Raw genomic sequence first — 108,720 nt, forward strand, 5'->3', positions numbered from 1 at the left:
GAATATTTATTTGACAGTGAAAAGATCCTTTTAAATTGACCTCTTCCCCCTCAGGTGAATTGACTTCTTGACTCTCAGTGTCTGAAAAAGCTTCAGCTGACATCTGTCAGCGCACCAAAGCTGAGGTTGTAGTGCTGTGATCACTATCTCAACATCTACATAGCGGGGCAATTTACTTGCATGCCCACAGGAGATCATACGGCAGTCAAGCGATGAATGACAAGACTGAATCAAAGACTGTGGTTCCAAGTGTGTGGACTGGTAATATTTCAAAAAGAATGTGTCCCTGACAACATTTCAGCTGTGTGAACATTTTTCACAGCTATTCCTGTTTTATGTGTCACTGTCACAATAAGATGTGCTTCCTTGCAACCTCACGTTCAACTTCTGGTTATAACAAGAATACAGCAGGGATCATTCAACCGTATTAGCGTTGACATCGGTATTGTTGTCTTAAATAAATAGATGGGAAATAATTATTAAAAAGTGATGCAAATCCCCTGGCTGCTCTACCCAACAGGACACGTTGTTGAGTCACAGCTTAGGACAGCATGCCGATGTCTTTTGTCAACACACATTTACACAGGAAATCCTACTTCGGTTTCATAAGTCTACATGAGCTGTGACTTTAAAATGTGTGAGGCAGTTCATTGTTCAAATCTTTGTGTTTAGAAGATGTGTTATTGTTTCATGGGAATATTGAATATTGCTTGCGGAAACCCACCAGCAAAGGTTTCCACAATAATTCTTGCTGACAGCTGTATCATGGAAAGATAATGTAAATTTATTCATTAATTTTTTCAAATATTTGGGGGCACTTTTGCCTTTGTTAGATAGCCAATGCAAGATGCAACTGGAAATAAGAGGAGATCGAAGGGAGAATGTTTAAGGGAATCCAGCTGCGAGCACCAAATTCTATCTTTGCTGCTGCCTTCAAGAAGGAAAAATAGGAGGATACTTTTATTCTTAAATTAAATGATTGTTATTTGGTTGCCAAGTGTCCTTAACGACCCATGGAGTTGTTAGAGCAAAAGCCAGTAAATTTGGGTATGGATCCGGATCTGCCGGAGGGACACCTTTCATTACTTTACACTGTGTAAAATGTTTGAAGATTGAAGGGAATTCTTCTCCTGCTTCCCTCTTGTCACCTGTCACCTAATAGCTTGGACATCCACACATCTCTCTCTCCTCTCTCTCTCTCTCTCTCTCTCTCTCTTTTTCCTCCCCTGTAACTCCACATACACACCTGACAGGGCGGGTGAAGCGAGGTGAGAAGCAACAAGAGGCATCAGCATCCCTCAGGGCTGAGACTCCTCTTCTTTGATCTTCCACAGCAGATATGATCATTGAAGGTAACTCCCCCCCAAAAGACCTTCCCAGTCAACCCACTGAATTCAAGCTGCACTAATCTCAGTGATCTTTATCTCCACACTTAAAAAAAAAGGACCAAAGAACCAAAAGTGACTGTTTGTGTCTCAAAGTTCGACAGAATCTCTTAATGAGGAGTTTCACTACCACGGATTCTGCTTTGCCACCTGTTTGTTTGCTATTTGGGCTCCACTCTCCAAAGGAGGCTGAGGGTGAGCAAGAGTTCCCCCGTTTATGTCCAGCTCATATAGCTTTTAAACAGATGCTGGACCCGCTGTAGCCAAACCAGCCTCACTTTTAGTGTTGACCCATGTGGTGATTCTATTTAGCTTCTTACAGACCCCATTAAATTTACCCAAATGACTCGAGCCAAATGCAATTTCAGTTTATATGGAGTCGACTTTTGTGAGTTACTTTTAGTTTTACCAGCGTGCACAGGTTGGTTTAAAGGAATCCTCCAGGAGATATATTTTGAGGATGATTTAGGAGTTTAATTCTACTCCCACAGGAGATGTGTTAAAGTGTTTGAGATATATTGTTAGAGCTTGTGTGGGAAAGTCCTCAAACATGTGTTCCCTCAGAAGAAAGACTGTGTGTGCCCTTCATTGACCTCAAACTACCATACAATGTGCACCATCCACTCCCTCTGTATCTGATTGAAATTGATTGACATTTCAGCCATGGTAGAGAATTAGTGGAATAGTAGGCGGGTTAGGGAGGAAGAAATTAGTCAAATGTGTTGATTGTCCTTTTCTAATTTAGCAGAACATCCCCATAAACTCATCTGCACTCCCTCATAATTATCTATTAACCTCCTACATGGACAACAACAACAAGAAAGTCAATTTCCCGCTGAGGATGGTTAGCTGCAATGGTTTTATAATGGCTTACACGTTGAAATGTCCTCTTCTATAAAGAAGGAAAAATAATAACAGCAACATTCCTGAGGGGCTGTAATTTTCTTCCGGCTGGTAAAAGTTGTCCATTATGGTCAGGGTCAAGAAACACATGCAACCCCGTCATCAGAGCCGCGTGGTCGGCCACATCAGAACCGCCCGTCACAACCAGTGGAAAGGCCCTGTCTGTTAGCACAACACACAGCCAATCACCAGCCAGAGGCCCCAGCGCCTCGGTACATTTGCCCCCTAACCACGCCGCGCTCTAATTTAAGCACACATATTCCATTGAAATTACAGTATACATACCCACCCCTGCAATTTACATGATTTGCACACTGATGGGGTGAGCTGAGACAATGCTGATGCAGTGCATACTCAGGAAGTTTCTTTTTCTTTGTTTTGTTCAGGTCAGCGGAGCAACCGAAAGCTCGGAGACAAGCTTGTCAAATTCACAGGAAAACAAGAAGGCAAACCATTTGATTCATGCAGTGATGAAATAGCAGCACTGTCACAAAGGAATGGATCACTGAACAGCAAAAGTCAACCACTGAATTAATTTGCACATATGAGATCGGCTGCCAAACAATTTTACGAAGGAGTAAAAAGACCACCATTTGTTTGACAAAACAAATTCCATCCAGATGTGCAACAAAAACAAAAGTCTCTTTTCTTATCATAATTCAGTCAGTTACAATTTGAGTTTTGGAACAGTTTAAACTTAAAAAGACAGTATGTGAAGATTCATGCTAACATATATGTTGATGGATGTGAAATGTAATAAAATACTTAACAAAAAACATATGCCATAATAATGAATAACAAAGATTGTATGAAACATTTTACAAGGTTAGACGTTTTTACAGCCTCAAAGTACATGGACAGCAAATAACTAGTCAACCTGAATAAACTCATATACAGTAATCCTTATATCCTTCCATTTGCAAAATCAAAGCAATTGTGATTGACTGATGGTCCCTGAAAATATGCGTTGACGATTCACGCATCAACTGTTTGTCAAACTCAATCAATGTTTTTTACCGATGGGGACACTCTTGTACTTTTCAGCATGAGTAGTGAAAACACAACACACCCTGGAAACATGTCTGAAAATCTGCTGTTGGAACAAACTCTCAATAACAGGGTTGAAATCTTGAGGGTTTTGTTCACACAAGACTGCACCTCTTTTATCTTAGGTATGAGCATTGTTGGTTTGTGTGGGATGTCGCTTGGCTGCATCAACACTACAGTCCGGAGTGGAATTTTACAGGTGTTTCAGGCTCTTCTCTACAAAAAAAAAAAAACATCTTCATTCTTACACAGTCTCAAACCCTCATAGTTGTTGTTGGACATGAAGTTATACGGTGTATCTCCTTTCGAGACGTTGACAGAAAACACCATCAGGATCTCACAGGGGCTGTCTTTGTGTAATAGGTGCAATGAAAGACATGACAAACAATCAGACACACACCTCACCTGGGAATGCCTCAAAAACCACACACCGCTGCCCAGCGTGGTGCATCCTGGGATAGACAGTGGCAATGATGCGTCATTGTGACTGGGAACCTGAAGGTTGAAATGTGTTGTGGTGTCTTGTTATTTTGGCTACAGTATCAGATCAGACATGATCAATGGCATGTGACTTTATTTTTAGAAAGCTTGTCTGCTGTGCTTTTTATTTGTTGTTCTTAAGTGTTTCCTGAAGCAGATTAGTGTGCAGAACACAATGTTTTTGCTTTTGACGCCAACTAGACAAAGATATAGATAATAACCCAATTACCTTGTATCCCGGGGTGTACTTCTGCAGTTGAAAACTGGTTAAGTTGTTAGCTGAATAGATGAAATTAAAAGTTGAGATAAACAAGAGTAGTTAGTAAAACAGTTGAAAACACTAGCTAAAACTATAAGCAGTTGAACTAGTTAGCGAACAGAAACAGTTTGCTGAAGGTAATGGATAAATGGTTAACTTCCAGCTAGCCGTAACTGTAACTGTTAGTAGGATGAAGGAAAGGTTGACCTAAGCAATAGTTCAATAGTATGAAAAAAACATTGTAATATCCTTTTTATTCTAACTATTATTGGGTTATTTGTAATTGCATTTATTTATTTACAACTAATAGCATTTACCGACAGTAACACATACACATCTGGAATTATTGGTGCTGATGAATTTATCATCAGACAAAAAACCCAGACACTTCCTGACAGATTTGTTTTATTTAATCCCCAGTGGCCTGATGTCAATGTGTCAAACAGGTTTTTGAGAAATGAAACAAGGCATTTGTCCAACAGCATCCTACATGTCCCGTTTACAGTCAAAACAAACTATAAACATGCTTTGTCCCACGTATAGATGTGGTTCATTCATTTGCTCAGGTGTGTTGAAGACACCACAATGCTACGCTATTGCACAGTAAGTGCTTTTGAATAGGAATTTGTTCATTGTCACATATGATGGAGAGCCGAGGGGGCCTTGGCATTTGAAAAGGCCATATTTGAGGGCCTCCTCTGTGAGTGTTTACTTTCAAGGACAAATGAAGCCATTGAGTCCCTGTGAGCTGTGAATGAGCTCCTTCTGCACACACAGGCTTTTTGAATTCACATCAAAACAACCTCAGCAAACCCGGGGACGAATTCCTCAGGCGTTTAATGTGAGGGCAAATAGGCAACCACTTCAATAAAATACCTCTTGGATGGAATTGCATAAGTCAGAAAAGCAAGCGCTGGCCAGATCGGGGTGAAATTCAGGGAACACCAACGGATGAAGGTTTACCTGAAGTCTTAAGGACTATTTAAAGAGAGGGGATTTATTGTGTTGACAGGTTAATAGCAGACATACATGCAGCTGGTATGTGCAGGTACAAAACCCCGATTGAGGGAATACTGAGGCTGTCATTTCTCTAGATATCGAGATGTTGCTCAGAGTAACCACCTCAAAGCAGAACTCGTTCACAGAATCTTTCTAAAATATATAGAGTAGAAAAAACTCTGCCACAAGTCTATTTTTACATGCCGTCTTTGTGAAGTTGAAAAGACAATAACAAGTTGAGCCCTGCGAAGGCCATCCTATTATAATTATATTGTACCAAAGCTCCCCCGCCCCATCTCCCTCCCCTTTCCGCAACCCCTTCCCTTCACAAACACACACACAACTCGGCATCACATTACACGCTAACATCCCCGCGCCATGTAATTATACAATAGGCAGAAAACGTGTATTTTTAGGGGCAGTAAATGTTTGACTTCAGCCTGTGCGTACGAGGCTGAGAGAATAGGCAGGGGTATTTCACTATAAAATATTTAACAACTCAAACTTCATTGTCCAGTTTGGGGATTTTATGATCTTGTAGGCGTTTACTTAAGTTGAAAGCGTTTCCAGTTTCAGCATCATCCATGAAACAACTTTAAGCACATAGTGTTCACAGTACAACAGGTGTAACTAGTTCAAGCTTCTCGCTTGCTGTGGGTGGATCAGCAAGGTAACACTGCCGGACTTACATGCATTAATTAGGGATTTAATGAACATAATTTGGTTTAACTAGGGCAATTTGTAAAATACAGTATGTGCCTGATTGTAGTGACATGGACATGAAAGTCAAATGTTCTCAAAAGAACCAATAACTGTAGCATTAATATATTAGGATGCCAAGTCATATTTCTTCAACCTTGAGTGTTTTGAGTCAGAAATAAATGTATTGCAACATTGGTTGCTTGCTTCTCATCTACAGTCTATGCTTTCTACCAACTGTCTTCCACTGTTGGACAAAAGGAAATGCAAAGGGTGAAGTATTTGATTGTGTCATGAAATAATAATGAATGACCCAGAACATTGTGACCGAGAACATCATTATTTTTTATCAATCCATTCTATTTTCTGAAATAGCAATTTCTTGAAATGCTTAATTGCATGGGAGGATTCCTCTTTCAGAAAGTGAGGTTTGAAAGCCAGACTCTCTGAGGTTGGCAAAGTAATCAGTGAGTCATTGGGATTGGTTGACAACTTTGTCAAAGCCTTTTAATGCTTTTGGCCATTTTGTGCTTCAGGGAAAGTAAAATCTCCCTAATTAAGACCTGGACCCCCCCAAAAGAAGTAAAAACAGCGGGTTGCTGGACACCCTTAAAGTGGACCATACCATTTCTTAACCTGTTCTTGACATCAGTTGAATGTATCGCCTGCCTCACTCCAAGCATTGCTGTGGAACACGTCTTTCTATGCTTGTGTGCGTCGAGCAGGCAAGCGGAGACGCTAAAGTAAGTAGCTGTCTCGATAGTTTATTCCACTTTAGTTCCTTGTTAAAAAGTGGTTGTTTGGTCCATGCTCCATGAGCTGGTGTAAGGGATTTTATTCATCCTTTCTGCCGACATTACGTTAAACAAGCAGGATACTGTAAGAATAGTTCAAATAGTAGAAGTTTGTTCAGTAACGAGAGAAATGAGAGTCCTTCATCCATAGCAGCATACATTTTGGAGGTCAAATTATTTATTTTATATTTTCCTGCATAAATTGGTGTCTTTGGCATGAAATAATAGCCATAATGCACCAGAATGCAACATAAGTGACTACACAGCTAGAAATGAGCAACAAAGCACCCGCGTGTACTGGGTTCCCTTTACAGCCTTGAGAAAAGGTTATTGTAAGATTAGCACTCTGTTTCATGAGATTTGTTGAAAAAATTTGTAAATATAATATATAATAATGTCAGACTTTTCTATAGACTAAGCTGACAAAATATATTGTAAAATGTGTACAACAACATGCAGTTATTTGTAAACAAAACAGAATAGTACAATAAAAACATCAATAAGGAAATCATATTCGATGACTATGTTTGGGATTTGGTTCACAATCACTTTGAGTAATTTTAAATATTATTATTAGTAAATATACCGCTAGTTGCAGTTTCAGTATCGCTGTTAGCAGAAAGAACAAGACTGCACATGGTTTGTGCTGTTATTTATTACTCATCATGAATTCATCACATGAAAAAGAGGAAAAGAATGAGAAGAGATAATTGATGCTGCTGCTATGCCGGGACTTGTATGGTAAACGTCTTGCTGTCCATCACATCGTCTGAGGGCAAACATGTATCTGTGGCTCCGCTCACTTAACAACTCACAGTTCCTGTAGGATCAGGCATGACGGCCACAGTGCCAGTGTTGGGTAATTACTACTGGTTTCATCTGTGAAGTCCATGTGACCTGCAGGGTATCCACCCACACCTCGCTTTTTGTTCTAGACGCACGATCACCCAAAGAACTGTTTGCAAAAGTTGAGGCCTTATCTCGGGTTTAGAATAAATAAAACATTTGCTACAGAAGTTATTGAATCTGGTGATGTGCCAGTTTTTAATCTAATCTACAGCAGGAGGAGATAGTATCCATGCCAAGGAGTTTTATACCGCAGTGGAGAAATGATCTGCATGTCTCCTCGTGTGGCTTATCTTATCTAACAGTTCTTATACGTATCCCATTGTCAAATAAATTGTCTGGAACCGATTCAAGTTATGTTTTATACCACTAAATGAAACGAGTATAATTGATTATATTAATTTTTGATAAGGAAAGATCCAGGGGGTTGTTGCTTAATGTTTAATAATGAGAAGTAGAGTCAAAGTTATATTACTCTGTCAGCCAGAGACATAAATTACCTATTAAAAAATAAGAAATGGAAAGGAGAAAAAAAGAAATTCTCTAAGATAAATATCTCTTTCAAACGATTTAAAATCCTGTCTTGGCCAGATTCCGTCTGTTATCTTTTTAGTTTGTTGGGGATCAAACGGCACACCCGTGGTTGCGGTTGTGGTGACTCATACTCAAAAATCAAGCTGCCAGCACGGCATATTCACACTAATATCTTCTTACATGATTAATTACACACAGAATAAATTAGTTTCTAAATGATTTATTGCCTCATCATTCCAGTGCTCTGTTCTAGAGTCAAAAAACATCCAATGCATTTGCAGCATTTTTTAAACATGTTTTGATGTCTCAGTTCAGCTTTACCAAAAGGAGTACTTTGGAAAATATCTGTGAAACATCTCTTCACATCTAAGTACCTGTTTTTAATTTGATTAGAGGCTTTATTGAGCTAATTGCATCACCATTGAGTCTTTGACTCCTGTTTTATTTCTGGACTGTTGGTTCCTTCGTGCAACCTGAGACCTCTAGGCATAAATGTCCGGACCTTTCCTTATTCAAGGTTAGAGACCGAAGGTGACCTGCCTTTTGGCTTCAGAAAGACCTGCCTAAGGAGCTCCAGCTGGAGAACACTAATCTTACTCATGCAGGAACAACGTTTTCTTTATAAACATGGGTTCTGACTTTCTTTATTTTTTATGTGTAGGAGTTTCTTTACATTTTCTTGAGCGTTGAAGGTTGAACGTAGACCATCTTGAATGCTGAGTTTAATCACAGCTAATCAAAAGACCCCGCTGCTGGATGAGTAAAGTTCTTCCTCATTTTGAGTTTAGCAGGACGTTAATCAGTCTCAGACAAGACATTGCTGGCATGTGCCAAGAAATAATACTCATTGGAAATCCCTTTGGAGAAGAAAGTCTCACATTGTATAGTAGTTTATGTAAGAGTTTATTCAGACGTCACAGGGTTTACCTGACAGATTCAGATCGTGCGCTTTTGTTCAATCAAATATCTTACCTGAAAAACTCTGTTTCATATTGCCTGAATGTTTTTCTAACAACATAAATGAGATTTACTTCTATTGTCATTCTTCATTAGTTTGGAGACAGAGGGACCTCAGGGCTACAGCTTCGTTGACTGCACTTAGTGTTTGGTGTTGATGGGAGAAGGGAGGGGGGCACTTTACCCGAGATGCTATCAGGTGACGGAGTATTTACCTCCATTGGTGTTTTCTGTAATTAAAGAGTTTGCCTTTACTAAACGCTGTGACCACTAATCACTTCAACAACTGTTGTCCTCCAGTGGCCTTTCATGGATCCACATCTACAGTATCTTAACACACAAGACATACACAGTGACACATTTGAACACATTTGTTCATTTGAATATGAAATGTAATGTAAAATGAAACTTTAATGTCAGAACAATTCTCTACTGTTAATTATAAGATATACATATAACATCTTTGAAATATGACACCGCCACACAAAATGTGAACCCTGCGGGAACGCCATGCCTAAAGGAAACCACTGAGAAGCCTTGACTGTGTTAAGCTGAATAGCTTACCTACACAACATATCTCCGGGGCTGCTTAAAAAGTCTGCAATTATAGGTTGTCACAAAGAAAGAGATGATGAGTTAAGCTGGGCTGCTGGAACGGCGCTGGTTTATTTTAAAGGTTACAATTTACATCAAACATTGTTCTAGCGCTTCATATTCAATACATAACTTAAGAATCGTGTTTTGGATTTAATTTAGTTTGATAAACACTCTTGTGCATGTAAGCAGAACAATAGGGCTTTACAATATAGCCCTACAGCTTCTAATGTTGTAAACAGAGAACAATTCAATTCAATTCAGTTTATTTTATATAGGCCAAAATCACAAATACAAGTTTGCCTTGGATGGCTTTGCAATTTGTACACATAACATCCCTGTCCCGGGACCTCACATCGGATCAGGAAAAACTCCCCCAATAAAGATAGTAAAAACCCTTTCACAGGGAAAAAAGGGGAAGAAACCTGAGGGAGAGCAACAGAGGAGGATCCCTCTCCCCGGATGGACAGAAGCAATAGATGTCATGTTACAGCACATTCAATGAATATGACAGAAATTATTCATATATTGAGTAGTAGGCACGGTCCATGATCTAGAAGGAGGTAGAGAGGAGGGGGGGGCATCAGCAGGGCCATGACAGCTGGCAGGACCGGTTCCAGGTAGCCACGATACATGGCAGGGGTCAGGACCGGGGGCAGGGCCGGTTCCAGGCAGCCAAAAAAAAAAAAAAGTAGAGTTAGTAATGTGCATTGAAAGACAATAATTTATCCAGAAGGAGAGAGAGAAGAGGAGAAGATGAGAAAGGAGCGAAAGAGGAAGAGAAGGAGAGGAGGAGCTCAGTGTATCCTAAGATGTCCCCCAGCAGGAAGTTGCAGGTCATCCAGGTTTTGATGTCTTTAAGACACGCTTGAAGTTTAGCGACCTGGTGGATTTCATCTGGCTTGATCGACAGATATAGTCGAGTATCATCGGCATAACAGTGCAAGTTTATGGAGTGTTTTCTGATAATATTGCCTAAAGGAAGCATATATAAGGGGAATCAAATTGGTCCAACCACAGAACCATGTGGAACTCCATGGCGAACGGCAGTGGTAACCGAGGCCTCATCATTTACAAATACAAACTGAGATCGATCTGATAAATACGACTTAAATCAGCTTAGTGCTGTACCTTTAATACCAATCGACTGGTGTAGTCTCTGTAATAAGATGTCATGGTCAATGGTGTCGAACGCTGCACTAAGGTCTAACAAGACAAGTACAGACCTATCTGATGCAACTAGAAGGTCATTAGTAATTGTCACTAGTGTTGTCTCTGTGCTATGATGCTTTCTAAATCCTGACTGAAACTCCTAAAAATAAGCTATTGATATGTAAAAAGTCGCACAACTGATTTGCGACTACCTTCTCCAGTATCTTAGAGAGGAAGGGAAGGTTAGAGATAGGTCTGTAGTCAGCCAACACCTCTGGATCCAGAGTGGGCTTCTTAAGAAGAGGTTTAATTACAGCTACTTTAAAAGACTGTGGTACATGACCCATTAGTAAAGACCCATTGATAATATCTAGTAGAGAGGCACTAACTAAAGGAAAAACTTCCTTAAACAACTTAGTTGGAACAGGGTCCAGGAGACAGGTAGACGATTTAGAAGTAGAAACTATTGAAGACAGTTGGTCGAGGTTGATGGTAAAAAATCCATCCAGACACACAGCAGGGCCCACAGCTTCCTCCATGGCCATCCCACCTGAGGATGGATCAGCAGTAGTCGAGGGCAGGAGATCACCGATCCTGCCTCTAATAGCCAGAATCTTACCATTGAAGAAGTTCATGAAGTCATTACTACTGAGGTCTATAGGAATACACGGATCCACTGAGCTATGACTCTCAGCCAGCCTGGCCACAGTGCTAAAGAGAAACCTAGGGTTGCGCTTGTTTTTCTCTAATGATCATGACGCAAACAAATAATTGTCAGCTTGTTTTTGGTAAGAGTCAGAAAAAAGTATTTGCAATTGCAAGGCAAAGGTGTTTGTCTGTGACATGGCTCACACAGTACACACAAAATAAAACTTCAACACTTCATGTTAAAAATAAAACAAACACCCTTGCCGTTGCAGTTTGGTGGAACTTTGAATCGTCATTCAAATGCCAGATGTTTTTAACAGTAAAACATAATGTTCACAGATGTAACACCACAACCACCAGATTAAAAAAAAGTTATTCCAAACAACTGTCATGGAACCTCGGTGTGAATGTTGCCCAATATCAAACTGAAACATAATTCGATATTATTATTGGACTACTTTTTTCCATTGTCAGCTTGGATTAGCAACATTATACCTCCAAGAAGCTGTTCGTTGCAAAGCTCACTATCAAGAGACATGACCTCCGTTATGTTGGGGACAATAATATCTGGGACAGCAATGAATTTTGTATTTTGCAATGAGATATCACGACAGCAAGTCATTTGATGTCCGTTCCTCCGGGGTGTTCAATTTAGCAGGGTTTGGGGAGATTAAAGGTTCTTCCGATGTGCTTCCTCTCCCTCTGAAGAAGCACTCGTGCTCCCCTTCTAATTTACTTCCTCCTGACATTTTCTTTGTGCACCGATTGAAGCCTTTGAAGTGGCGAAGCTCTATTGCATATAATATAAATGCGTGTGTGTGTGTGTGTGTGTGTGTGCGTGTGTGTGTGTCAGCATGCGAGAGCACCATCACTGGTGTGGTAGTACAAAATATAAGAGTTCAACAAAAGAAGCTAGGTTTCCAGCCGTCCTCATTCCCATGTAACACAATGCAGGTGAACAATAGAAGCGGGCTCAGTCACCGTCATTATCCAAGGAGATTCACTGTGAGCTTCAGTTACATGAACCCAGCACACATCCCTCCAGTGACTCCACTGAAGAGGTAACCTCACATTTAGCTGTGTAACTGTCAGTATAAGGTTGCATATGAAAGATTGTGTTTCCAAATGCAACTGTTTTTTTGTTTTTTTTTGTTTTTTTAACAGGCAATATTGAGAAAATCCCAGGTAAATTTGAAGATTTTTTGTCAAGCTGATTACAAACTTCCTAAAATGGCATGCAAATTCATTGTCAATATTGTCGTAATTGCTGCTTTTTTCATCCTCAGGGTTTGTCATTTTTTAACCATGCTTTTATTTAGAGTCTGTCCCTAGAGATAGTGGACCCTTTTTGAACTAAAGTGAACTGAATAATGCTTGCATGTTAACACAACCCTGACACCGAGTACCTCCAATAGCTTTGAATGTTAGGTCATGTCATCTAAATGGCATATATCATCCTCAGACTTTTCCATGAAATTAAACAAAGTCCCAAATCAGCTTCACAGTGTATTCCCTCCCTCAAAGTTTTTAGCATCATCTTGCATGCTGTTAGGGGGAGCTCGGCTGATTCAGTCTGCTGACAGACGTTAAAACGTTCCCGGATCTGATAACGGCAGAGTCTGTGATTAGCTCAGCGAAACAATGGCTCTGCAACAAGCGCAAGACAGAATTCATAACACAGAGCCCCAGAGAGAAAGAGAGCAGATAAATACAGATTTGAAGGTTTAATTACGGCATCCTGTAGGAACAACGTGGAGTCCAAACAGAAATACACTACATTCCTTTCTCCTGAATGTGCAGCTGAGTGCATTTGAATATGGAATGACTGTTTCAGTGTAGTGTTTTTGCATACGTGCATCTATGAGTACAAATATGGGTTTATTTGAATATTGGTAACGCTTCACTACAGTATGTATTATGTCCGAACATAGTTTTTCTTCATAGAAGTTTCTACAATACTATAATATAGATAGTATATATTGTAATAGTTATGAACCATTTATTTAATGTATTATGTTGCACATGCTGAATAGTGGTATCTATTGTCAATAGTATCTTTTGTGTATTGTTTGTGCACCAGATTTTACACCATATTTTGAGACATTTTGAGACATTTCAAGATGACATTATGAATCTAAAAATATCCACTTAATTTATCCACATAAAGATTTTAGGATTATGGGCTGACTATTGCTTTTGTGTTGACAATAACTTGCATAATGAATACATTTCACATATTAAACACTCGGATGATGTTGCTGAACGCAGCTTCAAATTCTGTGAAAGAGAAATTCACCCTTTTTCATCCTTAAAGCTAGAGACAAGTTACGATGAGATCACATCAGGCTCGACGCCAAAACTCACTGCATTTGTAGTTTCTCCATTTTTAATGAATTGTGTTTTTTTAAGATTCAATACTATACTGTGAATCAACAACTACCACACTCACTCCCACTGTTCCCCCCACAGTTTAAAAAAGATTGGTTTTAATAACAATGCAGCAAACCCAGGGTCACTTTTAGAACCATTATGTTTTAATTTTGTTTTACAATTGATGCAGTAGTCATAAAAGTTATAAGGCAGTTTTCATTCATATGTTTTTTTTGTATATTATCTTTATTATGTGTGTAGTTGAAGTTCCACTGACATATTCTCATTGTATTTGGTCTCTATTTTAGCCTGTTATTAATCCAGACGGCAGCTGTTTGTCCACATTCTTCAGTCCTGTTGGGCTCTTTCGGTGCCCTGACAGACTCTCAGGTGGGTCCATTCAACAGGTCAACAAGACCTCACAGGAGTCGCTGGCAGCCCAGTGCCCACACAATCTTCCAGCACCCTGCAAGACAATATTACAAGAGGCCCCTCACAATACAAGTGGCCCCTCACAATGCAGGGTCCCCATTAACAATGAGGGGAGACAAAAGACTAAAGCAGCAATCAATGCAGGACTCCCGATGAGGCAGACTAGGGCTGAGCAGACGTCTGGGCTGCAGATTTAACCTCAGGCCTTGGGCCATACTACCTGACTGCAGGCAACCTGAGACGCCGCATGGACGAAGGGGGAGGGATGGAGAGATGAATGAATTGGAAAATATCTACCTGAAAAATGTTTGAAGTGTTTGGGATTTACCTCGCACTTAGGGGCACAATTGTTTATGTTGTTGGTGGTGTTTTAAATGTTTCTGGTCAAACACACAAATTATCTTGTCACATACAGAAGTTTACAGCAGCTATGATGGGCAGCAGAATATTTTAGTAATAATACATCATTTCTAACTGGACCATGGATTAACTTTTTTGAAAGTTAAAGCGGCAGTGTTCATTCCCACATCATCGAGACAATTCTCTATCCCACAAGCATTCTTGCTAAGAGCCTGTAGCACAACTGAGGGCATGGATGGATTACTGGACACAGACCAAGGGCCCCAAGGAGTCAGGAGGCCCCACCTAAGCCAAAGCCTCTATTTGAAATGACTGTTATTACATTTTCTCCTTGAAAAGTCAAAGGCTCCAATCAAAACTAGAGATTGAGTACTTTAATATTGATTACATGTCAGATTATATTTCAGATAGAGTACCAATAGTTACACAGCATACAGTTGTAATTTAAAGTAATCTACAATACCAAAGCGTAAATGTTCCACACTCAAAATACAAAATATTTAGATTCCGATTATAGCCCAAGACCATAATTACACGGTATGGAGTACAAACAACATGTAACATACAATTACAATAATAATATTAATAATAATACAAAGTTAGTTGAGTGTCTGTCTGGAACCTTTATTTTGAAAACCAGTGATCAGCTTTAAAAGCCAAAAGCACAACTATTCAATCCAGAGGAGCACAATTAATGCGTATACACATTCATTTGGAACCACTGTGCATGAGAAAACTAAGAACTGAGTAATAGAAAGAAATAATCAGGGAAAACAACTATTGACCCAAACTCTTGAAAAAAAAAGTAACAAATGGGAAGGTAAAGTGTGCTTGCATTTGTGTGTCTGTTTGCATGTTGTGTGTGTGTGTGTGTGTGTGTGTGTGTGTGTGTGTGTGTGTGTGTGTGTGTGTGTGTGTGTGTGTGTGTGTGTGTGTGTGTGTGTGTGTGTGTTTGTATTTGAGACATGGCGCATAAATATTTACCAACTCAAACCAAATGTGTATGCTGATGTGGATTTAAAAGCTAACATTACGGAGGATGAAATAATGAGCTTGTGGTTTCAGGGAGCTGGAGGGAAACACGCTTGGACAAATAAGGATGGTGAGTAAATGGGGCCTTTGTTGAGCTTTGCGATACTTCTCGCTCTGCGCAAACAGAAAGGAGGTGTCGGAGGTGATTAGGAAAACAAATGTCAAGTTCTTTCACTCTGCTATCAGCTCTTTTCAGTGCAATCCTGCACAGGTGCATGGTGTGTGTGTGTGTGTGTGTGTGTGTGTGTGTTTAAGTGAGTGTGTGTGTTTAAGTGAGTGTGAAGCACGCCCAACTGAAGCTGCTGATAGTCAGGGTTTGACTTGATGTAACCGTCATCCATCAAATATAACACTCCTCTTGCATCTAAAAATAAAGTTTGGCAGAAACCCATATTTTAGCTGCTCCTGCATCAAAGCATTCTCACTTTGCGAGTCCTTTATTAGAAAGAAAGTAGGAGATAAAGGGGATTTTGCAAAGCCAACAAGCTCACAAACAACTGAAGAATACTATAAGCTTCTTCCACAAACAACCAGGAGTCATAAAACTGAACATAAAAATCACATGCACTCTAAAAAGTAAGTAAGCCCTGACTCAATGTTCCTTATAAATGGTAAATAATTACAAAGTAATAGACAGATGCAGCACAGAAAGCGCTTTGTGAAAGGACAGACAAACGCAGTCAGTGCTCTTTTATTTCTCTCTCTGTCAACAGAAGTGCATATTTTTCATTTATGATGTGCTCATTAAAATACTTGCAGAGCTTCAGGTAACATTTTATGGGGAGGTTGTGTTCAAGGAACTCCTCTGTAGATCGTTTTATTAGCGTTTTATTGCTGTAAGAAGTAAACAAAGCAGGAAAAAACACTCTCAAATGGGTTGCAGACGTTTTCTCACTTTGTTGGACTTTTTTCTGTGTTGTGTGAATCTCCAGGAGGCAACGTTGTAATTTTGATGCTGAGTTTACGTTACATAAAGTTACAAATTTAAACTTCCTTTTTCAGTTTAAGCTTCAGGTTAGTCCATTGTTTTTAATGGATTGGGTTTGTAAAAACAATAAAACTGTTTTTGTAATATGTTGCTATACATAGAGAAGGTCTGTTTTTTTAAATTAGTATTGTAGCATAACATTATCATCAGATTGTGTGATAAAAACAAACAAAATGATGTAGGGAGACAGAGACGCCTCAAAACACTTCTATACGATTAATACAAATATATGAATCTATGGCTGTTACTATTGAACATTGAGGGTGTGGTCGAAGATGAGACCTGAGCAGATAGGTAAACACACATTGAGTAATAGTTTTATAAGCCGGTTCAAGACAAAACACACCTACACAGTATGGCTACAAAAACATGTCCAAGATTGATTTATTGGTACCCAAACAACAGGTCTCAGATAGAAACCTCACTATTGTACGACAACTATTTACATTACATATTGTTTTTACATTTGTCACTTTGAAAAAATACAACTGAAGCGATCAATATCAAGCCCTTGACACTGATGAATCAGCTCCCGCTTATCAATAGAAATAAAGATAAGTCCAAAATGAAAGAAAGAAAAAATCGCTGCAAAGCTATAATGTCGACGCCCAATGCTTTGCAAACAGTTTTGACATCTTTTGAACTTTGCATTTACCTTGAACGATAGCAGGGTTTTTATCAGTTGCAAGAGAAGAGCGAAGAAAAGCTGGCTGATTTCCTTGAAAAGCACAAGAGGAGAAGAAAACACTGGATTGATGAATAGAAGGCAGAATGTTATTCCCTATTTTCTCTCCTTGTTCTTACTGTCTTTCTTGATGTGTGTCACCAAATCAGATCTAAAGTCTGTGAGCATCTCTATGGCAAAAATAAGTCGTAGTTTTTCATCCGAGAGTTTGGCATAATGTTCCTTGGCTGAGCTAGTGATGGCATGAAGCAGCAGGAGACTCGACGAAAGGAAAGAATGCAAAACATTCAAATGAACTAATATTTGGAGTGACGCCACAGTTCTATCAAAACTCAGAGGGGATCAACTTTAAATGAGATGTGTCCGAAACTATTTAGTGAAATCAAAATCTCTATGTTTGCATTTACTGAAAAACATAGTAACACATTCATAACATTTTGAACATGACTCTGTGTGAATAAAGCAGCTATAGTCAGTGTGTACAGGATGTTAAGCAATCACAAGACACAAGAAAATGAAGCTTTAACTGTTGTTAAGATTAAGATTAAGATATTTTTTATGCAAACTCTGATGCTACAGAGAGAGTTTTGTAAGCCGCTTTGCATAAAAACCTCAGCTAAATGAAATGTAATGTAAGCTTTTTTTAAATGGCTGGAAATTATTCTAAGGCTGAAATTAGGGAACTACATAAAAAAGACAAAGCCTGCTGCTTTAGACAATCTTTCGCCTTGTGCATGATATGTCATTTCATGTCTGTCTTGAATGCTAAATACCACACAAGATGGAGCTTTTTTCATGTTGAAAAGCCCAAAAGGATTTAACATAACAGATAAACAAACCCAGCAATTGCAGTGATTCCATGTCTGAAAGGGGCTTATCTTTATGGCTTTTTCTGCTTCCATTCACCCCCCTTTCTCTCTCTCGCGCGCTCTCTCTCTCTCTCCCGCAGTATAGTTGTCATGTCAAGTCTTTCGTCACCTCTGGGGTCAGGCCCGGGGCACTGTGTTTTCTCCAGGTGAGAGGAGAATCCTCCTCGTACTCATGTTTATCACTTCAGTGCTGAGGAGCTGCTGAGTGAGGTCAGTGTAAACCAGGATTAACCCTTCCCACTTTCTGGTTGACCAGAAGGTCAGAGGGAACTCGCCTGCCTCTCACTCACCTCCCTTGTTTTTACTTCTTTTGTCTGGAGGAGCATCTTAAATATTTCAATCATTTAAAGAGCATTTCTTTGCGGACGAGGGCTCATTGGTTCACTCGTGCAGCAGAAGGGGAAACAGGAGATGTTGGGGGGTATGAGTGCAGACACTGAAGGAATTCTTCAGGGATTAATTACCAAATCACCAAAATATAAGCAAACTTATATCTCTCATCATTCAATCAGTGAAGAGTTTAGGTAGCATATCTACAATAGTTTGGTGTCATTTCAAATCATCAAGTCCACAAGCCAATATCACTTTCTCAAATGTTTCTTTAGTTGTTTTTGAGAGCTGCAAAATTAGCTGTTTAATAATATTTTCTCTCTCTCTGCATCGATTACCATAATTTACGTATTTGCCACATAATGCATTCACATTGTATTAATTTGGAAGCATGTTCTCTCCCACAGGATTGATTTGTAGTTCAATGACACTAAGATACATCAAACCACACAATCTCAGTTAATTACTGACCCACTAATATGGGTTAAGATTGAATCAAGCATTTGATAACCTTAATAAGTAATATGGTTTACAGCCTACATGCATCTTGCAATAATTCCTATACCAACACAAAAGATGATGTACTGACTGCAAAGTGAACGTTAGCTTGTCATGCAGCAGTACCTTAAACTTGGATTCTTTCTAACGGCCGTCAGGGGAGACTCCTCTGGTTGCAAAGAGAAGTCTGATTGCATAGAAGTCTATGAGAAAATAACCCTACTTCTCACCTGATTGATTAATCAGTAAACATTGTAAACATGAGTTGATGGTCTCAATTGCCAGTTTCAAGTCTTCTTTGATACAGCATGATGTTTATTTAGTAAAGAATGCTTCCATTTAGAGAAAAATAGACAATAAAGCAGAGTAAATGGACCTGTACTTGTAGAGCGCTTTTATAGTCTTCCGACCACTCAAAGCACTTTAACCCTTCCATGTCATCATTCACCCATTCACACACTGATGGCAGGGCCTAAGGTTCCACCTGCCCATTAGATGTATCTAACATCCATATACCGTAGGCACAGCTACAGGAGCAATTTGGAGTTAAGTGTCTTGCCCAAGGACACATCGACATAGGCTAGCGGAGTCAGGGATTGAACCGCCGTTCCTCTGATTGAAGGACAACCCTGCTCACCACTGAGCCACAGAGTATGCTTTAGGGCGTAGCCACCTTGTGATTGACGGTCTGGGAGTGTTTTTGTCTACAACTTTAACCCTTCCGTAACCCTTCAGTGTGTTTTCAGCTCATAAAAGTTCATTGTAAAATTGTGGTGGCCGATGAATGTTTTATTCCTCGTTAGGCTGTACTTAGCTCCACCCCCTCGTTTCACTTCTGGGTGCAAAAAGCCAAAATGGCGACGGACAAAACCAAGATACGGATGACCAAATGCCAAACTCGAGGATTAAAAACTGCAGTCCACAAACCAGTGGTTGACATCAAGGTGATTATGTCCACTTCTTATATACAGTGTATGGTCAGTGTGCTTGCCCCCTGTTATTGTGGTTTGTCCCAGCTGTGTTGTTGATGCTTCTTGTTTAGTTTTCATTGTGATTGTATAGGATACGTTATCCACATATATGTAATTTCCTCCTGCCAAGAAAAAGAAACGTAGACTAACATTACTGGCATAAGATACGGCCCAACTACTACATCAGGTCAAGCAGCTGAATCCATTTGTAATTAACCATGCAATCAGCAAATTTGTTGTGGTCCAGCATGAGAAGCGCCCTGAACTTGGTCTGAGGACACTCCAGAGCTCCCTGCGGGTAACGTGACCTCCCAGGCGGTGTTTGCTCTCCAGTGCAGCACGAACATGTTTTCCCTGTGGATCCAGGGCTCATAAAACACACTAATTTGAGGGCATCTTTCAGCAGAGTGCAGCTATCAGTCAGTCATTTTATGTTTATGGCCATTTTTTTTCTGTTTTTCCTGTTGCTGAAGTGGTATATAGCGGACTTAAGGAGCCAGAGCTGAGATAAGACACCTATCATGTCTGCTGGGCTGTAACCCTTGGCCGGGCACTGGTACATGACTTTGGCAGTCGCCCACGCATGTTTCTAAAGCCAAGAAATGTGTGTGTGCACTTGTCGTGTGTCATGTTGAAAATATCCTACGCTGGCATTCTTCAAAAGTAAAAAAGAAAAAAGAAAAGAAAAAACAAGGCCAGCACACATCACAGAAGATCCCATCGTAATGACCCAAAGCAGACATGCATATTGAGAGAAAAAGAAGATTGATATGTTGTCGTAGCATGCAAAAAACACACAGGAATACTTCTCAAAAGCCCAAGTCAAACAGATACTCAACTTAAGGCATGAGAAAAGATTGGCAGTCCGGGTCCCATCCAGCAAGCATGCAGTGAGTCATGGCAGCTTTGGCAAACAATGTTGTCTGGCGTGACTCATAACGACTGACACATGGGTGTCCAGAACACGTGGATGGGCAAATAAAGGGCAAGTCCGGGCAAAGCCAGGTACACCTGGGTAAATCCTTTAATCCATCTCACACCAAACCAGCCTCTACACCCAACCGCTGTGAGAGTGTTCATGCACGTGCATGCATAAGTTTGCTTTCATTGCACACTTATTTTTGGTTTATTTCTTGCTCTACTGTGTTTCTGGATTGGTCCATTACCTGCAGCAAGATCCTGCTCCTCCACCCGCTCACATGGCAATATACTCTTGTTAACAGCCCAGTGCAAACATCAACAACCATGCTGTGAGTCATTGAGTCAACATGCAAGTTGTCTTCTTGTCTTTGGCACTAGACAGTTCCCATCGCAGACCAAGTCTCCCTTCACCAGCTGAGAATTAACAGTTCATTTTACTTGTTGGTTTTGTTTCAAAGAGCGAACACACACACACACACACACACACACACACACACACACACACACACACACACACACACACACACACACACCAGTCTTTGCATATCCTGCCTTACCTTTTCGAACAGGATTTAAAGAATATTATGTCACAGTGAACAAAGCAGTACAAATATTCTCCTAGCTGGTACAAACCAATCTGAGGCAATACACAATGCTGTTCATGCATTCACTTGCACTTCCGTATATACACAGTGGCATGTGACTCCTGCCATTTGAGGTACTTGTAAATGAACTGTAAAGCTGGGTTGGTTGGTTTGATTGAGGGTGAGACATAAGATGGGACTGCATGCCAAATTATGAATGACTCTGGAACATTCAGTACTCCTGGCTCTTTGTTGTGTGTCCAACAGTTTGGTGGAATGTGACAATTCCTGCTGATGCCGTCAGGGTAATACAAATTAAACACCTGCCCGACTACTTTTGTCTTTTATGACTACGGCTTCTGAGTTTTCAAAAAGAGCAACGATTTGACATAATTTCATTTGTTTTCAGTCTAAATTCTCCTCTGGTTTTCTAGAATGTTCCTGAATCAAAGGACAGAGAAAGAAGAGTATAATGTGTCACAGTCACTGTTACCTTGTACCTCATCTGCATTTCAAAACTCTGAGACATATTCATCTCAGTCAACTCTTTTCAAGTAAAGAAGACTCGACGTAACGACAACTGAATGTTGAACATATTTGAGATTCTGGACTGGATAACTTGCAGTGAAGGCATACAGATGCCTTCACTGCAAAAAGCACGCCAGGTCTTGATGCTCTCATTACAGCTGCTCCGTGTCAACGCCGTGCTGGAAAAGAAGTATCTAGAGCCAAGAAGCTGTTGTAGTGAAGTTATGAAATGTATGAGACTGATAAAGGGAAATCCTAATCAAAAACACGTCATACTACAAATTAACCTAAATGAACCAGCTGCCAGTGACATCTGCGATGAGAACTCGTAAACCAAAGAAAGCTGACAGGTTGACTGGAAATGTTTCACAATCAGTTTCTTTTTTCTTTTTTTTACCTTTATAACAATTTCTAGTGTACATTGGTCATCTGCTGTTTCATTGCCAGAGAAGATTCCCCCCACTGTGACTTGAAGGTGGGGCCACAAGTCATGACCTCTCTCTGTGGTCACTCAGGATCTGAGGGTGAAGACGAGGTCCCCGGGGTCCTGGTGTGGCCGTTCGCTACACTGGACACCACAGATCAGAGGTCTCCAGCACAGGATAGGATACGTTTTTTTTTCCGTTCCTTTACTTTCCTCTTTTTTTCCTCCAGGGTCGCGTAAACACCAGCTCCAGACCTGAGTGGGATCAAAGTGCTCATTAAAGAAGCCCACAACCCTGAGAAATGGCAGACCAAATAGCAGCCCATGATGGTGGGCAAAAACTAAATTTGGAACAAGGACACGCATTCATTTCCGAGCAATGGGGTGTCTTAGGCAATACCATTGAGCAACGACAGTGTGTTAAACAGTAGTTTTTTTTTTAAAGCTACAGTAATAAATGGCGGTGTTTTGATGCAGAAAAAAGAAGATAAGATAGAACTTTAGTAATCCAGAAGGAAATTCTTGTGCCAGAGTTTCATTAAAGATTACAACAGAAGAATAGAAAAAACAATATAATACAAACATAAACACATATGAACAATAGAATAACATGTATTAAGTGTAAATCAAATACTGACACCATTGAATGCAATAGCAATAAATGAATAAAGCAAAAAATGTATCTAAAATAGAAAATGTTAAATATGACAACAAAGATCAAATACAAGAGTAAAAATGCAAAGTGTAGAAGAAGTGATACTAACACTAGTGCCTCATGGAAACTAAAATAGAAAGTAATATTGAGCATGATATTGAGAAAGATATTGTCAATGATATTGAAAAAGTAGGAGTAAGCTATATAGCACATGAAAATTAAAATTTATTACTGCACGGTGTTGAAAAGATACACATGATGTGGCTATTATTGTAGCAAGTGTAAGCTGTTTTTTTCAGCTGTCCTGCAGAAGGAGGAGGAGTTACATAGTGTGATGGCCACAGGTAGAAAAGACTTCCTGTGGTGTTCTGTAGTGCACCTGGTGGTCTCAGTCTGCGGTCAAAGGTGCTCTGAAGTGACTCCAGACCCACTCCGGGGACAGAACCAGGTTTCCTAATGAGCTTATTGAGTCTATTGGCATCAGCTGCCTTCCCCCTGCTGCCTCAGCACACAACAGCGTAGAAGATGACGCTGGCCACCACCGAGTGATAAAACGTCTGCAGCATGATTCTGCAGACGTTGAAAGATCTGAGACTCCTTAGAAAACACGATTGGCTACCAGCCCGGCCTGTGCATAGTCTACAGAACTCAATAGATAGATGCATATCTAAACACACTTCTGTGATTCATGATTTGGATGTTGCATAGGTGAGATCAGTAGATGCCTGACCATTCAGAATTTTGATTGAACCTGAAAAGAAATGGCACATGCTTGACATATGACGAGCTGTACTACAAAAAGGAAATTTAAATTGAAAGGGTGCAAATACCCTGCCAGATATGCATTACACAGGTCAACTCATGCATGATCAACAAGTCTATAAACAGTTGACCATACCTCCTGTTAAAATAACAGACACTTATAATCTAATTTTCATTCCACGGAGGTGTCATAGTTTCTGCTCATTTAACGGTTTCCGCCAGCTGGGCTGAAATTGTGGAAATGCAGTGTTTGTGTGTGTAACAGAAACACACTGAGGCATCTGTTGTAAGGGTGAACACAGGAGTGCGATTCACAGTTGGCCACGGATTCAAATTGATGTTTTTCTTTTTTCTTTTAGAGGTTGTGTGGAGAAACAGCCTTTTCTATGCACTGGCGAGATAGAGAAAAACACCTTTCATGTGGCTTCTGAGTGAAAGCAAAAACACTAAAAGTACAATTATATATCACTTGCTTACAGGTTTCTTAAAGGCTCAATTAGAGAATTGTTAACATTTGTCAAAGGACAATAGGTTTTCCAGTGCCGAACGTAAATCAAAACGGCCTTGTGTAAACAGTGGAACGAAACAATCTGGAATCATCTGTTGATCTAGATTTCTATTTGAGTCTTTGTGATTATGGCTTTCCCACTTTTGCTCTGTAATTATAGGCCTGCTCTCCTCAGCAGTAAGGTTCACATTACAAGTGTGGTTATCAACATGTGTGCGAGAGCAAGTGAGAATGTGTGAGAGTGAGTGTACGTGACGGGCAGTAGATGACTTACAGCGCAGGCTGAGCGTGCCTGTGGTTGACCTGTTACCCTTAACGTCCGCTGTGGAGGCTCAATTATCAGAAATAATGCCTCTGGTGGGACAATGTGCTACATGAGTGTATTGATGACAGGCGAGCACTTTTGTCAGCTCAATACATTTACTCGAGGTTTACTTTACATGAATATTATTACTCCATGCTGTTTTTTCCCAGTACATTTCCGAGGGTAAAATTGTACCTTCTACTCAGGTTTATGTGACAGCTACAGTTTCTAGTCACTTTGCGGGTTAAGATTTTGTAGAGAGTACGTATATCAGTATTTCTTCAACCTGGACACACTATTTCATGTTTTTGTGTTGAAGTGACAAATGGGGACAACACTTTTTTAGATTGGTTCAGTATTGAGCGAAAGAACTGCAGCCAGCAGCCGTTAAATGGGCATTGTGAGATTTGAAAGTAATACATAATAAGCATTGTCTTCGTGATAATGTTGAACATGTACATGTCTAAATTAAGGATCTGGATATGTCTTCCACCACTGATGTTAGTTTTTTTGTGACTCAATACAGCCTAAAAAATAGGATTAGGCCAAATCCTGTATCCTGTGTGAAACGGGAGGACGTTTGAGGAGAAATGCAGGCATGCAGCTTTTAGGTAAAACCACATTTTAACTGTGGAATTTGGATTCTCCAGAGAAGTCATCAGTCAAACAGAGGACAGGACTGAGTTGTAGTTTCTTTAAGCTCAAGAGACAGCGCCAACAGTCCCACTTTTTAAGTGTAGATAGAAATATTCCCTGATGAAGCTTAGACAAGCCTAACCCCGAATGATGAATTAGGCTATTCACCTCTCCCAAATCCACACAGACCTTTGTGTGTTTTGTCACATGAAAACACAAGGTTGACTCTAGTACACCAGGCCCAAGTATGTAAAAACAGAGGAAATAGCTGAAAGAAAAGGTGTCATTTTTCTTCATTTCTGTGTGTGTGTGTGTGTGCACGACTCAGAGAGGGTGAGTGAGAAAAAGTAAGAGTGCCTGCATGCGTGAGAAGCACATGAAGGGAAAGTGAGAGCGCGAAGGGAGAAAGAGAAACTGGCCTCTAATTCGCTGATCTCAGCTGATTACATTTTCCCGTCCAGACGGTAGACATTCCTCCAACCTGTGGCCGCAACCATCGGGCCCCTCGGTTTTAACTCTGCAGCAGAGTCCCATTAGAGTTAAACAACCATGAGTCTATGCAGGCCGCAGAAACAGGTGGGCATGAGGGGTGAGACTGGTCACCGAAACCCTGTTAAAGGTCAACAGACAGGACATCTCTAAAGAGACACCATGAGGATTCAGACGTTAAGGATTGTCAACCTTTTGTACGTCTGATTTTCTCACGGACATCAAAAGGGAGAAAAAAAATGATCCCTTGCGGTTTCTGTTTGTTTAGATGGCTGTGAAAACACAACATCTGTGCCACAAGGAGTTAAACATCAGATCTGTTTGCTGCTCTAAATACAGCCTTTGAATGTGATGGGCCTGAGTTGACCAGAGAGAAGCTGCCATTCCCAATGGGAGTACACCACTTCACATCTCAGGATCTGCCGTCAGCCTGAGTGACACTGAAGACATGACATGGCAGAAATTGTTTCGATGCATAGTACATCCATGTTGTCTGTGTGTGCTCCTTCTCAAGCAGCTCCCCTCCCAAGGCCTGTGTGCCACTACACCTGTGATGAGAGTAGTATTCAGATCTATTAAAAGTAACAGGACTAATGTAGAATTTTTTAAAAATACTAGTAAAAGTCCATCAACTCAGTAAAAATGCACAAGTATTAGCAGGACAAGATATTGTTCATTTAACTTAATATACAGTAAGCTAGTGCAGGGGTTGTGTCCCTTCCACTCTGAGAAGTTTAGAGTGAAACTGCTAAAGATTCCTTTATAAGTTCTTGTTGGGCAGTCAAATTACTCCAGAAAACCCTCCCCCTACACCTTTCCGATGTTGGAATTGAGCGGGCTGTGTCTAACCATTTCATTCACATCCACTCTATGCAATGATTGGTCAGCTGTGCTGGTTCGAACTCTTTTTTCATTCTTGACACAACTGTTTCTGTCACTTTTCATGTGAACAACCAAGTGAAACACATGAACTTGAACATCTTCCTGGAAAGAGATTGTCATATTTTAACAATATAGCGTATTCCCTCTATTTAGATGGATTTTCGCTCCGTTTATTAAGTGTGGCCATGTGCAACAGCTTTAAAAAACAATATTCTACTCAAAGTTGGACAACACACCGAACAAACTAGTTCCCCAACCCTAACAACTCATCTGAAAAGTGACATGAGCACTAAAGTAGCATTAAAGGACTATGGGCCACGGAGCTAAGACCTTTTCTAGACTTTTTCTCTTTCCTACTGTCTCACTCAGTATGTCATTCAGGAAGAGAAACATATCACAGTCAGATATACAGCTGCTATACAAAGCTTTGTTGGAGTAAAAAGCACCACTGCCATTAAATCTTTACGGAGCAGCTTGTTGCGTACCCGGTAGCGCTTCTCTTAGATTAATCCCTCAAGCCTCGTGGGCCTGTTTGCTTTATTCGGCCCCGGAGCTGTGCATTGAAACGGTGGTGGACTAGACACTGCTCTATCATATGTTTCTTTATGTAGAAAAATTACTCGTAACTTTATCTGTCAGATATATGTCATGGAGTAAAAAGTGCAATATGTCCTTCTGAAATGTAGTAGAGGTATGAAGTTGCATACAGTGGAAATACTCAAAGTACAAGTACTTCAACATTGTTTTTGAGTAAATGTAATTACTTACTTTCCACCACTGCTGCGCACACGCAAACACATAAAAACAGCGATGGTGCCCAGCGACACCATCAGTTTTTCCGCCATGGAGGCCACAAAGGTCAGGGAAACATTGACAGCGTTTCAACAAGCTCCCCACTCCCCTCCCTTTCTTTGCTCCTCAGCAGGCCGCACGTTTACTATCAACAGGAAACATCTTTCACCGTAAAGGAAGTGTTACTCTCTAATTGGCCTGATGTGATTCAATGACCAGACTGCTCTCAGCCAATGGGAGGGGGCTTATTTTAAGAGGAGGTATAAAAGGGAACAGAAGACCTTCCAGAAAGCTTAGACGGCACAAAGTTCTCACACTGAATACATGGTGTGCTCTCGGCTCAACTTCTGCAAAGTTGTTAAGACGCATAGACGCATTACTAAGCACATCTGGTTTCATTGTTGTTTCATGGATCCCATAACACATCATGAAACCACAGTCTAAGCAAAAGAAGATGGGGGAAACCCAGAGAGCAAAAAAAACTGACCTCGTTCCTCCTCACACATTTTATGAACAGAGAGAAATGATGTATCCAGTAGCCTGTAATATATCAAATCATAAATCATACACAAGCTAACAGACTTATGAAGGTGAGAGAAAGGTCCCATTGAGAGGGATTTACTGTTATTTCTTTACTTCTGGAGCTCTGCCTCATGACGGAGCAGTTAGACAATCAGCTTCCGCTGATGCCACAATCTCATTGTTAGTCTGCACATTCCTAAAGGTAATTGTTCTTGCCACCTTTTACATTTTTTTTTTAGTTTCATTGGATTGTGAGAAGCATGACAGCAGAGCCCAAAATATCATTACACAGAGGGTGACATTAGGGGAGCGCGGCCGGCGACGGGGAGCTATGACGGAGTTCCCTGATTAGTGAGAGACAAAGGGCCTCTGAAATCACAGGAAACAGAACAATCAAAGAGCCGGCGCACATTCCAAGAAAAGCAGCGCACCATAGAAATACAACATGATCCAGGATGTGGCTGCATCTGAACATCTGATGAAAGCTCTAGCTGAGCAAGTGTAGTGAATTATTAGAAAAGATTGATGGAGGACGAAGCAATGAGCTGAAATCTTGAATTACTGAACATGCATACAATTGTTGCTGTTCCGCACATTTCCCTGCTGAAAGGGAAAATCAAAAGAAGACACGACTGCGAGCCATATTTGGATAAGAGCTGACACTAATTATAACTTCCACATTGTCTTCCAATCTCACTGACAGGCATTTTCATACACTTGCATGTGCAAAAAAAATAATATTCAAAACTGTGGAGTCTCCCGCCTCCCAAAAAAGCACCACTAGGCCCACACAGTTTGCCCATGATCCATTAGATCTCGGCCTGAAAATAACTGCGTCCTTCCCTTTCTCCAAAATGGCAGCTCTGTATCGGTTTGCTGGATTAGAACAATTCTCCACCAGTTCCTAATTTGTGGGATTTTCATAACACGCCGCACCCTGCCATACATTTCTATGATAACAATGATAATTGTTCTCTGATGAGGATATGTGAGGATGAAGGAGGACATCTTATCCAAGGACTCTCCAGTTTTTCGAGGCTACTTTGGGTTACGGCCAAGACTGATGAACGTCTAACCGCTAAATGTCCCTGGTTTCTCCTCAATTGTTCAGTAGCAGGTAACAACAGGGTTGGGTGGAAAACCCTCAATGTGGGCGCTCAAATTCTAGGTCAAGTGAAGATGAAGGGGATCTATTTTGAGCAAAATGTGCTGTTTATCTCTGAGTGTAAAACCAGTGGGGAACCTCTTCCCCCACAAGTCAGGCCCACTTCTCTAATTTGTGGCGCATGTGGCTACCTATGTGATGCGGTTGCTAGATTATATGTTTTCTCTTTCTCTTTTTTTTGTGTGTGCGATATAAACCACTACCAAATGTATGCCCAATAAGTAGTTGATACTGAGTTTGACCTTGATGAAGTGTTTCAGGATCTCCTGAGTATTAAGATTAAAAACATGATCCCTCGTCAGGGAATCAAATGTTGAGAACAGAACAAGATGAAAGTATCTCTGTATTTCCAGGCTAACAGTGTTTCAAGCAGGCTTGTGCAATGCAATGGGGCGAGGGAGAAAAATGCCGGATGAGTATAACTCTTAGCCCAATTGACATCGGAGTCTGTAAAAACAAATTAGGGCCCCGCAGTCCCCTTGGCTCACTCAGAGACACACATTATAAACACAACTGGTGTACACGTGTTCCTGTTAATCCTTGATTTAAAAGACAACATTTGACTTGGGCCTCAGCGAAGACAAGAATGTGGTATCTCCGTCGCGAGCCTGTGTGAGGTCCACGCCGCTGAGCCGATTGTAGACAAAGCACAAAAGAGAGATGCAGAGATCAAGAGACAATGTGAGCGCAGTGCTCACATGTTACTGTTTATCTGAGCAGGAAGGTTACAGTATGATGCTAGAATAGTGAATGATGCATTGGTTTCCTGATAGAGTTTAAGACCAAGAAGCTCCAACACATGTCAATCAGACAAAAAGGGACGCACATTTTGTTCCATTACACCATCCCCCCATAGACACAGCCGCTCATACATGAAGCTACACGCTGCACATGCACAAAAAAACACAAAGATACAAATATTATTGGTGCATGCTTTGCAAGAAACTTAAGATACTATGTGCAGCTCAAAGGTGTGAGTAGAGAGGAACTGTGATTGTTCTTTGCAAACATGCAAGCCACCTCAGTTTGCGTTAACCCACAACACACATAGTTTGCACTCACACACATGAAACACACACTTCAGGAAATGATGGCCAAACTGTGAGAAGATTCACTATTCAAAAAACAGGAAGTGGTTACCAGCTGCATTAAACCAGAGTACACCTCTGTAACACTGACAATCTTCCATAACTGACTAGTTTAAAACGCTGAAGCAGAACTGAGAAAACGGTTCCACTGCCTGCTCTAATTTCATTTAAAATGTGCTTTATTTGCATAAGCGACATATGTTCAAACGGGCACATTATATAAGTTCTCATTTGTGCCGGAATGCAGTTCCTCAAAGAAGCAGCTTTTACTCACATGCATGTGGGCCTTTGTCAAAAGACATCTCTGTCTCTTTAACAAAAGAATGTCTGAATTGCATAATATGCCAAGCAGGTAGATTAGCAAAGGCTTATGTCCTGCACCTTGTCCATGCCTCAGGTTAAACAGAGCAGCTGCATTTGAGAATGTCACCCAGAGCTGCAGGGCTCCCCTTCCAAATGAGCACACATGCATTTATGGATCAAGTGTGTTTATCCCCTTGGCCTGTAGCAGGTTGAAGTACGTGACCTGTCCTAGTGCAAAGAAGTGTCCAGGCACGCTGACTAGAGCAAGGACTTTGATGGGAACAAAAATAAGAAGGGAACTAACCAAGCCAAGAGTCATTATCTGAGCGGTTAGTCTCACGGCTCAAGGGACGACACAGGCAACAGGTCTTGAGAAGAGCCACTGTGAGAACAGGTTCTGACAGTTGAGCTGAGCCGCAAACAAAATGGGTCTAATAAGTGCTTAAGACAGAGCTCAGGTGAGTTTAAAGTGGTCAGTCAAGGTTGAGAGGGTGGGGACCTCAAGCTCTCCAGAGGTTATGGACTCAAGAGAAGCAGCTATTTTGACCTTTGACCCTTTGAGACGTAGTCACAGGTTCAGCTTTTGAGGAGTGAGAGTTGCTCTGTGTCAGCTTTCCCGGCACAAGCCGTGTGTGTGTGTGTGTGTGTGTGTGTGTGTGTGTGTGTGTGTGTGTGTGTGTGTGTGTGTGTGTGTGTGCGTTGATCACATATTTTGGGAACAGTTGGTTGATGAATAAGAGAGTCATGAAACAGTCCATCCTTGTAGTAATAACCTTGTCCATTCACATACAGACCTGACCCTGCTTTGACCTATTCAAATAATATCATTCAGATGTCAGATGCCGTCATCTTCTGAGATTTCAACTATACTATTAATTTAGTCTTCACTCCTCAGCTTCTCAGCTATGATAAGAACCAGCCCCCGTCTATTTTCACGCCACAAGCAGCCGATAAATTACAGCCTGATCAATGGAGGGCCCCTTTCAGGAAGTGAGGGAAGAGGCATAGATGATACAAGAGATACGGGTTAAAGAGCAGCAGGGAGGAGGGGGAGTTTGAAGTTAACCAGTCGGGTGAGGCCCCTGAGCCCTTACAGTAGGTTAATTATACCTTAGTTGAAGTGTTAAATAGACCAGTAACCTGCTCTTTTGTGCCTTTTATTGAAGCCAGGTGTAGTAAATAAATCAATTAGGTATGCGGCTTCACAAGTAATGACTCACTGCCTCTTGGGGGAGTTTTCAAAGTTGTCTGTGACTTTATGTTGGGTGCTGTGTGAGCATTTTCAGTTCTGCTACACAAGTGAAATACTACCGTATTTAAAATATATGAAAATCCTCCAACGACTTTGTAGTACAGATTGAAAATCAGGTTTCATCCATGTATTGCTCATCGCCACAAAAGAAACTGCTGAAAGTTGGAGAGGAAACCGACATGCGGCTCAGCAAACCACTCTCTCTGTTGAGGTAGCACACTTCACACAAGATGAACTGAATATTTTTACATTGGTGTGGATTCGCTCTGTGCATCGTGGAGCCACCTGGTTAGCTGACAAAACCGCTCTCTGAACACCTATTCCTGTCAGCAGGCTAAGAATGAAAGAGAGGCACATCGAAATATGAATGTTACGCGTGCCAAATGGCCGGTAGACACCGGATCTCGTTTGTTTGTCAACCACAGGTTGTGATCTTCTCTACCGTTTTGCAACCAAACCCAAAAATCTAAATTACTCAGTTGTAGTTACACCCTCAGCACCTGAACCCTCCCTTTAACTGTTCTAACTGTCCAAAGTAGAAAAAACACTGAACACTTGTACCACCTCAATATGAAACTCAATTGCTCAAATTATTCAATAAGAATCTATATTACACTGTGCATCCGTTAGAATTGTTCTCACCCTTGAAAAACGGGTGTTTTATTGCAGGGACCCGGGGTTAATGTCCCTGTCCTCCTGTGAGATAGTATCTGTAATGTGCAGAGGAACCCCCCCTCCAAAAAAAAATCACACTGATGAGTTTTTGACTGAGTGAGTGCTGGGTGACTTGAAGACATGGCGCAGAACAGACTTCCCCTGTGTGGATCAGAGTTTCTGTAATTATTCTTACTAGGACTTAGATACTAGATATTTGGGAAATACTTTTGAGTACTTGAGTACTTTCTAATAGTTATACTCTTACAACAAACAGTCTGTAACAAATATAACAAACTGTAATCGTATAAGTCATTCTATATCTTTCTTGGTATTTACTTTATCAACTCTCTTGATTCCAGAGTTTTGACAATTTCATTTAATTTCAACATTTGTCAACAGATGAAATATTTAACATCAGTTTCTATTAAAGGTGCACTCCCTGCTACATATGATATTCCACAAAGATTCAGAAGAGACAGATTTGAGAAGGAGAAATCCTGACTTTAAGTCTCAACTATGAGTTAAGCACCAAAAACAATGGATCCTACATTTCCCATAATGCAGCCTGAATGAGCTTTTCATCCCCTCTGTGACTTCTAAATGCCCTCTTCTTTCAAACCCCACACTTCAAGTTTGGCCCTCCAGGTCACACTAGACTCCAACGATCAATCACACTCTGGCCTTGTAGGTGGCTTCGAGGTAAGAGATGTGCTAACTGTTGTCTTTGATCAAATTTCGGCTTCTGTGACCCGAAATTCAGCTTCTCTGTGTTGTTCACGCAGTGTGGGGACGGCCATCAATGTCCTTTTTACGGGACTTTCCTACTTTCGAAATCATTGCTGTAGCCTTGCTGTAAAAAGAACTTCATGCGGAGTTACAAAACAACAAATGAGTTGTGTATCTTATGACCCGTGTGAAGCCTGACTCTGTGGCAGAGGAACCTCCCTCATACACATTGAGTCATACAGTCCTGCTGCAGGTTTGTCACAACGATAGGCAAATCCCGACCTTTTGACCCTTGTACTTCAACTGTTGACCTGTCACTGCCTCCCACTTGATTTGACACGCAATGACTTCTACTCACTACGCAGTTGATTCCATGTCACCATCACATCACAATACTCACTCATTTCCCAAACAATTTACCACTAAGCTCCTCACAGTTTAGGCTGAAATGGCGTCAAGCATGTTTTCAAAGTCCTCCATTTAGAAAAACACAACGTCATTCAGGAGTACGGGATCAATATCCACTCTCTGAAAGAGCGTGGTTTTGTGAAAACAGACGAGTGCACTCAAGGAATCGTAACCAGGTGTAGGGGAGGAAATACCTGGAACATTCCTTGCTGCTGGAATGTTTTTATTAGCCTTTTTACAAATGTCGCCATTTCGAGGTGTGTACACTATAAAGTGCACTGCAGGCTGGATCATTCCATCAAGCGGAGAGTGGCTTCAATGGGGAACCTGTGTCGAGAATGGGGTGATACTATTTGAACAGCTGGCACAGTTTAGTTCGGCATGTTCAAATGTGCACAGGTCTGAGGCTGTCGTACTACACTGAGGAAAAAAAACACAGGCCTCCCCGAGCTTTCATCAGGATAGACTTTACTTTCTACAGTGCCATCATACTGAAACTGTTGATCGAATACTTGAGTTAACCTGCTGACATCAGAAATCTATACAAACAGAACAGAACAGAAAAGGAAAATGCTGTTTAAATGGACATACAAAGCCTGTCCACTTTGTGCACAGTCAAAACATGAGGTTTAAATACAAGAAATTTGACATTTTGGAAAGTACACAAGAGAAGATTAACACCACTCTCTTGTTTGTACGCTAAATATGTAGCTACAGTCAGCAGCAGGTTAGCTTAGCTTAGCTTAAAGACTTAAATGTTGGGAAAAAGCTAGCCTGGCTATGCTAAAATGATTGTTTTCATGTACATACAGATGAAACAAAAACATGAAAACTCTTCTGCATAAACAGTCTCATAATTGCACAGGCGCTCTAGCTGTCTGTGCAAGTTTTAAATAGCAAGGTTTTATTGAAATTGCATGTGTTTGGCGAAGTTTTGAGCATACGACTGGATAAATTAGACTTTGATTATACTGTGTGAGAGTTTGTAAACGGACGTATTGATTTTGTTTTGCTGCTATCTGTTGAGTTCACCGTGGAGGCATGCGAGAAAAAAAGTTTTCTTCAAGAATACAAAGTAAAACAGGGTTAGTAATTTATATATAAATTGTCATTATGTGAGTGAAGTAAACCTTTAAGGTAAAGAGGAAACATGACAAACACTTTCAATAGTAAAATAACTTATGTTTCATAACATGCAGTGAATCTGGCCAGCACTTTGAATTGTCATGTGTCCAAAGGCCGGTCTGAAATATTCCAGTCTTTTCAGAGTGGCCCACTTCAAGCCCCTGAGAGCCCGCTCTCATTGATCAAATAAAAATTACCTTTCTTAGCACTTTGGAGAGAGAAAAACTAAATTTTCTCGGCCAGTGAAGCCATGTGTGTGTGGTATGACGAGTGAGACTGGTATGATTTCTGGTGTTAACAGCTAATAAATTGGGGCCCATCCCCCCGGTGCTCTACTGGCTCAATTATATCCACATGTATCCATTATTCCTGCCATGTTAGCCGGAGTGAGCATATTTTTAAAAGGTGGGTTTCCATAACACTTGCTGAAAGCTACATTGGTTGTTGAGACACATGTGAGGGTTCTGTAGAAGCCAGACGCTGGCTGTTTTAATACAGAGGTGTTGTGGAACGCAGCGGGGGCCAGTATGTACGCTTTGTTTTCAAAACTTCTTATGTGTGAAGAGACAATTAACTGGTTCATGAGCCGCTTCGACTGCCAAACAACATTTTTTCATTTTTTTTGTTAAAACATTTCTTCATAGAAACACAAGTGTTTGTTTTTCTTGGCTAATTTAACATTTTTGTCTGGAAATTTCCTACAATATACCTGACATGCACTCAGTCTAGTTTATTACTACACCTAAGATAAACTAATGCAGTCGAATACAGCATTCCTTCCTTCATCATGGCTCCAACTTTTGATTCTTATATTCGGTCAATACTCATTGATATAAATGGGATGAAAACATTTTTAAAACACCTCTCAGTTGTACTCAGCCATATTCAAGAACCATACATTATCATGATGATAGAAGTGCATACAGGTAATCTCAATAATAATAATATTAATTATTCCTCTAAAGATACACTTCTCCATAGAAAAGGTCACCACAAACAATTGCAAGTTACAAAATACTTGAAATATTGGGGTTATGATTGTTTGAGTGTAAAAATTGGAAGGAGTTGAATTAGCCTCCGTGTATTCTCAAGTATCAACTGGTTTACTTTTTCATCTCAACAATGTGAACAACCAGGCAGTGTCATGCAAACACATTATTCAAATAAACATAACTTCTGTTTAGTGACAGTTATCTTAAACAGTTCAACTCAACTGTTCTTTAGTTATGCGAGAGAAACCTTGTTGAATGCTCCCCAGCAGGTACAAATATGTGTTCAGGACTGCCTGGCCTGTGCTGTTTTTTTAACAAATGTTTGAGGGTTTCTGAAATTGGAGCAGGACCAGAGCTCGCTCTTTGAATGTCATGCCGTTGGCGCGTGCCAACCTTTTCTGCTGAACATTTCTCTCCCCCCTCGTCCTCCCTCCCCCGTTCTTTTTCCAACAGGGGGGATGGAGAGCCTCAATGCAATCATTCTTTGATTCTGTTTGAATCTGGCCGCGTGTGAGCAGGAAAAGGATCCAAACGTGCTTCCTGAGTGGTCCGGGGGGAAACTCTGTAATAAGCAAGGGGTGGGCGGTTAAAAATAACTGGGCTATATAAGCCCGGAGCAGGATCCCACTCACTCTTAAACTCTCACTGACTCTCGCTCTGTCAGGACGTCCCATGCAGGTCCAGCACTAACTCTCACACTTACACACTGTTTTTCCATGGAAGTTAATGGAGTATGCCACATGAGGCAGAGCTGATGTATCCAAATCCTCACCGCAGTGACGGAACACTTACAAACCTGACAAAGACGTAATGAATGCCAGTATTCATGTCACTGATTGAATAACCGAATAACAACTTGTATGTGACAACATGAGGTTTCAACGTGGAGAATATGATACACATCTATATGACGAGCCGTGTAACCCACCCTTTGTGCAGTCTTTTGGGAGCAAATATACGTCACAGTTTGTTTTTTTGTCCATGACTTCATATTTTAGGAGACTGTAAGGTCTTCTGAAGGATTGGCCTCAAGTGAGGCATATATATTTATTGTATAAATGCTTATGAGGTGGAAGCACGTGGATTTCCATGAACGAGTTACGCTTTTGTACTTTTTCTTTGTATTACTTTCTTTCTAGGAAGCCACTTTGTATTTTCGGTGAGCAATGTTTTTTCTGTTTGGTTGAGGCGGGATTGAGTTATGTTTGTAAATAGTTTGTCCTTTTTTTCCACATTTACAGAACTGATCCTGAATGAAAACAGAAGACAAAAGCCTAAAATTCTCAACATAACTGTCAAAGCTGTACATGACAAAGTGTTTTGTAAGTGCAAGCACATTAAGAAAACAGAATATTCTAAATAAGTAGTCGAGCTGTCAACTCTGCAGGAACGTGTCTGCATGTCTTCTTAACAACTTGACAACTTGTTGATAACTTGGTAAATGAACTGCATACTTAACACCAGCAGTACAATCTTTTCAATTGTGAAATGACAATGCGGGTTGCCCAATGGTAAAACCATTGTGTAAATGTCAATTCAGGGAAAAAAATATTTTTCACAGGCTTCTGTGGAAATGTTGTTCATCCACATTCAACGCTCGATGATTTCAGTGGTTCCTCTTCTGCGGGGAAATCTAGCCGGGCTGCAGGTTGGGAGACAGTGTTTTGACGAAAGGACACAGGGTCTAGAATATGAACAGGACACTGAATCCCTGCAAGCTCCAAGGTGTTTGTCCAATATTTGATCTCTGACCTCTCTGTAAAGGAGAGTTTCCCTACAGGGAGCAATTAAGTCCCACTTCTTTATGAACTTCTTACAAATCTCTTTAACTGAAACCTCGACTGAGACATGTTTTTCATGTGGGCTGCTGCAGTCCCACCCATTGTATGTGAGGCCCTGTATCCTCGCCCAAGTCGCCCAAATGAAATTCTCTCATTTGGTACGTACACTTCTCCACAGGAAGTGACGGATCAGCATGAAATACAAACCTGTCTCTTAAACGTCATGCGAATTATTGTGCACCCCTTCCAGTGAAACACCAGACTTGCCAACTGCAGCTTTCTTTTTTGCCTTGCTCATCCCTTTGCTGCACGTAACAGAGCAGGGACCGCTGTGTGCAGTTTCACATGAATTCAGCCTCAAGTGACGTTTTTTTCAGTTTTCTGGAAGAGTCCTTGAAGAGTAGTTGGGCATTTTGGAAAAGGCACTTATTTGATTTCATTCCTGCTACAATTTTTGTTGATACTGCGCCCGTCCCCTCCCATAAAACCACAAATTGTCATTGTCTCCCTTTTTGTTTGTTTGTTCATTTATACAGATTAAACAAACAAAATACAACATGCTAATTAGTGAGCTGTGAGGCGGTTTACCGTTGGTTTGACAGAGCCTGGCCTCTGTCTCCAGCCTTTGTGCTAAAGTAAGCTAACTGGTTTCAGGTTGTAGTATCATATTGAACACAAAGATATGAGAACGGTATTGATCCTCTCATCTAACTCTGAGCATGGGAGCAAATGTATTTCTAAACATGTCAAACTATTCCTTGAAGCAAGGCACTGAACCAAACAGAATCATTGAGGTCATGAAAAGTAAATTTTGCAAATCGCACAGACACAAGATAATATTGAAGGTCAATCAGCCACTAATATGCTCTAGGCGACAACCTCTAACATGACCTCCATAAAGGATGCAGGTAAACATGAACATGAACATAGAGGAAGGCCGTGGATGAATGTCCTAAAATTGAAACTTTGGAGTATTACAAAGCGTTAATGGTAGCTGAGTAAGAGGGGAAGTGAGAGTGAAAGCACTCTCACTGGTAGCAGAGCAGAGGACTGCTGCACAGAGCCGAGGTTAGAATCAGCGGTCAGGGGTTCAGACATCAGGCCGGCCTCTTCCTCTCCGGCCTTTACTGGACGCCTGCCGTGTGACGCACTTTCCACTGAACACACAAGCACAGATCAGGGATCAGGATGTGGAAACATCACAGCTGCACTGACAGAGTTTTCTGGTGATGGTGGATATGACAGCTTGATGAAAGGTGATGTGTCTGCCATGAGGATCTGAACTCAGTTGTTCTGTGTTTGCTCAGATCATCATCAAACTGAACACTTTTATGCCTTTCTGTATGTCATTTTCTTTTAACTGAGTGTTTGCAAATTATGGAATTTGAATAAAGAGACCACAGACACACATGTGATTGTGACACATGTGTGTCTGCACCTGTTACAGAAAGAGAGTGTTTCCCTCTCCAGGGGTTTGGATTAAAGTATGGTATGTGTAGTTACATACAGCACATAGAAGTGGAAAGTACAATTCTGGTACTTACACTTAACTTGTACTTTTTTTTACCACTTATTACATTTACATTACATTACATTAAATTTAGCTGACGCTTTTATCCAAAGCGACTTACAATAAGTGCAATTCCACCATGAGTACAAACTCAGAACAACAAGAATCAAGAAACTACAAGTGCTATCAGTAATGCCATCTAAATGCTACTAAAGTGCTACTACGGCGCTACCTTCCTTATTCAAGGTGTAGTCGAAAAAAGATGTGTTTTTAGTTTGCGACAGAAAATGTAGAGACTTTCTGCTGTCCTGATGTCAATGGGGAGCTCATTCCACCATTGAGGAGCCAGGACAGCAAACAGTCGTGACTTTGTTGAGTGTTTAGCGCGCAGTGACGGAGCTGCAAGCCAATTGGCAGAAGCCGAGCGGAGCAAACGGGCTGGGGTGTACGGTTTTACCATGTCCTGGATGTAGATAGGACCCTATCTGTTCGTAGCACGGTACGCAAGTACCAATGTTTTGAAGCGGATGCGGGCGACCACCGGTAACCAGTGGAGGGCGCGGAGGAGTGGAGCAGTGTGGGTGAATTTCGGGAGGTTAAAGACCAGTCGAGATGCTGCATTCTGGATGAGCTGCAGAGGTCGGATGGCACTAGCAGGTAGACCTGCCAGGAGGGAGTTACAGTAGTGTAGGCGTGAGATGATCAGAGCCTGTACAAGAACCTGTGCTGCCTTCTGGGTGTGAAGGGGACGTATTCTCCTGATGTTGTACACTATGAATCTACAGGAACGTGTTGTTGCGGTGATGTCGCCAGTCAGGGAGAGTTGACTGTTGAGTGTCACACCGAGATTCCTGGCAGTCGGGGTCGGTGCCAACAGTGAGTTGTTGAAGGTAATAGTGAGGTTGTGGGTGGGAGAGCCTTTTTCCGGTAGGTGCACTACAAGGCAACTGTGGCTCAGTGGTAGAGCACAGTCGTCCTTTAGTGAGACTGATTGGCGGCTCGATTCCTCAGCTTCTCCAGTCCATGTCGATGTGTCCTTGGACCAGACACTTAACTCCAAATTGCTCTAAATTGAATGGGTGTGAATGATTAGCTGATGGGCAGGTGGCACCTTGCACGGTAGCCCCAGCCATCAGTGTGTGAATGATGACGATGACATGTAGTGTTATAGCACTTTGAGCCGACCTCGGAAAACTAGAAAAGCGCTATGCAAGAACAGTCCATTTACCATTTACATAAGAGGTCATTATTGTAAATTTTAGACTACTTGTTAGGGACATTAACATATGATTTATGAAGTAAATTAAACTATCATGCTACCTATAACAATCTAAATGAGATAAATGGCTGCTTATAGGTGACTGCACCACTGATCCAATTATAGAATATACAAATATAGTGCTGAAAGTGCCAATCTGCCTGCAATATGACCTCATTTACTTTTTGACTAACTACATTTTGTTGATAATACAAGTGAAAATCGTAATCCTCTACTTATTCTGGAATATGTTTAATAAATACTTCTTCCACCACTGTTAAAGATTAATACAACACAAATGAATGTGTCACAATCGCATGGTCCCTTTATTTCTTATTTAACATGTTCTTATTTATTTGGGATGTTATGCATACATTGCAGTGATTTTTCATTAAGAAACACTATATATTAATGATACATTAATATTTTGGCTATTTCAGGATTGATGCAAATAATATAGAGCAGAGTTACAGTTGGCCTAATAACCTCTGGAGCCAGAGGAATCCTGCTGAGAAAACAATCCCACTGTCTTCGTGTCAGAAACCAGATCTCTCAACAGAAACAGCAACAAGCCCGCCAGAGTTGTGATGCAAATTTGACTCCAATCGACACTGCAGCCCCCTCGTCCGTCATTTACATCTGAATGGATAAAACAACAGGACGTTACCCTTTAAATCATGTTTACATCATGAGTGGTTAGAGCATTAAAACGCCGTGAAAACCGTTTCAGACGACCCTGGCGCCTGTTTGGACAAGCCTGCTGTGAGAGAACAAAACCGTCTTCCCTTAATGATAATGAGCCGGGAGCGAGACGCGCCAAACAGGTGGAGGCAGAATATCTTGATCTTTTCATAAAGTATATTGCATTATTCTCTGAAAACGAGTTTTTAAAACACAAAGGGAGTACGGTATATATTTCAGAGTTTTTAATGAGTTTGATAATAGATGACGCAGTCACATGGAAAAGTACAAATATATTGTCGGATCCAATAAGCTGCATACCCTTTGATGTTTTGGGATGTGTTTGTGTGTTACGTTTCAAGCGCTATTAAACGCTTGTGCAATGATATCCATTGCCTGCATTTTATTACAAAAATAATCTTAGTTCTGTGTTTTTCCTTTTAACGTTTTAACCCACTCCTCTGAGTCTAATTATGTTTGTATTACTGTTCATCAAAAAAGCAATATCTCGTTTGTTGTTGTGATAATTAACTGAAGTACTGACAGTCTGTAATACTAAGTTGTTGGTGCGGTTTGGCCTCCAATCAATTTAAGTCATTAGACTTGTTCTTTTCAGCTTATTACGTAAGTATCTATGGTTGCTATATTGCTCATGTTTGTAATTTGCCTACAACCTTTTTCCAATCTCCAGCTCAGGGGGCCGGTCTGGTGAGTGCCTGCGTCAGTGTGCGGGGGAGGTGCTCCACTTTATAGGCTCCTCTGCGCTGCGTTCACTGTCATATGGAGCACTGAGCCCCGCTGCCTGCATGAACCGCTTTATAAAGAGCTAAATTTACCAAACTTTACGTTGTTTCCTGAGCTCTCACAATTGGCCAGGCGCACTCGGGTTAGAGACTTATAAAGTTTGGAGGACCTCCTTCCACTTTTACACTCGTTCATGTCTTTGGAGCGCAGCTGTGGAGAGCGACAGTGAAATAGGCGCACAATATCTGGTGCGGCGCTCAACGCGACTTTGACAAGAGATATAGTTATTATTTCACCAAACGATGGCCTTAACCGGAGTGATGCTGCCGTCCTTTTCGACATTCTCAAACCAAAGAGAAAAAACATGGGAAAACGTAAGTTAAAAATGATATTATATTGTGTTTCAAAATCTGTGCATAGGTTTGAGTTATATTGTATGTCACTTTGTTTCACCCGTTTTGTATTAATATATTGGTAAGCCGTTGTAAATAACATATATGCTTTGAGAAAATATATTATTTTATGAAAAGAAAACTCATTACTGGGTTGATTTACTTCTCCAGTTGGATATCGCATGCAATAAACAGTATTTTATTTCACAGAAACATCACATCTAAAAAATATATATTTCTTCTTTCAGAGGTGGAAAGGAGACACGGACAAACTCGTCTCCGCCAGCTGCTCCATGCTTGAAATGGTACACAACCTGGACAATCACAGCAAAAGGGACGACGAGGATCTGAGTAATTACTTGGATCTGGATTTTATTCTCGCCAACACAACTGGCTCAGACAGCGCGGCGGAGTTTGTGGGCACAGCCGATCTCAGCATGTACACGACGGGCACCTCTGTGCCATCCTACGCAGCGGAGGACCACCGCTCCCCGCCGCCACCGTACGGCGCGAGCCTCATGACAGAGCTGCTCCGCTCCGAAGGAACCAACTATGGCATTACGCGCAACCAATGCGTTCAGGGGAGATTTTACGTCAACACGGCGCATTTTCCTCGCCAGGAGATCAAAGTGGAGCCACCCATGGACGGCTACGGCCCCGTTTTGGGCATGGTGCCCCAAAGCTGCAGCAAAATCAAGCAAGAAGGGAACGTTTCGTGCATGATGTCCTTCGAGCAGCCCCGAGTGGCCATCTCCCCGCGGGCAGCCAGCAACATGACCCCGCCTCTCAGCCCCGACGACCAGGGAGCTTCGGACTGCCAGGCACATATGTGCCAGCCCATGAACTACTCACAGAAGTATCACACACAGGCGGCTTTCCCGCACCACCCTCAGGTTCCCCAGATGCAAATGTCCTACCACGCTCCGCATACTGCCTTTGGCATGTACGATGAAGGTCTCAGCCTGCAGCCAGGCGCGCAGAGGGTGATGCTCACACCGCCCTCCTCTCCCCTCGAGCTGCTGGAGTCCAAACCCAAGAGAGGGAGACGCACATGGCCACGGAAGCGCACGGCGAGTCACACCTGCAGCTATGCTGGATGTGGAAAAACCTACACCAAGAGCTCACACCTGAAGGCACATCTCCGAACTCACACTGGTAAGTCTGAGCCCATATCCATCATGAGAAATATGACTATGCGCAATTACGCACATGTCTATATAGCTCAAAACCACGTCTCCCTTTTCACTATTAATCTCCTATGTGTATTGTCTACGCAGGTGAGAAGCCGTACCACTGCAGCTGGGAAGGCTGTGGATGGAAGTTCGCCCGCTCCGATGAGCTGACCCGTCATTTCCGCAAACACACCGGACACAGGCCCTTCCAGTGTCACCTGTGTGAACGCGCCTTCTCCAGGTCTGACCACCTGGCACTTCACATGAAGAGACACATGTGAAGGTGCTCTCATAAGGACTTGGGAAGAGGGGGGTTGTGTTGTTTTCTTTTCTATTGTGATTCAACTGATGTATTTTTTTATTTAAATTGTTGTCCAAAATGACCAAAGTCTTTTTATATGTAATATTGAATGAAAAAGTTGTAGTGGTTTTATATTCTAATAATGTAGCTGGTACTACTTTGGTTCAATAAAAGCTTTAGAAAAGCTTTGTTTGCTTTAGAACAGGCAGACCAGGAAGGGGCTGGCCCTGTATATATACTCTCCTTTGACAGAACTGGAACGCTGTGTTTGACACAAAAGTGCCTTTCTATGACTTTGCTACTGTAAAACTCTTAGTGATAGAACGACATGGCCACGAAACAGTACATGTTCTTATTGACAGGGGTGAAATGCACATTGTTGCCTAACATGTGCAGAGACAATGTTTTATTTAAACTGCCTCAATGTCTGAACGGCCTGAACTGCTTTATTGTATTGATCATTCCTATTTGGAGTCGCTGTTGTCTTCTCTTGTGTGAAACTCTTGGATCCAGCCCCTCTGTTCGCTATCAGGGCTTGATGTCCTGTGCATTATTTTTCACTTAAATTTATATAAATATGTACATGGTTTTATACTGTAAAATGTATATTTATTGTAAAGATTAAAAACAATGAAATTGAACATTTGACTGGGGAGCTCTTTACTTTTCATGCCGGTACTTTAGATACATCTTGTTCACACATTTAGTTCAATGAACCACATCCACCCAGACAGGTTTCATACTGTGTTTACAACCAGTCTAAGTCGGAGCAGCAGGCCTGCAGACCATCAGATCAGTTACACTAAATAGGTTATACATGTTGCCATTGTATACCCACTTTAATTTTAAAACAAGGGCACTTGATTTCCACTGTGATGTGTTGCAGCTGCAAGACACAGAAGGGCAGCCGCTTGTGGGCTTATCCTATAAATATAAACACTCCATTTCCATAATTACAGAGTGAGCCAGGAACCGTCTGGACAGAGGGGCACAGCAAGCCCTCATCAGGGAGCCCTTAGACTCCCTTTCTGATGGGTAGAAATTATAGTAGGACATCAAAGGGCCTTAATACTACAATTACACAGTCACTGTGCACAGTTTTAAAGTATCCGAGTCCGTGCAAATCATGTCTGCATGGTGTCAGTGAGCATTTGTCTCTCCCGCATCAAAGGCTGCATTGAGTAGATGCATCAAAGCCAGATGGCATTTTGAAAAGTAGATCAATATTTAACATTATTCTTTGAATAATTGACGCAGTACGAGAATCTCTGTATGAGAATTTTCAAACTTGAAAATAAACGTGATAAAAACCCCACCCTTCCTCAAAAGTTGTATTATCTCTTCAGTTCATCCAGAACACAATGTACACACAGAAAGTGACTTAGATGTGTTGTTGAACCCTTTACTAGAATGTATTAAAAAGAGGAAGTACACATAAGGTTAAACATATCTGCAGTGGGAGATGCAAATGTATCACTCTCATTTCATCTTTTCCACCACAATATTGATGCAAGATATACACACTAACTTGTATTCATGTCAGTATAAATATATACTGTACAATTTATCAAAGCATAAGATTAAGACCTCAGAACAGAGTTGTCTTCCTTAATAACATGTCGGAGCTGCTGTTCCTCGAGGCCACCTACTGTAGAGTACACAACATCTCCAATTATCGCTGATTTGCTTTTACATAACATATACAGTATGACCTGCCGTCAGTGACGTGTAGCTCACATCTTTCTGGTGTTGCCACACTACCTGATTTAAAAAGAAAGATGACACTCACTGTGTTCCAGGAATGTTAAAAAAAAAAAATCACCTTTATTCAATTCAAAGTCATTACAGTGATTTATTTTTATAATCACATACATACCGTTTAACATTACAATGTTGATATGTTGATAAATAAGGCGCCTTCACTCTGTACATGTCCAGTAAGGTTTGGAATATACAGTGCATACATTATGTGCCGAATAAACCTGATTAGTGTAATATAATTACAAGGATGCATTATTTTAAGTCATTTAAACAAATGTCCTCCAACTGGAGTATAAGACATTAATAAAATGAGGGGGAAGAAAATCCACAGAAAAAAAGATGCAATAGTTGATTTGAGTGTTAAAAGAAAAGGATAACATTGGAAGCAGATGACCTTGTGCATCAGTGGTAGTGTGAAGCAGTAGGAAGAATACAACTAAATGTAACAGCACCAGTACAAACAATGTAGATTTACACTACTTCCATTTTATAGAGGCTCTTAGTTGTATGGGAGGGCAAGTTGTTTGAGCGTCACAACAAGGCAACCAATGACAAGCCATCCGACAAGCACAGGCTGTTGACATCAGGTGGATTTGTTCATAAGAAAGGAAGACCTCAATGATGATCGCAAGCATCTTAATTGTGAATGCAAGATGCTAAACTATATTTAACCAACACTATGTTACGTCTAAATGCTTGTTAGGGATTCCTAAACATCATATGTCTACTTTGACATGTAGATCCCAGTTAAAGGTTTGATTTCATCAACAAATGTCTTCCATCCTTGTATTTTAAAGGTCATGTATGCAGGCATAAATGGCAAAAAACACCCCCCCAAAAAAAACTAGAAGCATGTTATAGGTGATCACATCACAAAGCTCCAGAATTTAGGACAGGGTTGTTTTTAAATGTGGCCTATTCTAGGGGATAAAACCACCATCCAACAATATTTACAGTAGATGAAGTTTCTTAAAAAAAAAAAATTAAAAAAAAGAGAATACATCTGAAATTGGACAAACCAATCGTAAGCCACAAGAGAGGTTAACACATCTGGTTTGACTTTCAATTCAGTTGTTTTTCTAGGTTCTATAAAGAAAAACTTGTCATACAGTGCATTTAACGAGTTCTTCATACACCAAAGATTCATTGCTTTTGTATATAAATAAAACAGTAAAATATTCTTTAAAAGGTTATTTTTTTCTTGCAACAGAAAGGCTTTTGGATAAGGCAGGGTGATTAGCCATAACAAGACATGGAGCTAGATGTAGGTTGTAGTGGAGTAGCCTGCTGGTTTGAGTTGCGTTAAATCGCTATGTTCTTGCAGGATGAAGCCGGGTTTGAATCAAGTGGCTCCGTATTGTCTTTGATTACAGTTGCCAAGTAGTTTGGGAGCAATGAACCGTAACTGGTTGCTAAATGTAGAGTCTTTTGATGCGAGTCCAGCCATGGCTGGAGAAACACTGGTCTCTTACACAAATTGGTAACAGGGGCTGCTAGTCATGACGGCCAGTGTTGGTGCAGTTGTCATGAGCCTGCGGACGGAGGACTGTAAGGCAGAAGGAAGAGGTCAAAAAGGATGTGGTTGCGCATAGCCGGTCAGGCGCTGGGCATGTCGGCCCTGCTGAGAGCGATCGCCAGCTCCAGGTCCTGCTGCTCCTGGAGCCGCAGCCTCCGCAGCCTCTCCTGCTCCTCACGCTCGCTCTCCTGTTTGACCCACTCCAGCTGCTGGTTTTCACTTCCAAACTAGAGCAAAGAAGCAAACGTTAGACGTGGACATAAAAAAAAAATGCAAAGATGCAGGCTGAAATGTCAACATACATAGAGAGAAGTCACGTGGCAAAAAGCAAAACAGTGGATGCAAATTTGAAATCAAATGCTTCTTACTAGGCACAACGTCAAAAGCTACGCCAAACACGCTTGAAATGATTTGATAGATAGCAGGGAGAGAAAATAACTGCAGAACTACAGACGTTTAGAGTTCACTTGGATGGCTAAGAAAGCAACACTAAAAGCTTTTTACACAACACAGTGACATACTAGTGCCATAAATTCAGATTACGCAGTGCGGACAGGTTTTTCACATGCAAAAGGTTGACCACTACACCCTTGCATAGTCTTACCTTGATACATTCAGATCCTGCAAAAGTTACAATACAGAGCTCGATATAAAAAAACAACCACAAATTCCGTTCACAACTGTCATGCTGTTATTGTCAAGTCAAGCGATACAAACCAGACACAAAAAACCTGCCATGCATCTTCTTTGTACATGAGAGCATGCACAGCCGTTAGGCTATACATGATGGCAAAGAAGCGGAAGGAGGAGGACAAAGAGGTAGATTTACTTGCTCTCCTTTGAGGCACATCATGCTTTGGCAGCAATAAAGCCTTTAGCTTGTACTTCAAGACTTGAAAAAAATGCTCCTCAAGTGCTACCTGACCAGGCAAGTTCACTGACTCGCTGATTAAAACTGTATAAATCTTGACATCCTGTCAAAAACTGAAGCCAGAGACGACAGCAAGCATGCAAACGCCCCTTTACCAGCCCGACTTAACAATCGACTTGATAGACACAAGTACGAGGACTTTCCAAGTCAGTCATGCAGATGTTTCATCAGTTGTTAGAGTCAACAGCCAATAAGCACGGAGGATTGCTTGCTAATGTCACTGTGTGATGGAGAGTTAACAGAATGAGGGCCAGTAACAGAGAGCTGACACCTCTGAGCCTTCAGCTCGAAAATCTGAAGGGGGCGATCATGAGATCAGCAGCTCATGCAGACAAGGACACCTGACCCATCAGAAAACTCTAAGTAGACTCCACTTACAGAGCCAAAATCTGCCAAACCCAAGGCACAGTCTTTTGATGCTTTACTTGAGTGTGTCGTAACAAAAGAGTCTTTACTGTCTGCTGTGGAGCAAACGCTCTGGAACGGCTGTGATGCAGTCAAACTGAGCGTACCTCCTGGAGAAGGAAGACATTCAAATAAACACGAAATCCATGTTAGACAACACACTTTAGTGCCTTCAGAAGCTAACAGGTAGCCTCCTTGGGAAAACAAGCTCACACCTTAAGACTAATGTGCAATATTGTGTTGCTTCATTTTTCACAGGAAGCCAACAGCTTGAAGCTCATGCCATGCAGAGTAGTCACCCAGGGGAGAGATATATTGGTTCAAACAAAGGTGTTAACCGCATTTGAGTGAGGCTCACTGGTGCATTGAAGCTTAACAAGCACAGTGTCCCTTTTATGGAACACATAATTGCACAAGACTGACACACCCTTGTCTGCTGTAAGCTTGAGACACATTTCCTATAATGGTGTTTCTATAATGTGGCCCTGATTATTCATCTCTCAAACTTTGTGCACCAATGCGAAAAAGGCTGCACCTGCGGATTGAAGAACTTTAAGAAAACAAATACTGGTACTCCGTTATCATATAAAGATCAACAGCAGCAATTCCAGCTTTAAATAACCAAACTACATGTAGGGTTTTCACTTCTCCATCACTCATGTGGTACATTTCCGGGGCTAGCTTTGCTGGCTAAATGCAGTTACTCATCTCTACCCTTCTGTGTGTGGTAAAGCAAAGGGGAACACCAATTTTCTCACGCTGTGGCTTCTGCTAAAGGAATAAGTGCAAGGTCACAGCGGAAGGGCATGTGCTGGTGGGCATGGCCTGTGGATAGTGTGTGACTTAAGACACACGCAAAAAAATAAAAAGAAGATGAAGCATGAGGCTAAATTAATCCAAACGCCATTGAAAAGTAGCTCTCAATCTTATGTCAAGATTTACAAGGTTAACTTAACACTAGCTCTTTCACCCTTGTTGTCATAATAACATTAACAACGGCTCATCACGCTGCAAAATCATAGTACCATACCTCTACAAACAGCTTTCCTGTTTACAACTTAAAAAGAAGAAGCTGCTTTCTCTAGACCCTCGCAGCTCAACAGGGAAGTTGTTGTGTTTTTTTTGGAGAGGAAAACAGTGAATTACAATGAGCACTGCAAAAACATTGCTGCCACAAACCATCAAAAGTGGTAAATATCTAATGGAAGTTCTTGAAAAACAACTTAATTTTTACATCACAGACATTGAATTTGACATCTGCATTTAAGCCATCCTAAGCATTTAGGAGTAGACTTGGGATTCAGTGTCCAGCTCAAAGACACAGGAGGAGCCGGGGATTGAACCACCAACCTTGTGATTAACATTGGCATGATGAAGTGTATTGATTTCAATACAGGGTAGTCACAACTCGTATTTTTAACCAACATGAAATAATGATAAATATGAACGGCACTGAGCTATTAAAAATAAGCCATAAGCACAGTAAAGTTCAAGCCTACTCAAGCACACACGCACACACCTTACCATAAGAGGGAGGTGCAGGCCGGTTAGGCACATTTTTCTTTGACGGGAGGACAGGGTTGTCCGACTTCTGTTCACACACAAGGGAAAAGACAAAAAAATCTAAATGATGAATCTAACAGAAATGTCAGCCCAAATGTAATGCCTTTGGCCTTGTACCAGAAAGACTTCATGAATGTGATAAATTAGCAGAAAAATAGAAATCAATCATGAGAGTAAAATTAACAACATAGCTTTCTACAGCGGAATGGAAAACGATGCTTTATGGGGCAACTGATTCATAACTCCAAGAGTCTCCAGAGCTTACCTTTGACATCTGACTAAAGTCAGCAAATCCACTCCCCTTGCTACCAAAAGAGTTGCTTCCGAAGGGGTCCACTGTCCCAAATCCATCTGGGACAAGAGTACATTGAGATGCATTACAGAAAAGGACAGAAACTATAATGAAACCACACATTCTAAAATCATCCCTGCATCTTGCTTATTCTGAAAGGTCCTGCATGCTATTTTCTGAGAGGGGAATGTGACATGGCCGTTTCATTTTCCATGACATTTCACAAAAAACCTGGAAAGCAGAGGTTTTGTTTAACCTGACGTGTGCATTTGATCAGATAATTAAAGGCGTCAGTTGGTGCACTGTTAACCATAACTGTGCCTAGGTTGTTTTGAAGCTCAGTGGTATGCCGCTTAACGATAAAAACAGCAAACTGCAGATGGTTACAGTGGAAAAACTAAATATTGTAATAGAATATGTTTGTTGTGAGTGTACAACCACAAGAGACCCCCATTCATGTGAAGTAGGCAGTGTTTTTTTTTTTTTAAAACGCACAGTAACTCAGCTCAGGTCTACAGATGCCTCTGTGTTCTTCTGAAGGTGTGCAGCATGGCAGAGCATCGACCAGAGTTAGCCACTAACTTAAAACAACTTCCGTAGCGAATGAGGCAAAGCAGTTCAATAGCAGCAGATATAAAGACAGGACAGAGGCAGTAGAGAACTGGTTAAAGGAGTGGCAGTGTATTCTAGTAGAGAAGGACCAGCAGTCAGAGTTTCTGTTATGTTTGGCTCCTGCGAGCCTCCTGTTTTTCCAGGGTAGGGGGAGTATTTTTAGTTGGCCAGTAGTTAAATGCGTAGGTACTGGACTAAAAATAGCCCTGAACCACAGGAAAAATTGAAGCCACAGTGAGTAAAAATTGTTTGCCCCTAATGCGCCCCAAAAATAAAATCTAAATCCAACACGTCACCCAGAGCGGCAAAGAATGAGTCTTTGAGACTTGTTCCACAACTAAAACGTTCTTCAGGTAATAGAGTTCAGTGTCACGTTCTGGGAAATCTGCACTTATTTAGTACAGAGACGACAATGCATTTGTGCTTTTGACAAAATGTCAATAAGCCGATGTTCAGTACGGTTAACTGGGCCTCACCGTCCTAACTGCAATAAGAAAGAAGGAAAATCTACATCTTCAAAAGGACAGACAAGAACAAATAAAGGCATTGAATCTTAGCCAGTCTTAATTTAGTGAGCAAAAGTATGTACTATAATATAAATCTGGACAAACAATTAGAGCTAAACTGAGAAACGTTATGACTTTGCAATGGCAGTCCAGAAACAATTACATGTTTTGGCACAAACAAATGCTACCTCAGGTCAATCTTTACATTTACAGCTGAGAAGACCCAGGGTAAAATCTCTCTCTATGCTCTGATCGATGCTTGAGAGCAGCAACGTACCTGGTTTTGGGCTGTGTGATGTGAAACGGTCCCCACTGCTGTGAGCACTTGGCTAAGAAAAACAAGGAAGCAAAGCACATATACAGTAAGTAAGCTATTCTGAAGCATTTCATCAAACATCAAAAAGGGAACTTCATTTTGAATTTTTTGACAAAAGAGCATTGGTTTTCTCACATTGCCTACAAAAGAGCCATGATCAACAAACATCCTTTGAGTGGTAAAAAAGAAGGTGGTGTTTGTTACCTTGGCCGGTGGTGTGGGTCTTCTACCGAAGGGCTCTGAGGAGCCAAACAGGTTCGATTTGTCGGTTTTCTTAAAAAAATCTTCAGATGAGGTGCCTTTGAAGGGGTCGTTTTCTCTGAAAGGATCTCCTCCAAATGGATCTAGGAAACGAACAAGACAGTAAGAAGGGAACAACCGGCTATGGACTTCAATCGCCTTCAGCCTCTAAAGAAGAAATAATCATTGATGTTTTCCACAGTATGAAAACGGCTGTAACATACATTTCCTTTTCATTGGAACGCCACAGCTTGGCATCAAGTACATTACAGTTATTTAGTGGAAATGCTCAATCACACAAACACATTATTGCAGATTAGAGCTGACAGAGCAGGGATGATAACCATGACCCTTTCAGAAATACAGAAAAAAATAATAAAAGATATACCAGAAAGTATTCAAACCTTGGAAAGGGTCCGACTTGAAGGGGTCCTCTGTCTGGAAGGGGTCTGCTGAAGGCTCCTTAGCACTGCTTTTGTTGAACATGGCTAACTTTGATTTGAAGGAGTCATCCTGACAAATGAATTCAGAAAAAATAAATAGAAAATCAACATGTGTATCAACAATCAAGTCTTGACTGTTGGCACACAATTAAGCAAAAACACTGATCTTTTTTTGTTTTTTTTAGTCACCATGTTACAGCATATATGGCATAGGGTAAGGAAATATAGCAACAAAAGACTTTTGGGACTACAAAACTGGGAAACAAAAAGGGTTTCATGAGTATATTTGCATTCCGCTGACAGCTGAGTAGTCATGAAACAGGCACATCAGGAGTTGGTGATATGAAAAGTACTCCCCATAAGGACGAAAGGCAAATACTGAGGATACAAATAGGCTATATTCTTAAAGTAAAAAATAAGATATATTCATGATCTCCTCACCATACTTCTGAATCCTCCGTTCTTCTTCTCAGCAAACCCTTCACTTAAGTCCGGCAGGTTGCTGAAGTTTCCTCCGTTGATGTCGCTCAAAGCGCTGTTGTACTGCTCAATGGTCTTGGTCACCTCCTTTTGGCTATCCTGGATCAGCGACAGCTTACTGCGAGCCTAAAAACATTCCATAAAACCCAATAATTGGAGTTTCTTTGCTGTCTCATTTTAGACTCAATACTGGCAACGTCACACCTGGCAGAAACGGATAAACCACTATGATTTCAAGTCACATTTTTAAAGAGAAAAGTGATTTCAAAGGGAAAAAAATATTTCCCCACTATGATTATTTTTCAGAAGTCCAATCTGTCATGGATATACCTTCACTAACAAACAAACAACTGGGTCCTCAAAAGTCAAGTCTTCGGCAGATTGAGTAATGCACCTGATTTAGCAAGTTATGTAAATGGTGGTTAGTGGTTAAGATGATCAAAACTAAAATACTTTAGCACAAAGGTCATGAAAGTAAAAGTAATGTTTCCCCGCGGGAGATCTCTGGGTTATGAAAACCATCGGCAGCAACACAAAACAAGACTAAAGTCCACAGATAGCGCATAAGCAAACTAACCGCTCTACTCCCACACGGAAGTCCGTATTATGATTGGATATTATTGGCCATAAGTGGCAGAACATCATTATATGCCTGCACTGACCTGGTTGATCTCTTCCTGAGTGGTTTTGAGAGACTTAGTGATGCTGTCCAGCTGGACCCGACCAGAGAGTAGACTCTGCTCCAGTAGGGCCTCCTCATCCTGCAGCCGGCCCAGGTCCGTCTTGGTGCGGCTCATTTCATCCTCCTGGCTCTGGAGGTCGTTCTCCTGAGAGCGGATCTGGCTCTGCAGGGATGAAATCTGGAGGGTGAAAGCAGACAAATAGGTAATCAATATGACATTTGTCACATCATCAGTTATGTGACAGTTAAATAGCTGTAAATCTAAGCTTCTGATTTCAAATCAGACTTAGGTTTCTTTGAAGGAAAGATCCGAGCTTGTTCTCAGCGGGATGCAAAGTAAATAACAGTAAGGTTAAGTGTTTTACTTAATTAGCCTCTTAATATGCATGTTATTCCCTCCAAACAATAAACTAAGTTAAATACATAGTAGCTACAGTACAGCTACCATATTTTAAATCACTATCTATGATTTTGTTGAAAGTAATAAGGTGCAGCATTTTCCTTGAAACAAACCTTGACCTCAACTGACCTTGTTTGATTGACTTCTGGGATCATACTCCCAACAATACCAAAGCATGTCACAAGATTTCCTGCTTTAATAAGTCAAGTCTCTCACCATATGCGACTCTTCCTGGCACTTCTGCTTGACGTCGTTGAGCATTCCCTCCAGCTTGGAGCGCTGCTGGTCCATCTCCTCCAGGCGCTCCTGGGCATCTTGCTTCTGCGAGTCCAGGTCCTGCAGGCTGCTGCTCTCCCTGTCCAATCCATTCTGCATGTCCTGAGGGTCCAAAGAGATTCATTTGCCTTGTTTACAGATTCTACTTACACTATGTATTTTCAGGCAGTTAGTCGTCATATGCCAACTTTTTTCTGAGCCCCTGAACTTTGTATTGTTTCCAGACTTTGTCCAGATGGACTTTTAGTCAATCATCATTTACTATTTCACTGAGATTTTACCGTTCAACAGACAATTTGAAAATGATTTTGGCTCAGCCTTACCTGAACTTCACCATTTTGTTGTCTGATGGTTTCCTCCTTTTCTCTGATCTCTTGCTCCAGAATGAATTTCTCTCTGTAGGTAGACGACAGGGGAGAGGAGGAAGTGAAGTAACAAATGGTGTCCTCACAAAGCCATGTTGGCAAAATGTATAGCCCAACAAGACAAAACTGTGTCAATTTGGAATTGTGACATTTGAAAATAATTCTGGTGTCTTGACTGATGGCGTTTCCTACTTAACAGGGTAATGAGTGGCAAAATCATTAGTAAATTGCATGAGCAACAGCAAAGGTTGAGGTATCGGTCGCCACAATTTGATCAGTATTCTGAGTCCACTTGATAGTGAAGAGCTCTGGCTGTCAAATATTCTCTGAAAAGCCACAAGCAAGACTCCATGGTGACACTTCGCCAAGTCTCTCTTGGAATAAAAACAATCTAATAAGAGCATCTTATATTTGCCAGAAAACAAATATTTAAGAGTTTAAGAGCTTTGAACCTGAACATCACTCCCCTACAAGCTACCCTCCTTTTCCTCAGAGGAAGAGAAACAAAGCTATCCTCCTGCTACTCAGGGGCTCACCTCTGCAGCTGAGCTATTTCCTGGCTGAGGTCATCAAGCTCTTTGATGCCTGTCAGCTCGGCCGATCCCGTGGAGCTAGTGCTGTCCTGGGGCGAGACATGGAGACGGACGAGTGAGAGAAGAGAGAAAAGTTGGGTAAGAAAGTACGACGGATGGAAGCGAAGGTGAGAACAAAGACAACAAGAGTGACAAGGGCAGGTAGGACAAGGAAAATGGACACAAAAAAGAGGGAGTATATTAAAAATAGGGAAATGGGACAAAAAGGAGGGAGAAAGAGCGCAGGGGGGGGGAGGCATGAATGGTACGCAGAGCGTGTGTGTGTATGTGTGTGTGGGGGGATACGTCTAACAAAACAAAAGACACAGGAAGGAAATACAAAAACCTCACAGCTTGGGGAGGTGGGGGGTTAGTAGTTCCAGACAATACATGAATGAGGAGAAATGCACACAGACAAGAGAATACAAAAGACGAGTGAAATCTGGCTTATATATCAGTGTTAGCAAGCCTTTGACAAATCAGTGTCCCAGAATCCTCTCCTCTTGGTTTAGACATATGCTACACTTAAATCCCCAATCTAGAACTTTTTCCCAGTTTCATGTTCAACTTCAAAAACTGTAATTGTGTGATCTGTGTAAAAGAGCTATTTGTTATGTTTGTTATGATATCAATCTGTTCATGATCAACACAAAGGACCAGTTTTTTTAATGCCGCAAGCGCAATTAGATTTACTTAGTGGTTCTTGTTGACTTTGTAGTTAAATATGACCCAAAACACTTCATCCAAAATGTTTATTCATGTGTCCATTAACAATAACTGTGAAAAACAATCATGCAACTGTACATTTATTTAATAATTTTTCTGAGTTGTTTTGTATTATTATTATTAAACAGCATAAAGGATGCAGCCTGATGTGTTCTGTTTTGATGGTCTGATACAAAAATGTAAGAATGTGCCTCTACAAACGCATCTTACGAACAATTTAGGATGTTTCTTTAAAAATGAAATGCCTGTTCAATCATTGGTCGCCCTGGATATTCTATTTTTGTAAACAACTAGTAAAGTGAGTGACACTATTTGTTTTACATACATTATTAAGTCACTATATTATGGCTGGACGTTAGTTGACATTGGTTGCTTTGAACACCAATGATGATGAAACTGCAGCAGGTGGCAGTGCTCAAATTTGGGGGAAATCCAAGGCATAACAGATATAAAAGAGTAAACTAGATGTAATACATTCTATGTTCCCCTTTGTTGGGAGGATAATTTGGGGAAACTAATAGTAGTGACGAACATGGTCCTGTCTGCACCCAGTGCTTCAGATTGAAACGGACAATAAACAAAAGCAGAACAAAAGCGCCACCTTGTGAAACAAAGCTCAACTACTCACTCTGCGCATGTTAGGTATTGCAGCATGTTCAGGCCTCATAGCTGACATAAGCCCCACATAAATCTGTTAGACAGGATAGAAGAGAGCTCAAAAAAGCAAAAGCATAAAAAAAATAACAAGGCACAGGCTGAAAAGCCAGAAAGCGGAGCCCAGCATTTAAAATGAATATAGTAGCAGGATAACATAAGATTTTTGAGGTACTGATGCAAGAAATAAGTAGCTTTAGAAGACAGGAAGAACTTCAATAAATAGGGCAATTAAAAGATGAAGCAGTGGTTAAAGTGGGCTAAAGTCCAGACTCACAGGGCCCGCTGCTGAAGCTGCAGTCCTCTCTGATGGGGGAATCATGTCTGGGGTTAGAGTGGAAGGAGGGTCTACACCTTTAGTGACCTTCTGCTGGATCAGGTACATGGCCAAAGAGAACTGCTCACGGGTCAGCTTGCCCGTCAGTTTAGTGTCAGCGAGTCCCCTGCAGAAAGGAGAGGCGTCACTCAAAAGATAAGATACTGCATTCTTCCTAAGTAATGATAACAAACATCTTCTGATAACAATGTTCTGTGAGCTTACCTTCTTCTAAAAGGCCTGTTTCCAACACCTTGGTATAGCACACTTTAATATTTTTTCTCTTATATTGCCCGTATCTTCTGGGTGAAGTTGTAATGACTCAATATGCCCACCAGGTGGAGCTATAGAGTTAGGTTGGATGATTTAGTGTGTGAAAGTAGGAAAACCTCTGCATATTCTGAGCCATGGTCTTACCAAATCTGGGCCAGCATGGTCTGGGAGAGACTGGACTGCATGAAAATCTCTATGACCTCAGTTCCATTAACGAGGCCGTCATTGTCACTGTCTGTTTGCTTGAAGATCTCATCATATCGCTCCCTGTCAGCCACCTGTACCACCCAGGTCACCGCTGGCTGGAATGAACAAAAGACCATATTTATGGCATTTTAGATGGAGACAACGTCTGCAAAAATTTCCTTTTTTTTGGTGAAACAACATGTAGTATTTGGGTTAAAAGTAAAAATTAACTATACTGTAAATCTTGCCAAACATACTGGATGAAAATGTACTGTTATCTCTACCAAGCGTTTACCACAAATAGCATGATGAATTATTATATCAACTTAAAAGGTGAAACAATCATGTAAAATACAAGTTTAAATTCAAGCTACTGCAGCCAATGCAAGGGATAAACAAAAATTGCATTTTAAGAAATCTGGTATGCACACTAATTATTTTCCTTGGGTAAGTTAAATCCAAATAGAAATCTGAGGAAAAGACAATTCAACTGACAAGGAGAAAAGAACATGAATGAGAAGTGGCATAACAGGAACAAATGTCATCACAGTCAGGTGATCCCGGTACAAGTGTGAACAGAGTCTTGCTTCTTTTCCCTTTCAAGGAAACCTGTTACTCCAAAACAATCCCTGCAGCCATTACAAGGTAATGAGGAACACATTGGCCTGTGCACAATGTTCAAAACAATGTGGCAAAACCAGTCCACCCATTAGCAAAAGAAAATAATGAATACATGAAATGCTGGTTTTAAGGCTCTGCCCTTGTGACACTTACATAGAGAGGGTCAAGGAAAACTAAATGTATGGATTTTTGTCAAGAGGATTTAATGAGTTTTTCATCTTATACTATTTGAAAATAAATAGCCATTAAAAGCCATTTAGAAAGTGAAATCCTAATGCATCCCAAGATAACCCTTGACTGGAGTACATGAAGTATAAGTGAAAATATGATCACATCATGTTATAGTTTGTTATAGTTTGCTGTATAAAAGAATTATTCAGAGTAAAATGTGAATAAAAACTAATATTTTGATGTTACATGAATGAAGAGTTGTTTAATGCAATAAAGAAAAGTAGATCATAGTCATGCAGTATATTGTTGATTACGTGTTTCAATTTGCTGATGCATAGCAATATAATATGTGTGTTCCTCATAATATTGTGATATTCATTTTAAACATATCACCCAGCTTTTGGAGAGAGCACTTCCTGCCCTACAGACTAATCAATGCAGTGATAAGTCACTACACCTCAAGAGAAACGCAAGTGAGGCGACGTACCGGTGAGCTGGATTTAAAGGAGTGTTTTGGAGAGAGGTTGACAGTACTGGTACTGAAGGGAGTAGCATTGCCCAGAGGAGGAGTGCTTCGCAGGGACTGTTTGAGAGGAGTCAAGCCAGTCGTAAAACCCGAGAGAGCAGGCAGCACAGCCACAGCACCTGGCAGTGCGCCTGCAGACTTCTTCCTTTTAGAAGGCGGGATGAGGGAAGTGGGTATGGTAGTTGGGACAGGCTCATTTTCCATGGCACGATACACAAGATGCATTGCCTACAAAATGGGAAATCAGATAATATATTAATATATATTTTAATTAAAAAATATTCCCAGAATTACTCTGGAGAAACATTTAAAGTAAACAAAAGGCACCAGCTCACCACTGTGAATTCATCTTTGTCCAACAGTCCATCTTTGTCCACATCACTTAGGTCCCAAATCTACAGATACATTACGTAAATGCAGAAATGAGCACGCTTTAGTTTCTTTAAATTGTTAACCTTGAAATGTCAGGGAAGACTGCAATAGGCTCATGTGTTACATCACGCCAACTAAAAATGGAAATTCACCTTTCCTAACGCATCCAGAGGTAGCTTGGAGTTTATTAAAACTGGCCTGACTTTATCACCCGAGAGGAGACCATTTACAGGGCACAGACTCTCAAAGATGCCCTCAAACTTCCCTTTTTCATCAGGCTAGAAAAGAAAAGAAACACAAGTTTAGGTGACAAACATAATTTTCTCAAGAATGCTCTTGACGAATGTATCAACTCACCCTAATTGCCCACTGTAAATCAGGTGCCGTCGTTGAAACGCTTAATAATGGGCTGTTATCATCTTTCTGTAAGAAAGGAAGTGATGATAAGATACAAACAAGCAGAGCAGGTACACAGTAACATATACAGTTAGTGATCTAATCTACCCTTAGAATATCACTTTGAGACATTATGTCTATTCATTTCTCACACGAGCGATAAAAGTAGCTTTTCCCGGTTTAGTGTGTTCCCTAGGAGATATCTGAATATTGTGATCGTCAGGAGAGTCATAATCACTTACAAATTTGGGCGCTGCAAAGTGCTGGTTGAGATTATGAAGGCTGATATCATTTCCACCCTGTGCTGAAGCCACAAGTCTAACAGCAATGAAGAAACCCTACCAAAGAGGAAGAAAGTGAGTCAAATCCGGTGGTTCATGTACACATGAGCTTTACCAGTCACAGCAAAATCACAGAGAAATTCAGGTTTACCCGTCGATCCAAATAGCCTTTTCTTTCTGAATCTGCCAAATCCCAAATCTAAAAATAAGACCAAAAAACAAACAGTTGAGATAATATTGTTTACATTTCTGAGTGTGTTTTAAGTGTACATGATGTTGTGACCCACCTTCCCCAATGTGCTGTCTGACAGCCCTGACTTCTTAAGGAACTGAGCTGCATCTCCAGCTGATATTTTGCCTGTGTTTCCTGGATCAAGCTACAAAGAACAAAGAACGAAATACTAAGTGAACACAGCAGACATAACTGTATTCGTCAATTGATTTAATATGACAGATCATATTTAGCTGAATGAAAACTAGAAGCTCTGAAGTGGAAATCAAAGCAGTAACCTCGACCTTACCTGTCTGTAATAGTTCTCATAGGCTGGGTTTCCACTTGATAACTGGAGAAGCAGACAGGATAGACATTTAACTATGGCACATACATTAAATTAAGTTGTTAAAAAGCTTTTAAAAAAGTGTCATGACGTTAGCAGACTGTAGCTATATCATTCAGTTGTCCGTCAGAGGTAACACGTAGATAAACAGATTTGATCGCTAACGTTAGCTGACGAACTAACGTTAACGATTCAGATTTAGCTAACAATAATAGTTAGCCACGTTTGATCTTGACCAGCACCATCCTCCACGCAAACGGTATCACTTTCCTTGCAATAATAACGTGAACGTTAGCTTCCCTATTCGATTAAAACGTACAGGAACTTTGCTATCCACACTCAACCTAGCTAACCATGTTAATTTAGGGGACAACGACAGGTTGCTAATACGGTTCCTTTGGACGATATTCACAACAGATTATAGAGTAGTGACGTGGTTCGGCCATACAACGAATGTCACTGTCACTTGATATAATGAATAATTAAATTTGACACTTTTCTTGAGCTATTGAGAGTTGTTACCTGACTGAGAGTCATGAGCGCCGCCATATTTCCTGGTGTCTCGGGAGTGCGTAACCGCCCCTTAACCGAGCGGGCGCGAGCGGCGACTGATCGTATGGGCCCGGGTTCCGGTGGGTGAACCGTCTCGGTCCGTGTAGGTTCTGCAAGTAATATCGTTTAATCAAAGTCATGTGTGTGTAGAGTTGTTGCTGTTAGAACTCGTGTATTTTTCCACCGTATTGTGCTGTTTCTTGAGTGAACGCAGAGCAGAGTCTTTATGGGGAGACGCAGAGTAAAAGTGTTTTCCCTTTCTACCAGTAGGTGGCAGTATAAGTATAAGTGCATTTAAACCATACATTTAGTTATATTTACCTGTGTCTTTGATCTAGGAGGTTATTGATACAGACATATTTAACGCTGTTCATTTTCTCTGATATTTCATGTTCGTGGTTTATTTGCAACCTAGTTATATATATTGGTCTCAACACACACACACACACACACACACACATACACACACACACACACACACACACACACACACACACACACACACACACACACACACACACACACACACACAAAGATCTCACAGAGGATACATACATTCTACAGTTCACTGTGTGTGGTGACCATAGACTGTAGGTGGTGACTAATATTGCAATTTTGTGTTGGAATAATATTATCATAATATAAACAGCAGTTTTACCAAATCGTGAGGCCCTGCCTTGTCTAGAGTCCATGTGTCTAAATCAAATTGTGATATTGTAATATTTTATTTTGTAGATATTTTTCTGATAAGGTCAATATTCCCAAATATAGTCGCGTTTAATAACATTTCCACAAATTAACTTATGTGGTAAACCTGGAGTTGGGAGTGTTTCAGCAGCAGAAGTACTGGCTGGTTTCTGTGGCTCTAATTATGATATACTAGCCTTGCACACTCTATTGTTTGCTTTGAGGCAGCACAACACATATACAGTTTGAAGAGAGTGCAAGGAATCTGTGGGTCACATCTACATTTTGCCCCAGGGCCCCTTGGCGAATTGATCCGGCCCAAGGAAACAGCAAAAACAAAAAAAGTGGTAGTAATTCTTAATTGTTTACACTTCATAGCTTCACTATACTTTTGGACAGACATAGCAGAGGGGTTTGCCATTCCCTCTGCAAAAATAACTGTCAAGTTATCATCAGTTACTATTTAAAATGTGTCACATAGCAATTGATGTGGTTTAGGTCAAAAGTTGACGTGAACATCTTCTTAAATGGAGTTTGCAGCAGAACAAACCTCTATGGAAACCTCTCCACTTTTCACAATTATCAAATACTTTAGAGGAAATTAAACTTAACTTATGAACCCATACCCACATTTCAGCATTTTCTCCCCAACACACACGCACACACATACAGAATCTTAAAGTTGAAAAGATGCCTTTACCATTAATTTATTTTCCCAGTGGGACACATTTAGATTATAAATCTGTAAAATTGCAGTCTCAAGTTAGTTTTTTCTATTCTGTCCAACACTGTAAATCATTCAGAGAATGTAAGTCCAAAGTCAGATAATACTGTTAATGACATAATAGGTGTATACAAAACATGACCAGGCAATAAGGTTATAATCTTTTAATAAAAACTTTGGTATCAATAACATTCTGTCCAATAAAAATAAGGGTGTGACCCTTAGCAAAGTCATAAGTCACACCAGGGGCTGATCATCGGTTTCTCCAAATATAATGCAGCATCACATTACCATCAAGACAGTCATACCATTTTCATGAAGAAAAACAATTTCATTGTGTGCTAGATGAAGATAAATTGATATCTAAACACTTCATTCAATTATGCCTTAAGAGTGTGGAAAAGAAAGTCAGTGCTACAGCCAGCCAGAGTAAGTTACACTACAATCTTGTTTTCGGTCTGTATGTGGTGATATTTTGCGAAGGTTTTACAGTTTTATTTATATGTTCAGTTATGTGGATTTATTGTTTCACCAAGTTGCAAGATACATTTTCACATTGGGACAATGAAGTTAAAATCTTAATGGCAAATTCTTATTCTCTGCAAGTGTAAAAATGTGTATTTTCAATCACAGCTTCTGGTTAACTCTGCAACTTGTGCAAGGGAATCTGCATTTAAAGTAGATGTGTTGATCAAGAAAATAGTGGATGTCAGTTTCTCCTTATTCTCTGTTATCACAAAATGAAAAATGGACTTGAGGTGGAAAACCTTATAATCAATCTAGCAGTTTAGGGGCATTAAGGTAATATCATGACCAAAAAAAAAAAAAAAGACAAACTAAGTCTATTCAAATCCACTTGTTCCCCCCTAAATTGGTTTGTGTCCAAATCTCAACTCTCTCAGGGAAAGGATGCACAGCAGCCACAATATCCCTGGGAAATACAGGACAGAGTTTCTAAAGGAGGGACAGACAAAATCTCTGGCCACACCTCCTCAAAGCTCATCTTTAGGCGTTGCTTCCTCGTCATCCATTTCTGAAAGTGCCTCCTCCATCTCATCCTTTGTTTCTTCCTCATCATGGTCTTCATCCTCATCTTCATCGTCGTCATTTTCATCATCAACAACTTCGGTGTCTTGTTCTTTGTTCTTCTCCTCCTCTTCCTTTCGTTTCACATCCTCTTGCTCCTGTTTCATTTTCCTCTCTGGTTCCTGTGGGGAAAGTTTAGATAATCAAACAATTTTGCCTAATCACTGGCAATTGCTCTGTGTTGTAAAAATGACAAAATATGACTTAAAAAGATAATCAGCATACCTTGGTCACACCCCATGTCTCCATTGTAATGTCTTCTGCTTCCTTCACATCGTCTGTGATAAGGAAGTTGTCAAAGATGGTACCAGATTTCACCTGAAATAATCAGTAACAAATGTTAAACTGTAGTTTAAGCATCACTTCGGCAACAACATTACTATCAAAGATGATTTCTTCCTCGCTGTCACCTGCCAAAGATCAAGACCTAAAACAGCAATGCTGTCAAACTTGTAGATGTTTGAATCAGGACTGTATTCGGGATTGTCAATCTCAGGATGCACCCAGGGTCCTTTGTAGTTGGCATTATCAATCTGTTTGGGTTTCCATTCCCCCTGCAATAAAAAAAAAGATATTAATTATCAGTGAGCAAAGGCAAAGCGGAGGAAATATTAATAATTTCTCAGGCAGAGAACATCACACAAAGCATGAGCCATGACTATAACTTTTGACTACCTTGTACTCTGGGTTAGGGATCATGGGTGGCTCCCACTCTCCATCCATATCCTCATCCCAATCTTCAGGCTTTTTAGCATCAGGGTCTGGAATGTTTTCAGGTGTATCCCAGTTCTAAAGAACAAAAAAAAAGACTAATCGAATTATCAAAGTACTTTTTTTTTAAACCACAAGACTGCTGTGAAAATCCTGGGGAGAAATAAATGGAAAAACACTTGCCCAGTCGATATTTCCTATAAACAAACCGCCAACCTCCACCCACAGTCAGTGCAAAGCAGAACAATGGTGCATTTTATGCTGGATGAAGTTTAATAATGTTATTACTTATACAAGTATGCTTATTACCTCAGGCTTGATGTCATCAGCATCGTCAATCTTGGCACGATCATCCCAGTCTTCTGGCTTACTGGCTTCGGGGTCCTTTATGGTCTTGGCAGGCAGGAAGTCCCAGTCATCCTCCAGACTGCCAGATTCTACCTTCTCATTATCAATCTTCACCTCATAGGTCTGATCTGGATTCAGGATCAGCGTGTACATGTGGGTCAGCTCATCATCCTAGAAAAAACAGAATTGTTTGAGTCAAGCCACTGGTGAGAGGCAGTGCATGTTTTTAGACAATAAGAAAAACTTTTTTTTCTCCTAAATTTAAAATGCCAGAATTACCTTGCACTTAATCTCTTTCTTGATGAGGTGATTCTTGCCCTTGTAATTGAAGATGACATGGACTTTCTTCGTGCTGTAGCCACAGATATCAGGGCCTGGGTGAATACATTGAAATCCTGTTATTGTAACCATTTAATTATAATTGTTAATAATTACCATGAACATTATCACTTACCAAACATGATGTAGTATGAGGATTCTCCATTCAAGCTGGTCTGATCCAAGTCTGCAGGGAAGACCTTCACATAGCCACCACCACAGTCAATCTTTTGCTCATGCTTTACTGTAAACTGAATGACCAAAGGCTTGCCCTCGTTGCTGAAAGGCTCAAAACGGGCAGAGGTAGCATAGAAACGAGCATCCTGGCTTGTTTGTAGACCTAAAGAGAAAATGCAAAAGAATATTTTAGCAAACACAAGAAAAAAACAAAAAAGGTTTCTTTTTGGCTAATGGTGCGAGAACCGTTCTACAAAATAGAGATGCCAAGGTAATTAAACATACTCTGGATGTCATAATGGTTTGCATAAAAGAGCTGTTAAGGAGCCAGTTAGGACAATGCCGAGCCTGAGCCTGAGCAGTGAGATGGCGGCGTTTGTTTATTTATTACCTCAGAAAACATTCAAGCTGAAGAATCAGGTTCATTCAATTATTTCCACCATCAAATATCAATTCAGTATTTACAAACAACACATTTTTAAATACAGGTGCCTTGGTATCTTTTTGAACCATAATGAACCTAGCATGATCCACGCGAATTAATAGTTTGTCTTAAATCAAAGCACGTGATTACACTTTTTTTTTTTTTTTTTAAGAATATGTTGAAACATATTTACCTTGGTCTTTCTCAGCATCTCCATAGAAGTTGCCAGCCGTCAGTTTCCACTCTCCATAGTCAGATTTGTGTTTGGAATTCAACCAGCGACTTCTCCATTCATCTAAACAGGAAAAGACCAGCATGTTTTCAGAGTTTTAAACACTTGGAGCAATTATTTTAAAAACGCCGAGCTACTTCCCGAAAAATCCCATTACCCAACTGTCAATTAATTGGCGCTAGCTACTCTTCGAAATTGTCAAACCAGCTAAATTGTTTTGAAAAGCTAACGTAACGTTACACATTTATAACAGCAACTTAGGCCACAGTTAGCAATTTAGGTGTCAGTAGTATGGGTATAACGGTTGCTAGCTTCGGGGCCTTGGTGAAGTTAACCTTAGCCAGCTGCCAACCAAGTTAAAGTTCGAAAACTGAAATGTGACGCATTTTAAACTGAATCCCCGAATGAACAATAAACTCGTCAACAAGAACAGGCTTTCAAGATTCGGTTAACTCCAGATGATACAATTGTGACAAAATGACGGCTAACCGTCAAGCTAGCATGCAATGAATCAACGTTAACCTCATGCCCAACGAGTGTTATACATTTCAATTCCAAACTTACCACCATCTAGAAACTCCTCCCGAAAGTAAACTTTTGCATGAACGCAGTACACTGCTAACATTACCGCAACTACACCCAAGACTTGCATTTTCCCCATCTCGGCTCAACTTTCCACTGCTGACAACGTCCTTGCTAAGTACTGAATTCCTTGCGAAGAAGGAAGAGGAGAGGATATTTTAGAGTCGCTCCAGCGAACAGATGTACGCAAGCCATTGGACGACAAGATGGTGTGTCTGGACCAATAACAGTAGACCACGAAACGTATGTCCGTTCCAGAGCCTGATCCAGGATCAGTGATTATTTCAATCATTTCGACTTTGTAGTCTACAGGAATATCAACATTCCTGTAGAGGGTGCCAAATACAAAATGTAGAAAATAAAATGGTCACCATACGTGAGCTGAAGAGGACTCGGAAGTCATTTCTACTGACGTTAATCACCTGCTGGTTACTTTATAACAAAGTAGTAACGTTAAGCTGAGTTAGAAGACTTAAGTAGGTAAGTAAGTAAGTAACTTAAGTAAGACTTAACGTAACAGAGTGATTAGAGCTACAACTGAGAGAAATAGATGGATAATAAGAATAATAAGAATAATAATATTTAACTAGACCTAAAAAAAAGTGAGAGAAAGGCCACAAGCAAACTCTCAGTTGGCTCGGAACGTTGAGAGTTAATGGTATATTTCACCGCATCTTCTCTGACGCTAACGGCGAGAGCGCGTGACATCTCAACCGTTAACGGCAACGGTATATAACGCCAACGTTCGGTCGCTGATAACGGTTGGATGTGAATGAACATTTGATCGTCAGCGGTAAAAAAAAACAAAACAAGAAACACCAGCGAGTCTTTGGAAAACAGAAACAGCACTTTGATAAAAATGTGGTCAACTGAGTTTGGGTAAGGGCAGAACATAAGTTGCAATGATGTTTGCAAGTAACTATAACAAATAAAATGTAACTTCAAATAGTAACTATTACTCGCTAACGGCAAACTGTCTCACTCCAAGAAACCGTTATTTTGCTAACGGTAACGTGAATGTTCACGTTTGCTAATTTATCAACAATTATTGTTAACGTTAACTTACAGAACACTACGATTAAGTAACTAACGTTAGCTTTAATGTTGTTTAGCTTAGAACAGGTGGATTTAATTAAGTTAGCTTAGTTGTACAACGTTCATTACAAATGAATCGTTAGCGTAACGCTGCATGAACGTTTGCTTTGTTGAACGTTAACCAGACAATGAAAGGTATTAAAAGTTAATTAACCTAGCTTTAATTAGATAGTGTTAACTTTACCCGACTATGTGTCTGGTTTGTGGGTATGTGCGTTATATCCTACGGAAGCGCATTGCATTCACTGGATAAAAAAAAGACCCCTTTTTTCGTAATTACGACATCCTGATCTCGTAATTACGAGAAAAGAAAAAGAAAAAGGAAACGTCTGTAAATCCTCTCTCAGTGGCAATGATGGCGCTATCGCAGTGAATCTGCTATTATTACCTTCTCGGTTTGAGACACTGGGAAATACTGATGTTTCTAAAAAATGAGGATGGTATTAAATTGAGTATGTCAACACTGCGCAGGCATCTCAAGGCGTTAGGATTGTTCAGGCGAAAAGCCCAGTCTGACGTGCTGGATGTCGCTCTGTTTCTGCAGGAGCAGTTGAACCAACATGGGATGCTTCATGGATATAAATTCATGCATTTGAAATGCATTCGATCTGGTTTGGTAGTGACTGTAACGGACCTCTGAGAGTTTAAAGTATTTTAATAGTTTGTTCCTTTTTTTTTGTCCTTTATTTTAGTCGGTTTTGTTACTGCAGTCGGTGCATTTCCGGTTGCGCTCTTATTTTGAAAGTACAAAAAACGGAAGTTGTTAGTAAGAAACGGGCAGAAAGGAAAAGTTGCCATAACAACGGAAAACAGTGATAAAAAGGTTACGGATGTATTAGTTTAGCACCTGGCTGATATGGGCACACGGTTTGCACCTGTTCAAATTAATTTTTTGAGAAAATATTGTTTTAGATTGTTACGTTTTGTGTCTGTGTCAGAGCTTAAGCTAACCAACTGCTATTTCCGTTTTTCTTCATAGTTCTTACGGTGAGTTCAATAAACCTTTACGAACCATCACTTAAAGACTCCAGACTATAATTCTGCCGGGGATGCTACAGTGACTCAAAGAACTGTGCGGCACCTGTTAAAAAGAGAGAGAGAGAGAGATGTCACTCTTACCTGTCTTAAAAACTTGAGAGCCCTGACACATACATGCATACAGACGCCTGTACACATATATGCCATACAGTGGCCAGTATGGCACCTTTCGTAATCAGGTCTATTTTTTTTATCCAGTGAATGCAATGCGCTTCCATAATATCCCGCCCCATAAATATGTAACCTAACTAACGTTAATAAAAGATAACTGTTAATCCGTTAAATGGAACGCTAAGTAAACCGCTACAACATCATGAATGTCAGATTGAAGAAAAAGCTACCGTACCAAATAAAAATAAAAAAAATACACAAATGTAACACCTCTTTGTGGGTTCATCATGAACTAAGAAGGCTACATGAAACAATTTCATGAAGCTCCAGCATAGTGATCGACTAATTAGTTTTTTAATTAAATGTAATCTAGAGAGAAAAAGCTGAATAATTGAGTTTTTCAACAGCAAAGGGGAGGATATTGCCTGAGTTCTTCATGATGGATGCACATGATCTGAAGGCCAACAAGGATGGTGGTCAGGTAAATTTAATTTAACAGTTTTATTGGATCATTGGTTTTCAGAATACAAGTAAACAATCAATTTAACCTATTAGGTATTGTACAACGTTTTTATGTGTTTGCAAGTACAATTGATATTGTTTACAACACTTGTCTTCCTCAGGATGAATACAAGCAGGCAAGAGAAGAGCGTAAGATGCTCCTCACCCCTGCACACAAGTATATGATTGAGCTCCTGTCTCACAGGCTGTACTTGGAGCCAACAGCAGTAGAGGAATTTATTTTAGATTCTTCATCTGTAAGTTTTCCCATGAGATCCCATGACTATCCTATAAAGCCCCTTTCCCACTAGACAACAAAACACACTAACCTGGCTTATTCTTCAGTGGTAAAGGTTACAATCGGCATTCATTCCTTGGACAAATGACTTTGCAGTAGTCACAACTATTTATCGGCTCCAGTTCTGATTGGCAGTGATGGAAATATGGCACCCTGGTGGACATGTTAATTAATGCCCCTTTTCCATTGCAATACTCTGTGAGGCTCATTGAAGTGAATAATTCATAGATAAAATCAATAGATGTTTGGACAATTATTATAACTTGAGAATAAATATAACATACAATTAATACTGTCTCCTCAAAGCCAACAGACTTCAGTCCCTGATCATCGTAAAACACACTTCATTCAAAGTCGACAGAAACAAAGCAAAACCTGTTAAAAAAACGTCTTGTTATTCATTTCACTGTTCCAACAATTCCAACTCTAGTGAGAGATTGAAAGAGAGACTGAATAAATAACAAGTTACCACTGTAACATTTTCACTGTTTACTAACCCTAGTGCGTTTTCTCATCAGTTAAATACTTGTATATAGATGCTAAAGTTGATGGGAAAAAGGTATACGAGAGGTAATTATTCATCCCCGTGATTTTGAGCAGTCTGGTCCTCCATATAGCCACAATCTGGACTCTGAACAAAGGAAATGAGAAAGCCAAGATCCAACATTGATAAGGGATACCTTTTTCATCTGGCAAAAATGTGTGTCAGTTGTACCTTCTCATTTTACTTTCCAGATGGAAACTCTGCTCATCTCTTTTTAAAAATGTTATCGGCTAAATAAAGTTCACATATTTTGGCTTCACTCCGTCAGAACATCATATGATAGCATGGTTAGATGGTTTATGATTCTAACATTGTTGCAAATTGTACACATGACTGTTTTTTTTTTTTTTTTTACTAAAAGCAGCAATATTTCAACCAATACACATTGTATTGGAGCATTTCATTCTGCTAGTGGGTCTTTTAGATACTAGTACCACTGGTCTTTTGAATGGTTGTCTTTTATGCCTCTTTTAATATACCATGACTGTAAAAAAAAAACAACTACATTTGTTGTTGTTTTTTGTTTTCTTCCTCAATAGCTGGATGCTTTTGATAATTTCTTCTCCAAAGGAGGAAATGCAACCATTTCCTTTGTGTATCAAGAGGCTGAAATCCCAGGAATAGGTAGGTGTAATTGCATTTCATACTTGTTATATTTGTCCCTGTAATGGTGAATATTCAAACTTAAGTACATTACTTTTTTTCATCTCACTAACAACAATTTGTATTTCATATAATTTCAGAGTGTGGACGCTTATATCCTAGGACTACCAAAGGGGACAAAATATTGAGGCTGTTTTTAGCCAATCTGTCTCAGACATGCCTCACAGGCATTTGCTGCTTTTTCACACGGAATAGAGTGGACATTCCTGTGAATTTAGAAAACATTCACGAGGTAAGACATTCATGTATGTTTAGAGTAGTATGTCTCTGTAATTGTAATAAGTTGTTTTTGTTTTGTGTGATGTACACATTTTACCATTTAATTATTGTATTTTAATAGCCCAATAAAATCCCAGTTGAAAGGGCATGACATAACTGTTATTTATGTTCTATAGAAGGTTGTTGCTTGGCCGTAAAAGATACTGATGCACGATTTAGTGAGTTTAGCACCCCAAGTACTGTGATGATTACATAAGTCAAATACACCTCTCCCTTTTGAGAGGATTTATCATCATTGATCTTTGTGTGTTAAAGTAGTAATATTTAACAGTTAAACATAAATGTATGTTGTAAGCCTTTAGATAATACTTTTTCTTCTGTTAAAACATAACTTCCTGAGAATAGATAAATCCGCCATTGCTAAACAACTAGATGAATGTTCATCATAGAAAAAGTGTTGAAGTTGTTATCTTTTATATTGGTTTTACATTTAAAAAAAGACCTTTAGGGACCAATGATTGATCGAGATCATGCAGATTTAAAATATTGGGGATATTGGGGCATTATAAAAGGATACAATGTGAAAAATGTCCAGTCTGTCAGTTCCATGACAACTGAGTTAAAGCCATTTAAATGCATCATGCTCCAGTGCTGGAGTGCTTGTAAGATTGCTGAAGTTGATGCTATCATGTCTGAGGAGAAGTTTTTAATACTATTTAATGATACAGCTAATTGTACTCATTAGCATTAAGCTAATCAGCATTCCATGTATTCATTTTGAAACACTGGCAACTATTTTTATTGAAAACACATCTTACATTAGTTAGGTAGATGATTACTGCTGAAGACCATGTAATGGATAGATGATATTGTTTTGATGCTTTGTAGGAGATCTTCTTTTCAATGATCGATGCCAGAGACGGCCTCGTGAAAGGAACAAGGAAAGTCTTCAACATTGTGCTACCAGCTCTTGAAGCTGAAAACTGGGGTGTCTTAGATAAGTCTAGACATGGACAAAAAATAATACAGAATTTCAAGGACACCATAAAACATTGTCTTGGTTCCTTAGATGGTAAGTCATTATTTTATTGAAGTTGTCAATTATATATTTTTTTTTCTTTTTTCAAGTTTTGGATGTTTAGAACACATTAAAGCCGTACCTTAACCATTTTGTTTAGCAAGTCACACTTAATTGCTTTGACATTTTCAACTGTTGCATTATCTGTTAAGAATGATATTGTTGTAAATGAAAGGTTGTCTTTCATTCAATTTTGATTCATCTTTCTTGTTGGTACCCCAGACATCCAGATGAAGAATGAGAGTATTGTTCACCTGACTACAGTCACAGATATTGACTTTTCAACGTTGGCATCCCTGGACAATATGAAAGTTGCAGCTGCTGATTTTGACATGGTGCATCAACTGGAAGAAGTTCTGATGCAATGGTATAAGCAAATTGAGAAGGTTGGTAAAATTATGATTGTATTGTTATTACACTAACGGGTGGTCAAATGTATGTGAACAGAAACACGATTTCTCCCAGTATCAACGATAAGAGCACTAAAACTCAAAATAAAATATAAATGTAAATTGTTAATAATGTTGGACATGGAAAATGTCCATAGTGAATCAATCTATATTTGGAAGTGTTAAAGCATATCACTTCCTAAATTAATATTATATTAGATGTGTTGATTGAATTGCTTCCCTGTAAAGGGAAATTGTAACCATTGTCTGTGTTCATAATCATCAGGTCCTGATAGAAAGTGATCAGTTAAGGAAAGAGGTTGATTCCGCAGGGCCACTGAGTGAGTTAGAACACTGGAAGAAAATGTCTTTACGATTCAACTCCATCATCAATCACATCAAAGGCCCAAAGTGTAAGGCAGTGGTAATGGTGCTCCATATCAGCCGTTCCAAGAATATGAAGGTACGAAGGCTTGAGTGTCAAACTTAAACAAAGTAATACCCTCAAGAAGTTAGATAGCAATTTGATCAGGTTTTTGTTTGATCTGATCTGACTATGGTTTGATGTGTGTATCAATACAATATGACTAATTGATGCTGTGCAAATTACATGGTAAAACGTTTTAGTTGAATGAGCTATAGTAATTATTAATTACTATCAAATGTAATTGTAAAAAGTAATTAAATCAGATGTGCAGTGTGAAGATGATCGTTCCAGGTGGATGAAGAATGCAGTTATATTTTCAAAATGTGTAACATTTGGGAGTTTGAAAGATTACGTTCAAAATTGAACTTTTTCAACCATGTACTCATGTAGAAATGGCGGGAGCTGGATGCCAGGTTAACAGATCGTACCAATGAGGCAAAAGACAATATGAAATTCCTTGACACACTGGAGAAAGTCTGTCAGCCTCTTTACAACAGTGACCCGGTATGTATAATCAATAATTTGATATGATGAAGAAGGAAAGGTTATATTTTCCGTATTTCCTGATAATCTCCACACTACATTATTTTATACACTAATATGTAATAATAAAAGGATAATAATTAAGGTAAATGTGTGTTTAAAAAAGAAATCCCTAAATGTTGTTGAGGGACGAGTTTGTCAATACATTCAAATCCAATCCAATCCAATTTTAGAAATGTGTGTGTCATTTTAAAGGGGTGTTTACATTCTACAGTAAAGCTTAGTAAAACCCTATATAGTAGACTGAAATAATGTCATAAAGCTATATAAAAGGTATGCATGTATGGTCACCAATTCCCTGTATTGTGATGCAGCCCATGTGTGCAGAAGTTGCATGTCAAACTTTAGATACAGTGACCTCTAGTGGATACCAGGTTTTGTATCCTATTAGAACTGGAACGGGTATCCTATTTGTAGGATAGGCATTATAGTGACCCAGCCACGTTACTAAGAGTCAAGAAATCTATTGGTAATATGAAACATTTTGCAAGATGGAAATTTAAGAACATCATGTATTAATGCATGTTTGTTGCATGTTGTTTATTCTGTTAATAATAAACACGAATGTGTGATTTCAGGTCACCATGATGAAAAGCGTGCAGAACGTCATCGATGCTATTCGAATGATTTACAGTGTTTCACTATACTACAACACCAGTGAAAAGATATCTTCACTGTTCATAAAAGTAAGCGTACTATATTCACTTCTCAGAAAATAAAAGTTGTTGTTCAGAAAATCTAAGAAACCAATGTAATTGTGTTCCTGAAAAAAACTCCAGGTCACAAATCAGATGGTTACAGCATGCAGATCATATATTACTAACAATGGCAAATGTCTAATATGGGACCAAGGTGTTAAAGAAATCGTCAAGAAAATTCAGGTGATGACAACACTTATTTAAACACATTGACATCAGCATGTGACTTTTTTCAAATTCATTAATCTTTTATCTTCGGCAGGACTGTATCTGCTTATATCAGGAATATCGGTCTTGCTTCCAGAAGACAAAGAAAAAAATAACGGAAAGACCTGGAAAGAGGTCCTTTGAGGTTTCAGAGATGCAGATTTTTTGCAAGTTTGAGGGCTTCTGCAGTCAACTTAAAAAGGTGCAGTCCCAAATTATTTTCTTTAAAATTTGAATTGCAGTTTTACCACAAAGCCTTGCCAAGTAACAATATGCTGTATCTATTGTAGATCACACAAATAATAACAGTGTTCAAGAACTTCCAATCTCTTGAAAAATCAAATATTGAGGGCATTGAGATTATGGCCAGAACATTCCACACTGTATCCATGAACGTGAAAATGATGCAGTATGATATCTTGGTTCCAAGGACAGAATTTGAAACAGATTTGACGAAGTTTATGACTCAAATCGGCAACATTGAGGTATGTGTAGTTCTCTTCTGTTTATAATCTGTGGTGTAGGTAGCTTCTAATCTGTCGCTATCCCTTTTACATTTAGCATTGTTTCCAATATGGATGGCGATATTAAAATGTTTGCTATCCTTATCTACAGAAACAACTACAGGCATTTATGATTTCATGCTTCTCAAACATCTCATCTCAGCAATCTCTGTCCCTAATACAGCGGTCAGTATAATATAGTATATATGATTGTTCTGTAATTATTGAAGCTTTGGAGGATTTGTCAATATAATAAAGAAAATCTAACACAAGTCTAATGAGTTCCCTTTTTGCAGTTTTCAGAGGCTGAAAATATCCTGTCTTGACACAGAAATTTCCAAACTTCTGAGTCTTATTCTGCAGCATTATGCCTCAGAAGTAGAGTTTGTGAAAAAGGTATCCCATTTTCATGTTTAAGTAGATATTGATAAAATATTACAGAATGTGTTGTCAAATATGGACTTTTATGTTTTTGATTAAATGAGCTGATCTGCTTTTGTACATTTTCTTTGCAGGTCTTTGACGAACAGAAAGACGCACCCCCTTTAGCTAGAAACATGCCTCCTGTGGCTGGAAGGATTGATTGGGTCCGGCTTCTCTACAAGAAAATAGATGAACCCATCGCATACATTAAAGTAAGGCTACATTTTACCACCAAAACAACTTAAAATACTATAATATTATGTACATTTTGATGTTGAATGTATCTATTGTCATTTACAGAAAAACTCTGACATCCTGTGCAGCCCTGAGGGACAAGTTGTGGAACAAATGTACAAGAAAACTGCAGCTGCGTTTCTAGAGTTTGAGTCTGATTACCACAGAGCATGGATGAGTGAAGTGTCCAAACTTGAATATGGTTGGTTCTCTAGCTCTGACTTGTATGTTGTATGTATAAATATGTTTTTACCCTAGATGCACACAATACCCCTCATTAGTAATACTAATTTTGAATGCTTTCTCTACCATTTTGCCTTATAACAGTCTTGAATAATACACTGCTGGTTCGTCACCCAAAGACTGGTAAATTAGTTGACAACTTTGATCCTAAAGTAACTGAGGTCATTGCGGATGCTAAGCGTTTGTTGAAGATGGGTCTGGAGGTTCCAAAACATGCTTTGCGTCTGGTCAAGTGGGAAAGTGAAATAAAGGCCAACCACCTTCGACTACAGGTACATTATAACACCTTGTTACAGATGGATGGTTACCTTAAGACAAAATGACTTATGACGTATTTGTTTTTGTAGACCATTTTGGCAGATTATGATTCTACTTGTAAGAACATTCCAGTGGAATTCACCAGCCTGATGTCTTCAAAGATCAAAAATGTGAGCAGTTTGTAACTACAGTACATTTAATTATATCATTACAAATCATATTGTGGAAATATAGCTCATATCATGTTCTTATGAATATAAACAAATTATTCAACTCATGATATATGTAAACAAACATTTAAAGTTTTTCTTGCTAAGTTTGTTAAAATTTTCTGTGGGAAAAGTTATAAACCCGCAAATATGAGGCTTGCTACAGGAAGTGTGAATACTAGGTGTGGAACCAGGTTTTCACAATTTTATTTCTATGGCATTTGTGTCCTAAGGAGTTACGTGCTATTGCTTAATTTATCAGTGCTTCCAGAGTTTCTCTTTTTAAATCTTCCTCTTTTTTTTGGTCAATTAAAAGGTGGAATCTGCGCTTCGTCATGGTGCAGTTCTGCTCACCTGGTCATCCTTCCTTCTGGACAAGTTCTTCCAACGTGTTGACACTGCTTTGTTTGAGCTCAAACATCTTGCAACGAAGGTATGTTACTGAATAGAAGTATTTAGCAAAATGCTAACTATCTTTCCTTTTCTGATATGGATATTGTTGTTTTGGATTTGCAACGTAAAACATTGTAATGCAATGTGTGTACATGTATATAATTACACACACATGTTTTGTGTATTTATTTTCAGGTGCAGGATATCTGTAAGATACACATTGATGATGTCCTGACAGACATCTCCCAGACTTTGCTGATTGAGCTCCCTGAAAGACATGCGTCTTCAGTGCTGCAATTGATTGAAATCAATGAGGTACTGCATGTACTATGGCTCTAACGAACGATTATTTTCATATTCCATTAATCTCTCAATCATCTTCTTGATTGATTGATTCGTTGATTAGTCTATGAAATGTCAGAAAAAGGTGAAGAATGACAATCAGTGTCAGTGACTTCCTCAAATGCCTTGTTCTGTCCACAACTCAAACATGTTCTGATGTTCAACTTTAGTGTTTTGCTTTACTCTTACCATCACAGCAGGCAGCTGTTTTGAACTGCTCTGAAAACCAACTTTACAGTATGAAGATACAGTTAGCAACTAACTTGGGAACATAGTGAAGATTTAAGCAATGACAAAATACAGAAATCTCCCTCAGAAATGAATCCAGACCAAAAACCGGAGAGAGTACCAGAAACACAACTCTAAAAGAATGTCAATGGTGCTCTGTAACTAGTGTATGTGTAAATAGGAAACTGTTTGCTATCAAGTTAGACATATAATTTTAGAAGGGGATGATATATCAATGTTGTGTTGTTTCTGCTGCACTCAAACGGCATAAAAGGAAGGATTAGTTTTTTTTTCAAACGGCTTTTTCATAGAAATTATGAAATATGTCTTGTTCACCAATACACTCATTATATCCTTTTTTTTAGGACCAATGTAAGGAGTGGGCAAAGACATTGGACTTCAAATGTAGTCATATTAAAGAAGTGGTGAAGGAGCTGGGTAACGTCTTCAGTGCCATTTATGAATCAAAAGGCACCAAGAAGACTGCCGAGGAACCTGTTTCAGGTGCACATAAGGGGATATAATATACAAGTACTTTTAAGTAATAGGCATACAGTAGCTAAAATTAAAATATATGTGTGTATGTGTACATTTTTTATTTCTCCTTTTGAACATTTTAGGACGGAGGGGTGTGATATTCTCAGGAGAGAGCTACACCCCCAATGAGGATGAGGGAAAGAATTTAGAAGGTCCAGACAGAGATAAAGTAATAAAATTTGAAAAGGTATTTTTTCTCATTTAATCTATTAATATTGATCTTATATACAGTATACCAACACATATGTTAATGATTCAACAAAAAAAATCTTACTTTTAGGAGTTTAAGAAGCTTTATGAACACTTCAGTGCAAGGGTATTTGAGGCACTGGTCAAAACAACAAAGCTGTCTCTGGAGACCCTGAAAAAGAGAATTTGTGGCACTAGGTAAGCATGTCTGCGTTATTCAGAATGTAAAAGGCCAATATCTAAGAGAAACTATATGATCCGTTACAGACCGACATCAAAAAAAGGGAAATTTAATACTTACCAGAAGTCAATATCTGAGACTAAGTTCCCGCTAATAACATGCGAAGTCCAGCTGGTTGTACCCAAAGTGGTGAGTTTCTACTACTCATTGTTTACTGATTCCACTTCATACTAGTTATCTTTTAAGAGCAATAGATAATCTAGAATCCCTTGCCAATATTGTTAAACAGAAGATGTTGTTTCTCTGTCTGATATGTGTTGTCATCAGGTAATGATTCCTACTGTAGATAAGATCCAACAGGCCATAAATCGACTAACTGACTTGGTGTTAGAAATCAGCAAGGACATTGCATGGCAGCAAGAGTACAGTCCAGATGGTGCAATGAACAAAGGTAAGCCAACGCATAGATGAAAAAAAAAACCTGAACGACAAGTAAACAGAAATGCCTTACTGTTTAATCAAAAATACAATAAAAATATGTGAATCTTACGTAAATAACAAATCATCCTCTCAAATTTAAGACAAACTATATGAAGTTAGTTTAAGGGAGATACTTTTTTTATTTGTAGATTTTTCTTTGTTTTATGAACAGTTACAATATAATTATAGTATAATTCTTTTTTTTATTTTATCTGACAGTTCATTGAATAATAACAGCAGTTTTCTGACAGGACCATTATCAATCAAAGTTGTGTACCAGTGTTATTTTTGGCAGCTATTTTAGATTTAGTCTTAGACCTGTGTCTTGTCCAAAATTACTTTTTAAAATTACATTAGATTATACTGAATATTTCGGTCAATCTAGTCCAATCAAACCAGTAATTTGGTCATTTTAGTCAAACTTATTTCACCAAAGATGTTATCTTATCGTTCATTATCTGATGAAAAACACATGAGGATTAGTGATTAGAATGCAGCTTTGCAGTTACTCCGAATTGTTCTGACTGTTTTTGCTCTTTTGCTCGGTTTTGTCGCACCCACCCGGAAAATTATGACAACCATTCGGTACTGCCCGGCAATTAAAAAATATTACAACCACACAAAGGACTGAGTAGTGTGTGTGTGTGTGTGTGTGTGTGTGTGTGTGTGTGTGTGTGTGTGTGTGTGTGTGTGTGTGTGTGTGTGTGTGTGTGTGTGTGTGTTTCAGCGAGAGAGGGGAGAAGGTGACAAAAATAAAAAAAAAGGTTTTATTTTTTTATCTACATATTAATCTCATATGTTTTGATAATGTCACATACGACTAGTGTTTAATGACATTGCTGCAATCTCGTCATCGTGTCCTCTAAAAAGAAAAAAAAAGTTGTTAACGAACATATTTTGTAAAAGTATTCCTTCAGAAAATGCACATTGATGTGTACAACCCTTTTGAATTTGATGTTTGTGATCTCACAGGTGGAGAAAAGGAGAATTTCTATCACAGAGTTGTTGAACAAAAAGACATCAAAAAGGTTGTGATCATTCTGAAATCAGCAGTCAGCTCCCAAAGAGGACAAGCATCTGATGTTCTAAAGCAGTTCGATCAATTCAGTGTGATCTGGGATGAAGACAAGAACCTCAAAGTCAAGGTTTGTTTTTCTTAGAACATAACATTCTAGTTTTCACCTTTGACAGAAAATATACTGTATATTTTCTTATGATACTACCATAATGCTAATAATACCATCATGTGTATCATCATTTAAAAAAGGAATTCATGGACAGCAATCCATCCTTGATCCAGATCAAATCTAAAATCCAGCACTATGACTCAATTGAACAAGAAATTGATGATGTCAAACCCATCATCACCTTTGGCTGTACTGAATTATCAACAGGTAAGGTAATCATAATATGTTCTAGACAGCAACCAGATTGAAGATTTTCTTGCATTTTGATATATCTTTTTGGCCTCTACACTAAATTGTCCAATGTGTGCTGCTGGGTCAAATTTCACTACAGAATAGAGAGAAATAGTAAAAGTTTTATAGCCATCAGCCCGAAAACTGAGCTATAGCATTAGTTTCCCCACTATTGCAGTTCGAGGAACATGGTTGTCACTACACAATGTCATCTAATCCAGTAATTAGACATGTCACTAAAAAACCCCAAAAGTAATCTAGTGGTCGCACTAGGGGCACTTTTGGAATCAGAAATTTTCATAAATTTTTTGTCAAGATATTTCCATCTGAACGAAAGTGCTTGCCCAACTGTCCGACATTGCCATCTCTGCCACAACAAGAAACCTTATGACCCAAGAAGCAGCATCCTCTTTGTTATAGTAAACATTTTTATTTAATAGCAAAACGTTTTAATTGGTCATCACTTGTTTTTAGAATTGTGTGTGTTAGAGGGGAGGAATGCAAATAATGTGCTCTAATTTCTGTTTCCTGTATACAGAACCATTAAAGAAGTCCTTGACAGTTGAGACCAAAGCCTGGAAGAAGTTGTTGTGCAAATACCTGAAGGAGAAGTACAGGAAGAAAATGATTGACACCAGCATACATATTAACAAATATCTTGTACGACTATCTCATCCTGTGACTAATCTGGAAGATGTGCGTTGTGCCATGGGGGCCCTGTCTAAACTTCGGGATGCTGAAATACAAACTGACATGACATTAATTTCCATTGAGGTATGAATAGCACTATATACTGCAGCTAAGGTTGAGTTTGTTACTGCAATGGTTACTGGATATGACCTAGTACAGACCAAAAATAGAACGGCTCCAAAAAAAACCCACACGGGATACATTGTTTAGGGCAGTGGTTCTCAACTTTTTATCAGTGATGTACCCCCCGTGAAATAATTTTTCAGCTGGGTACCGCCTAACCAGCTCAAAGCATTTTGGGTTGAAAAAAAGATGTGATACACTGCACTGTGCCATCAGTGTTTTATATAGTTTTAATACTGATTTAATATAGAATATATACAATTCAGTTTATGAACTTGCACTTATATTTTATTTAATAATTATTAAATAGATATTTTTAAAAGATGTTTTAATGGATGCTCATTTTAAATATATATATATATATATATATATATATATATATATATATATATATATATATATATATATATATATATATATATATATATATATATATATATATATATACTGTAATCTCATGTACCCCCTGGAGTGCCTTCACGTACCTCCATTTGAGAACCACTGGTTTAGTGTGAAGGGCTACAGGTTCTTGGGAGAGGATGAAAAGTGATCCAGGAGGTCAAGTATAATATCTATAGGTTTTAAGACTTACCATACACCAAAACTCCACACAGCAGTTTCTAATACAACTCTAGAAAGCTTTTTTGCATCTGTCTTGACAAACAACACTTTGTTTTAGTACTGTTTTTTAACCAAATGGGATCCACAGAATGAAATTTAAACTTTTGTAAAGTTTACAGAATTAGAATACGGGCAAAACCTGCTGCTAAGTTTTGTTAATAAATAAAGAAAGGAAGAAATAAAGAAAGAAAGAGCAATTGGGAGTTGGGGGTCTGAAAGACAAGACATACACAATGAACTGAGTACATTTTGGCTTCGCTTGATCTATAGGGCAGTGAAACGTACCAGACTATTTGTGGAGATTGTGATTTCCATCACCATCAAATGTATGGTTCTCGTGCTCGATCTTAAATTTGTGTAATGATACAAATCTTAGAAAGGTTTTTCACCTGTCAATATCTATTTAAAGTCATACATTATCCTTCCTCTATAAGTTAGCCTTGCAGTTTTGTTTTATGTAGCTGTCAAATAACAATCATATGTTGTTATATTTTACAGGAAGCTTATGAAATTTTGACTCAATATGGAGCCGAGGTGACCACAAAACAAGTAGAGGGGGTGCACAATCTGAATCGTTTCTTCACAAAGCTGCAGTCTCAAGCCGTTAGTATCATTATTATTCATACTTTGTTTGCTGTGTTCATCAATGTGTTCATCTCTAACTCAGCTGCGATTTTAATTTGTATTCCTGACTTTCCCAGAGTACAGTGCAAGATGAGCTTGTTCGTATGCAGCCCAAGTTCAAACAAAACCTTCTGGAATGTGTTGGCATTTTCCAAAATGATGTTGGTACTTTTATGAAACAATATGATTCAGTAAGTAATCTGTGAATCTTTAAGTCTTATCAATATTGCGATATTTTCTATCGATTCATTTAAATTAATCAGTTCATATGGTCTTGTTTTTAGGAAGGCCCCATGGCTGAAGGAATCGCTCCACAAGAAGCCAGCTGCAGACTCCAGATCTGTCACGTAACTGTCAAATTGTTTTATACCATTCTATATACTGGTCAGTGATGCATGAAAAGCATTTAAACAAATATAAAAGACTGAAAACATTTCAATCAAGGTAAAGATTGATTGAAAATGTAAAATGTGTGTAATGTCTCTCGATCATCCACTTTAAAACAGACTTTAATGTTTTACACAAAGTCACTTAGATGTAAAAAGAAAAAAGTCTAATTTACAAAGTGAGATAGAGAAACTACCCAATAAGTCCTGCGAGTACTAGAGTATTTTGTACCAAAGTATTTACTCTGCCTACGAGCTACGTACCTACCCCACCTCCAGGGGCAGTCACTTTGAAAGAGTATATACAACTTAGCTTGTCCGATACAGTGGATGAAGTGTTGTCTTTGAACTTTATGAACATACAGTCAGTTTATCAACTCATAAAACCCCAGGACCTGAATGCTAAAGTCTCAGAGGTGATACGTAAGTGAGCATTGTATTACAATGCATACGCATTTGTTTTATAAACAAACATTTATCCATATTAACACACGTTTTTGATCAGGGTGGACTATTCATTTTTTTTTCATTTTTATCTTACAATTTCTAATTGTTTGTTTTCAGGGTTTATTCTGCTAAGAAAAAATACAAAACTATATCAGCATTCTGCTTTTCCGAGATTCAATTATCTTGATATTTCTTTCAGGTTAGATTTGAAGAACTGTGGAGAAATTTCACCACATATACTTCTGGGGAGCAGCTTCTTGGCTTGCCAGTCACAGACTATGAATGTCTACAAAAGAAAAAGTGGGATGCCACTCTATAAGTTTACCCCACATTACCAGAACAATGACAATTCTTGGTTATGGTGATAATCTTTATGGTATTTTATAATGTATTTCCTATGATTACCTTAGAAAAGAGATTGACCTGCTACAGAAACTATACAGCCTGTATGATGCAGTGATGAGTAAGATCGGCGGGTACTATAGCATTCTATGGACAGAGATGGATATTGAGAAGATCAATGCCGAACTTTTGGAATTTCAGAACAGGTAATCCAAGTATTTATGTTCAACCTCCCCACATTACAGATACAAACAATGTACTAAGCAATGATTTAAATAAAATATATATATTACGGAGAACAATCTTTCTTTTAGGTAGGCATGTGCTAATATGAAAACTTCCCTAGTACATAATACAATCATCTTGCCCAAATTAATACAATAGTATATATTTAATTGCTGTAAAAAAAAATAGTGTTCAAATATATGTAGTGAAAACAAAAAAATACTAGTGTTTGTATATTTTTTCAGACATAAACATCAATGATTATCCCTATTTCTAGGTGTCGAAAGCTACCCAAAGGACTGAAGAACTGGCAAGCTTTCGAAGACCTGAAGAAGACGATTGATGATTTCATTGAGTCATGCCCTCTGCTTGAGATGATGGTAAGCAAGTCTGTGATGAAGAGACACTGGGACAGGATCACAGACCTGACTGGGCACCCATTTGAGGTGGAGTCCAAGACCTTTACACTACAGAATATCATGGAAGCACCTCTGTTGAAGCACAAGGACGATATTGAGGTTTGTTGGCAATTTGGATGCTGTAGTTGCAACCCCTCTCTAATCTCATATGACAGTATGTGTATTTTATTATGGGCTTGATTTTTCCATTTGTAGGACATCTGCATTTCATCTGTGAAGGAGAAGGATATTGATGCCAAGTTGACACAAGTGAAAGACGTGTGGTCCGGCCAGAACCTGAGCTTGATGATGTTCAAGGATAGAGGTGAACTATTGCTGAAAGGGGCCGACACAGCAGAGATCCTGTCCATCCTGGAGGATAGTCTGATGGTGCTGGGATCACTGCTAAGTAACAGGTACAACTGAGCAAACGCTGACTCGAAATGAGATTTCAAAATGTTGACCAAAATCAATATTTAACACCAAGTAGGAAAATAGTTTGAGGCTATGAAAAGAAAAGACTGTGACTAGGCTGATGTGACTATAGCTGATGATTCAAAGAGGGAAATAAAGTATTGATGCATATCCTTTCGTTCTATTTATTCAATAAGATGGTCTTAAGAAACGTGTGTTCTTGTCTGCCTTATATAGATACAGTGCCTTCTACAAAGCAGAGATCCAGGACTGGTTGTCAAAGCTTTCAACATCATCTGATGTCATTGAACAGTGGATTATTGTGCAAAACCTGTGGATCTATTTGGAGGCTGTGTTTGTTGGCGGTGACATAGCCAAAGACCTGCCACAGGTATAGTTCATATTCTGTATCTTTATATGTCGAAAATTACAACGTTGAGCTCTTCCTTAGTAGAATAAATACTTCATATTTCCCCATGTAGGAATCAATGCTTTTTCAGAACATTGACAAATCCTGGATTACGATCATGCAGCGAGCCCAAAAAGTCCCAAATGTGGTGGAGTGTTGTGTGGGCGATTCAACTTTGGGAGAGCTCCTGCCAGATCTTCAGAAACAGCTGGAATTTTGTCAAAAATCTCTTGCAGGGTAGAACTTTTTGAGTTCATGCCTTTTTTTAAGAAGCATCAGTGGGGTTTAAAAATAATAATGTGAAAACCCTTCTATGTAGTGCTAACTTGTTAGTGCATTGTATTGAATTGCATGTCTTAATTTCAGTGATCTCTCCCGGTTTTCTTACAAATTGTTACTGTGTATTCTATAAAAACAAAACACTGATTTATGAGAGATTTAGGCAGCATATCAATGTAGTTATTTTGCAACGGCGTTATTTAAAAGTTGTTTTTTATCAGATTACTTTTATTAATAATGTCTCTTTTTCTTTTCCTGTAATTACTTTGCATTTGGGCAAGTGTCGTAATCAGACTTAGTTATTATTGATTTATTTTCCCCCATACAATTTCGGTTATCCTCACATCTTGCAAATGCTTAACTACAGTTGATGGAGGCGATGTATTTACTGGAGATGATGTGATCTGACAGGTACCTTGAGAAAAAGAGGCTCCTCTTCCCACGGTTCTTCTTTGTGTCTGATCCGTCCCTTTTGGAAATCCTTGGACAAGCCAGTGATTCTCACACAATTCAGGTTAGAACATTGATTGTCACTTTAAAGAATATGTTTATCGGAGTACCTCTGCCAAAGAGCTTGTGCTTTTGGTCCCACTCATATTCTCATGATTTTCCGAAGATTAATTTGAGCTTCAATATTTATTTCAGCCACATCTTCTTGGAGTGTTTGACAATATTAATGAAGCAGAGTTTCATGGAACTGAGTATGACAAGATTGTGGCTGTTATTTCACAAGAGGGAGAGAAACTACAGGTATATATGTGCTAATTGCATTAACAGAATAAAAATATCATTTAGAACTCATGTGTTACTCTTAATGCAAAGCACTTTGTTTGTGATATAGCATAGTGTGTTCATGTGTCATGTCTTTGGTTTGTTGAATATGAATCTATAAAATAACTTGTAATGCAGTGTAGGATGAGAAAATAAAGATGAGGAAAAACTAAACTACTGTAAAATTGTACTTGAGTAAATGCACTTTGTTGTGTGTTTGTGGTTTCAGCTGAACACAACTGTCATGGCACAGGGAGCAGTGGAGCTCTGGCTCGGGGAGTTGTTGTTACAACAGCAGGCTTCATTACACTCTGTTATCAAAGCTTCAGATCTAGAGATCAACGATAGCGACTTCGATCTTCTGTTTTTCCTCAACAACTTCCAAGCACAGGTCAGAAGTGAAAATATGAATGCATTGACAGTTGTCATGCTAGTGGCATATCAGGTCAACTCAAGGCTTGTTCAGAGTATTAGTTAGAATCATGACAAGAAGTTAGAAACTCTTTTCCTTCTGACCATAGCTCCTTGTAGATGCTTCCACAACAGAATATTTTAATATTGTTCTCACTGTACTCACTGGTACTAGAAAATCCTCAATACACATTTTAAGACGCTTATTCATATTCAGATCAAACTAGTACATGGTGATCACAACTTAGCAGCCTAAACAACTGATCACTAGTTATTTTAAAGTACAGGATGGCACCGCATCTAATGTGTATTAGCTAATGCTTTCAGGTTACATTCAGATGATTCACATGATGAGATGCATCTCTACTCTTCTGTGTCCTTTGTTCCTACTCTCTTTTAGATTGGCTTGCTGGGAATCCAGATGCTTTGGACAAGAGATTCAGAACAGGCACTAAACAATGCTGAAGATGACAAGGAGAGCATGCCTCTTGCCAAGAAGAAATTCCTAAATCTACTCAAGGAACTCATTAAACAAACCACCTGTGACCTGAGCAAATTTGACAGAGTCAAATATGAGACGCTCGTCACAATCCATGTGCACCAGAGTGATATATTTAATGACCTAGTAGGTTCTCTGAAAAATCTTGTCATAGATCCTATCATATTATTACCTGGCTGTCATGTATGTAACACATTCAGATTGATCCTACTTTGTCCTCAGGTAAAAAAGCGTATCAAATCTGTCAGTGACTTTGAATGGCTGAAGCAGAGCAGATTTTACTTCAAAGATGACCTGGATAAGGTCCTTGTATCAATTACTAATGTGGACTTCATTTATCAGAATGAGTTCCTAGGCTGTACCGACCGTCTGGTCATCACCCCTCTAACTGACAGGCAAGAAAAGAGAAATTTGATTTGGTTACTTATTCATCAAATACACTTTTCAAATAGTGTTACATTTCAAAGTTTAATCAGAGAACTATATTGATCAACAGGTGTTATATCACACTGGCCCAGGCTCTGGGTATGAGCATGGGAGGAGCCCCTGCAGGGCCAGCCGGCACTGGGAAGACTGAAACCACTAAAGACATGGGTCGTTGCCTCGGCAAGTATGTGGTGGTGTTCAACTGCTCGGATCAGATGGATTTCAGAGGACTTGGCAGGATATACAAAGGTATGCCAGGCAATACATCCAGCAGTGTAATGTACAACTTCGCTTATCTCATGATGTATTTTTTTTTTCAGGCCTTGCTCAGTCAGGGTCTTGGGGCTGCTTTGATGAGTTCAACAGAATTGACCTGCCAGTGCTTTCTGTTGCTGCTCAGCAGATCTACATTGTTCTGATGGCACGCAAAAAACACAAAACTTCTTTCATTTTTACTGATGGAGACCATGTAGATCTGAATCCAGAGTTCGGCCTATTTATCACTATGGTAGGATACACAATTGCACATGAAGCTCATAAGAAACACTAAATATGAACTGTACATAAATGCTGACAACCAATCACTTGTCATTCCATGTTTAGAACCCTGGATATGCAGGTCGTCAGGAACTTCCTGAAAACCTAAAAGTGCAATTCAGGACAGTTTCAATGATGGTACCAGACCGGCAGGTGGGTTACGGCTACTTTAGCTAGAAGGTAATATTTTTCCTTCTGCACTACTATTAACACATGGTCACTTCTCCACTGTTTTCTTCGGCAGATCATCATGAGAGTCAAGCTAGCCAGTTGTGGATTCAATGAGAATGTCATCTTGGCCCAGAAATTCTTTGTCCTCTATAAATTGTGTGAAGAACAACTTACAAAACAGGTGAGAAGCATGTGGCCCGTGCTTAATTACTATTTTTGTATGATTATTGACCGACTGACACAAAACCTTTGCTTTTTGTCAGGTTCACTATGACTTTGGCCTGAGGAACATTCTGTCGGTGTTAAGAACACTCGGGGCCAATAAAAGAGCACGTCCCGATGACACAGAGTCCAGCATTGTCATGACAGTGCTGCGAGACATGAATCTCTCTAAATTAGTATGACAGTAACTCAGTTTTAACCACCTTGCATAATATAATATATTTTGGAGGCATAGTACTGTGTGTCAGCAGATACTGTATGTGAATCTTGTTGTATCTTTCAGGTGGATGAGGATGAGCCCCTATTCCTTAGCTTAATCCTTGACTTATTCCCAAGTAGCCCGCTGGATGGAGGCACATATGTTAAACTTCAAGCTGCTGTGACCCATCAAGTTGAGCTAGCTGGTGTTGTCAACCACCCACCATGGAATCTCAAACTGGTTCAGGTACCTCAAAACCTCTTTGGATGTTAAAATCACTACAAGGAACTTTCATTTTGTTTTGATTTTGGTGGTCCCTCTGGACGAATATGATAGAGTTTCCGTGAACTAGATTTAGAAAAACACATGTTATTGCAGCAGGCGTCTGACTGCTGCATGTAGTCCTTGTTCTGATTTTCCCGCCCCCTCCCTTTCCTGCCTGGGCCTCCAGCAGCATAGTGTAATTTTTTTTTGCGTGAACTCCGATCTGGTGGCAGTGATGACAAGCAATGAGAACAACCGCATAGCTATAGTCTTCTCGCTGATTTTCTCTTTAATTTATGTTGGTCACATAGAGGCATCAGTATTTAATTTAGATTGTTTTATAACCAGTTCAAAGTTCCTCACAGTAACTTTCAGCTCCTGTTGTGTATTTTGTGTGATACAGTTATTGTTTGGAATATACTTCACTGATATGTTATTGTTACTGTCACTATCAGCTTTATGAGACTTCAAGAGTGCGCCATGGCCTGATGACTTTGGGCCCAAGTGGAGCTGGGAAGACCACAGTCATCAACCTGCTTATGCGAGCTTTGAGTGAATGTGGAGACCCACACAAAGAGATGCGCATGAACCCCAAAGCAATCACTGCACCACAGATGTTCGGTCGTCTTGATGCAGCCACCAATGATTGGACTGATGGGATCTTTTCCACTCTGTGGAGGAGGACACTTAAAGCCAAGAAAGGTTTGTCACACAAAGTTAAGTCCACATTCAAACTGATTCATCTCAATTTATGTCACAAATGTTTTGCTTCAGCAGCACACATGACATGATTTATGCTTGCACCTACAAATGTTGGTCACACCACCTATACATTGGTCTGTCCTTGAAAAATAACTACAGAATGAGTACATTAAAATGTAGAAGAGATAATTTGAGAATTTAAGGATTGAATTATGATGGTTTTAAGAGTTTTTACTCTTCAGGGGAGTTCATATGGATTGTGCTTGATGGCCCTGTGGACGCCATATGGATTGAGAACCTCAACTCTGTGCTTGATGATAACAAAACACTGACACTGGCTAATGGTGACCGCATCGTCATGTCTCCATCCTGCAAGCTGGTGTTTGAAGTGCACAACATGGATAATGCCTCCCCTGCTACTGTGTCTCGGGTGGGTATGGTCTTCATGAGCTCCTCAGCTCTTAGCTGGAAACCCATACTCCAGGTACAGTTGTTTTATGAAATAATCAAAGAAGAAAGTGTGAACAATTATTCTTTTACAATGAAGTGAACTTGGACTTTATGTTGTAGGGATGGGCTCATAAGCGAAAAGAGGCAGAAAGCATTATGAATTTATACGAAAAGATATTTGAAGACGCTTACTTGTATATGAAGCAGAATCTTAAACCCAAAATGGAGCTTCTGGAATGCAACTACTTAATGCAGGTATGAATGCAGAAAAATGCTGAAGACAGAGAGAAATTAGACGATAGCTCTAACCTTGTTTAATGAAGCACAGAATTATCTGAATATGTTCCACCCTCAGTCAGTGAATCTGCTGGAGGGCCTTATCCCAACCAAGGAGGCAGGGGGCTTGGCTGGGAGCAAACACCTTGAACACCTCTTTGTCTTCGGCCTGATGTGGAGCCTGGGAGCCCTTTTGGAGTTAGAGGATAGAGACAAACTAGAGGAGTTCATCAGAGCTCATGACAGTCGCATTGATGTGCCTAAAACACAGCCAGGAGAGACTATGTTTGAGTACATGGTCAACACAAACGGTACAGTCATGTTATACAAAAAATGCTACCTCTTTGCTGTCTTGATCTGGCTATAAAGTGAGTGTTTGAAGGATGGTTTTATCCTGAGTCGACGACTTTATGTTTGGCAACTTCTATTTCAGGTGAATGGTGTCATTGGAATAACCATGTGGGGGAGTATGTCTATCCTACTGATCTTGTGCCAGACTATGCCTCCATTCTTGTGCCAAATGTGGATAACGCAAGAACCTCTTTCTTGCTGGAAACTATTGCCAAACAAAGCAAGGTGATCTAGTCTCTTTTAACCTAAAATAAGTATTGTTACTCAAAATCTATAATTTTTTTTGCTTTAAGGTATGTCTGTGAAGGATAAATATTGTATTTGTATAGGCCGTACTGCTTATTGGTGAACAAGGGACAGCTAAGACTGTGATGATAAAAAGCTACACAAAAAAATACGATCCGGAGACGGACCTGACGAAGTCCCTAAACTTCTCATCTGCAACAGAACCCTTGATGTTTCAGGTAGAATATGTACTATGTTCTCTTTGCATGGCTTTGTACAGTTCTGAATAGTTTTTTTGTTTTACAAAAAAAGTTTGTCCCTATTGCAGCGAACTGTGGAAAGCTACATTGAGAAAAGGATTGGCAGCGCCTATGGACCCCCAGGGGGACGCAGGATGACAATCTTCATCGATGATATCAACATGCCCATTGTCAATGAATGGGGAGATCAGGTGTTTATATAGCAGGGTTTTTATTCATATTCATATATATACACTACCGGTCAAAAGTTTTAGAAAACCTCAATTTCTCCAGTTTTTATTGAAATGTACACAGTTTAATTTCTCAATGTACTCTGAAATTAAAGCATAGAACAAATAAACAATTGGAGATAAAAAAAATAAATCATGGAATCGTTTTGTTTAACAAAATGTAATCTACATTTTTGACTCATCAAAGTAGTCACCTTTTGCAGATATAACAGTTGAACACACTTGTGGCATTCTTTCTACAATGGGAATCAAATATTGTTCAGAAAGTCCCAACAATGTTGCAGAAGTTCCCACATATGTGTTGCACTTGTAGGTTGCTTTGCTTTCACCCTTCTGTCCAGTTCATCCCAAACCAGCTCCATGGGGTTTAAGTCCGGAGACTGTGATGGCCATTGCATGATTTGAAGCCTACCGTCTTGTTCTTTTCTTCTACGGTAGTTCTGACATAGCCTGGAGGTATGTTTTGGGTCATTATCTTGCTGAAGGATGAACCCCTGACCAACCAGAGGGTATTGCATGGTGCTGCAAAATGCTGTAGTAACCGTTTTGGTTCAGGGTGCCAGTCACTCTGTGCAAGTCACCGACTCTGGATCCAGCAAAAGAGCCCCAGACCATCACGCTTCCTCCTCCATGTTTTACAGTTTACAGCTTGATGAACCCAAGATTTCTCTGCAGTTTGCCGCTTACCTTTGTACCCATTTCAGGTTATTCACTGGACTTGAACTGTTTAAATTTTTTAAAAAAATGGAAAAATGGGGGTGTTCTAAAACTTTTGACCAGTAGTGTATATATTCACCAATTCATGTTTAGTCTGATTAACTACTGTATGTGACTATCCAACTAGATTACCAATGAGATAGCACGCCAGATGATGGAAATGGGCGGCATGTACAACCTGGACAAACCAGGAGACTTTACCATAATTGAGGATGTGCAGATTCTGGCTGCCATGATTCATCCTGGTGGTGGAAGAAATGACATCCCACAAAGACTGAAGAGACAGTTTACAGTCTTTAACTGTACTCTGCCATCCAACACATCCATTGATAAGATATTTGGTAGCTGTCTCTAAAATGACACATATTTTGCCTTACTTTAGGATGTATGAAACACTTCAATTCAACACTTGTTTTTCATGCTCTTTCTCTGCAGGTGTAATCGGCTGTGGATATTTCCATACATGCAGGAATTTCAAGCTTGAGATTACAGATATGGTGAAGCTTCTTGTGTCTGCTGGGAGGATTGTATGGCAGTGGACAAAGGTAATCACTTCAAATACTATGTGACATTGATTAAAGATATTGATTTGTTAATGAAGACATGACGTGATTTGATGATTTCTCATTGAAGACAAAAATGCTTCCTACGCCATCCAAGTTCCACTACATCTTCAATTTGAGAGACTTGTCGAGGATCTGGCAAGGAATGTTAAACATTAAGGCAGAGGAGTGTAATGATATTCCTACTCTCTTGGCACTTTTCAAAAGTGAATGTACAAGGGTGATTGCTGACAGGTGCAGTGCTTACATACAGTGAATACACATTTTAAGTACAAAAGAATGGCAAAAACACATACTGAAACAGTGTTTATCTGTAGGTGTATTTGCTCTGAGGACAGAGAGTGGTTTACGAAGGCTATATCCCGTGTGATTCAAGAGCACATTGACCCCAGCCTTGTCCCAGAACTTCATCCTGAGCCATACTTTGTGGACTTCCTGCGAGATGCTATCGAGCCCACTGGAGAAGAAGATGATAATGCCTGTTTTGATGCCCCCAAAATTTATGAACTGGTATGAACTAGGTATTTTAAGATATCTGTACTATTAATGTAAAAAACTCACCAAAATCTAAGCAAACTGACGTTCTTCCAGGTGCCAAATTTCGAGTTCTTATCAGAAAAGCTGTTGATGTATCAGAACGAGCACAATGATATCATAAGAGGCTCCAGTCTAGATCTGGTTTTCTTCATGGATGCCATGACTCATCTTGTCAAGGTCAGACTAAAAGCCGATCTAACTGATGCATACCCTGTAGAGTAAGCATACACATACATAATTCTGATTTTTTTGAGATTTGCCTTTGTACAGATCTCAAGAATCCTTCGAACTGACAATGGCAATGCCCTGCTCGTGGGAGTGGGAGGATCAGGGAAACAGAGCTTGACTCGTCTGGCTTCATACATAGCTGGATACAGCATCTTCCAGATAACATTGACAAGGTAAAACAGGAAAAAGAAAACTGTCAGCATTTGTGAAGCAATTTGGAAGAAGATAGCTATGCAGCATCAAGATAAGGGGGTAAATAAGGTGAAAACTCAAAGTCTCTATGTCATTTTGTATTTTGTTTTAAGGGAATAATATATTATGTCTTAATTTTAATTAACATCATCTGTACAATTCCATTGGTAGGGTTAAACATTTAGATAATGTATGTTAATCTCTTAAAATGTTTCACTTTTTAAAGATTATTCTTACTTTGTTAATGACAATAATGACCACTTAAATTATACTGTAGAAAAACATAGGCCTTTTAAATTCCACTTGCTAGAAATGAACACATGTATTTATCATTTAAGGCCTAAATTGTCTAAAAGCAAGCATATAACACAAATGATTGAGCTAATGTTATTTACATTTTTGTTCATAACGAGACCATTTTTATTAGAAACAGGAATATTTTAAAATGGCACAAAAACTTTGTTACAAAGCAATACAATACATATGTCATGAACCCATGTCCTGTTGGTATCCAGAATTGTGCATTTTTCAGTTTTTACAGATTAACACTTAAAGGAGGATATAATTAAATTAAATTCAGTTTATTTTGTATAGCCCAGAAACACAAATTACAAATTTGCCTCGAGAGCTTTACAATCTGTACACACTGAGAAAAAAAACGTTCACGTGGAAAAAAGGGAAGAACCCTTCCGGAGAGCAGTAGAGGAGGATCCCTCTCCCCGGATGGAATGAAGCAATAGATGTCATGTGTAAAGAATTAACAACCTAACAGAGCCAAGGAGGTAGGGCCCAGGAGGCAGGACCAGCTCCAGACACAGCCACGATCAATGAAAGCTTGAGAGGCGAGAAAGCACAAAGTCTCTGGGAAAGAAGTAGAGTTAGTGATGTTCATTGAAGAGACATTAATTCATCCTGAAGGAGAGAGAGAAGAGTAGAGAGTTCAGTGTATCCTAAAATGTCCCCCTGCAGTCTGAGCCTATAGTAGAACTTCTGAGAATTGGAGGGAAAATCTATCTGATGTCAAATGACGGGGAATTACGGGGAGAGTTTCTCTCGTGAATTGCGAGGGGAGTTGCCTGACTCTCCCTCTGAAAAAAGCTTCCCAAATCACAGGTTGGAGCCAGCCCTAACTATAAGCGCTATCAAAGAGAAAAGTCTTAAGTCTACTCTTAGATGTGGTGACTGTCTGAACCCCGGACTGGAAGTGGAAGCTGGTTCCATAGGAGAGGAGCTTGATAACTGAAGGCTCAGGATGTACTTTGCTTCTAACACTGGTATGTTTTTGTTTTTTTAACAGAACATACAACGTAAGTAATTTCATGGATGACCTGAAACTGTTGTACAAAACAGCTGGCGCTCAGGGAAAAGGCATCACCTTCATCTTTACAGACAATGAAATAAAAGAAGAAGCCTTTCTTGAGTACCTCAACAATATTCTTTCTTCCGGAGAGGTGAGGACTTTACTTCAATAGTAAAAACCTTCAACAATACCAATGCAGTGCCCGTTCAAAATGTGCCTGTTCAGAATGGAACCATTGCTTGGCCTGTTGTGTTGCTGCATAAAGCTTTCTCGAGAACCACTCATACAAACAACTTAACACTCAACACAGCTATTCCTTTAGGCAAAGTAGGCAAATGCTTGGGGGCCCAACTAAAAGGGCCCCTAACAGCTACAGTCAGGGCCATAAGTATTTGGACTGTGACACAATTTTTTTCAACCTCATATTGACTGCTTTATTTAAAATGCATTGCAGTTGTGTAAATAGGCAAAAACTATGGCCCTGACTGTATGTATTTATTAGAATGTTTAGATATGTAAAATATTGGATTGTGTTAATGTTCTAACTCTCTGTACCCCGAAATAACCCGAACAAGCCCAAGTTGCAGTCACTTGGGAGGGTCCCTTTAGTGTTATAAATTGGTATTAAATCTTACATTAGGGTAGTACTGTTTCACTCACAGGGAAAAACACACCCAAGTAACGGATTACTCACTATCATGTTAGTAAAATACACTAGTTGGATTCTGCTTCCAGTTGGCTATCCACTCCTTATGACTCCAGGGAAGTGAAGAAGAGTTTGGTTGTCAAGTTACATAAAGTCAATGAACATGCTTGACAACATGCAGAGTGCTGTTTGCTTTTTAATTGGAGGTTTATTAATATTTTACGTGTTGCCTGACCAAAGTTGACAAAGCAGCAACATGACAATGTTAAGATATGCAAAGGATATACCCAAATGCAGACAGACAGAAATGATTAAGGAACGTTCACAACTATCTATATAGTATCACAACTATAAAGTTGTGATACTATATAGATAGTTGTGAACGTTCCTAAATAATATTTATTGTCATTGATACAGTAATAATTCCTATTATCACAGAAACAAAGAGGTCAGACAAAGTTCTCAAAGGAAAGCTTTTACTGGTCCAATTATGTCAATTATCTGTGTTCAGGTGTCCAACCTTTTTGCTAAAGATGAGATGCAAGAGATTACCCAGAACCTGATCGCTGTAATGAAGAAGGAGTTGCCTCGTGTTCCACCAACTTTTGACAATCTTTATGATTACTTCATATCCCGGTCCAGAAAGAATCTGCATGTAGTTCTTTGCTTCTCACCGGTAGGTTGAAACTTTGTATATCCGTTACACAAAAGCAGTAACCTAAAGGTAGTCCCGATACTTTGTTTCCTTTATATTTCTCTGTATTTGTTCTGTTTCATGCATGCCAATTGAAAACTGTTGCATTAAACATGAACTTACTAAATTGCCCCAGCATAAATGTGAATATTCACATTTGAATAACATTATCTGTTCTCCTTGACAGGTGGGGCAGAAATTTCGTTCCAGATCCTTAAAGTTTCCAGGGTTAATTTCTGGCTGCACCATGGATTGGTTCACCCCTTGGCCCAATGAGGCTCTGGTGGCTGTGTCCAACTATTTCTTGTCGGAGTTTCCAATGGTTTGCACTGCCGATGTGAAAGCTTCTGTGGTGACCACCATGGGTACATATCATGACAAAGTATCTGAAGCCTGTGAAAGCTACTTCGAAAGGTACAATACACAATCGTATCTCGGTCCACAGTGTTACATTTAAATGATTAATATCAAGATATTCTCAAGATTTTGGAGCAGAGACATATTTTACATGAACTTAAAGTTGTACGCTGTTTATCTTTAAGGTTTCGAAGAAGAACTCATGTCACCCCTAAATCCTACCTCTCTTTTGTAAATGGATACAAAACACTGTACTCTGAAAAGCACAACGATATCAACACACTAGCAGAGCGCATGAATGTTGGTAAGAGAGTTTTAGCATCAAGGTCATGCTATAAAGATGACATGTATGAACCTTTTTGCAAGGTCTACTCAGAAAAGGGATTTTAAAAGATGTTACCGATTTCTAGGCTTGGCCAAACTGATGGAGGCTAGTAAGTCTGTGGCTCAACTATCCAAAGATCTTGAAGTTAAGGAAAAAGAGCTTGCAATAGCATCGACTAAGTCTGAAAAGGTACAGTAAATAATAAGCCTCCAGTCTACACAAGAAATGGATGGATGGAAAGTACGTTGTAACTTTTCTGAAATCTACTAACTTTAATAAAAGCAAGCATGAAAGGTATGACACACATTGGTCGTGACAAGGGGACAATTGACATATTATGTTAACTAATCAGTCAAAGAGAGTTATAATTGTTTGTCATTGTAGAATGAGTATATACCCCAAGTTTTAAAACTTGAATGAAAGGTCAACAGCTTTTGGTATTATGGGATAGCATTTATTATGCCAGACATTTCTTGTTGCATTCCCATAGGTGGTGGCAGAGGTGACAGTCATTGCTGAAGCGGCTACCATTGTAAAGAACGAGGTCCAGGTTGTGAAGGATAGAGCCCAGAAAATTGTGGACGGAATTGAGATAGAGAATACTTTTGCAATGGAAAAACTTGAGGCTGCCAAGCCAGCTTTAGAACAAGCTACCGCTGCACTTGATGTGAGATTTGTGGGACTTTTTTTAACATAATAATGTGTTTACACCATAAATACTGTGCACTATATAATACAATATAAATATTACAGACGATCAAGCCTGCTGACATTGCCACCGTAAAGAAATTAGCCAAGCCTCCACATCTGATTATGAGGATTACAGACTGCTGCCTGCTGTTGTTCCAAAAGAAGCTGGACACTATCTCTATTGATGCAGAACGACATTGTCTTAAGCCATCATGGCCAGAAGGACAGAAGGTAATACAAAATATTCCTATTTCAGATTCAGTTGTTTATTTTATTTCAGTTGTTGGGATTGTGCTCCAGTTACATTGTACGCACTTTTCTTTTCTGAATGTAAATTACAGTATGTATGTTGTGTAGTGTTGATGATACTAACAAAATACAAAAATGTATCAATATTGTGAAGTTACTTATGGCTTTATTTTGTTAAATGTCCCTTGCTCACTCTTTAGCTCCTTGGTTCCACTGGTTTTTTAACCTGCCTCCAACAATTCCCAAAAGACAAAATTACTGAGGAAATAGTGGAACTGCTCCAGCCGTACTTTGACGTGGAGGATTATACAATGGAAAATGCCAAGAAAGTATGTGGTAATGTTTCTGGTCTGCTAGTATGGACCCGGGCTATGGCCACATTCTTTGGCATCAACAAAGAAGTGCTGCCACTCAAGGTAAAGTTGATCGTCATCATGGCAGCTAACCATTTTATGCCATGTAGATCTGACGTAGTTGACTAATGACTTTAATAATGGTTTCAAAAATTCTGTTCTATGCCTCTTCAGTGTGTTCACATACATTTTAGGTATATATAAAACAGGAATGCATTATAGACATAATTATTATAATAATGATACCGCTTTGGTTTTGTGAACTTTAATGTCCTCTTTCTGTGTGCAGGCTAACCTGGCCATTCAGGCAAGCCGACTAAGCGATGCTAATAAGGAGCTAGCTAATGCTGAGGCTGAGCTGGCTGAAAAGCAAGCAGAGTTTGACGAAGTCAAGGCAAAATGTGATGCTGCCATGAAAGAGAAACAGGTGTGGTTTAACCTCATAAAACTTTTTTGATATTGTATTTATTTTTACGCAAAAGATTGTTGATAACCTAAAAATATTGCCTTTCCAGGATTTGTTGGATGGTGCTGAGATGTGTAAGAATAAAATGCAGGCTGCATCGACACTTATTGATGGACTTAGTGGAGAGAAAGTTCGCTGGATAGAGCAGAGCAAAGAATTTAAATCACAGATCAACAGGTAGGGTTACAAAAAAACAAGTATATTCTACATATATCGGGGCATCAGGGACATGCATTATTATAATTAGGTCTGGCTTTTTCAGATGAGATTTGCTATTATTGATTTTAAGATAATTTAAATGAGGTAATTGTCTTGTGTTCTTCTTGGCAGACTTGTGGGGGATGTGCTCCAGCTCACTGGCTTCTTGTCTTACTGTGGGCCATTCAACCAGAGTTTCCGTGACATGTTGTTGAAGGACATCTGGGAGAAGGAGCTTAGGATGCATAAAATCCCTTTTACAGAAAATCTCAACCTCATTTCTGACTTAGTAGACCCTCCCACTGTGAGAACAACATACACTTCTTTTTATTTTACAACATTGCTAGCTGCACAATCACATACATGTGATGAAACACACTCTTGTTTTTGTTTAAGGTAAGCGAGTGGAACCTTCAAGGACTCCCAGGAGATGACTTGTCGGTGCAGAATGGCATCATTGTCACAAAAGCAACAAGATATCCCCTCCTCATAGATCCGCAGACTCAGGGAAAATCTTGGATTAAGGAAAAAGAAAAGGCTCATGCTCTCCAAGTACATAGTACAAGTGCAGTACAACACAAATGAGTTGTTTTGGTATGGAACTAATCAGTGATCTTTCTTTCAGGTGACATCACTCAAACACAAGTTTTTTCGCCCTCATTTGGAAGACTGTCTTTCTTTGGGACGCCCACTGCTTATTGAAGATGTATCTGAGGAACTAGACCCTGCCCTTGACAATGTCCTTGAGAAAAACTTTATTAAATCTGGGACCAGTTTCAAAGTAATGTAGCTGCCATTCCCACTTGAAATCAGCAATACAACAAAAATGTGTCCTCGTCTAAATCCTAGATTTGTCATGTGTAGGTTAAAGTGGGAGACAAAGAGGTAAACGTGATGGATGGCTTTCAGCTCTATATAACCACCAAACTGCCTAATCCAGCATACTCCCCAGAAGTCAGTGCCAAGACATCCATCATCGATTTCACTGTCAACATGAAGGGCCTGGAGAACCAGCTACTTGGTCGTGTCATCCTCAGAGAGAAATATGTCAGTGTCTATTTTTTCTATGTTGTACAAAACAGGTGTTCCTTACATTAATATTTTGTATAAGCGGTAAACAACATAACAGTAAATGGTAAAAATAGTAGTTAGAACTTCAGGCAATGATCCAGCAGACATTCTTTTTGGAGCATCACAGGGAAGTTGTGTAAGGCTAGCTTAATCAATGTGTTTGCTTGTTACTACAGTTTTGAGCATGTAATATTGATCATATTTTTGAATATTATTAAAAATCTTTTCACAGGAACTAGAGGCAGAAAGATTGAAACTAATTGAGGATGTAACTGCCAATAAGAGAAAGATGAAGGAGTTGGAAGACAACTTGCTGTACAAACTCAGCAGCACAAAAGGTACAACAGTTACTGGTGTAGGTTAATGCTAGTTTATTTAAAGCCATCGTGGTAATGTAATTATGTATTTCTAAAACTAATAAAGTGTCTTTGTTTGTGTGATTAAAGGTTCCTTGGTTGATGATGACTCCATGATCGGCATCCTGAGTACAACAAAGCAAACTGCAGCTGAAGTTAGTCTAAAGCTCAGTGTTGCAGCCGATGCAGAGTTGAAGATCAATATAGCTCAAGCAGAATATCGTCCTGTTGCCTCCCGAGGCAGCACCGTTTACTTCCTCATCACAGAGATGAGCTTGGTCAATGTCATGTACCAGACCTCCCTCAGTCAGTTCCTCAAAATCTTTGATCTGTCACTGGCAAGGTATGGTTTCACCAAAACTGTTTTAATAAATATGTCTGAACAGCCTTTGCACTTGTTTTGAGCCCCACAGACTTTATATTTCACACTGTTGCATATTAACTATCATATTATACATATTAAATGTCTTACTCTTACAACCAAGAAAACAAGATGTAAATTTAAAAAAGGTGGTAAATGGCCAGGCTATAGGTGCTGTCATGCACTTCAAGCTGTCATTTTCATCTTTGTCATTTTGTCATATAGAGACAACTAGTTGCACACGCTCTGTCTCTCCTGTTTACTATTTTACTTTTCTTGCAGGGCTGAGAAGTCGTCTAAAACTCAAAAGCGAATTGCAAACCTCATTGAATGTCTGACCTATGAGGTGTTCAAATACACAGTGAGAGGCCTTTATGAAAACCACAAGTTCATCTTCACACTCTTGCTGGCTCTCAAGATTGACTTGAAGAGTAACAAAATAGAGCATGAGAAATTTAAAATACTTATTAAAGGTAAGATAATTATCACTGCTGGGAAAATTGTAAACACCTCTTTGTTTTGGCATCTTATACCATGATAACTCTTTTGAATATACCAATAGGTGGCGCTGCTCTTGACCTAAAGACCTGCCCCACAAAACCATTCAGTTGGATTCTGGATATGGTATGGCTAAATGTGGTGGAACTTGGCAAATTGTCACAGTTCACTAACATCATAGCCCAGGTGAGCTTAGGTTCCTTTGATCATACATCTGAATCCCCTATAAAAGTGTCCTCACAAGCTGCAAATTACATATTTTGTAGGTATCGCAAAATGGGAAAACCTGGAAAGCATGGCTCAATCTTGATGCCCCAGAGGAAGGTGTCATCCCAGATGGATACAACTCCCTCGATGTCTTCCTTAAACTTTTGCTTATAAGGTTGGATCCTGCGGCTAGTCATGTTTCTTATGTGTTTAAATAAACAATATGATGTGTAATACGATATTCTTACCGGCTAACTCTTTCATAGGTCTTGGTGCCCTAACCGTACCTTGTCTCAGGCCAGAAAGTATGTAGGAGAATCCCTGGGCGAGAGGTTTGCTGAGCCAGTCATCTTGAACCTTCAGAGCACATGGGAGGAGAGTGATCCTCGCACCCCTCTAATTTGCTTCCTTTCTATGGGTTCAGATCCTTCTGACCAAATTGAAGCAATTGCTAAGAAACTTCAACTTGGTGAGCTTTGCTTCCCGATAAAACTTAGAACTTTTTCAAGCTTCTCATCTTAACTCTGAAGAATCATGTATGTCATGAATTGTGCTGCATGTAGTGATCTCACTTTATTGGGTTGTGTCTTTTAGAATGCAGAGCTATATCCATGGGGCAAGGGCAGGAGGTGCATGCAAGGAAGCTTCTTCAGACATCAATGACGGAGGTATGTATATTTATGTATATAAGTCAATTAACCATTTTGTTGTATGAATGAGTACTTTTAAAGTGATAGCTGAATGTTTCAACTGATCTGTGGCCTCTGTATCTGGATATATAAAGGGAGGCTGGGTCCTTCTGCAAAATTGCCATCTGGGCCTTGAGTTTATGGATGAGTTGCTAGAAACTATCACAAATGCAGAGACCATGCATGATTCTGTCAGGGTGTGGATCACCACAGAACCACACGATCAATTCTCCATCACACTCCTACAGGTACACTTTAAAACGCTCTTTACGGTGTTATTAAATTCTTACCTCATGTATTAATTTATTTCCTGAGATAACCTCTATAAATACTGTGTGCACTACTATACAATACATGTACATTCCCAAAGCAAGTTGTTCTCACCCCTTTATCTCTAGTCTTCTATCAAGTTTACCAACGATCCACCCCAGGGAGTGCGTGCTGGCTTGGAACGAACGTTTACAGGAATTTCACAAAACCAGTTGGAAGTCAGTAACCTGCCCATGTGGAAGCCTATGCTGTACAGTGTGGCCTTTCTCCACACCGCTGTACAGGTATGGTCCATTCAGAGGTCAGGAATTAGACAGAGGAGTCAATAAAGAAATATGTAGCTCTTGACACAGTTTAGACTGGGAGCGAAGTCAAATCTAAAGGGAATCCTGACTTAGTTCTACGTCATATGATCATTCTTAGTTCTTCATTGTTATTTGGGAAGGGAAATGTATGTATGTATTTATACATACATTTATATGTACTTATCATGGTGTTAATTATAATGTAAATATGTGACTTCGCAATAATAAGTGTCAATATAATGTATACTGAATGAAATTACTGGTTAACAATTTGGTGTAGTTTTATATTATAAATTGTCTTCATGACAATTAATGGGAATTATGTGTTATGATTATACAGCATTATGAATGTTTATGAGTGCCTTGAACTATAATTATACAATGCTGTAAGCAGATTATAACGCATTAAAAATGTGTTTATAAAGCATTTTAGACGTGGGCATCATAGAAAGTGTAACCATAGTTTTCCTTCCACGATAGTTACTGAAACATGTTCTTCATAATCACAATTTTCTTTAGTATAAATTGATGCTCATTCACTTCATATTATACATAATCATGTGCTTTATTGATTTCTTTCTAAGGAACGACGTAAATTTGGACCATTGGGTTGGAACATACCGTATGAATTCAACTCGGCTGATTTCACTGCAAGCGTTGAATTTGTTGAGAGACACTTGGATGATTGCAGCCCCAGAAAGGTGAGAATTAGGCAACAACAGTCTGACAATGAAGATTATTTTACTTCACTTCCCACACATGCTGTGCTTTTCCACAGGATGTGTCCTGGGTAACTGTGCGATACATGCTAGCTGAAGTGCAATATGGAGGACGGGTTACAGATGACTATGACAAACGCCTACTCAAGTGTTTTGCTCGTGTAATAATCTCATTTTTGTGTTCATTCTCCTTGATCAACAATTGTATTTATTATTGATGTATACATGACAATGTGTGTTTTACATTGCAGGTGTGGTTCAGTAAAAAGATGTTTGACCCATCATTTAGCTTCTACACAGGCTACAAAATTCCAGTGTGCAAAACAGTAGATGAGTACATGGAATGTATTCAGAGTTTGCCCACTATGGATTCACCCCAGGCACTGGGGCTGCATCCTAATGCTGATATCACGTAAGAAAACATTATCCTTAAACTATTAATGACAAAGATACTGTTCTTATTAAATATAAATATAACATGTCACGTTATTGCTATCATTGCTTTTATGCTTTGTGTTTAATGTTGACCAGGTATCAGACAAACACATCTGCTGAGGCGCTAGACACAATCACGAATATCCAGCCCAAGGAAGGCGGCGGGGGATCAGGAGCTACTCGAGAATCAATTGTTTACAACATGGCGGAGGACATGTTGGAGAGACTACCCCCTAGCTATGTGCCACATGAGGTGGATTTGTTTGTTCATTATGGTCTTAGCCGCCACTTTTTTTACCAACTGAAATCTAAATGCAATGCAATTTTTATGCGTTAAGGTCAAAGCCAGGCTGTTGAATATGGGAGCTCTCAATCCAATGAACATCTTTCTACGTCAGGAGGTGGATCGAATGCAAAGAATCATCACTGTGCTTCGCGCTAGTCTGACTGACCTCAAACTGGCCATTGATGGTACTATCATAATGAGCGAGGTCAGATCACTAATTATTTTTCATTGCTCACTCTAAAACACCTGTACTTCACTGTTTGTTTCTTAAAATTCTAACTTCAGTTTAATTTAAAAAAAAATCCCACTGTAATTATTCAATGAATATAGTCATATAGTAATACTAAAACAGGTTATAATACTAAAATAGCTATTTTTAAATAAAGTGCAAAATTATTTTTTATAAAATTATCTCTAATTATCATGAGGGTGTAAAGTGCTGGGAAACTACTGATCTGTACTTGGCTCTTAGAACCTCCGTGATGCTCTGGACAATATCTTTGATGCCCGTGTGCCGAACCTGTGGAGGAAAATCTCCTGGGAGTCATCCACACTGGGCTTTTGGTTCACAGAGCTTCTCGACAGAAACAAGCAGTTCCATAGCTGGGTATTTAAAAGAAGACCCAGCAGTTTTTGGATGACAGGCTTCTTCAACCCACAAGGTGAGTAACAGGTTTTTGTACAGAAGGGCATTAGAGTTACCTCATACCAATACATTTAATAAACAGTCAAATTCAGAAAATCTAGAAGTGTTGTATTAATGCATTTACGGTGTTAACCTGTGCTAAATGAAGACCTTCAGTAACTGACGCCATCAGCTGGGGTTGAATTGATATCAGATTTGTGCTAAGGTCTTCCCCGGGGGATGTTTGCAGGGTTCCTAACAGCTATGAAACAAGAAGTTACAAGGGCAAACGCAGGCTGGGCTCTAGACACAATCACTCTGCACAACAAAGTGCTGAAGCATGCACAGGAGGAGATCGCAGACCCACCTACGGTGAGTCAAAAAGCATGGAGATACTGGCATTACACCTACTAATAACGATAATAATGCTAGCTCTCAAATACAGCTTACACCTTGCATTTATGATGAACTTGGAGGGACATTGCAATAAGTATGATAGTATTGTCTGCTCATTTTGATTGTGAGTGAACAATTGATGTTTATTCTTTCAGGAAACACCATTCTAAACATTATTTTGTCACTGACTGTGCCTCTCCTCAACAGGAGGGAGTTTATGTTTATGGTCTGTCCCTGGAGGGCGCCGGCTGGGACAAGAAGAACACCATTCTCATTGAGTCCTCACCCAAAGTGCTGTTCACACCCTTGCCTGTCATCCACATATTTGCCATTAACTCCACTGCCCCCCTGGATCCGAAGCTATATGTCTGCCCCATCTACAAGAAACCAAGGCGAACAGACCTGAATTACATCACAGCAGTGGTGTTGCCTACCTTGCCCACACAGCCACCAGATCACTGGATCTTGCGTGGGGTTGCCCTGCTCTGCGACATCAAATAAATGACAGCTGCATGTCTATATTAATGTGTAATACTGCTTAAAAGGGGAATAAAAGTATTGTATTGTCAAATGTCTGTCGACAAGTATATTTAAGATATATACTAGTTTTAAAGTACTTTTACACAAAAACAAATGCTATATCATTTTTGAATGGTTGTTCTGCTAATTGACAAATCCTTCCAGCGGTATAAAGTTATGAGGTTTCCTTTTGCCCTTTTACACATTTAATTCAAAGTACCAGCAGGGTATTGGCCAGGTATGAGCAATTCAATTTCCATACACAGTGAAAAGTCTTTACACCTACTCACCGTGCTCAAAAAGCACGTAAAAAAATATATATAAAATTCAATGTAAAATGCTTTGGTGGTCTCAAACTAAGACTGACAAATCCTCCAACAAGAATAAAAGAGGGGAATGGGCAGAGGGAATAATACCCACACTCATAGGACTCCGTGTGGGGAAGGACCCTGGACCACTAAACAGGTTAAGATACTACAGTAGTCAGTAATCAAGCAAATTATCTACACATACATATAGAACCAATTGATGTTTATGCATATTCTGTATGCACAGGACCTGGTGCAGCTGGGTGGCTTCAAACTATATGGACAGATCCCATCTACTAAGGACAGAGTTTTCAAGTTGGCCAACATATTTCTGTCGCCATCCCATCCTGTTAGTCCCAATGTGTGTTATGGAAGTAAGTTACAGTCTCCTATTTGATCTTGCTGCTTTTTTTAAAGTTATTGAGATGTTGAGGCAAACACTTATTTTGTATACAGGACGATAGTAGAGATGAAGCCTGAAAAACACCTCAGAAGATGAAGCCAACTACTGCACTCACCAGGACCTGATGCACCTGATGCAGGTAACTCCTTTTGGAGAGAAAGTACTAGTGAGTAGTCTGTGAATTTTGCTGCACTAAATTCTGATACAGCATGTATTACAGTTCAGGTATAATCAGGCTCTTATTAGTCACATATATTTTTGCTTCTAGCCAATGGAGGAACATGAGACAATGTACACAAACCAATCCAGAGGTGTGATATTCTGGGGCAAATTTGTGATTTTAGGCTATACTAAATATATTGAATTTAATTGATATGGAAAAGATTTAGAGTATGACCGTAATAATTTTTTTGTCAAGTTGACAAAATAATGTGTTAAAACTGCTCAGAATCTCACCATTTGTAAAGTTCCGAAAAACATTTTTTTTCAACCCCTTTTATTAAATATAAGATGGCAAAGAGAACGACACAATGTAGACAAGTAACTGGCTAGATTGTGTTGTCAGTCTGGTGAAGTTACATTCACTATTCTCTAATGTTGTTTTTGAAGGTCAGTGTTAGTTTAATTAGTCATTCATTAGTCAGTTAAAGTTATGTTGAGTCAACGCAATGAATGCAAAACTTAACCATTAACACGTGTGCTAGTGAATGCTATGCACATGTGTGACAGGCGAGGGAAGGAGTGTTTTTTTGGGGGGACATGTTTTCGAGTGACAGTGTTCCCTGTTTCACTGAACACTGGGCCAAAGACGACTAACTGGCGCCAGCCATCATAATCCCCCCCCCCCCTTTAAGTGATCCACAATTACGTCAATGGGGGAAAAGGGTGTCTTTTTAAAAAGTGTTCTTAATCAAACCCAATCAATTCCGCTCCTTTCCCTTATTATTTCCACCGTGGACTACGTCCCGCTAGTCAACCTGTTAACTAGAGCCTGAGCCCCAGCGAAGGTTACGCTTGGCCAAGCAAAATAACATAATAATGTGTGTAATTAATCACTCGTTCTGAGGGCCGCTGGAGCAAATTCTCGGTGTTGTTACATTTAGTCTGTCTGACAAAGGTGTGTTGAAAAAGGGTCATCACTAAATATTAAAAAAAGCATATTTTAACACTTTTCATCTACATCCTTTTTCACTTATGCCAAACTGCTGAGGCAAATACATTTAATTAATATTTAACAATGCTCTCCTTGCAAAACTAAAGCGTAGCAATTAAAAGCTGGGCAATGGGAGAAATAACTTGAAAAAAGAGGAAATTAGGTACAAATAAAATCCTATCCTGGGCAATTATTTTCGTAGTGCAGAGATGCTAAGTAAATATTATTACTAAATATTATTTGGTCAAGTTTGGTATACAGTTTTTCTTCTTAATACTATATTCCCAAGAGTCTTCTGCTCTTGCCTCTAACAACATGTCCAAGGCTCTAAAACTAAAGAACATTACGAATCTTACTGACAAGTCTAAAATAGATGATATGTGTGGACAGGGAAGCAAGTTTCCCTCTCCAGTGGCTAAAGACGTCTTTCAGGGTCTGAGAAGAGGAAGTCCATTAAATATGGTTAAAGCCTGTAAACGTAGACAGACAAGACATCTACCTCACCAAGACTGAAGTCTTTTATTCTAACAGTGTGATTTGTATTTTCCCAACAATTTCTCTTATTATTCAATCTGTCCCTCTGGTAGCTCAAGTGGTGCTCCAGTGCGGTGTTATCAAATCAAATAAACATAAACCTGCACACAGAAGAGTTTTTCTTGCCCTGAGAGAATCTTTGCACACCGTTATTCCTTTTGTAATATACTGAACTTTGAACACCTCTCATAATGCCTCTGTTTCAGTATTGAACAATTTCATATCCCAACCTTCGAATACATTTGACTATAAACGTAATCTGTGAAGCATCTGACAAAAGCATTGTATTGATGTCAACAACAAAAAAACACTCAGTCACAAAAATGGTGGGTGTTGAGATTAAGTTATCTGCCTACTATTACATTGTTGAGTATTACAAGTACTCAGATGCTAAATAGACCTCAATACAAACCTGCATCCAAAAATAAATTGGAACAGCTAAACCGCACAGGCTACTGGAGGGCAATTAGAACTTGAGCCCTTGTGGCCTCTGCAGCCTGGCCTCCTGACACCCCTGGATGGGCCTGATGGAGTGGAGCTTCATCTGCCTAACGGCTTGGCAAAGCTCCACAGGCCTGGACGAACACAACAGGCCTCCATCAGACCAACTCTCTCTGTCACAGCTTACATGGCCTATTGTACATAAGCGCTCATTAACGACACTAAGTCATGTTGCTAGCTCACTAATGCATGTGTAGAAATAAAAAACAAGATCCACAATCAAAGTGCTTCTACAGTGGTGCTACTGTAACTTTATTCTGTTTTGCACATGGACAAAAAATAAAAATCACATTCTGAAAACTTTATGAAAAAAATATTTTAAAATAATAAACATCCTGACACACTTATAAATGTATGTGTTTTCTAGAGATGTTCTGTTTTATTTCTTTGGCTTTTTAGTCCACTGTTGTCAACAGGGATGGTAACAGTATCAACAAAAAAAACTATAAATCTGACAGTGTGGATGTTGTCATTTCTAAAGGCCATGATATATAGATAATGTTCTGAAGTGATGTACATATTCCTTACACTTCATTATGCCACAGGGGACTTCCATTGACAGACAAATGTCCCTCAAAGCATTGCCAAAGTAGTCAGTAAAATATTTAGGTAAGGAATGATAACACACATTATTTAGTAAGATAGTGGAAAGCATGAGTAAAATGCATCGCAAGTTGCTCTTCCCTTGATTCCATTAAATAATTTTGACGTGTTTCAAAAGCCAGCGAGAAAATGTTAATCAGAAAATATACTTTGATAGCCAGCACCCTTCTGTATAATTGTAATGCGCGCACACACACACACCAGATAAACACATACAGTTTAAACACACAAGCAATATTTTCATGAACGTATGTCTCTGACAAATGTAATTTGCTGGTTCTGGTTGCTGTTCAACAGTTACATCAAACTGTGCTACTTCCCAGGGTTAGAGAGGCTGCCAGCACCCATTAACTATCTAACTCTTAATCCACCTGTCTTTAATGAATATTTAGTCAACATCATAATAAGGATAATTGTTTACCAATAGGATGAAGATTTAAGACAAAACAACCTTGGTATGTTGTGCCGTATATGTAAATTAGAAATACAATAAATGTTCAAGCTTGAGGGGAGGGGCAAAGTTAAGCACGTCTTGAAAAGGATTTTTCAGGGGCATCTGAGGCCATTCTGTCTATGGCTGAGAATCCGGGGTTAATCGCTTTAAAAGTAGTAATTAGGTGTTAAGAGGTATGCTTGTCTGTTTAAATTAGCCTCCAAGCCAGATTACGCTCTGTGACTTCCGATAACCTCCACCATCAGGGCTCAATGCTCTCCAAAAGGCCGGTTTAATGATTTAAATAAGACACATATCACTTTTGTACCGATCAAACTTCAATTTAAGTGGAAATGTTTTTTTTTAATAAACATGTGTGCCCCCTTACAAAGGACCTGAAGATATACTAGACAATTCTGGGCAATAACTACACTGTTCAGAAAAAAATAATAGCTTGA

At 39.5% G+C, this 108,720-nt stretch overlaps 4 protein-coding genes across 4 annotated transcripts; 2 read left to right on the forward strand and 2 right to left on the reverse strand.

Moving 5' to 3' along the window:
- Positions 1–41,582: 41,582 nt before the first annotated feature.
- On the forward strand, positions 41,583–44,029 carry klf2b (Kruppel like factor 2b). The gene is made up of 3 exons (XM_079231248.1): positions 41,583–41,903; positions 42,170–43,076; positions 43,199–44,029. The coding sequence occupies exons 1-3, from the start codon at positions 41,832–41,834 to the stop codon at positions 43,372–43,374; spliced, it is 1,155 nt and encodes a 384-aa protein (XP_079087374.1). The 5' UTR covers positions 41,583–41,831; the 3' UTR covers positions 43,375–44,029.
- Positions 44,030–45,201: 1,172 nt separating this feature from the next.
- On the reverse strand, positions 45,202–60,382 carry LOC306740609 (epidermal growth factor receptor substrate 15-like 1; the record flags this gene model as incomplete). Its single annotated transcript, XM_079222828.1, has 24 exons — positions 45,202–46,898; positions 47,981–48,117; positions 49,532–49,598; positions 49,836–49,921; positions 51,258–51,309; positions 51,501–51,640; positions 51,941–52,049; positions 52,421–52,585; positions 53,122–53,319; positions 53,758–53,919; positions 54,141–54,213; positions 54,719–54,804; positions 56,109–56,171; positions 56,412–56,577; positions 56,868–57,025; positions 58,189–58,455; positions 58,563–58,622; positions 58,752–58,877; positions 58,957–59,022; positions 59,238–59,333; positions 59,428–59,475; positions 59,564–59,653; positions 59,798–59,839; positions 60,356–60,382. The coding sequence occupies 24 exons, from the start codon at positions 60,380–60,382 to the stop codon at positions 46,752–46,754; spliced, it is 2,631 nt and encodes an 876-aa protein (XP_079078954.1). The 3' UTR covers positions 45,202–46,751.
- A 1,563-nt stretch (positions 60,383–61,945) lies between these two features.
- On the reverse strand, positions 61,946–65,796 carry calr3b (calreticulin 3b). The gene is made up of 9 exons (XM_079221151.1): positions 65,657–65,796; positions 65,054–65,155; positions 64,396–64,599; positions 64,221–64,315; positions 63,903–64,112; positions 63,558–63,671; positions 63,293–63,436; positions 63,108–63,200; positions 61,946–63,004 (listed from the first exon to the last, which is right to left on the reverse strand). The coding sequence occupies exons 1-9, from the start codon at positions 65,751–65,753 to the stop codon at positions 62,789–62,791; spliced, it is 1,275 nt and encodes a 424-aa protein (XP_079077277.1). The 5' UTR covers positions 65,754–65,796; the 3' UTR covers positions 61,946–62,788.
- Positions 65,797–68,357: 2,561 nt separating this feature from the next.
- On the forward strand, positions 68,358–104,309 carry LOC306753537 (dynein axonemal heavy chain 8-like; the record flags this gene model as incomplete). Its single annotated transcript, XM_079237418.1, has 91 exons — positions 68,358–68,399; positions 68,542–68,676; positions 69,801–69,885; positions 70,005–70,156; positions 71,032–71,215; positions 71,444–71,607; positions 71,897–72,073; positions 72,428–72,541; positions 73,159–73,266; positions 73,360–73,461; positions 73,541–73,687; positions 73,776–73,970; positions 74,352–74,384; positions 74,504–74,623; positions 74,712–74,847; positions 74,973–75,160; positions 75,236–75,316; positions 75,672–75,788; positions 75,944–76,063; positions 76,684–76,822; positions 76,939–77,042; positions 77,136–77,242; positions 77,312–77,414; positions 77,553–77,661; positions 78,678–78,850; positions 78,973–79,099; positions 79,662–79,897; positions 81,056–81,160; positions 81,259–81,372; positions 81,466–81,528; positions 82,214–82,314; positions 82,425–82,562; positions 82,859–83,099; positions 83,196–83,395; positions 83,631–83,784; positions 83,876–84,039; positions 84,493–84,595; positions 84,727–84,831; positions 85,082–85,243; positions 85,664–85,888; positions 85,985–86,157; positions 86,259–86,437; positions 86,509–86,696; positions 86,792–86,878; positions 86,970–87,077; positions 87,160–87,294; positions 87,402–87,563; positions 88,037–88,283; positions 88,526–88,767; positions 88,854–88,988; positions 89,089–89,320; positions 89,443–89,585; positions 89,690–89,824; positions 89,914–90,036; positions 90,920–91,133; positions 91,228–91,337; positions 91,426–91,589; positions 91,673–91,865; positions 91,947–92,069; positions 92,163–92,293; positions 93,610–93,763; positions 94,770–94,934; positions 95,140–95,366; positions 95,495–95,613; positions 95,720–95,823; positions 96,125–96,301; positions 96,388–96,555; positions 96,774–96,989; positions 97,216–97,353; positions 97,442–97,569; positions 97,723–97,894; positions 97,987–98,142; positions 98,216–98,371; positions 98,455–98,637; positions 98,894–98,999; positions 99,108–99,360; positions 99,661–99,851; positions 99,941–100,062; positions 100,143–100,258; positions 100,350–100,552; positions 100,678–100,751; positions 100,868–101,020; positions 101,171–101,326; positions 101,932–102,048; positions 102,126–102,227; positions 102,318–102,478; positions 102,598–102,754; positions 102,840–102,992; positions 103,260–103,449; positions 103,663–103,784; positions 104,016–104,309. 91 exons carry the CDS (start codon positions 68,358–68,360, stop codon positions 104,307–104,309), a joined length of 13,530 nt encoding a protein of 4,509 aa, XP_079093544.1.
- Positions 104,310–108,720: the final 4,411 nt, after the last annotated feature.

This window comes from Taurulus bubalis (assembly GCF_910589615.1).
Source record: "Taurulus bubalis genome assembly, chromosome: 1".
NCBI lineage: Eukaryota > Metazoa > Chordata > Actinopteri > Perciformes > Cottidae > Taurulus > Taurulus bubalis.

Excerpts from the sequence above, each read along its gene's own strand:
- klf2b (XM_079231248.1), top strand. The coding sequence starts at position 41,832 with ATGGCCTTAACCGGAGTGATGCTGCCGTCCTTTTCGACATTCTCAAAC. Across the intron at positions 41,904-42,169 it reads GAGAAAAAACATGGGAAAAC|AGGTGGAAAGGAGACACGGA; the intron begins GTAAGTTAAAAA and ends TTCTTCTTTCAG. Across the intron at positions 43,077-43,198 it reads ACATCTCCGAACTCACACTG|GTGAGAAGCCGTACCACTGC; the intron begins GTAAGTCTGAGC and ends TTGTCTACGCAG.
- calr3b (XM_079221151.1), bottom strand. The coding sequence starts at position 65,753 with ATGGGGAAAATGCAAGTCTTGGGTGTAGTTGCGGTAATGTTAGCAGTG. Across the intron at positions 64,600-65,053 it reads AGATGCTGAGAAAGACCAAG|GTCTACAAACAAGCCAGGAT; the intron begins GTAAATATGTTT and ends TTTTCTCTTTAG. Across the intron at positions 63,005-63,107 it reads AGACATGGGGTGTGACCAAG|GAACCAGAGAGGAAAATGAA; the intron begins GTATGCTGATTA and ends CTTTCCCCACAG.